Raw genomic sequence first — 104,417 nt, 5'->3', positions numbered from 1 at the left:
CTGAAACCAACGGGCAGGCGGAAAGAGCAAATGGCATCCTCCAACAATATCTGAGGTGTTATGTCAATGACAGAGGGAATGATTGGGTCGAAAAGCTGGCGCTGGCAGAATTTGCCTACAACAATGCGGAGCATGTGTCCACAGGGATGAGCCCCTTTTTGGCCAATTACGGGTGTCACCCCAGGGCATTCCCGGGGGAGGGAGGCGAGAGATGGAGCGTCCCAGCGGCCGAACATTTTGTAGAAGAGATGGAAGCGATCCATCGTCAGCTTCAGCTCAACTTAGAAAGGGCCAAGGCTCAATATAAGAAGCAGGCAGACAAGAACAGGAGGGAAGGTGAAACCATAAGGGTGGGGGATCAGGTGTGGTTGTCCACCCAAGGGTTGCCGTTCAAAGGGGGTTGTAAGAAATTAAGACCCAAGAGATTGGGACCCTTTGAGGTCATTCAGCAGGTCAATCCAGTGGCTTTCAAACTCCGGTTACCCAACCACATGAAATTGCATCCAGTGTTCCACAGGTCATTACTGTCACCGTACAAGGGGGGAGGTGAAGGGGAGCACGCCAGGGGACCAGTCTTGGAAGAGAGGGAGAGCAGTAACCATGTAGCGGAAATCCTCGATTCCAGGTGGAAGGGCAATCAGGTGGAGTATTTAGTGGCGTGGGAAGGGGAACCGGAGTCAGAAAACACTTGGGTGACAGCAGAGGAGGTCAATGACGAGGTTTTAACAGAAACGTTCCACCAAAGATTCCCGAGGAAACCACAGCCGGCAGCAAGGTTTAGGAGGGAGTATTTCGGCACCACAGACGAGGAAGAGGAACTGGAAGGATTCGCGGAGTCGGAGTTGGAAGAAGGAACGGACTCAGACGACGAGGAGTACCGAGAGATTAGGAACCGCAACAAGTGGAGAAAGGTGTTCGAAACCTCAGACGATGAGGAAGGTTCCTTCCGGGGTTTTACCCCCTCCCAAACTGTAGGGGAGGAGACGGGAGAGGGTGAAGGGGGCCCTGGAGGGGAGGTGGATGTCAGGGAACTGCCATCGGCAGCACCGGAGGTGCCAAGGCTCTCTGAGGGAAAGGGAGACGTAACACCTGAAGAAGGAACCAGTAGGGGGCGAACAGGAATGTCAAGGGAAGGAGAGTCGGAGGAATGGCTCAGAGATGCTTCCAGTGAAAATAGTGGGGATGTCTCAGAACCACCTATAGGGACACCCGTTCCTCGCCGGAAACTGTCACGCAGAGAGGCCAGAAGACGTGTTTCCGTTAAGGAGCTTTTATGTTGGAAACGTTTCCGAAAGCAACCACTTTCGGATTCTGCTAGCGACTGACGCAGCCATGCTGGAGGGGCTCCGTCACAGGCAGAGGTTTGAGAAGCTGTTCAAACTCTGAGGGATTGCAATTTACACACAAGCAGCTCTTCATCCCATCACAATGCCAATTCAGTCAAAAGGGAAAAGATGCATTCGAGTGGGAATGATTTATTGTCCCAATGCATTTCAAGCATTGTGACTCTTTTTCAGAGGCAACTGATTTCACATATTCTAAGGACTGGCCGCAGCTCTCCACAATTTCAGATAGGCATCTTTCTTGGCCCTGCCTGGAGATGCCAGGGATTGAACCTGCGACATTTCCTCATGCAGAACAGGTGCTCTACCTTTGAGCCCTTTCTCCCAAATAAAATAAGACTATAGTTCTCATGGTCTCCAAACAGAAGGATGATTTTAAGAAGTTGCCTTTATAGGAAGTCCATCTAGTTCAATATTGTTCACACTGACTGACAGCAGCTCCCCAGGATTTCAGACAGGGTTCTCTCCCACTCCTCCCTGAAGGTGCTGAAAACTGAACCTGGGACCTTCTGCAAACCCCATGGTCCCTCCACCTTGTCCCAGGACCGGGTGCACTCAAAGTCTGCCCTGGCTTTGCCAGCTTGCTCTCATCTAGGCTGCCAAGGGCACCACCACACACACATCTTGGGCAGGCATCAAAGCCATGGCCTTGATGGGAAAACAGGTGCTTGTGAGACTATCTTGGCATGGCCCTTGGAAAGCATTCCAGTTGCCACGTCTCCCAGTGGCACACAGCCAATGGGGACCTTTCTGTTGCTGACAGCATCCTTGGCTGGATACCACCCAGAATATAAGATTGGATGGAGTTCATCTGTTGAGAAGAGCTGGACACTCCACCCGAGGTCCCCTCAGCCATGATTGGAGTCCTCTTCGCTGCTCTGGTGTTGGCCTCTGGGGGTATGGGTTGAACTCAGGATAAATAAGAGGATGGAATCGCCTGGTTCATAGCCACAGGGCATGGAGGTGGCCGGCCTCCACTCCTTTAGATGGCTTTCAGAAAAAGAGTATCTAGATTATGAATGAAGGAGAACTCAGCCAAGAGTTTACTGGCCAGGAGAGCAATAATAATAACAACAGAATTTCCACATGCAGAGGCATTCTCTCTCAGAGAGTCTGATACCAGGAACAAACCATGGCCTTTGTCTCGTTCATCCAGGGGCGTGGCTGGTGTGCACCCAAGGGGCGTGACACGCATTCAGGCTCCTTAGGGGTCTAGAGACATATCTCTGGGCAGATGGACCTCTGGTCAGAATCTGCAAAGCAAGTGGTGTGTTTGAATGGGAAGCCTGGAGAGCAGGTCAGACTAGACCGTCCTTGGCAGGCTGGGAGGTGCTCTCAAAATGCAATGCAGAGAGGGGGAAACTCAAAATCCAGCCCTGAGCGATGATAGTCTAGGAATGAAGAATGAGCATCAGTTGATAACAGCAGCAGAGTAGGAATTTTTTTCACAGGCTGCTTATATGCTGTTCTACAGAGCTCCTGCAAGCCTCAAAACAAGATGCCCAATCGATTCTGCCAGGAGATATGGAAAACCTCTCTGGATGCTTTTCTGATATGCATCAGGCACTGAAAGCCATTTTGTGGGCTCTGTGTGCAGATATGGTGGGATGGGGAGAAGTGGCAAAGCTACCTGTTCTGGCACCGGGAGCGGCGTACATCCAGGGGCGTGGCTGGTGTGTACCCCAAGGGGCGTGACACGCATCCCAGGAGGCGTGATGTGCCACCCGCAGGTGTGTGGCACATGTGTGGGGGGGGTGCAAGGCAAGCGATGTCACCCCCTGGGTGGCACCTGTGGTGGACCGCCCCTCCACCTTCGTCCACCAGTGATGGGAAGGAGTCTGCATTTCCAACTCACCCAGGCTGCATATGCAAAATAGCTCTGAAGCACGTTTAGAGCACATTTCCCTCCCTCAAAGAGTTACGGCCACTGTCGAGTTGCTGGGAATTGTAATTCCTTGAGGAGTGAACTGCCGTGCCTAGAATTCTTTGAGGGGGAGAACGTGGCCTGAAGGTCTAGTGTATGTACACAGCCTGTACAGACTCAGCAAAAACTCATTTTTTTCTCACACTCTGATTTCCAGTAGCTTAGTCACCACCACTCCCTGAAAGGGATGGTATTGGGTAGAGTCAAAGAGGGTTCTTGCAACAATATAGGCATGCTAATTTGTAGCCTGAGCATTTTGCTCCCTTGAGCATCACCCATCTGTTGCACTGAACCTTCCTAAAGTGTCTGCACTGTGTCCTTTTTGCAGCCTTCAGTTGTGGGGTCCCGAGCTACAAGCCCAAAGCAAGCCGAATTGTTGGAGGAGAGGATGCCAATCCAAACAGCTGGCCCTGGCAGGTAAGAGGCTCTCTTGCAGTGTTTTTTGCACAACTAATTTTCTTTCTGTTACGGGAAGTGTTTTTCTCCCTTTCTTATAGGCAGGGCTGGCCCACCTATGAGTCAAGGTAAGGCGACAACCTTGGGCGGCAAGATCCATGGGGCCAGCAGACCCCAATGTACCGTAGATCTTTATTCCCTACAGGCGCCGAAATAACTTGGGCCAGCTCTGCTCGTAATGCTAGAACCCACAGACATCCCATAAAGCCAAATGTTGGGAGATTCAGGACTGATGTAAGAAATTCCTTCTTGAGGCAGGGCACGGTTAATCTGTGGAACTCACTCCCACAGGAGGCAGTGATGCCCCTCAACGTGGGTGGATTTAAAAGAGGATGACTACCCATATTTATAATTCATTTCTGCATACTTATTGTTATTCTTGCTGATTTTATCTGTGCATGATTGATAATTATCGTGTGTGTGTGTGGTTCTTATTATTGCCTTGGATGGTTATATATGGGGTGTATCCAAGTCCTATTCAGAGGAGATTAACAGGTCTTAATGGGTTTATGTTAAGGGACGCGGGTGGCGCTGTGGGTTAAAGCCTCAGCACCTAGGACTTGCCGATCGAAAGGTGGGCGGTTCGAATCCCCGCGGCGGGGTGCGCTCCCGCCGTTCGGTCCCAGCGCCTGCCAACCTAGCAGTTTGAAAGCACCATCGGGTGCAAGTAGATAAATAGGGACCGCTTACTAGCGGGAAGGTAAACGGCGTTCCGTGTGCGGCTCTGGCTCGCCAGAGCAGCGATGTCACGCTGGCCACGTGACCCGGAAGTGTCTTTGGACAGCGCTGGCCCTTGGCCTCTTAAGTGAGATGGGCGCACAACCCTAGAGTCTGTCAAGACTGGCCCGTACGGGCAGGGGTACCTTTACCTTTAATGGGTTTATGTTAGTCATACCATTAATTTCAATGGATCTGCTCTGGGTAAGACTAGCATTGGATGCAACCCATTATCTTTTGCACACCAATTAGAGATTTTAAAATTTATTATTAGCAGTTGTAATCGATCATTTCAGTAGTTTAAATTTTGCTTAGTATTCTGAGAAGGATTTTCAGGAGCAAACTCGTTTAGACTCTGATTTGGATAGTGTGACGGGAGGTCCGGGGGCTCAGCATCCTCCAGGCTCATCCTGCCTCTCATTCCCAGGCTTCCCTTCAGTACTCTTCTTCCAGTGGGAAGTGGCATCACACCTGCGGTGGGTCCCTCATCGCCACCAACTGGGTCATGACAGCCGCTCACTGTATCAGGTACGTCAGCAGCCAGATGAAAACAACTGCTTTCACGTACGACTCTGGGATCCTTTGCAAATTTTGCCTTTTCTGGACCAGGATAAACCTGATTGCTGTTATCCATGTTGCTAGGAAGCTCCAGGCTGGACTACTGCAATGTGCTCCACGTGGGGCTGCCCCTGAGGCTAGCCTGGAAGCTCCGCCTGGTGCAAATATAGAGGCTATTCACCCCAAATGGAAACAGATTTTGCACCAGTGTGTCCATCTCTCTACTTTAGACATTTCCTAGTGTTGTCTCTCACACCAGTGTGACTAAGAAGTAGACACCAGGGTGGCACTATGCAGATGACAGGATGAGGATGACGTGGGCCTGATTTTCACGGGGAGATCTGTCCTGAACAGACTGCAGTCTTAGGGTTGAGGTGCCTGTTTCCTATCTCTTTCTGCTCCTTAGCCCATAACCAAAAGTATGTGTAACTAAAATTACGACACCTTCTTCCTCTTAACCTCTCTCCCTTGTCCAGTCCCTGGACAAGCTCCTTGGAGCAGGGAATCTTATCCTCTGTTATCTGGAACAAACATTCACATTTGCAATCTATTATTATTATTATTATTATTATTATTATTATTATTATTATTATTACAGATAACTCTCTGATTGCCCACTCCTTTTCTTCATTTTTTTTTTAATAGTTCTTCTCGGACCTATAGGGTCTACCTCGGAAAACACAGTCTCTCAGCCAGCGAGAAAGGATCAGTTGCTCTCTCCCCGGAAAAAATCATCATTCACCCAAAGTGGGACTCAAGTAGCGTGTCCAGCGGGTAACTTAATAGCTTTTCATGAAACGAGTATAGAAGGAACTAGGATTCCCAACAGATTTGGCCGGGTGGAGAGAGAAGGGATGAAATTGGGGGCATACTTACTTCTGGGGAAAAAAATATATCCAGAATTGTTTTTCTTTTAGTACCAAAGCCAGAATTTAGAGCTTGCTATGCCCCTTCCCACTATTTTGCCCCCTGAGTAAAGCTTGGGATTTATGAGCAAAAGTCACCATCAGCATTTATTTATCTACTTAGAGCACCTGCTTGAATTGCGTAGGCTGCATTTGTTTGCTACGAAGCCGCCTTGTGGAGATGAATCTCAGAGCACCGCTCTATTTGAAGGGCTGTCAAAGAAGTACTGTTAAACAGGAGCACAAGAGGAGCCTTGCAGGCACATGAACAGCAGGCACCCAGCTCACCTGGTCTTTCCCACCATAGTGGGACACTGCATTTCTATTTGAATGGCAGTAATTTTAAATCTGCACCTGCACATCTAAATCAGGACATGCCTATTTTATACAAAAATGTGTCTTCTTTCTCTTGGCTCGTTGGTGATGCATTCCATTTCTGCTTAAGTTATTATTTCTAAATGTGCATCTATAGGTAAAGGTAAAGGGACCCCTGACCATTAGGTCCAGTCGTGACTGACTCTGGGGTTGCGGCACTCATCTTGCTTTACTGGCCGAGGGAGCCGGCGTACAGCTTCCAGGTCATGTAGCCAGCATGACTAAGCTGCTTCTGGCGAACCAGAGCAGCGCACGGAAACGGCGTTTACCTTCCTGCCGGAGTGGTACCTATTTATCTACTTGCACTTAGAGGTGCTTTCGAACTGCTAGGTTGGCAGGAGCAGGGACCGAGCAACGGGAGCTCATCCCGTCGCAGGGATTTGAACCGCCAACCTTCTGATGGGCAAGCCCTAGGCTCTGTGGTTTAATCCACAGCGCCACCCGCGTGCATCTACATGCATATAAATTAGCATGTGAAAATGTGCTTGCAGATCTCTGATTCCCTCTATTTTGGCACAGCGTCAGTGTGTTCCCCTACCTTGAGTGATTTAGCGTATCCTTCTGGAGATGTTTGAGTCAAAGTGCTGGGGTTGTACTTAACATGGTGGTGGGATGTATCTTGTTTTGACTTTGCGGGAGATCTGGGATACATTGCATTACCATGAGCGTAACACAGAGCACCCCATATCTCCCACAGTCAAAAACCAGAACCAGCTGTACCTGCTTTGGGTAAGCTGAGAATCACTCTGGTGACCTCCAAATGTTTTGGACAACTAACTCCCATCAGCCCCCTGGAGCACGGCCCTTTGAAGCTGGAGCTGATGGGAGATGTAGTCCAAAACGTCCAGAAGGCACCAAGTTGCAAAAGCTGCACCAGACACCCTGTCCTTTCTCTCTCTCCCTGCGGAAACCAGGAATGATATTGCGCTGATCAAACTCTCCAAACATGTCACCCTGAGCGACAAGATCCAGCTGGTGTGTCTTCCAAAGGCCAACAGCATCTTAGCCTCCAACTCTCCCTGCTATGCTACAGGATGGGGGAGGCTGCAAAGTAAGCAATGTTATGATTCCCCCCCCCCCACACACACACTGTTTGATGCACCAGATCCATCCTTCTGGGTTGCCACACAGACACGATTCCCTTTGGGCCCACAGCCAATGGCTTATTCAGCTCCAGTGGAAAAGCAGATAGATTTGGCCAGGAAATAAATTTCCCCACCACGAAGTTCAAAATTATTGAGCTATGGAGGGGCAGGACACTAGCGCAAGGGGTGGGCAAACACTCCCCCATCACAAGGGCCACTTTCCACCGTAGGAAAACTTCTGGCCAATAGTAGGTGCAGTCAGAGGCAAATGCGGATGGAGCCATGGATGTACAGTGGTACCTCGGGTTACAGACGCTTCAGGTTACAGATGCTTCAGGTTACAGACTCCGCTAACTGCGAAATAGTACTTTGCTTCAGGATGAGAACAGAAACCGTGCAGCGATGGAACGGCAGGCCCCATTAGCTAAAGTGATACTCAGGTTAAGAACTATTTCAGGTTAAGAATGGAACTCCAGAACAAATTAAGTTCTTAACCCGAGGTATGACTGTATCTCCTACACAAAAGTCAGAGGTTTACACCCGGACACCCCTTTCTGGCCAGGTATGCAAGAGGCATGATTACAGTTCAAAGATACAGTGGTGCCTCTGATTACGTACTTAATTTGTTCTGGAGGTCTGTTCTTAACCTGAAACTGTTCTTAACCTGAAGCACCACTTTAGCTAATGGGGCCTCCCACTGCTGCTGCACCATCGCCACGCAATTTCTGTTCTCATCCTGAAGCAAAGTTCTTAACCCGAGGTACTATTTCTGGGTTAGCGGAGTATGTAACCTGAAACGTATGTAACCTGAAACATATGTAACCCGAGGTACCACTGTATATCCCAGCCTGCCAAAAGCACTTGAGAAAGGCATGGATTGGACAGGGCCTTCAGGAATCAGCATGTGGAGAGCAGACTGAGCAGACACATAGCTATGGCTTGGGGAGAATCCCAAGAGCCTTCTGACCTGCCCCCTAGATCCCCCAGCCCTGCGGCAGTAACCCAAGATCGGCTCCAAGAACATCCTCCTTTGCCATCAGCAGCCCCTTCTGTTTGGTCTCTTCCAGCTGACGGTGCGTCCCCGGATATCCTGCAGCAGGGGCGCCTGCTCGTGGTGGATTACGCCACCTGCTCCAAGTCCAGCTGGTGGGGCAGCTCGGTGAAAAGCAGCATGGTCTGCGCGGGGGGCGACGGCGTGATCTCCAGCTGCAAGGTGAGCGCCTGGCACGCAGGTGCGGCGGCAGCAGCGGCTGCCCGGTCCCTCAGCCAGAAGAAGCGCCGCAACTTGCAATCCAACTCACCGGGTTTGCAAGGCGCAATTTTATCTTGGCGTTCGTTGCCACAAGGTTGAGTCTTCAAAGGCGGCGTGCTTCTGAATACCAGATGCTCGGAGGATGCTTGAGGGAGAAGGGTGGGTGGTTGCATCTAAACACCCCCCCCCCCAATTATCCAATATAGGAAGCAGAAGCAGGATACTGGGGTAGAGGACTTAAGAGCCGTGCGTGGGCTTCCCTTTCAAAGCATTGCATAAAGGGCGCAGATCTGTGGACACAGCCCTGGGCTAGCCAGGATTTATGTTAAGAGGACACCTACTCGTCATCACCTTCTGTCTGGCTCTGTCAGACAGTTGTTGTTGTTTTATTTCTTTTTTTTAAAGTTGTTTTATTTCTTTTTTTTTAAAAAAAATATTTTTTATTCATTTTTGCCTTTAACAAATATCATAACAAATAAATCACAATCATATAAACATAGGATTCTCTGAATCCCTGGACTTCCCTCCACTCTTCTATGGTTTCCATCGTTATTCTTTTCCAACTGCATCTTCTAATGTTCTCCATCTTTTCTTAATACTTAATTCTCACCATAGTTCTAGCTGTGTTGCAAGTATTGTTGTTTTTTTAGAATCCTGTTTTTAATTGTTTACAGTGTTCTTTAAAGTAACTTAAAAATTTTTCCCCATTCTTTATTAAATTTGTTATCTTCTTGATATCTTCTTTATTTTGACCCCAGGTGCTCAGAAAAATCCTTCAAAATCTTTCTACAATTTCTACTTTAGTATTTTTATTTATTTACTTGATTTATGGAGGGCAGCTGTGCTCCCCCCACCTCCCTGACTATGCCCATGGGCACTGCCCCATTCTTCTTCCTCACATGGGGTGGCCTCTGGAGGCAGCCCTGTTTAGGTAAGTTTTTAATGTTTTTGTGTTTTTAATATTCTGTTTGGAGCTGCCCAGAGTGGCTGGGGAAACCCAGCCAGATGGGAGTGGTATAAATACAGTAAGTTGTTGTTGTTGTTGTTGTTGTTGTTGTTGTTGTAGTAGCAGCAGTGGCTCATGTCCCAACTCTGGGAGATATAAGCTTCTTCTTTTTTTTGTAAATAGTTTTTATTAAGTTTTACAATTTTATATTTGTCACAATCACTTTATCTTAAAAAGAAAAGAAAAAATATAATTCTCCAGTTGCCTCACTCCTCCCCTCACAACTTCCCCTCAACTTCCTCTTCTGGTTGTTTACATATTAACTTCTCCTGCTTGTTATATTGTACCTTAATATTACATTTTTGAATTGAATATTGTTCTATTATTGTCATTTAATTATTTTCAAATTGCTTCATATGCTTTTTTATTTTCCAATTATTATGTCTTAATCTCTGTGTTTGTTTTCTTGATTGTGTTTACTCAAATCCTGCTAGTGAGTCCACTTCTTTACAATATTTCTGTAAGTACGGTGTAAATGATTCTGGGAGATATAAGCTTCAAGCATGCAGCAGCAAAGGCCATGTAGTTCAAGCAAGCCAAGGTTAAGCAGGGGGATTCAGGCTAGGCCCAAAACGTGATCCAGCGGCAGCTGAGCATGGCTTGGCCCAAATTGCCTGGTAGGCCAGAGTCTCCCCACTTCTGTCCAAGAGCCTGTCTGGTGGCAGTGAATCAGGCTGGCTGCCACAAAGATGACCGGGCCTTAGCCGCTCGGAAACAATCAATTTTGATTCCCCAGTCGTCTCCAAGGGGAAAACTCAGAGCATCCTTCCAAAAAAGGAAGCTCAATCATATTTCTGTTTGGTTGTTTCTAGGGGGACTCGGGCGGCCCACTCAACTGCAAACCCTCCAGTGGAAAGTGGGAGGTTCACGGTATAGGCAGCTTCGTCTCCTCCAGCGGGTGCAACGCCTACCACAAACCCACTGTTTTCACACGGGTCTCTGCTTTCAACGACTGGATCGCTCAGGTGAGCTCTGCACAGGGAATGCGTTGCAGAGCCAGTGTGGCGCAGTGATTAGGGAGTCTGCCTAGGAACCGGAAGAGACCAGGGTTCAAATCCCCACTCAGCCATGCAGCTCGCTGGCTCAGTCGCTGCCTCTCGGCCTAACCTACCTAACAGGATTGTTGTTAGGATGAAATGGGGGGTAGGGTGGAACTATCCAGGCCACCCCAAGCTCTTTGGAAGAAAGGTAGGCTAGAGAGGTAATAAATTAGTAGTAAACAATGATCATTGTCATCCTGGTTTGGGTTTCTGGATTTTGTACGTGTTGAGTTTGCGGTAGCTTTTAGCTCCCTCCGTTCCTTTGGTTGAGAGAGCTGTCCCTTCATTACCAAGAGACACCCTCATATTAAAGAAATAATAATAATAATAATTTTCCTTTGCATTTTCTGTAGATGATGGCGAAATATTAACACAAGGCGTGTCGGAGTGCAGTGAGAACCTGCCACGAGTTCTATAACAAAACCGGCTGTGGAATAAACTTACATCCATCCATTTATATCTATCTATCTATCTATCTATCTATCTATCTATCATCTATCTATCTATCTATCTATCTATCATCTATCTCTATAGTTTTTATTGTAAGTGCATGTGTGGGCCAAGTTTTTGGCACTTTCAGGGCTTGTTTCTGTCCAGAGCTCTTCCCTTTTGCACCCCTCTCCCTGCTGATCTATGGTCATTCCACCCTCAATTGTGAGGCCAGCTGCCCATTGCCCACATCCAGAGGCAGCAGGGGAAAGGTTCTGTAGCCAGAATGTGCACTGAAGCAAGAGCTCAGCTCTGTTTGCATGTTAAAGGACCAATTTTGGAAAATTGATAGCAGCCGCTGAGAACCAAACAGGTGCCCTCAAACAAAGGAGCCCTTCAAGGACACCCACGTCTCAGCCCTATCAGGGAACAAGTGTAGAACCAGCTGGCCCCCAGCATTGCTAAATATAAAACTGGAGAGCAGCAAGGTGGGAGGGAGAACAGTGGGGAAGCCCTTGATCGCCAAAGAAATAACAAATAAATTAGCCTCGCCAACCTGCGGCCTTCCAAATGTTTTGGAATGTCAACTGCGATCAGCTGGTAGATATGATAGTAAAAAACCGCTGTAAGACGCCAGGTTGGCAAAGCCTGAAATTAGGGATTAAAGAAGGCATCATTATTTGTTCCACCTTCATGTTGGCCACGTTCAGCATTGTCAATACAATCTTGTTCTGTTGTTGTTGTTGTTTAGTCGTTTAGTCATGTCCGACTCTTCGTGACCCCATGGACCAGAGCATGCCAGACACTCCTGTCTTCCACTGCCTCCCGCAGTTTGGTCAAACTCACGCTGGTAGCTTCGAGAACACTGTCCAGCCATCTCGTCCTCTGTTGTCCCCTTCTCCTTGTGCCCTCCATCTTTCCCAACATCAGGGTCTTTTCCAGGGAGTCTTCTCTTCTCATGAGGTGGCCAAAGTATTGGAGCCTCAGCTTCAGGATCTTATCCTTCCAGTGAGCACTCGGGGCTGATTTCCTTAAGAATGGAAAGGTTTTATCTTCTTGCAGTCCATGGGACTCTCAAGAGTCTCCTCCAGCACCATAATTCAAAAGCATCAATTCTTCAGCGATCAGCCTTCTTTAAGGTCCAGCTCTCACTTCCATACATCGCTACTGGGAAAACCATAGCTTTAACTATACGGACCTTTGTTGGCAAGGTGATGTCTCTGCTTTTTAAGATGCTGTCTAGGTTTGTCATTGCTTTTCTCCCAAGAAGCAGGCGTCTTTTAATTTCGTGGCTGCTGTCACCATCTGCAGTGATCGTGGAGCCCAAGAAAGTAAAATCTCTCACTGCTGCAGAGGGTTTTAAGGGCTTGGCTAATTTGATTGGGTTATATTTTATTTTATTGGGTTATAGCCAGTGCTTTTTTTTTCTGGGGGGGATGCAGGGGTACACATAGCCCTAAACATTTTGTGAATCTTTGTACTTATGTCCATTTACTGTATTTATTTTCCCCGATTTGAACTATAAAATGGTGATTTTCTTGAGTCCAAATGAGAGTACCCCTAAACATTTTTTTTTAAGGAAAAAAGCACTGGTTATAGCCAATTCTAGAGTTACTCGGAGTAGACCCATTGAAGTTACGCGGTGTAACTTTTTGGACTGAGTTTTACTGTTTTACCAATAATTATTTTATACGTACCACTTACCTTTTCCCTATTAAGCCGTCTATAAACCTTTCTGAGTAAAAACAAAACGGGGCAGGCTCTTTTTCATAAAGCTCCTCACATTTCCTGAGCGTTCGCGGTCTTAAATCCTAGCTTCTTCAATGGTACACTTTCAGATGTGCTTCACGGCAAACTCAGCCACAAGAACTTGAGCAGCTGACAAAATTCTAACCTTAAAGTGATATCAGTTTTTGTTTCTCCCCCCCCCCCCAAAAAAGGAAGTAAACACAGCTCTGGACCACACAACATGCTTATGAAATATATTTTTTAATTACTTTTGGTTAAAAAAAATAAAATCATACCACTGAAATGGAACAGCTTTTGGAATCAAAAGCAGAAACACATTCTTTTCAATCCATCCATTTAAACCTATTTGGTGGGTGGGTGAGGGAAACAGGTTGAGAAGAATGGAAGGAGAGACTGAATATAACACTTTCTTAAACCCCCTCCCCACTCCGGACCCCCAACCACCTATGGTCGCAATATGAAAAAATAAACAAAGCCTCTGAGATCAACAGGACTTTTGCCAAAAAAATATAAAGGGAAAGAAAGGGAAGGAGGAGACCGGAGGGGATTTCACATGGCAAATGGGAGAGAATGGACTTCTTCTTTTTTTTGCTGGGTAACAAAATATATATGTAACAAAATATAATGTCAACTCTCTGGCTTTTAAAGCTCAGCTTTGCTCAGGGAGCTTATTCTGCCAAGGGCACGGACTTCCCTTGTTGCTGCCTCAAGTCTCAAAAACAAAGTGGTCTATTCAGCATTGCCAACTTCTAAGAAAAATAGTTGCCTGTCCTCCTCCACTGCAATAATCAGAAATGAGCAGGTCGAATGTGGAATCAAGAAACACTCCGCCCCCTATCAAAGTCTGCAGGTCACAAAAATTTTTACTTTGCACATTCCAAAGGGGGCACTTCAAGTGTATGGAAAAACACCCCTTCTCTCCAACCCCCCCCCCCCCAAAAACCCCCACCCTGCCATTGGAACCTTTATATAGGAATGCATCCACGGGAATTAAAAAGTTGGCAATGCTAACTCTATCACTTTCCTTTTCGAGCTTTGAGCTGAAAAAGCATTTTTTTGGAGTAGATTTCTCCCCTTGTCAAACACACTGAGGGTTTCTGCTTCAGAACCTGAATTTGACAACCGGGGGTTGTCTCTTTCTTTAATGATCACAGTGCATGCAAAAAATTAAAACAGAATAATCATCCAGATTAAGCCATTTGAACATTTAAAAGCACTTAGGGGTGGTCTCCCAGCCTGAACATTCAACATGAATATAGACTATTACACTTTTCTTACAAGTTTTGCCCACGTGGTTCTAGATTTGGGTGGATTTGCCCAGAATATGTAGGTATGAAAAAGGCTTTTCTTTTTTTTAAAGATAGCTTGATACTTTTCTGCAAGAAGAGTTGCCTGTTGCATCACAACTTCAGCACTTGGGTTATTGCCATGATATAAAACACACACTCACACATACAGAGAGAGAGAGAGAGAGAGAGAGAGAGAGAGAGAAATATGCTTTTTCTGGACTAGCTCAGTTGGTAGACTTGTGGGTTCAAGCCCCACCTTGGGCAAAACAAGCATTGCAGGGGGTTGGACTAGATGCCCCTTGAGGTCCCTTCCAACTCTACAATTCTATGATTCAGTGTTATGCTTCTCTAGCAAGAGCCCAACTTACAATGCCCTTTGACCCCACTGCCCCATGAAGCATGGTTAAGGCCTTCATCCACACTGCAAAAAGTTAAGTTTACTGGAAGTTGAGGGCATCTGTAGATGGTGCTAAAATAAGATTGGTGGGAGGGGCAACACTGTAAAAAATTATTACTATTATTATTATTATTTCACCAAAATATGTATGTCAGACCACTTTCTTTTTCCTGAGCAGCAGCACCTTTTAAAATGGCAAACCTACGGAGCGATGAGCTAATCAATAGCAGGAAAATAAGTCTTCAGAACGCAAGCGGACAACTTATGAGAGGAAGGTCCCCTCAGATGTTTAGCTGGGGCTGATGGGACTTCAAGTCATCATCTGGTGGACCAGAGGTTCCCCATTTGCAACTTACAAGGACAAGGCTCCCTATCTAGTACAGGTATTTGATGGGAGGCCAAGAGACTCACAGTATTGAGCGAATGCAAGCTAGACGCAATGGAATGTGCCAACTTTGTCACAGGCTTAGAAGAAGAAGGCTGCCCTTCAGGGCAATAGGTTTCCTGTATTGGCTATCGAACTTATGAACCATGAGTCTAGGGTGACAAAATCTCAAGGCTCCAGCCTAATTGGGGGGTGGGGAGGGAATCATTGGTGTGTGTGTGGCCAACACAGCTTTCTCTCCTCAAGTTCTTGGGGACAATAAGGCTGAACCGTAGGCAGTCCTAATACACCCAGCCCGCTTTACCAATGGTAATGGCCAAAGAGCCAACACAACACCTTCCTGCCCACAGTGTGAGCAGGAGGAAACACAAACCCCTCTCAAGGAAGAAGCGCGACCCCTCTGCCCAGGTGAGCAAAAATGCAATGCTACAGTGCCCCTCCTCTTAAGATGGGGAAACGCATCAGCCCACCCTCACCTTCAAGCAGCGGTGACTGGTGCCCACTGAGACCAGTAGGGTGGAAGGCAGGGAGGCCAACAGTAGGTGGCGCCAGAGACAACGAAAGGCAGTGCCTACTACTCATTCTGGCTTTGTTGCCATCCTCCTTCCTGTTGATTTCTACAAGGGGCAACATTAAGACTCAGGATAGAGGAAGGACCACTCCTTTGGACTGGCTGTAAGGGAGGCAAGTGGGGGGCTGGCTAAGATTGGTGGGGAATGGACCAGCCTCTGTTGCATACAAGCAAGGGCAGGGGCACTTGGAAAACACATTCGGTTCAGCTTGCCACAGTCCTACACCGGTTTGCCATTTTTGAAAGTCTTCATGAAAATTAGTCAGCATTTGAGTGCACATTTCCCTAACATTCAGATTTGTCCCAGTAGCACCTTAGAGACCAACTAAGTTTGTTATTGGTATGAGCTTTCGTGTGCATGCACACTTCTTCAGATCTGAAGACGTATCTGAAGAAGTGTGCATGCACACGAAAGATCATACCAATAACAAACTTAGTTGGTCTCTAAGGTGCTACTGGAAGGAATTTTATTATTTTTTATTTTGTTTTGACTACGGCTGACCAACACAGCTGTCTTCAGATTTGTGTATGCAATTTTGCTGGACGTACCCATTTCCCCAAGCATTTTTGCTCTAGTAAGATGTATTTTGGGGGGGAGCTATTTCCATGACGACATGCATTTTAGGTGCACTTCCATCTAACACATACATGATTTCTTTGGCTGGAGTACTGTATTGCAAAAAGAAGAAGAAAAGAATTTCAGAGAGCTGCATTTCATTTATCATGTTGTTCAGGAAAAGGGCAAATTCTGCAGGCTGGCACTGCAAACTGAGCCACCCTGGAGAGTCTGCAGATTTCCCGCTTTCCAACACACACACACACACATACACACACCTGGTTTTTTGGCAACACTTCAAGCAAAGGGACTTTAACGTGATCAATTAAAGCATTTTTGATTGGAAGGGATTGCACACGCTAAAGATGCATTCTTATTTTCTTTTGCACAAGCACAGCTGTCGGAGCAAGGGTACGTTCAGCCCTTCCCCGCAAACCCCGGTCTTTGACCGTGAGCCAACGACCACAGCGATCACCAAACCGGCTGGGAGATGAAATGGTTCACAAGTCGAAAGTGCAAAGCCTGAGCTCAGGACACGCCACGCAGTTACAAAGAGTTAGGAAACTCCCACCAGACAGACACGACACGCCATTCACAGGTAAAAGACACGGAACTGGCCCACAGGAAAGTGGATGGGAGCGGCAGCCTCTGGGATGTTTGCCTGTGGTATTTACAGGTCTAGAAGAAACAAGAGAGGTGTTGTTTTCACAGCCCGAGGCCTGAACGACTCCAGATTCAACTGCAAATTCTTTTCCGCATTGTTGCAAACACAAACCACAACCTAGGGTTGCCAACTGACCGGGAAACCCCTAACTGGGCCTGCTCTTGTGCCTTCAACGGCTGCCCGAGCGGCAGAAAATGGGAACGTGTCACAGCAGGGAGGTAAACCTCATCACCTGCAGATCAAGCAGCCGCTGAAGGCGTGACTCAAAAGGTGGGAACCGCACAACCGCCGGCAACTTCGCATCGTTCCCGGTTTCGCTGGAGGACTTTGCTGGGGCGGCCTTCACCGCGGACAAATGTCCCTCCCAGCAACGCTCGGGCTGGCCCTGTCACTGCTTGAAGGCCGACTGCAGTTCTTTGAAGGCTGCTTTCCTCTGCTTCATCTCCTCCGCTTGCCGCCGCTTCTCTTCCTGCTCCGCCTTGATCTCCTCTTCGAAGCGGCTCGTGACATTCATGGCTTGCACCTGAAAGCAGAAACACTGGACAGGTGAGATCGGAATGGTCCAAATGGGCAGCTCCTCTCACTACAAACACTTAGCGCCAGGAAGCAGGAGCAGCCGATGAGAAAGAGGAAGGATGAACCAAAGATCCCAGCAGTACAACATCAGAAAAATGCCTGCAACCGAGTCTGCCCATTGGTCCACCGACCTCAGTATTGTCAACACGGGCCAGCAGCAGAGTTTCCAACAGGATTCTCTCTTCCCCATGCATACCTACCTAGAAATATCAGAGGTTGAGCCTGGAGCCTTTTGACTGCAAAGCATGTATGTGCTATAAAAGGTAAAGGGACCCCTGACCATTAGGTCCAGTCGTGGCCGACTCTGGGGTTGCGGCGCTCATCTCGCTTTAATGGCCGAGGGAGTCGGTGTACAGCTGCCGGGTCATGTGGCCAGCATGACTAAGCCGCTTCTGGTGAACCAGAGCAGCGCACGGCTACGCCGTTTACCTACCCAACGGAGTGGTACCTATTTATCTACTTGCACTTTGACGTGCTTTCGAACTGCTAGGTTGGCAGGAGCTGGGACCAGGCAACAGGAGCTCACCCCGTCGTGGGGATTCAAACTGCTGACCTTCTGATCGGCAAGTCCTAGGCTCTGTGGTTTAACCCACAGCACCACCCGCGTCCCTTAACCCTAGGTACCACTGTATTAAGCTAACACTGCTGTACCACGGAGCTAAAGTCCTTTCTCTAAAAGTGAGGTAAGGTTCTAGTCCATGGGTGGCCAAACTAAGGCCCGGGGGCTGGATCCGGCCCAATCGCCTTCTAAATATGGCCTATGGACAGTCTGGGAATCAGAATGTTTTTACATGAGTAGAATATGTCCTTTTATTTAAAATGCATCTCTGGGTTATTTGTGGGGCCGGCCTGGTGTTTTTACATGAGTAGAATGTGTGCTTTTATTTAAAATGCATCTCTGGGTTATTTGTGGGGCATAGGAATTCGTTCATCCCCCCCCCCCAAAAAAATATAGTCTAGCCCCCCACAAGGTCTGAGGGACAGTGGATTGGACCCCTGTTGAAAAAGTTTGCTGACCCCTGTTGTTATGTACTGAAGTTCTCACCCTGGGCCAGCAGGGGGATACTGTAGATAGTTCAGGTCCACATATGCAAATAAGGGATCAAAAGTGACGTTCAGTGATTGGATAGTTACAGAAAATGGTTACTGTTGTGTTCTAGTGGAGCTCTATATAAGCAAGCTGGCTGAACCCTTCAGTTCAGTTCTGTTCTGGCCTGTGAATAAACAAGAGCTGCCTGAAGAATCGCTGTGTCGTCTGATATGTTCACCCACAACTTAACACCTGTCTTCATGGTTTTGAACAGAGGGCTGGTTTTAACACGAAATTGCTTTTTTCTGGTCTATCTAACTCCATACTTGTCAATTCTAACTTGGAAGGAGCTTGCCAGGGTTTCAGACAGGACTTTCTGTTTCACACACCTACCAAAGAATATCAGAGGCTGAGTTCTGGACCGTTTGCATACAAAACCTACCCTCTGCTACTGAGCTGCACCTCTTTTCCATCTGAATATGGCCATTCAGTGGATTCAGTTGGGAAGGCCCAGTGTGGTGAGTGTCCGACTAAAGCTAGCTTCTGTTAGTAAACTATCAGGAAGAGATGGCGGTCTGAGGACTTCCTTTGCTTATTATTATTTTACGGTAAACGGGTAGCTAGAAATGCCATTTCTGACGCACACTCCATAAATGGTGCTGGAATGGCACCCCCTGCCTCTGCTTCTAACCAAGCAAGTTTCTAGTCCCTCTTACCTGTGGAAAGCATGCAGGGAGGATTCTGCCCAATCGCTCCACAATAAGTCACCTTGTTCCCGCCTTCCACTGCTCTAGCCAATGAGCAGCGAGGCAGCAGGACCGACTGACAAGTGATTGCCTCCGAGGGCTATTTGTTATGGTTTCAGGGGGATGGAAGCACCACAAAAGGCCTCTATGGGCACATAGGCAGCCACTCCATGCTGCCAACCCCTGCCTTGGCCTATGGTATGATCCCAAGGGAACAGAGGACCCAGCCGCTCCTTACTTTGGCCTCGAAAAAGCTCTTGGCTCCCTTGACCCCCTCCGTCGAAACGTCAATCTCCGACAGGCGGGCTAAGGCGTGCAGGCCACTGTCTTCCTCCAACTCGCCTGCTGCTGCTTTGCGGAAGATCAGAAGAAACTGGAGCCGGGGCGGGGGAAGACAGAAAACACAAACCTCCCGTGAATTTCATTCCTCCAGAATCCCGTGAGAATCCTGCTTGCAAAAGGAACAGAGTAATACAGCGTGATTGCACTCGTGCAATTGCAACCTGACACGGTTGAAAGCTGGCAATAATCTCGCAAAATTAAAATGCATGAAAGAAGGAGAGCTTTTAAGCTTCCAGGCTTACTTACCAGGCTCTGGGAGGTTCTCGTGAGATCTTAAAAGCTCTCTGTCTTGCTTGGGGTGGGGGAAAGGGATACTGAATCGTCTGCGGGGTCAGGGGTCGGGAGTAATATGTGCTCCCCTCCCTCCACCGTACAAAGCAGAACTGAACCAATATTTCTCAAAAGACATTTTATTTATAAAGAGTCTATGTACCCTGCTTTTCAGCCCCAAAAGGCTCCCAGAGCAGCTTACACACAACCAAAACACGACCGTCGCTACCCGCAAAGCTTACAATTTAAAAAGAACACAGCGTGCAAAGGAAAACAGACTGGGAGGGAAGAGGAAAATCAAAACTCCCAAACTGATTTCTTCAGACAGAGAGATGATGAGCTTCAGTTTTTGAAATATGGCAACCCTACTATATGCATATATATCTATATACTTTTGTATTTTATTAGGAACATTGTTGTTTTTGTCGTTGGGGGGGGGGGGAAGCTGAAGAATGGGGAAAAAACAAGCATGTCTCCTTTAAAATAATAAACGGTTTCCCGGCCTATAAAAAGGATGGATGATTTTGAGAGGCGTTTTGGATACAGCCCAAGCCCAAAGCAATTCAGGTGGCTTCTTTAGGGCAAAACTGGGGACCTATTTTGTATCAGAGCCATAGAATCTTTTCCCCTACAATGGTTCCTCGCTGCAGATTTCTCCACCTCCACAAGAAGCTATTCGTGGCAGGGGGAGTGACAGTATTATATATCCCATTGGTCCTCTCAGCCATGTAGGAAGGAATCAAAGGGAAACCTTTCTGAGCTGCATCGCTGAAAAAGGCAGCTCTTTTTCAGGGCACTTGCCCCAGAGCCTTTGCCTCTCCACAGAAGCCTTTGCCTCTTTTTCAAAAGGAGAATTTTCCTGCCGTCCCCATTTGATTTTTCTGCCTTGGCTTTATTTTTATTGCTTGCTTCGGGGCAGAAAAGAAAGAACGAATTAAGAGTCTATTGCAGCAGCCCTACAGAACAGCATCCACTTCCATTTTGGGCTGACCATTGTTGCGCTTTGCTTTTTAATACAGTGGTACCCTGAACATACGCTTCAGGTTACAGCCTCCGCTAACCCAGAAATAGTGCTTCAGGTTAAGAACTTTGCTTCAGGATGAGAACAGAAATCATGCTCCAGCGGCGCAGCAGCAGCAGGAGGCCCCATTAGCTAAAGTGGTGCTTCAGGTTAAGAACAGTTTCAGGTTAAGTACGGACCTCCAGAACGAATTAAGTACTTAACCTGAGGTACCACTGTATATATTTTTTAAACTCCTCCCATCCAAAGTGACTGCAGACATCATTTTTGCAAGAGGGGGCCCTCTTCTGTTGAGTGGATGGCCATAATTCAAGCCAGTGACTCAACTGGCAGAGTCCTTTCCCTGCCCCCCAAATACAACTTTATCTCTAAATTACAGTGGTACCTCAGGTTACATACACTTCAGGTTACATACGCTTCAGGTTACAGACTCCGCTAACCCAGAAATATTACCTCGGGTTAAGAACTTTGCTTCAGGGTGAGAACAGAAATCATGCAGCGGCAGCGGGAGGCCCCATTAGCTAAAGTGGTGCTTCAGGTTAAGAACAGACCTCCAGAACGAATTAAGTTCTTAACCCGAGGTATCACTGTATATGGATGAGCATTTTTTGAAGAATGACGTTTATCTATTCTGGAGGGCCGCATTCCTCCGTGAGCAAGTCTTCCAGGGGCCAAAAGCAGTGTGGGGTGGAGCCACAGATTATTGTATGGCAGGCTCTGTTCCAGAGCACACGGCCCCTGCGAGGTGGCCCATGAGGGAATGTGGCCCTCAGATTTCCCATCCCTTATTGAAAGCATTCTAAACCCTACTTTTTGAGTCGGATAGGCTCTCTCGCCGTAACTATTACCTCCCGGAAGCTGAGTTTGCCGTCAAAGTCTTCGTCCACCTCCTTAATCATGTTTTTCAGCCCCAGGTGTGTTTGGGGAGCCCCGAGTTTCTCCATCATCAGCTTCAGTTCCATCAGATCAATGAAACCATCTTTTCCTGCGTCGTACCTGCATAAAGAAGAAGGAATCTTGAATCTGACCAAAATGCCAACTACGGTTTGCAGGCACAAAACCCAGAACGGGGTTGCCTCTCTCTCAATAAGTCAAAAACCCTCGTGTCAAAGAGTTTCTAGTCTTTTTTTATATAATCTTTTCCATTAAATTTTTCCAAAAATGAAAAATAAACATACAACAAAAAACAACATATAATCCAAATATTGAGATTACTCTGAATCTCCTGACTTCCCCCCATCCCTTCCATGGGTCCTTTTAATTCAGTTTTCATCTGCTTATCAGTACTTCTCCAATTTCCCTTCTTCCCAAATCAACTATATGTTCTGTTACATTACAAGTGTATTTAAAATCCTGCTAATGTTTTGACATGTTTACAATAATTTTGACATGTTTACAGTAATAAACATCTCCCATTTCTTGTCTTCTTGATTCCTGAGCTTCCCAGTTAATTTTGCTCAAAGAGTTTAGTCTTCTCCCTCTGAACCCACTAAAGAATCACCTGTTCAGTATAAAAAAAATAAAACAACTTCGTACAAGCTCTCTGCTCTTATCGTTCCCTCAGAGTTTCCATCCACCAGTCTTTAAGGTTATTGTTTGGATTTATGTGGGCCTTTCCTTTCGCTGTACAGTTACAGATTAACTAATGACAGAACAAGTTTCCTTCTTTAAGCTTCTCCACCCAATTTGCAAGTCAGGCGTGCTGCTTTTCCAAAGTTAATTGGTGGCAAATAAGAGTAACGAAGGCCGCCTGATCAGTACGAGAGGGCAGTTGCTGACGGCTCCAGGGCGGCCCGAGGTCTAAATGGCCATCAATCCAAGTTAGGAAATGAGTGGGGCTAAGGGTAGTGAGCCTCTGGGCCCCCAACATGGCATACCTTCAGGGAGAGATGCCCAAAGGCATTGTGGGAGAATAAAAATGGCAGCTGCCATTGGAACGTGAAAGGTTCTCTTAAATGAATGGGACTGTGTGTTATGTCAACAAATTTTGGGATCCAGTGGATTTTGAACTTGGCACCACACGAAAAGATCTATATGGAGCCCAGCTTGGGCTGAGCTTCCCGCACTTGTGGGAGATTTGCTCCAGTTTGCATAGCACACGTTCCTGTAGAAAGATGAAAAGTGGAATTTAAGACTGGAAAAAATGAGAAACCAAGGAAGCTGAAACAGACAGATTCTTCCCTCTTTAGTATGGACTATCCGGAGACCTCAAAATGGAAGTGCTGCTGCAAAAACCATGGGCCAAAAGCTAGGCTGGTCTAGGTAGCCTGTTTGATAATGCAACCCTAGTTAAAACTGGATTCCATTAGAAACAATAAATCAAGTCTAGGTGTTCCTGAATGTTCCACAACTGTACTTTGGCCACATTTCTTACATAAGGATGTCAAGGAACAGTCCTAAGTCTTCACCAGTTTAGTTTAGTTTTGGCTTCCCAAACTCCAGATCAGAAACCAAAGAGAAAGCTGAGAGTCTCTTATCTAGGGTTGCCATATGTCTGAATTTTCCTGGACAGGTCTGCGATTCCAACGATGGGATAGGCATCCGAGGGGAATTTCAGGAAATTGGCAAAATGTCTGGGGTTTTGTAACTTTTCCAAAAATAGCTCAACTTTCCCCCCCAAAGTTGGCCTGAGTTTTTTACTTCTTGAAATATGGCAATCCTACTTTAATCAGAACTGCAAGGGTGTGATTCTCTTTGCATTCCGGTTCCAAGATAGGTCTTATCGTGAAGTCTGCAGCCTTTTTTAAACCAGCCAAAGGGCAAATATATGCAGATCAGAGCTTTGCCCTGTGGGTAAAGGCAGTGTGCATTTCTATGACAACCCCCTTTTGCTTCAGGACAGAGCAAACGCATGTAGTCGCATCGAACTTCTTGCATATTAACCTTGCAGCCTCTGTGCAGCACTTGATAACTGGAGAATCCTTCAAAACTCAGCTTCCTCAACAAAGCTTGCTAATCCTCATGGGTACAGATAGATGTCTGAGGCACACAGGAAGTGTCTGCAAAGGACGCCAGCACTCCTAAAATGGAGCTAACCAGAAAGTGTGTGACAACATGTCCTTTGCTCATGTCATAAATATTCAAATAATTTTTAAAAATGTTGCAGAAGACACCTGCAAAAAACCCCAACAACTATCCTGTCCCCACCTATCTGGAGGTACCCTTATTTGGATATCAGTTGGGAAGAGAGCAGTTCAGGATATTTTTAAATAAATAATAATATAAGTTGTGTGTTTTTGCTTCTCAATTTGTATGATGTTACTTTATGCACTGTGACTTGCTGTTATTTTTTATGGATTTTATTTTGGAAATGTTTTGTTGGAACTGTAAGGAGTGAATTTATGTTTAATCATTATTTGCTGGCATTTAATTGTATTGTGTCCTAGTATACTAGTCTAATGGATTGTTGAATATTGCTTTATTTGGTATGTTGCTTATTTTAAAGTTGTTTTTATTATGGCATTCTTGTATTGGGTCAGATTGTTAGAAGGTGTGTTTCTTCAGCTTGTAAACCACCCTGTGTTTGGTAATATAGAAAGGCAGTATACAAATTAAAGGTGAAATGAAATGAAATGAAACCTAATTGCAACTAAAACCAGTAGTTGCACTTTAAGTAGGAACTATCTGGGGGCTATGGGAGGTTGGGGTCACCCTCCACTTGGCCTCATAGTCCCCTGTTGCTCTGGGAACATCTGAAAACTCTCCAACATTCCGGATTTGATTTTTAAAATTTTATTTTCAACTCACTAATATTTGCACTGAGTGTTTTCCAAACCGCTGGAGTCATCGCCAAACCGCTAAATGGACCCTGGAGGGCTTTTAGGTTCTCAATGGAAGTGGTTGCTTTGTACTTGAAAGGATGCATTCAATGCACCAAATTGATGCTTTGCAAACCTGCCCTGCTGCGGTCCGGTGGAGGTCGAGGCTAATGACATCCTTCAAAGACTCCCTGACAATAACAGATACTTTCAATACAAAGCTTCCATCAAAAGATGACCGCCAATAAACTACCAAACTCGCTCCCCACAAGAGGTAGTGATGGCTGCCAACTTGGATGGCTTAAAAAAAAAAAGGATTAGACAAATTCATTGAGGATATGGCTACCAATGGCTACTAGCTAGGATGAATATGCTCTGCATCCATGGTCAGAAGCATTATGCTTCTGAACAGCAGTTGATGGATGGGAGAGCGGTCTTGTGTTCAAATCCTGCTTGTGGGCTTCCCATTGGAGCACATTCTCACATTCCCTTGCATCCCTGATAAGGATCTAGAATTGTAGAGCGGGAAGGGATCCTGGGGATCATCTAGTCCAACCCCCTGCAATGCAGGAATAGGCAACTGTCCCATATAGGGATCGAACCTGCAACCTTGGCGGTATCAGAACCACGCTCTAATCAACTAAGCACACATAAATATGTGATAAATATGTGACAGATATATAGACCTGATTTAAACCAGCCTTAACTTGCACACAGGATTGTTTGGTGCTTCTAAACAGGCGGAACGCTTCCGACATCATTGTGTTTGGTGACTAATTGACAGCTCTGCCTGAGGACCAACTGCAAGAGATTAGAAGGAAGAGGCCCACTAATCTAACGTAGCTCTTTGCTCCGGGAGCCGGAGATTAACGCCCGCCACTATTCTGCAAAGCTGATTAAAGCTAGATACATGTGTGCAAATTGCTCGTACCTGGTTTAGCAGGGGAAATTGGGTTTTTTCTTGGGATGCCAAGGAGAACGGCTGCGTTGCTTTGAGTGCACTGCCACTGAAATCATAAAGTGCTGCAGGTGCTTTGCCCGGACTTCCGTGATGAGAATTTGAGGAGGAATTAAGTGAGTGTTGAAAAGGTTCCACTGTGCATGCAATTCGCCCTCGCCCTTGGCCATATCGGCAGAGACTGATGGAGTCTCAGCAATACCCAGAGGTCCACAGGCCCCTGGTTAAAAGGGGCAGTCTGAGGAATCGTGGAGTGGGCAGCTGAAGGGAGATGGACAACTGTTGTCAGAAGAGTGCTGCATGACAGCAGTGGGCGGGGCCCAAGGCAAAAGTGGGTGGAGCAACAAATGCAGATTTGACTTAGTAATGTAGGTTAGTTTCTACAAACAGACACATGTCTCCATCCACTGCCAAGGCAAGCGAGAGGTTTTAGCAGAGGTCAAGGGAGCACATTGCAAGTCAGACACTCCAGGGCTGGATCTACGCTGATTGTAAAATGGACCACTCCTCTACAGAGCCCTCTTTTGGCACGTTGTTATAGTGCATTTTTAACATTACAACTGACCAGTGTAGATTTGCCCCAGGAGTGTGCAAAGTGTAGCTAGGAAGGGTTGTGAGGGCCTGGAGGGCTATGCTCCCTGCCCTCATTCCTGGGCCTGAGTTTCTCCACCCTTGAAGTACAGTGGTACCTCAGGTTAAGAACTTAATTCGTTCTGGAGGTCCGTTCTTAACCTGAAACCGTTCTTAACCTGAGGGACCATTTTAGCTAATGGGGCCTCCCGCTGCCGCCAGCGCGTGATTTCTGTTCTCATCCTGAGGTAAAGTTCTTAACCCGGGTTACTACTTCCGGGTTAGCGGTGTCTGTAACCCAAAGTGTCTGTAACCCGAGGTGTTTGTAACCTGAGGTACCACTGTACTTGAAGGAACCTCCATATCCAGTGGCAGTCTGCTGCTGAATATCAGCTTGGTTTCCAGACCTATGATCATCTTGGTCGCCCTCCTCTGTACACCTTCCAGCTTGTCAATATCCTTCTTAAATTGTGGTGCCCAGAAGAGAAGTGGACACAGGACTCCAGGTGGGGTCTGTCCAGAGCAGATTATCTCCCTTGATCTGAACACTCTACTTTTGTTGTTGATGCAGCCTAGAATACCATTACAGTGGTACCTCAGTTTACATACGCTTCAGGTTACAGACTCGCTAACCCAGAAATCGTGCTTCAGGTTAAGAACTTTGCTTCAGGATGAGAACAGAAATTGTGCTCTGGCGGCACAGCAGCAGCAGGAGGCCCCATTAGCTAAAGTGGTGCTTCGGGTTAAGAACAGTTTCAGGTTAAGAATGGACCTCCGGAACGAATTAAGTGCTTAACCTGAGGTACCACTGTGAAAATTTTTTTTGACACAGCATCACACAGTCAACACATTAAGCTTGTGGTCTACTAACTTCTTAGATCAGTGGTTCCCAACCTTTTTTTTAGCCATTCATTTGGAGGAAGCCTAAAAGGCCATTAACTTGGTCTAACTCATTCTCGAATTGCCCCCCTTTAAAAATCAAATCCCCCCCCTGTGGGGCATGTGCCCCACGTTGGGGGACACGGCCCTAGATCATTTTTGCATGCACTGCTGTCAAGCCAGCTGTCTCCCATCCTATCTTTGCATCCCTTGACTAAGTACAGAACCTTACATTTGTCACTATTGAAATTCATTTGGTTAGCTTTGGCCCAGTTCCCCCATCTGTTGCGATCATCTTGAACCCTGGTTCCATCTTCTGCAGCTTTAGCAATACCCCTCCCAGTTTGGCGTCATCTGCAAAGGCAGCCTAAACTGTCGGAATAAAGCAACTTCCTATGCAGGAGCGTTTTGAGTAATTGCGGGCTCCAAAGACGTGCCCAACCTTTCCGGGCAGCGGCGCAGCAAATTCGCCACGAAGCCACCCACAGCTCTTGCGAGCTTACCTTTGCAACACATAGCAGAGGCTGAGTCATTTCCGACACAAAGCCCTGCATCGAGGAGTCTGAGCAAATTGGCAAGCGGCCCAGCGTAGCCCAGCTCAACCCGATCAAACATCCTGCTCAGATCAGTGTGGCATTCAGAACAGACACAGGGTGGGGAAAGCAGATTTGGCAGACTTGCTCAAGAGATGCAGAAACTTGTGACTATTTCACAGTTTTCTCTCTCTGTGTGTGTGTTTTCACACTCCCAATCTTATAGATTGGAGGGGTGTTGGTTTACTCATCCACAGTTACCAACCTACTGGTCTGACTAATTTGCAGAAAGGCAAGGAAGCCGTAAAAGCTTTATTGCTTAATGCAGAGAGCCGAGTTGTTCCACGGGCTGGTACCAGGCTATGGCACAAATAAAGGAAACTTCTTGTTTCTACTCTGGGGGTTGGTAGGGGTGCAGGGGCAGGAAATATTATTGCCTCCATGCAATGCTCTCTGGGCATCAGGCTGGCTAGTATTCGCCTGCCCAGATTAGGATCGACAAACCAAGCAGGAGATGTGAGATATGGTTAGGGTGACCCATCTTAAAACATGACTGCTATGAAACATCCCATGTTGTCGGTGCCTGAACAAATGAAGGCAGCTGAAAGCACCCTGAATGCACTCAGATTGCCAAGCTGAGAGGTGTGGGTATCTCCCCCACTGCAGGGGTGGGGGACCTTTGGGTGCCTCCAGAGGTTGTTGGACTCCCATCAGCCTCAGCCAGCATGACCAATGGGCAGGGATGGTGGGAGTTGAAATGCATCACAGGTGGGGACCTCTTTTCAAACCAAGGGCTGCAAAAAGCATTATCAGAGTTCAAGGACAAATCACATTAAGGCATGTGATTGGGGAGGGCATGTGGCCGGAGGAGGTTTCTGAGGGCCGGGTGGAGGGGCTTAGAGGGCCACATTGGGTCCCTGGGCCTGAGGATTCCCCCCCCCCCGTGTTCTGCTAGTACAGTGGTACCTCGGGTTAAGTACTTAATTCATTCCGGAGGTCGGTTCTTAACCTGAAACTATTCTTAACCTGAAGAACCACTTTAGCTAGTGGGGCCTCCCGCTGCCGCCACGCCGTCCAAGCACGATTTCTGTTCTCATCCTGAAGCAAAGTTCTTAACCTGAAGCACTATTTCTGGGTTAGCGGAGTCTGTAACCTGAAGCGTATGTAACCTGAGGTACCACTGTATATGTTTGTTCACACATGCAAGCATTCCTCCCTCGACTAACTTGCAATGAACCAAACCAGTAGAAAAGGACTGCATTTGGGACAAGACTATGTCCTGGCAAAACAATGCAATCCACGTCCCACCCCCCATCCTCTCTCTGTTAAAAAGAAAGTATGAAATATTCTCTCAAGTGTTCAGCTAAAATCAGGCTGCATGTGACATACTGCATTACTAAATCAATTACGGAGCCAAGTTGGACTGCAGCCACAGGGAGAGTTTCAGCCGTAGGGGGTGCCTGGAAGAATCTTTATGTCGGGTGGAAAAAACCTCGCTCCGACAGCCTCCTGCGTCAGCCCGGCTAAATTATTTGCGAGATCCAGCCACTGTGCATCTCTGCGGAGCCTGCGCAAGATTTGTTTCCTGTGAATTGCGCTCCTCAGGATGACAGAAGGGCATCGCTGCAGGTTTACAGCCTATTTAATCTATGTGCGGACAGATTCAGGTGCTTTGTAAAATCAGAACAATTATCATCTCAGGTCTGCTCTGTGTTAGGTGGGTGGGTAGGCAGAGGGGAGTCTCACTGAGCTATATGAGAGGGGAAAGTCATAAAGTACCCTGTGGCATCTCAAAAGACTCACATATTTGTAATTCCATCATCTTCTTCCTCCCACTATATCTATATTTCGGAAAGTTATTTGTCCATCTGTTCTCTATTCATTCAGACTCAAGATATCAGCACCAAATTTGGCATGATGGTTCCATCAAAGAGAAGGTTTGCATCAATGTTTGGATACAATTGGACGCCATTTTGAATCAAGATGGCAGATGGAAACTTATCAAACTGCATTGGTTTTAACCAAATTTGGGCAGGATTGCACATTATAGTTTATTCAATAGCATTAGAATGAAAACATGGGTTTTCTTTCCATTTTGAAACTAAAACAATTTTTCCATTTATATATCTTAGTAGTTTTTGGTTTCTTAGAATTCCCAAGCAATGCCAGGTACTGTCTGTTAGTCTACTATATTACACATTGGAAAATCATCTGTCTGTCTGCTATGCATTGAGATATCCCTTAAGATACTGCAACCATTTCTTTCAGTTCCTGGGACTGAAAAGCAGGATTTCACCTATTTTGGGACACAACTGGATGCCATTTTGAATCAAGGTGGTGAATTGAACCTTCAAAACTGCACTGATATTATTCACTGATTTCAAATGTTCACTGATTTTTGTTTTGTTTCTTAGAACTCCCAAACAAAGCTGCATACTAGAGCGCATAATAAATAATCTGCAGCAGACCCAGATGACAATTCTGCCTCCATGTCCACCCTGGCAACACTGTCACAGGACCTAATAATGTCATCCACAACATCAGGGGTTAATTCTCAGCTCATCTTCCAATGAGCTATTACTTGCATTCTACGTACGGCAAACAGGACCGTCTCTACAACAGGCATAGGGAACCAGTGACAACCAGTCTGGATGTTGCTAGACTTCAACTCCCATCAGGCCCAACCAGCACAGCCAATGGTCAGGGATGATGGGAGCTGGAGTCCAGCAACATCTGTTGGCCTGCAGGTTCTATGCAAAGGATAAATGGCCACAAATCTGACATCAAATGGCAATATCCAAGAAACTCGGTGGCAAAACATTCCAACCTCCCAGGAAATTCTGAACTTAAAGATGGCTGCAGACTAAAGAAGGGCAACTTCAAAGGGAGAGTGGAGTGTGAAACCAGTGAATTGCAAAATTCAGGAGGTTCTATGCTATCACTGAGTCGGGACGATTAACCAATGCTGGCCTGTTTTTTTAATGAATGGCCACTGAATGTTTACTTTTCTGCATTTCATTTCCCTTCTGACTTTTGTACCTTGAAGTACATCTTCCCCAATCAATTACATATGTACAACCCACACTTCCACGATCAGACATACTCGTGTATGTCTTTACTATATAACAATATTGTAAGGCTGTCATCACGCTGCAGTGTGCGTGGCCGCTGATAGACAGCCACAGCGAGATGACAGAACAGCAGGCAAGCAAGCAAGAAGTAGTCCAGGCAAGCTGTTTAAAGGAGGGAGACGTTTCAGAGAATGTCTCAGCAAACCACTCTCTGATGTGCTTCTTTTCTCTGTTAAACAATGCTATTAAAATGAGTTGGGGATCAGGGTGAGCTGTGAGGGGATGGGCGAGTTGTGAAGGGACAAGTGTGTGACAAGTGTGGGGGAAGAAAAGTTGGCAAAGGTGTAGATGGGTTTGGCGAGGAGAGTAAGCAGGCAAAGCAGACCCTAGTGTGTGTGAGAGAGAGAGAGCACAAACACCTGCCACAAACGATAGTACTTCAAGCGTTTGTAGTCCATGAAATCTTATGCCATAATAAATCTGCCAGTCTTTAAAACGGTAAAGGACCCCTGACAGTTAAGTCCAGTCGTGACCAACTCTGGGGTTGCGGCACTCATCTCGCTTTATTGGCTGAGGGAGCTGGCGTACAGCTTCCAGGTCATGTGGCCAGCATGACTAAGCCACTTCTGGCGAACCAGAGCAGCACACGGAAACGCCGTTTACCTTCCCGCCAGAGCGGTACCTATTTATCTACTTGCACTTTGACGTGCTTTCGAACTGCTAGGTTGGCAGGAGCAGGGACGAGCAACGGGAGCTCAGCCCGTTGTGGGGATTCGAACCGCCGACCTTCTGATCGGCAAGTCCTAGACTCAACAGCGCCACCCACATCCCCTGCCAGTCTTTAAGGTACCACAAAAACACTTTGTTGCCTTTTGCTCTAGGTAATAGTTTCTTTCTGCTTTGGCAAAACTAAGCAATGATAAGTGACGGCAAGTGAGTGTGGAATACTTAAGAGCTCTTGCAGGGAGAAGGTTGCTGTTTTGAGAGTGTCTGAGCAGGAAAAGCAATTGCAACAAGGGGGAGGACCTCCAAATATGGAAGGTGGCATGGGAAATACTGCAAACTGGCCCCAGCCAGAAAAAACAACAACTCAGTGTTAATAACAGAAAAGGAACAGGTCGCAATAAGAGGAAGGCGAAAATGCATATTACGGGAACGAAGAGACAGGAAGCCAGGAAACTTGATAGTTACGGTACGTCTCGTGGTGTCAGATGCAGAGGGAACGCGGTTTCGGGTTTGTCACACCATTGTCCATAAAACAGCAAAGATTGTGTCATGTGGATTTGGTTTAATAAGGCATGCTGTGTGTGGTGAGCTTGTTGTGGTCCTCTAAATCTTTTTTTTTTTTTTAACCCTCATGAAAATTCTTCAGCATTTCAGTGCAAATCTCTCTTAAGGAACACAACTTTGTATGCAGTTTTAACTAATGTGCACATTTTGGCAAGCAATTTCCCCCAATAAATTGTGTTTTTGTATGTTATTCTCACAGGTATATTCATTTTAGGCACATTCTCACCCCCCCCCCAAATATTGGTTGAAGAAGGGTGGTTTCTTTCTTTTTCAGAAAGTGTGAATTAGATAAAGTTTGGCTTTAAATGTGAACTGAATTGACTTCCCCCCCCCCCACTCCAGATGTTGCTGAACTTCAACTCCCATAATCCCTAGCAACTGGCTGTACTTGTTGGGGCAGACAGGAGTTATAGTTCAATAAAATCTGGAGGACTATAGTATCACAGAATTGTAGAGTTGGAAGGCAATTGTCATCTAGTTCAACCACCATGGGTTCCCTACACCTGGTTCAAGAATAGTCAGCAGGGTCAGCCTGACCCCATCTTTATCTGCCTTCCTGGCTGCCCTAGTAATCTGTAGCCAAGATGTACAGAATCTGACAATTTGAGATTTCACTAAAGTCGTGGGGTTTTTTTTCTTATTCCACTCTTAAGTTCCATTTACCACCTTTCGACATCAGTTTGTGATTTATCTTTTTTAAAAAGAGCACCACAAAAACCCACTAGCATTTTATTGCCCGTTCCCCCTAAAGCACACATTTCTGTGTGCAGTTTTGGCTTATATTCACGTTTTTGCAAGCAATTTTCGCCAATGCATTTATTTTTATTATGATTTGCCTTGCCATGCACACTTCCCCCTAACAGATGCATCTTTGTACTCCTGCCTTTTATGGGAGAATCGCACGGCAAAACTGGGAGACGTGAGGATTTTAAGAGGCGGCTGTGTTTTGGTCCACCTAATGTTTTGGGATGTGGAAATGAGGTAGTTTCGCATTGAAGTGCAAGCCTACACCATAGATGATTCCACTTGAGTTGTCCCTTGTAAGGAAGCGTAACGGAACCCTGTAATCATTTTACATCAAGTGTATTGTTTCTACTGCAGCTTCGCAGGCGCCATGTGGAGTCCCACTGCCGGTCTGTTTCTTGCAAAGATCTTTCTCAAAGCATATCCATGGTTTCTCTCTCTCCCTGTTAATGATCCTAAACTTGATGCGGGGAATTGATGGACCTCCAGATGTTGCCCCCCCAACTCCCATCAGCCTAGCCTGAACATTTTTTCCTACACACATTCGCACACCTCACTCTATCCAATGTGTCCCAAGTTCTTGAGGACCCTGGACCATCCATCTCTGGGCACCACAATTTAAGAAGGATATTGACAAGCTGGAATGTGTGCAGATGAGGGCAACCAAGATGATCAAGGGCCTGGAAACCAAGCCTGATGAGGAACGGTTGAGGCAGTTGGGTATGCATAGCCTGGATAAGAGGAGACTGAGAGGAGATATGATAGCCGTCTTCCAATATCTAAAGGTCTGTCACATGAGAGATGGAACAAGCTAGTTTTCTCCTGCTCCAGACGGATCCAAACCAACAGATTCAAGTGACAGGAAAGGATATTTTGTCTAAACATCAGGAAGAACTTTCTGACAATAAGAGCTGTTTCACAGAGGCATGGACTCCCTTGGAAGGTGACAGACTCTCCTTCCTTGGAGGTTTTTAAGCGGAGGTTGGATGGCCATCAGTCATGGATACTTTAGCTGAGATGCCTGCATTGCAGGGGGTTGGACGAGATGAACCCTCCCAACGCTACAATTCCGTGATTCTATGATCCCTGGGCTACCTGATCATCATTTGCTGCAGCATTTGGGTCATTCACACAACTACCATATTTTTCGCTCTATAAGACGCACCAGACCACAAGACGCACCTAGTTTTTGGAGGAAGAAAACAAGAAAAAAAAATATTCTGAATCTCAGAAGCCAGAACACCAAGAGGGATCGCTGCGCAGTGAAAGCAGCAATCCCTCTTGCTGTTCTGGCTTCTGGGATAGCTGCGCAGCCTACATTCGCTCCATAAGACGCACACACATTTCCCCTTACTTTTTAGGAGGGAAAAAGTGAGTCTTATAGAGCAAAAAATATGGTACCTTTCGCAGGACATTCCTGTTCAGCTAATATTTGATTGTTCCCTCTTAGCACAGGATTGCAAAAGATAGGTGACACAGTCGCTGCTACGCTGCTTTGCTACATCTGTGCACGTCCTCTCTGTTCTGCTGCATTTTCACAGCACGGGGTGAATGAATTAGGGCAAGCTTCCTGGGTGCATCAGCCTGCAACTTCCTCTCTCTTTTCCTGGCCAGACTCTCATCTGCAATTGCACTCTCAACCCTGCACTGCAGCCAAGGACGCATTTCAAACAAGGAAGGCAACTTCAGAGGGAGTGGTTCAAGTGCTGTGGGACCAGACCGCCTTATATTTCCCTTGCTAAGGAAAGAGGCTGCCTCTTTCACCACAGAGGACCTTGGCTTGACATCAGCAACAGACCCAGGTAGAGAAATTTGGCAGCAAGAGATTCTGACCCAATGCAGGCTCCAGCGTGATACCAGATTTCAGATGCTGAAAAGGCTGGATTTCAAAAGAGAAACACTAAACACGGTTCACCTGCCTGCTGTCTCTCTGCAGCTTCTGTAATTTAAACCAGAAAGATCATCTCCCGCAGCATATTCTACTTTCCCCAGCTGGAGCGGTCATTTATAAGTCTGAGTTAAACTGCAGCCTCCTTGGGGCAGGGGACTTTTCTTGCCCTATGAAGAAAGACTAAAACACTTGGGGCTTTATAGTTGAACAACAACACTGAGGATCCAACTAGACACGGCACTAAACACCCCAGTTTAAACACCAATAAAATAATAATTACAGAAATAGCAAGAGCAGCAGCAGCAAGAGACTGGAGTGGGGCACTCCTGATTTTCAACGTGGGAGGGGAGGGATTTGCACCAGGAAGGCAGCAGTGGAGAAAAAGGTTAAAGCTTCTCTCTTCACATGTCAAGAGAGAGTCAACGTGGTACCCCTCCAGATGTTGTGGACTACAACTCCCATAATTCCTGAGCACTAGCCATGCTGCTGTGGCTTTGGGGATCGTCATCCACAACTGTTCTTCCTACTGCAACCAAGCAATCAAACTAATAAACCTGTAATTAAATATAGCTTCCTGTATTTTTCTATGATGGGAAACAAGAGTTACCCACTTAGGAACAAGCCAAGGCATTAAGCCAATTTCAAACTGTGGTTTTATATCCTGGCTTATTCTGAAACTGCTAACTATAATTTCCTGGTTTGGATGAAACAGGAACCGATATGGAATTAAGAGACTTCCTGGTCTGATTGCACATGCCAGAGAGGTAGTGGAGAAATGGACTGTGTGTGACAGCGAAGCTTGTTCTATCTCAGCTTCTGAAGCTGATGAACTAATAATAATAATAATAACAACAACAACAACAACAACAACTGTGTCCTGCCCATCTGACTGGGTTGCCCTAACCACTCTGGGCAGATTCCAACAAAGTATAAAAGCACAGTAAGACATCAAACATTAACATTTTCCCTATACAGGTTCGTCTTTTTCTTAAACTCATATAGTTGTTTCATCATCAAATGCTTAGCCATTTGACCAAGCCCAATCTTAGCTCATTCTAGCCCAGGCAGAGAAGAGTCTGCAGTCACCACTTCCTATTCCATGGAACGTTAAGCTGTTTCACTGCAAACCAGCATGGGTGGCTTTGAGTTTAGAGGGTGAGGGTTTGGGGGGGGGTTGGTGGGGAGGTGAAGGATGAGGCCAGGGATCTAAAGCAAAATACATTTCATAGCCTCTCACAGGAACACACTGCAGATCAACTGTAAAGGTTGTGCAAGGCACGAGGGCTTGAGTGCGCTTGTGACTGCATTGCACAAGGACAGAAAAGGACAATTTGTGATTGAGTTGCCTAGGGACCTTGAGGGCTTGTGCCTTCATAGGCAGCTTACAGATGTTATGGACTAAAATTCCCATCCCTGACTGCTGGCTGGGACTGAAGGGAGATGCAACATCTGGATGGCAACACATTGGCTACTCCTGCCTGAAGCCAAGGTCTTATTTTGTGCCATTTGTTAAGAGCAACCTTGCTTAAACAGGTCAAGGTAGGTCCATCTGCTTCCAACAATTATCAGATGGAGATCTATGGCAAGAAGACAACAGCTGTCACAACTTGTTCACCCCCAAAATCAGGGTCTGCTGCACCTAATAAGGGAGCTTTATTGAGCTATCGCACCTAACAGCCATTGACAGAGCTGTCCTCCTATGTGACTTATTCTCCTGGAACATTTCCGAACTTTGGGTCCTCAGATGTTGGGTTTGTTTATTTATTTGACAAATGTATAAACTGCTTCACAGCCCTTGAAACAGTGCACAAGAAAAGGTAACAATGAAGCAGAATACAAAAAAGTACACAATCTAAAAAACAAAACCATCTCCACAATTATTGTTCCTCTATGATTATCATTCTATCTTACTAACTATGCCATTATTATTCCTATTATTATTATTATTATTATTATTATTATTATTATTATTATTATTATTTACTACTACTTGCTGCCCAGATAAAAACATAAAAACCTATCACACAACATTGTTAAGATTCAGGATAATTAAAAACACACAATCAAAGAATCCCATTACGACATTAAAATCTATATGACCATTTCTACAGATGTACAATCTGTAACTGAACAACAGTTCGCATCACCTTTTACTATTGGCCATAGTCCAGATGTTGGACTATTGGCTGATGCGGTACAACATCCGGGGACCCAAGGCTGGGGCTACCAAGTTACTAAAGAATTCAGCACATTGCCTGCACAAATGGAAACTGTGCAGAGAGCCCAAGGGAATGTCCATTTTTATCAGACATGCAGGAAACTCATCTGGATCAAAAAAGCACAGCAGTCCCCTGGGATTCTTGCACCCCAAAACTAGCCCAGAATAGGGCTGTGGCAGAAGAAAAGAACAGGGAGCTGGGAAAAGTACGGCGGTCCTTGCTGTGTCTTTTTGCCTCTTGCAACCCAGCTCTTCCGAAGAGGAAATGCCTTTACAGACAGATAAGTCATGTCTGCCAGGAAAATAGGAGCAAGATGTCTCTGGTTTTACATTTGCCTCATCATAGGGGCTTATTTCTCTAGGGCTGCCCAGGTCTCAGAGACGTACAGTCTCTCCCCTTGGGACTGGTTTGGTGGGCATCACTCAACACTGAGCAGGAAGTGTTCCTGTCTGGAAATGCCTTTACATGGGGAAGGACACTGCAGCCCAGCAGCAGAGGATCTCTGCTTTGAATGCAGCTCTCAGGTGCATCTCCAGGTAAGGTGCATCTGCCAGACACTGCAGACAATCCTGAGCTCAATGGACCCATGGGCTGACTTTGCCCAAGTCTTCCTCTCTTCTACACAGAGAGCCTTTGTAGGGTGGGGGTCACATTTACCTTGCCCTCCTGGCCTCGAACTACAGGTGTGTGGCAGCGAGCTATGGTTCCTCAGTGGTGAGCAAAGAGCACTCTGTACATGCCCACCTGCCCCATCTCCAGTAAATCTAGTGCTGAGGCCTGGCTCACATTCCTCTCTCCCTCTCCCTCTTTCTCTCTCTCTCACACACAAGCATGCCTTTCAGGAAATTGAGAGGGTTCATTCCCACATGCAATTGTACCCTCTTGGTGTTATTTTGTGTGTGTGTGTGTGTGTGTGTGTGTGTAGGTGTCTGGATTTTCTTTCTTTGCAAAAAGAGAGAATTCATTTTATTTTTCTGATCTGCACATTGCACAAAACAGTTCGGGGTTTGCAGCGCTGCTGCAGAAAACCGGAAAGATTTAAGGCAGCGCATTTTCACCCAGCCAGCCTCTGCCCACCCCTGCCTGGATTTCCCTGCTCCTGGCGTGGCTCAGAATACTAATGACTCCCCTCTTCTGTCAAAAGGGAGCAGAATTTAGTGGTGGTGACGTGGTGGTGGGAAAGGGGGAGGAGCAATAAGGCTTCCAGACAGGTAAGGAAAACAAGGGAAAATCCCCTCCATGCTCCCCACCCACCCCACAATACGGCTGCAGTCTCGGCAGGTTCCATTCATACATGAAAACTGGGCGGTGCAAATGAACCCATGTTCATGAGTGTACAAGGGGAGTGCATACAGAAGGGAGGATTTAGATTTTCTGCACCTGGCATCCAAATGTCTTAAGCCCTGGCACCTTGGTGAAGTGGGGGGGGGGGAGAAGAGGGTACTTGAGAGAAATGGTGGCACCCCAAAATCTTTGCCCGCAGACCAGGACTTGAATTACAAGTGGTTGTTGTTGTTTAAAAAATGAAGTTCTAGAGAAGGCATAGAGGGGAGCCATCAATGGAACAGAACCATGGGAGGGGGGAGAGAAGAGAATGGGGGTCATTGGGGATTTCTTTATTGTCACTCAACCTCTCCCCAACCCCAGAATCCAAGCACTGCCCCAGACTTCAAACTTGCAGACGCAGCGCTGTAACAAAACACCCCATTTCTCTAGAAGTGGGGGTCTCCGCAACCTCTCCGTATAACCTTAAAAATACCTCTGACATGCTGATGTCGTACAAAGAAGGGCAGATCTCAAATTGTGGAAGAAAAGGTGTGTCTATGTGGGAGTTTATAGACCCCCGACTTTAACCCCTAATTTTAACCATATGCTATCTCCTCCCTGCAACCTTTTTAACGCCCCCACCCCCACGCTGTGGGGACCAGCATAAAATGTAATGCAGTCCCTTCCATCCAATCGAACTGGGTTTCTCCTTCGGCAACCAGAAATACCAGGGCAGACAAGCAGCCCCTGGAACGTACGAAACAGAAAGGCTCCTGAGCTAGTACAGAGTGCATTTCTGTAGAGGGAGAGAGGGAAAAGGCTGCCCGGGTCAGAGCGAGGGGTGGGGCGGGTGCAGGAAGAGAAATTCCCCCATCGCAGCCTTTCCAGAGGGGGAAAGGAAAGCAAAAGCAAGAAGGCACTCTGCTCATGCTCAGAGGCCTCTTTGCCACTCACTGTCGAAAGAGCCGCTCCATGTCCTTGATCTGCCTCCGGGAGAACTCGCGGAACTCGGTGTAGGGGCTGAAGACCCGGTGCTGGGCGCCGCCGCCGGGCGAGAGCTGCGAGGGGTCGTTGAGCTCGGTGCGCCGCTGCAACTTGGCGCTCAGCTCGCCGTCGGCGCCGCTGTCCAAGGCCGGCGGCTCGGGCTCCGACTCGGCCTCCGGGTGGTGCTCGGGCGGCTGCGGCTGCTGCTCGGCTTCGCCATTGTGCTCCTCCACTTGCAAGCGGCGGCTCAGCTTGTCGGCCAGCTCGTCGGTGGCCATCGCGGACGAGAGGCGAGCAGGAGACGAGCTGATCCGGCCCGAGCGCGCCTCCTCCCGCTCGCTCGCTCGCCCGCCCGCCGCCGGCTCCGCCCCGACCCGCTGACTGGGCGCGCCGCGGCGCGGATGGGCGGCCGCCGGACGATGCCTGCGCAGGAGACGCCCAGACAGGCGGGCATGGCAGCAGCAGCAGGAGGAGGGGGTTTCTGCTAAGGCTTACTCCCGAGTAAGCCTGTAGGGAATCGCAGTGCAAGGAGGGAGAGAGGGAGGGGGAAAGCAGGGCTTGTGAGCAGCAGAGCTCGGGAGATGGACAAGAATGTGTCCTCTGCGGTTTACTCCCGAGTAAGCATGTAGGGGGTGGGGGGCAAGGTTGGGGAGCCCCACAGAATCCACCAGGTCTTATGGGCAGCAGTGCTTAGGGGATGGACTCCAATGCGTCCTCTGCGGTTTACTCCCGAGTAAGCGTGTAGTAGGGGATGGAGTGCAAGACTCTGGACAGAGGAATCTCCATCCCTGAATTCTCTGGGACTGCTTCCCTAGTAAACACGCACCCCGGGGTGCATTGCTTGGGAGCGATTGCTTTCTGTCAGGCATGCTCCCAAGGATATGTGCAAAGGGTCCGGGTGCAAGATGGAGGGGAGCCCCACACAACCCGCCAGGGCTTGTGGATAGAGTGCTTGGAGTGGGTGGAATTGTGTTGTCTTGGGTTTCGCTCCCCCCCCCCCAATAGGTGTGCAGTATCGAATTACCTCTTTGGAAGGCAGAGCATGCAAGGATTTGGGGGAGCTGCTGACACCCCACCAGGCTGATGAGGAGGGTTGCAGCATGGGGGTCAGGATGGAGGCAGGTCACAGCGTCCCTCCATAGCTTCTTTGGAAGAGCGGGCTGGGCCAGAGCTGACACTCAAATGGGCTAAAGTTTGCCCAATCTAGCAGCTGCCTCTGTATAGATGGAACATCCAGAAAATCCTCTCCATCAGATCTTGGTCTATGTTGCACTACATCAAGGAGGGGAGAGAGCTATTCGTTCTTCCTTCTTCATCCCAGGCCTCAACCTTCGTGTAGACTCAGCAAGCATAACCAGCCACACCCCAGTAGGGCATTTGTCAAGATGATGGTGTCTAAGATCCAAATGTTGATTCAACAAGCTGGTCAGACTTAGGAAAGTTACTTTCACTTCTCAATGGCTGCTTGCAGACTTTAAACTATGTCACTCCACTCCACCGTAAGTCTCAGGCAAACATCCAAGGTTCTTTGGCATCTCTAGGCAGAAGAATAGCTTTTGCTGGGCAGTGGCGTAGCATGGGTTGTCAGCACCCGGGGCAAGGCAAGTAATTTGCGCCCCCTAACCCGTGGATTTGCGTCCCCTAACCCTAACCCCCAGATGTTGCGCCCGGTGCGGCCGGCCCCCCCTGCACCCCCCACGCTACGCCACTGTTGCTGGGTTTCGGGGCAGCGGCCAAAGGCAAAGGACTGTCTCGGATGTCGACAGTTGCCGTCCATCCATTTTGGATGGCTTCAGCGGGATTTGTCTAAGATCATCTGGAGGAAACCAGGTTGCCGAATCTCAGAGGAATGTCCCTTGCAATTCACAAGTGTCGAGGTCATTTAGGATGGGCTTGCTGCATCAGGTCAATGACCCATCTATTCAGCATCCTCTTCTCTCGCAGTGGCTGACCAGATGCCCCGTGGGATGCAGCAGCAGCAGATTTGTAGGAGATATTATCAAGCCAGCACCATCCGCTGACCTTTTCCTTCGTGACATTTGTACAATCTGTCTGGAGACTCATCAGTGGGCATCTTGTGGAGTGGGGGGGGAGGTGGCGAAGATGTGGCAGATGCTAGTACTCGGAGATGTAAAACTGCTTACAAGCCCTGTCCGTGCGTCCCCCCCCCCCCAATTATTTATTTTAAACTACAATGGAATCCTCAGTCCTGATTGTGAAACAATTGTTGTTTTTTTAAATGTTAAGGTAATTAATTGCTTGCAGAGTCATGGACTCAGTTTAAATACTTGAAAAATCAGTGCTTTTTTTTGAGAGGAGGGGCAGCTAAACATTAAAGCCTCTGGCACAGCTTTCTAGCTTCCATACTCTAGTGCAGGATCCCCCAAGATTCCTGCATTGCAGAGGGTTGGACTAGATGGCCCATGGTGTCCCTTCCAACTCTACAGTTCTGTGATTCTAACATGATGCTTGTGGGCACAAAGGTTCCTGGATGATTGTCACCCTTTCTCACTTCCTCTTCCAGTGCAATGTGCTCTTCGAGGCTCAGGCCAATTCTGCCAGAACCCATTTCCACTCGGAACTGCAGAATAAATGAAGTATCTGCGTGCTTTTCTTACATTCTCTCTTACATGTCTCTCTGCAGGGAGAGAAGTGGCTGGAAGTACGGAGCCCCCCCCCCCGGCACTTGCTCACCTGGTTATTTGGGGTGGGGTGGGGTGGGGGGCTGGATTCAGTGTGCTCTCCCTCATTTGCTGTCAAACATCTGAGTGGGAGCCAGCGATGGATGCCCTGTTAAGTTTAGTTGATTAATTCACCAAATAATCAGATTAATGCCACAACAGACACCTAACTTCTAGGTAACAGAAAAAGAAAAGGAAGTAGTGTTAGCTTAATACAGTGGTACCTCCGGTTAAGAACTTAATTTGTTCTGGAGGTCCGTTCTTAACCTGAAACCTTTCTTAACCTGAAGCACCACTTTAGCTAATGGGGCATCCTGCTGCTGCCGCGCAACTGGAACACGATTTCTGTTCTCATCCTGAAGCAAAGTTCTTAACCCGAGGTACTATTTCTGGGTTAGCGGAGTCTGTAACCTGAAGCACCTGTAACCCGAGGTACCACTGTAAAGGTATTGCCCTACTATGGATTCTGGACTAATCCAGTTAAGACTACAATCTCCTCCTACGTGATGTCTTAAGACCCTGACAAAATGCAGACTTTGCAGCATCAACATCAAGAAAGCTTTCTGCTTATTTCCCTTTCTTCACTGCTTTTCCTGATGAAGAGTTCTGGAGATATTGAAATCTTGCTTGCAGTTTTTGTGATAGATGCGTATTTTGACTGGGTATTTAGGTGTTTTTCTAGATATCGAAGTCTGACGGATGCACTTGAACTACTCTGTAGAAAGCAGTTGAAGTCATCTGTGTGCACATTAGTATATCTTGCTGGGCAAGATAAAGCAAACGACAAATTCAATAAGTAAGAATAACGATAAATTTCCTTTTCAAGCGGCAGCAACCAAACTTGTACACACACAGTCTGTTCCAAATGTGGCCACATCATAGATCTAAATAAGGACATTTACATACAGTATTTTTATTATTTATTTCCAAATAATCCTTAACAGTAGCACAATTATACATGCTCAGAGGAGGCTGGCTGTTGAGCCTCTGCATGCATTACTGCTCTGAGCTTGCAGTCACCCTCTGCGGTGTCATTGTGGTCTCCACATCCGGAGTGGTATCAGTCTCCAGTCACTGCAGATATGCAGCAGGGTGACAAACCCTCCTTCAAAGGCAGCCAGATACATGCTCTGCTGTGGATCTGGGCACGCACAATGGGCTTTTTAGTGACATTAAGGCATATTAGTGGTAATGACCACAGAGGACTCCTTGGATGGCGAAATGTTTTTGCTGGGGGGCAGGGGGAGAACACAAAACAGAGGCAGGCAAATTGGTTTAAATTCTGCTTCGTCTATCCACTGACATCTGAGTTCTGATGAGCTTTCTCCTTTCCAGCTCAGCTTCTGTTTCCGCTGGAATCCCCTGCAGCAGTCATAATCCTCCGTTTGTGACACAGGAGCCTTTGCTGTGCAAGGGATTATGACGTCCCAGTGCTGGCATTCTTAATACTGATTGCCCTGGCAGAGCTGGGTCACGCAGGAGAAGCGGCACTGCCAGCCTCGAGGGTTCAAAACCATAGTTGAGGCTGTTTGTGCACAATGTCCTTATTTGACAGCGACAGCCCTGATTTTTTAATGCTCGTCTCTGGAGAAATCTCTCTTTTGTCTTTTTGTATTCCTTGTTATGCTTTTGTTAGTGTGTCAAAATAAGACAGGACATTAAATGCATCCTTAGAAAGTGCGTTAAAATAAAAATCGTAAGTGCAGAAGGGGAGATTTTCATTGGGGCTTTAAAAATAAATAAAATTAATAGGGTGCCATTTTCCTTGGAGGGGAAGTTTATGTCTTCTCTCCCCAGTTGGGATCCCAACAATCCACCCACCCCTGGTTCCACTATTAGCCTTAAAGTAAAAGTCCCCTTTCCCTTTGCTTGTGGGGAAAGAACATAGGAACTTAGGAAACTGCCTTTACACTGAGTGAGGCCTTCAGGAGAAATGTGCTCTAAAATGCTGACCATTATTTTGTGTGCACACAAGAACTGAACTGAAAAAACGAGAAACTGAAAAAATATGAAATTGACATATTTCTCCATCTCTGTGCTGGAAACAAGCCTTTGATAAGGCATTGTTATGAGTACTACCCTTTGGTGCCCTGAGGGTTTTTAGCACTGCCACTCCAGCCCTCTGGAATCAGTTACCAATGGAAAGGGGACAAGTACCTGGTGTTTTTGACATCTATTGGAGATATTTTTGTTTAAGAAGACTTTCCCTGAAGGACGGCCTAGTCATTTTACAGAATTAATTGTACAACTGTAGAGATAGCATTATTGTTTTTAAGTAATTTACTATGTAATATTTTGTAGTCTTATCTTGGTTTTATTATACATGTGTATGGTAACTTTTGGTTGCAAAACAGTTTAGGAATCTGCAAATAAAAAGTAAAAAATCCCCTTTGGACTTGTGCAAAATGCTCACCCCTGTAAACGTACAGCTTGATCCCTTCGCAATCGTGGCAAACCAAGATTTGTACCCACACAGATCTGAGTCCAGATGGAGATGTGCTCTTCTAAATGATGGCTTTCTGGATTTCACAGAATGTTCATAACTTGCGCACTGTATTTTTGAGATTCCTGGCAATATGCATTATTTGGATAGCTTTGATTTGTGCTTGTTGCTGCCTATTTTGACAACACTGAGGACGGTAACAGGTTGGTTCCACATGGCAGTGATTTCCCAAGAAAACAAGCCCCCCCTGTCTTCATGATAGGAGGCCAATCTGGATGAGTGGGGGATTTTATTTTATTTTATTTTATTTAAGGATGGTGGTTTAATCTGTTTTGATGGATGACTGGGAGTGGTGGTGGTGAAAATGGGAAGAATACCCTTTTCTGCGCTTGAAAGTGTGACGCTTTTCATTAATGTAACAGATTGTTTTATGGATGGCGGAATTATCAGAGAACATTTTGAATGGTATTAGAAGAGCAAAACTCATCTACAGCAAAAGAGGGAGATGATGTCAACGTCTCACTTAGAGCCTCAAGACGCAGATGCCAGGAGTTGGCTGCTGGCAAGGTCAGCTCGCGGAATTGCTGGGAACTAACGGGGGCTAGCAAATGGTTATTTTTGGAGGGTGTAATTAATGCTAACGGAACATGAACAAATTACTCCAGAATTTCTACTGGGAAGATCTGATGCCAACCAGTCTTCGCAGAACAGATGGGGATGGCTGTTGCAAAATGTTCCGAGGCAGAGGAGACGTGCAAGGTTGTGTGCTGTCCTGAAATAAACCCTTGTATATTGCAGAAAGAACGCAGATGTGGCCAAAGGGGCTCTGGAGTAAACCAGAAAGGTTCTTGGTTATCAGCACATCTGTATGTAAAACATCCTAATGATTTCTCCCAGGAGATCAATTCCCCTGGTCTTTCCCTGGGCTTCCCCCAACTGCGAAGGCAACAGTTATCAGTGACACAGTTCCATCTTTTATATGTGCTTTGTATGCCACATGTCTTTTATCGTGGTACCCAGGCAGTCTCCCGTCCAAGCACTGACCAGGCTCAGACCTGCATAGGAACACAGGAAGTTAACCCCTTCCACCTTTTGCAAAGTTTAGGAACATGGGAAGTTTCCTTATACCAAGTCACACTGTAGATTCATCTTGCTCAGGATTGCCTACAATGGTTGGGGCCAGTGTTTTTTTTCTGGGGGTTTGCAGGGATACGCATACCCCTAAACATTTTGTGAATCTTTGTACTTTTGTCCATTTACTGTATTTATTTTTCCTGATTTGAACTATAAAATGGTGATTTTCTGGAGTCAAAACGAGAGTACCCCTAAATATTTTCTTTAGAAAAAAAAGCACTGGTTGTGGCTCTTCAGGGTTGCGGACAAAAGACTTTCCCAACTTTATGTAGAGATGCCTCTGAATGAAAAACTTTCCCTTTGCAGGACTTACTAAAACTCTCAGTTGACTCCAGATCAGCATTTAGCCAACATTCAAAGCTACTCCTCTGTGAGCTTGGTGCTTGGTATCTCCTGTTTTTGCTAGCTGTGGTCCTAGTGATCTGCTGTCTGACTTGGTGCCTTTTTCCATGCTTGGCTGAAATACTTCTGCAAACCTTCGTCTAAGATGGGAGGCAGATTTGGAAGATACTTCAAGGATCATCTAACTCAATTTCCCCACCATGCATGCATGCATAAATAAATAAATAAATAAATAAATAAAATCTGTCAAATGATGATGTACAAAAGAACCAGATCCACGATTCCAAAAGATGGGATTCCAGATTGGACAAAAGGTTGCATCCAACCAAGTCCTACTCAAAAGTAACGCACTGAAATTCATGGACCTAGGTTAGTCATGATTACCTCCATCAATGGGTCTACTTTGAGTAGGACTAACACTGGATACAATCCATCTCTCTTCCCTCCCCTGCAAAAAAACCCCTGTTACGGCTGTCGGAAGATCTTAAGAATTTATACATAATTTTGAGTTGAGTCTCTATACATTTCTCATAATCAAGATACAATGTACCATGTATGAGTATCATCTATACAAGTAAGTCTATAAATATACATATACATATACATATAAGTATATAAATAAATTCTGTATAATAAGACACCAGGTGTTTTATGCAATGTTGTAGCAGCATCTTCTATTTACAAGCTTGGACAAGGAGCTGGCCAGAATCTTCCTCCTCTGTCGCTTTCCTTGGGCAAGCAGGATTCTTCCTACGCAGAGGTGCTGCAGTGCACTCGTCTCTTACAGGCTGCTCCTGGCCCCGCAACCACCTGCTTTTCAGGAAATGGTTTCTTAGGGGCTGCCGTCTGCATAAGACAGAGAAGGGAAGATACAGAGCAAAACGCATGTGTGTGCTTCTACATTTATACTTTAGCAAAAACGGCGTCAAATGCCTGTCAAAAACCAGCTTGCGGGGATGGTGACAAAGAGCAACCAAGTAGGATTGAATTCTCCACAAAGGGTAACTCAAAGGGTTTCAGTCCTGCTTTCTGCAAGCTCTCAGCACACTAGCGGCTTCCCTGTGGATGTACTCAAACCAAGCAGGGTTAAACTCTCTGCCCATCATCTGATGAACTCAGGGATGGGCGTGCCAACAGGCTCCTCCCAGGGAAAAAACAGGCTCCTCCCAGGGAAATGCTCACACACCCAAACCAAGCAGGACCAAAATCCTTGCCTATCAGATGATGTGCGAGGAGCTCAATCTTGCTGCTGCATTCCTACCTGCCCCACACCGGATATCACATATGATACCAGTTGTGGGGAAGTGGTGTGGTTTGGGGAAAACGGCCTGGTGGGCCAAGAACACACAAAACAAAGTTGAAGGCTTTCTGAAAAAGCAAGCAGGTTTCCACCAATGATACCCCTGCTCTTCAGGACCTCCCCCTCCCCACTTATATTATCCAACTATCTTCATTTATGGCTTGTCAGCTAAGAGGCACTCTTACTACACTGGCCGGGCAATTTCCTACCTTGCTATCCCTGAATTTCAGAGTGCAGGCGTAACATGACGAAATCTCACTCTTCCTCTCCTCTAACTGATTCTAGGGTGGAAACAGCAAGGAACAAATGGCAAATCTCTCTCTGGCAAAGCAACAGAGCTAAGAAACAATGCAGCCGTTGCTTTCCTCCGAGCTGTGTTGGTTGAGTGCGCTGGAATAAGTCTCTGTGTTTTCAGTTAAACTGGCAGGGATGTAAGTCAGTGAAGGAGTGCAGCCTAAAGCAATTAGGAATGTGCACTTGTGTATATAATTGTCACCTAACTCAGTTTGCAAGTCAAGCCCCAGCAACCTGCTGCCTTTAATGAGGGAGAGAGATGCCCTAGCAATACTCCATCTCTAGCATCGGGGATTAGGACAGAACTTGATGGCGTGTGACTATGGGTTTCTCCAAATACAGGGATTTCTCATTCCTTGCTCCTAAGTGATGCCTTCAAGCCTGTTCACCCTACAGAAATGCAGAAAGAGAAAGGCTGCTACCATACTAAGGCCTCCTTAATGCTGTGGAGGAGATGCTTTTCAGCAGTCAAGCTGAACGTGGAACGAAAATGGCACTTAATATAGCGCCAATAGATCTGGAAATGTCTATCCTGGTGGCCAAGATGCTTCTATCATGTTCGTTCACAAGTAAGTTCCATTCTGCAAAGGTTGCCTGCAACTTAAATTAAAAGCTTTCCCTGCTTGCGTTGTTACCCACTCCCTGGTTCAGTGCAGCCACAGGATTATTGATCAATCCCCCCCCCCCCCCAATTAGCAAGTTTAACAGCATGAAGGAAATAAATAAGGAGAGCAGACCAATAAAACCACTCTCCAGGGAACAGGAGCTCATTAATTAAGCAGCAGCTAGTGCTGAACAGGAAGCAATTACAGGGGGCGAAGCTGAAAGAAGGAAGTTTCTAATTAGAGGAACAGAAGTCCTGAAGGCCCTCAGCAGCACTTTCCTAATCAACAGGTGCTGCAGTTGCATTTTAAAAGGAGGTTGGTCATCGCAGATCAGGAGAGAGACACAGAATGCAACATATTGGTGATGGCATTGTATGACTTTTCTGCAAAAAGTGACTGAAAGAGGGGTAGTAATTTCAGCTGAAACAGCTAATGTAGACGAGGTAGTTCTGATTGTAGCAGAGTGCTTTACATGCAGAAGGTCCCAAGCTCAATCCCTGACATTTTCAGGTAGGGCTAGGACAGAGCCCTGTCTGACACTTTGGACAGCTGCTGCCAGCCAAGGCAGACAATACAGAACTAGGTGCACCCATAATATGATTTGGCATACAATAAGCTTCCTATATCTTACAGTGTGTTGCTGAATGGTAAGACAACCTGTTGCATAGTGGCCTTAGCTGGCATAGTCAGGTGGTCTACAGACTGGGCAGAGCAGCCCACATGCCCCTGAAACTGAAAATCAGATGGCGGCTCGTGCAACCAGGAGAATCCCCAATCCTGATACTTGTGGCCATGGAAGACAAGCAGACCAGGAGAGTCTTCCTCTCCCCAAAACTCACCCTTACATTTAAGCATTAGCCTGGTCGCTATAGGCGACCAGGGATAGCCATGTGGGTGAGTTCCATTCAGAAGAGTGAGGGGCTGGCAGGAGAATGTTCCATCCCTCCTCTACAGCCAATGTGGAAACCAAGTGGGTTTCTAGAAAAATAAAGCCCCTTCCTTGGCACCCAGCAGTAGAGCTTTCCATTACCCTTTCTGCTAGCCCCCAGCAGGGAAGTAGTATCTTTTTCTGCAGTCTACGAACTTGACAGGGGCAGGCTTAATTACAAGGCTTCTTGAACTAGCTTCTGTGCAATGGGTCCCTATATGGAAAAGACTTTCTCTGTCCCTTCTGCATCCTGCCTCCTACCCCCAATTGACTGAATCCTGTACTCCTTTCGCCCCATGAATGAAGCTGAGATGGATTCTCCCCCTGGGATGATGGCGACCCTTCAAGATTTGGCCCTAAGGGGATGGCACACACACCCTCCCCATTGCTCAGCCAGTTCTCCTCCCTAAATACAAACACTGCCTGGAAGATGCTGTCAAACGACAACTGCCCAAGTGCAGAGGTGGCTAAACGGCCTTCACACCAGCAGTGTAGCTGTGCAGAGGTTTGCCAGTGGCACTGTGGGTCTCTGTTACCTACCTTATGCTGTTTGAGAGCCCTGTTCAGCTTCTTCTCCTGAGTCAGCTGCAATTTAGTCCTCTCCAGAGCTTCTTTCAGCAAAGCCTTCTCTTCAGCTTCTCGGTAGATCTTGTCAGCCAATTTGGCCAGCTCAGACTGGCAGGCTTGCAGAGTCTGCTTGTTTGTCCTGTACGATGAGACAGACAGGGTAGCTGGAAGTTGGTGTGTTGCAAACCGCATTATACAAGGGAAACATCACCCTGAAGCTTACAATAAGCGAAATCTGAAAGTCATTAGAAGTTGCTAATCAACAAAAACTTAGTAACCAGTGCTTGAAATTCCCCAAAGCACTCCTGCTTGGTCATCTACAGGAGCTCTTTACTCGCCTATAGACAATGTTCAGGCATGAGGCTATATTTAACTGCACTGAGGACGCCACTGAGTGGATGGTAAAGAAACACCCATAAAAAATGAATACATGCCACCACCCCTCATAATAATGGAATGAGCTTCAATTATGACAAATTTATCAAGCACTACCTTATCTATTTAGTTTCGTTTCTGAATCCCTTTCCATCAAACAGTTCAAAATTAACAGAAACATGATAAAATCATTAATTAAAAAATGAAGAATAAAAATACATATAAAAATAATTTCAAATCCAATACAGACGCAGACTGAGTTAATTAAGAGTCTCCCCTTAATTAAAGGGCTGGTGCCATGCCTTTTTTATTGCAATCATCTCTTTTTTTTAAATAGATCTTTCATATATATAGAGAGAGAGAGAGAGAAAGAAAGAGAAAGAGAGAGTTTTAATTCTATTAATGTTTAGTTTTTGAATGACTGGTTTCCTGCTCCCCTATGTTTTTAGCTGTTCTTATTTTATCTGTAAGCTGACTTGAGTCCGTCAAGGAAAAAGGCGGGACATAAATCAATACAAAAGGCTCTTTGAAAAAGAAAGGTGCCCCAAAGACAGTGTGTGCGCGCGCGTCACCTTTGTACCTGAACTGCCCGACGTCCCTTTCGTACTCTTTCAGCAGCGACTCTTTCCTCTCGAGGCGATCCTTGAGCTTCCTGATCTTGTCGAAGAGCAGCCCGAGGTCCTTCTGCCGTCGCACCCCGAGCTTCTCCCTCTCATCGTAAGGAAGGTGCTTCACCGTCTGCATCCCGGTCAGCTCCTTGACGTTCACCAGGTTGGCGAGATCCTGGATCAGGCTGAGGTACTGGAGGGAAAGAGAAGGGACCAAACTATCGGTGAGAATGGCAACATTTTCCCCACTCTGAAATCAAGCAGATGTCTTCGCTTTGCATTACCACTGGAGATGCAGAGTTAAGCGAACAACCCACTCGTGTTCCTGGTTTACCCACCTGTAATCCATAGGAGGGCTATGATCAGTACTATGTAGCCATGTAAACCAGAGGCAGGGTACCCTTTTCAGCCTGAGGGCCGTACTCCCTCATGGGTAACCTTCTGGGGGCCACATGTCAGCGATGGGTAGGGCCAGAGGCAGAATTGGGTGCAGCCACAGATATGACTCTTACCCTTGTTATGTCAGAGGTTTCTACACACGGCCGACCCTACATACATCTCCCTGTATAGTCCACCCAGGCAGACACACTTGAGCCAGAGGAAGGAAGCGGAGGTGGCCTGGCAGTTCAGGTAAGAGAAGCCTGGAGGGCCACATTTGGCACCCCAAGTCTGAGGTTTCTCAGCCCTGATGCAAATGAAGGTCAGTGTCAGCTTCTGGCCCCTTTGGAAATTTGCTGAAGCCAAGCTGCCCTGGAAGGGCATGCCCATCTAACCCTAAGCCATGGTGGTAGAGGATGGTTCTGGGCATTGTGGTAGATTTTTAAAAAAACTTTTGGGTTGCTCACAGCCACATCCTGCAGACTGCAATGCGGCTGCCTGCTGACAGTCTTGCCACCATCATGGCAAGGGTAAGCCTGCTGAAGGCAGGGGATGTGGTGGGTACTTGAGGGCACTCGCTGATGGGCAGGCTCAAACCTGACACTATTGCTGATGTAAGCGCATGGTAATAACAGTATTTGTAGCATCCTCTCTTGGGAGCACATCTCTGCCCCTAGACACAGATCAGGAGAGGACTGCATGCTGTGATGTCCTCTGCAACATAAAGCCGCCCCCCCAAGTACTTTAACACATTCTTCATTTTCATACCATGTTCTCACTGAGGTCTAAAGCGTCAGCCATTTCCAGCTTCGCAGTCCTCTCTATGGTCAAGTTGAGATCTGATCTGGAAACACTGCTTTGAAGCTGGGAGGGTAAAGGAAACAGAATCATAGCGTTGTGGAAGAGACTCCAACCCCCTGCAATGCAGCAATCACACCTAAAGAATCCATAACAGATGATCGATCCACTCTCTGATTAAAAACCTCCAAGGAAGGAGAGTCCACCACCTTCTGAGGGAGCCCATTCCACTGCCAAAAAGCTCTTACTGTCAGAAAGTTCTTCCTAATGTGAAATAATCTATTCTGAAATATTCAGAATAGATTATCGAGGTGGGAGCTACGGCCAAAAAGACATCAACAAATATTCTTCCTTCCTTTCATGACACGTTTTCTAAAAAAAGCATCACCAGGATACCGTGCATTGTTCAGTTTACCTGATTAGCATCCGCTGCTGTCATCAGGGTTGTCACCTGCTCCTTCTCTGTTCTTTCATCTCCCTTCTCAGCTGGGCCTTTTTTAAGCACTCTAAGTGGCTCTCCAATTCTCTCTTCAAAACCTGAGAAAGAGACGTCATTGTACTGTGCCACTTCCCGTTTCACTTGAAACTCACATTAAACACGTTTTGCACAGGATGAAAGATACCAGGGACAGAGGGCGAAGACTATGGGGTGGAGTGCTTGGGACTAGGGCAGGACAGGCCCAGGCTCAAATCTCTGCTCAGCTGCAAAGCTCACTTGGTGATCTGGATTAGACACTTTCTATCTCACATGAAACTCAAAATTCAACTGGAGAAGTGGTGAGCAGGTGTTTAATCCTTTACACACACAATGGCAATTCATTAACTTGCTCTCTTTCTATTAATTCACAGAATGATGCAGGGAGTCTGAGGGCCACCTGCCAGTGGTGGGTGGAGCCAGAGGCTGAAGGGGGTGGGGCAACAAATGTGAATTTTTACCTCTGTGAGTTTCTGCAGACACTTGCACCGTTCTCCACCCAGGCAAGCAAGGAGCATTATCAGACTTCAAAGACTCAGTCCCACCAGGCAAAAATACTCAAGAGGGTGCAAAGCAGGACTGATGAGGGGCATAGCTTGGGGAGAAGGGGTGTGGCTGGGGAGCACCCCAAGGGCCAGATAAAGGCTTGGAGGGCCACATTTGGCTCCTGGGTCTGAGGATCTCCACCCCTGCTATAGAAGTTTCTGACACAAGGATGTGGTGATGTCTATTCTGGGCCCATGGAAGAGCCCACAGAGCAAGGCAGGTGTTGCAGTGCTATGAAGAACTCCTCATGAGCAACTCCTCATGAGGTGGAACTTAGCTCTTTTGAGCATCTGTACCTGAATTTAAAGGCATGTAGTAGCTCCGCTAACAAGCTACTCGTGACCATGTGTGTGTTTTACACTAGACCTGTGCAGGTGCTTGCAGGAGAGAAGCCTTACAGCAATGCTTGATTTCTTACTGCTGTTTCTCCGGTATCCAAATTCATCCCACAACTTGCAAAAGCTAACTGTACAAATCACTGCCTGCAAGTGTTCCATGAAATGTAGCACTCACCCAATGGGTGACCCCTTTCTAGCATTCTGACTCTTTGCCGCAGCTCAGCCAGGGCGTCTTTCTGGCGACTGATGATTTCCTCGTGTCTGGAGCCTTTGCATCTTGCTCCCAGATCAGCCAGGCTCATGGATGATACCTGAAGGAAACAGGCTCAGGTTAATAATTCTCTTCTGAGGCAACAAGGTGATAAGGGCTCCCTCTGGGCAACTCGCTTCCATGTGGATTCCTCAATGCAGAAATTACAAAAGGCGCTACATGAAAAGGGGAAGAAGGTCACCCTCAAAGAGTTCCGTTTTTTAAAAACGGGGAAGTAGCTCTCTTGCATCAAAATGCCTTGGCGATGTTCCAGCTCACAATACAGGGAACAGAGACTGACAGCAACCTCAGGGCACCATTTTGATTTTACAACATCAGCTAAGCTTGGTTCCTGTTTTTATCTTTCCTTATCTCTGCAATTCCCCCCCTCCCTCCACTCTGCATGCACACACATTTTTTTCTCCCTTAAACAAATCCTTTGCTCTCCAATGGCAGTGGGTCCGTAAGAGTTCCCGATGGCCCAGTTCTGATTTTGACTGTAGTATCTGTGTGTAACTCTCTGAGAATTTTTAAAAGTCGTCTATCAATGTCCGTTTCATATAATTTTTTCCATAGTCTATCTCTACAGATTGAGTCAAAGGCAGATGTCAAGTCAACGAAGGCCACAAAGAGTCTGCTCTTATACGCTTTTGCATATTTAGCTACCAGGGTCTGTAGTACCATACAGTGACCTATCAAACAGGGATGCCTGCTAGCCCCATTTCTTTTTAACTTTTATATAAACGACATTGTTCAGTACATGGCAAAGTACAAGTCATCGGCTCCAGCCCTTGAAGGTAAACGTCTGAATATATTGCTATACGCCGATGACATGGCTCTAATGGCACTCACCCGAAGAGGCTTACGCAGCATGCTGGAGGGGATCGCAGCCTACTGTTCCCATAACTCACTAAAGATAAACTATGACAAAACAAAAATTGTGGTGTTCACTAGAGCTCGCCACACCTTTAGATGGTTTTTAAACGAACATGTGGTTGAACAGTGCCCCTTTTTTAAATATCTGGGTGTTACATTTCAGGCTACATCTAGTTGGCTAGCTCACTTTAAGGCTGTAACCATCCTAACACGAAGAACAATTGGTGTCCTGCTTAGTTTCTTCCATACCCGGGGAGGACAATTGGTGATCCCGGCATTAAGAGCTTTTGTTGGGAAAGCTATTCCCCAGATGTTATATGGGATAGAACTCTGGGGGTGGAACCAGAGGCTGTTGGAACGGCTTGATTGAACTGATCCCCTGTCCCTTTCTATTAAGGTGTTCCAGTTTTTTAGTTCTTAACAGTGCAATCCTATGTTTGGCTGAGTTTCACAGGCCTTGCTCCCAGATAGGTATGGACAGAGCATTCTTAGTGCTATCTGGGTGTTTTAGACTATAACTCCATCAGGTCCAGCCAGCTGGGAGTTGTAGTTGGAAAACAGCTAATAGGCTCCAGGCTGAGGATAGGAGGGAAGGTGGTAAAAAACATATTAAGTTACGTGATGCCATTTCACAAACCAATCACATCAGACACTCTGGCTCTGGCTTCTGAGAGTTCCTTCTTTAACTCTGAAATGACAGCCTGGTTGGACACGATTTCATGCTTTGCAGCTGCTAATCCTTCCCTGAAGTTTGTGAAACAAAAATGAAGAAGCAAAAAATTCAGTCTGAATAACGCAGCTTGAGATGCTCATTCTTTATTTGATTATTTTAAAACCTTTTAAGTCTATCATGAGGAAGATTATGAAAAAAAACTCCCTCCAGTTTTTATGGGAGTCAATACGTATTTGGGGGGTACGTCAATACGTATTTGGGGGGTACAAATGCAGATGGCTTTCATCAAAGGGGCTCATTAGCATACTGTCAAGTTATGCCACCAGAATGGGAGACTGATTAGACAAGCCTCAAAATATTATAATGCACTTTGGAAATATGACTCATTACCCCTGTTTAGAATTCTCACAAACATATATTGCTATTTCCAAGACTTCCTTTTCCCACAGCTTTTGAGTAATTATGCTATAGAAAGCAGCAATAGGAAGCCGATAGGAAATTTAGTGACTTACTTCAGGAAAACATCAGACCCTTCCGGGCAAGGAACCTCTGGTGGATGAGCTGGCAACAACTTGCAAGATTCCCTCTGCATATCTGAGGAAAAAGAGAGACACCCAAAAATATAAAAATATTCTGAGAAATGTAAGGTTTCACATCTGGATTATTAGCCTGATGACTTCTCAAGAAGAGAATGGCAAACAGCAGAGTAATAAAACCATACAATTAAAAAAAACACTATTTAAAACATTTTAAAAAGAAACCGAAAGCATTAAGAGAACATTTAAATCTGTCTGGAGTTCAACAATAGGCTTTTTTGATCAGTAAACTATTCAGATTAATCAGTTGTCCCTAAGATGGTTAGATACTCTCAGGATCGTTTTTCAGACTACAACTCACATCATCCCCGTGTTTGCTGGGGTTAAAGAGAGTCATAGTCCAAAACATCTGGAGGCCGCTAGCTTAGAAAAGGCTGATTTAAATCAACAATTAATTGTTTACTCAGTTAGGGTAACTGATTAAAACATTTTGATTTAAGAAAAAAAGTCACCCCTTGAGTTAATCAATCAGCAGGTTATTTTAGAAAACTTCAGTGCAGTTTGTTGGCGTGAACTGGCCCCAAGTATGACAGGATATGCCAAGGGCACCAGACAAGAGCATTCTCTGTTTTCTCTGCTGACCTTCTATTTGCTTCTGAAGCTTTGCATTTTCCTCCTTTGCCGCCTTCAGCTTCTGGACAGCTTCCACAAATTTGTTTTCCAAGTCCACTATTGTCTTTGAGTGTTGCTTGATCTGTTCCTTATATTCTGTTATCTCCTCCTGATGCTTCTGCTTCTGCATCTCATTCTCATTCTCAATGCTCTTCAGACGTTTCTCCCAGACGGCTAGTTTCTCTTCTGCCACTGTCTAAAAACGAGCAAACCCCCAAACAGAACTCATTCATTTTGTTCAGCACATGGGTGACATTTTCAGATAAAGCCATTGTCAAGGGGGCTAGGAGAAAATCAAACCAGCAAACCTTCATGTTTAGTTATTTATTTGTTCAATTTGCATCTTGTCCTTCATCAGTTTCCTTCTCCCCAGGGTGTGTTATTCTTAACAAATTTTGGGGGCAGTTGGGAGGGAGGAGATTATGATTCACTTGAATTAGAAAACTTTCTTAATACAGCACTTAAATCAGTAACTGGTTTATCTCAGAGACATGCTTTGAGATGTGGGAGGTGGATGAGCCCAGACTTTAATTTCCAACCCTCCAAAATGGCCTTTCACAAATCTCCCATTCCAGCAGCTGCTGTCTTTCACCTCCAAGTTGAAAACGTGGGAGCAGCTGTGACTCCTCAAAGGGCCAAATCTGGGGCCAGGAGTTTCTAGCTGCTGAACCCTCAAGCAGAATTGCTTGCAGTCTTCTGTCACCAGTTACCTTTCTCCTCTTAACCTCTTCTAGGCTCTCCAGAGCCTTCTTTATCTTGGCATTTAGAGCTTCTTCTGATTTTGTTTTAAGTTCAATTACCTGTAAAGAACATATTAGCAATAAGTGAGAAGACAGAACCCAGGTTTCAGAGAATGGAGTGTGGTTTGTCTTAGTTAAAAGCCTGGCAGACCAGCGTTTAACTTGCCAATAACTGTGCTGCAGGAAATCAGACACCAGAAAGAGTCTGGATTAGAGAACTTCAGATGAGAATGGCGGGGTGGGGAAGCAATGACGACGACCCTTTATTTTATCCCTCTTTCAATTCTAACTTAGTCCACATGTATTGCCATGCTATGGCAAAGGAGAACATGCTTCAAAGCTTCCTAACTGGTATTTTGCATTTATATCCCACCTTTTACTCAATGCAGCATATCTAGTTCTCCACTGCAGCCTCACAAAGAGCCTTGGAAGGCAGGGAAGGTTGAGAGACAGTGACTGGTGCATCATCACCCAAGTGAGCTTCATGGCCAAGTAGGGACTAGAAATCTGGGCTGCCAGCATCCTAGTCAAGAGCTCAGTTTGCCTCCCTCCTCCTCCTCCTCCTCCTCCTCCTCTGTGATCTGACTCCCTTTGAGACGCACTGTCTCAGACATCCAGATTACTTGTGCTTGCCCTGCAAATGAGGATCAGAAGCCACATTCAAACCATAATGCCCATTGTAGTGGAGAGGGCAACACAGACCATACTTGGCTTTGAATCAACGTAGTGGAATGGTCAGAGTGTCAAGTTATGGCTGGGTAGACCTAGGTATGAAACTCCCGCTCAGCCCCTTGGTAACCTTGAGGCACCCATGCCTTCTCAGCCTAGTCTAGCTCCAAGGGTTTTTTTTTTTGTTTTGTTTCTTTGTTCTTTGTTTTTGAGAGGGCAAAATGTGGAGGTGAAGGGAGGAGAACCATGTACACTGTCTTTAGTTCCTTAGAAGAATGGTGTGATATAAAAGTGGAAAAGGACCTATGGTTATTAAGTAACTCAATGTAGGAAGAAGTGCTTCCTTTGAACACTCAAAATACACAATATATTTATCTCTCTAGCTGTCTGCTAGAGGAGATTGTGGGATGGCAATGAGGAGGCAGGCCCACGGATTTCTACATACCTCAGCCGATCGCTTCATCTGAGCTTCCAAATCTCGGACCTTTTTCTTTTCTTCATCAATGGCCTCCTTTAATTTTGCTTCCTCCAGGGCAGCCAGCCCCTCCAGAACCTGGGAAAGTAATTTAATTCTTCTTGTTAACATCGTTAAAGCAAACGAAGGAAATTTGCTAGGCAGAAACAGCTTGGTGACAGATGAACAAACGTTAAGTTAACATCCTGGTGGGAGAGGCCCTTAAAAAATAATTAGCTGCATTGGGCACAGCATTGGGGGAGGGGGGAGTTACAAAATACCAAGCATATGAGCTACTGAGATGTACGCTCACAGCATGACTGGATGAAGGACTAGAATTATTAAGATACCAGTTCCAAAGGGGGTAGACTTAGGTAATTGCATTTTTGTATTGTTGTTGTTGTTACTACTATTACTATTACTATGGGCAAAAAAAATGAGAGGCACAAATACAAGATGGGTGACACCTGGCTTGAGAGTAGTACATGTGAAAAGGATCTAGGAGTCTTGGTTGACCACAAACTTAACATGAGCCAACAGTGTGACGCGGCAGCTAAAAAAGCCAATGCAATTCTGGGCTGCATCAATAGGAGTATAGCATCTAGATCAAGGGAAGTTATAGTGCCACTGTATTCTGCTCTGGTCAGACCTCACCTGGAGTACTGTGTCCAGTTCTGGGCACCACAGTTCAAGAAGGACACTGACAAACTAGAACGTGTACAGAGGAGGGCAACCAAAATGGTCAAAGGCCTGGAAACAATGCCTTATGAGGATCGGCTAAGGGAGCTGGGCATGTTTAGCCTGGAGAAGAGGAGGTTAAGGGGTGATATGATAGCCATGTTCAAATATATAAAAGGATGTCACATAGAGGAGGGAGAAAGGTTGTTTTCTGCTGCTCCAGAGAAGCGGACACGGAGCAATGGATACAAACTACAAGAAAGAAGATTCCACCTAAACATTAGGAAGAACTTCCTGACAGTAAGAGCTGTTCGACAGTGGAATTTGCTGCCAAGGAGTGTGGTGGAGTCTCCTTCTTTGGAGGTCTTTAAGCAGAGGCTTGACAACCATATGTCAGGAGTGCTCTGATGGTGTTTCCTGCTTGGCAGGGGGTTGGACTCGATGACCCTTGTGGTCTCTTCCAACTCTATGATTCTATGATTCTATGATTCTATTGTTATTACTTTGTGATGCCGCAACAACTGACCTGCCTTGCTCTGTGGGCTCCTCCCTGATAGCAGATCAGTGCATCTTGTTCCACCTTTTTCAGTTCTTACTATGTAGGCCTAGTATGTCCCCATTGCCACTTCCATTTAGAAGGTGGGTTCAAACACTTTTTAAAACACCCCTAAGCTTTCTTTGTACCTTCGCATTCTCCTGAAGTTCTCGCTCTCTGTCTCGAAATCGCTCCTCAAGTTTTTCTTTCAGTTCATTTAGCTTCTCCTGCAGGAGGGAATCCTGAGACATCTCTGCCATCTTTAGCTGGTTCTATAGTAAAAGATTCAGACCGTCAGGCCTGCTTTGGGCTACTGGCCTCAGCCAGAGAAGCTCACTTCAGGGAAAACACCTTTTACCTGCAGCGTCTGGAGTTTGGCCATGGTCTCATGGTGTTTGCCCAGCAGCTTCTTCATGTAGGAAGTCATTCCTGACAAAGACAGACAAGCATGATAACAGAAGGGAGTGACCAGGCTTCATCTCTCTCCTCTGTTTCCTGGAAAATTCCTTTCTTTAGCCAGGTTTCCTTAAACGGAGCTCATTCTGGTGCAGCAGTGAAAAACAGACTAGGGCAGGACTAGGGATCCTGCAGCCCTCCAGAAGTTGATGGATTCCAACTCCCATCAGCCTCACAGGGTTGTCGTGAGAATGAAATGGGGTGGGTGGGATCATGAACACTGGCCTGTGCTCATTGGAGGAAGTTCAGGATTGAAAGGGGTGTGTGCTTGCACATGTATGTGTGTACATACATAATGCCATTGCCTTCCACCTGGACAATTAATCTTTCTCTTTCCTGGATTACATGTTCCATTTTCAGGATCAAAAAACACATGGTTGGAACTCCCACTGTCTTTTTATTTTACAAAAAGCAGCTATAGCAGGTTCTGTTTAGTTGTTTAGGAATCTATAAACTGCAGTTCTGCCAAAAATGGCACACAAAGCAGTGTAAAATACTAAAAACTAAAAGTAAAATTATTATGGTTATGCTTACTAACTTATCAACCATCATAAACTGTTGGCAGGTGGTGGGGCGGATCATGGTTACAATGCAGGTGCTGGATTTTGGTTATGATGAGGAGGGAAGAGAGTACTTTGGCTGGGGCAGTGAACCTACGGCAGCATTGCACTCTCACTTAGGGTCCTACAGTATGATTAATGTGCACAGAAAATGTAAGAGAGGCAAGGGAACCTTTTTCAGAGCCAGACACATCAAGCCCCACATCCCGAAGGAGACATTCCACTGCATCCACCCAGCCCAGCAAACTGCAGAGGACTCCGGCTGTTGAGGTCTGGACTCCCAAGGCAGGCGGGGTCAGGGACAGATTCTGGAGATTGCAGATCTCTTTCTTCAAGCTGCTGCTGCAATAAGAGGTTCCCAAGAAATCCTGGCAAGAAAACAGGGAAGAGAAGAAGCAAACCCACACAGACATGAGTGTGGGTCATTCTTATCTTGAAGCAGCAGTGAAGACTCATTTCCCCACATAATATTCTCGGCTGTTTTTGTAACAGCTGGTTGCTCTTGCAATAAATCATTTGGTGTTGTGTTTCAACAGCCCTCATCTTCCTGTTACAAGGAAGGAATTCAGAAAAGATAACAATCCCCCCAAGTCATCTCTCAACACCCCAGAGCAATTACCCAAGCCAATTATTTTTCTTTCTTAAAAAAAAGTAATTCCCAAGTATAAGCCTGATGAACTGGATACTGGAAGGCACACAGACGGATTCTTTTAGGGAGTTGTTTTAGCAATCTGGACTGGACTGGACTTATTTAGATGACCAGTGGAGCCTTTTTCATGACAGTGATGGGTGGGGCCAGAGGAACAAAATGGGTGGAGCAACAGGTGCAATTCTTTCCTCTGTACAACTGGCTTCATCCTGGTGGTGCAAATGTCAGAGGTTTCTACATCCACACATTTTCTGATCAAGCAAACCAGTGACACTACTGCAGTTCAGGGACACTTCCAGCTAGGCAAAAGCATTCAAGGAGAGCATGGAGCAGGACCGCCGGTGAGGGGTAGGGCCTGGGAAGAGTCCTGTGGACCAGGCAGAGAGGTCTGGAGGGCAGGATGTGGCCCCTGGCCCTGAGCATTCCTGCCCCTGCTGCAGACCATTCCTGTGCAACCTGCATGTGTAGAATTCCACCATAATTCATCTAAACAAAATGAGAAAGCTAATATCCTATAAAGATGTTTCTAAAGGCATTACCTGAAGTCCATCCAATGCTTTCTTCAACAGATCAACGTTTTCAGACACTTCCTCAATTTCAGAGTTCTTGGCAAGTAACTCCTCTTTCAGCAGTGCCTCCCTTTGGCAATACTCTTCACTGGTCACCTGGATTTCTTCTATCTTCTCAACAATCTGATATGTGTGGGTTAACAAAGAAAAAGTCAGAATATATTATTTATCTGCTCACTCCTGGGATTTATGCATCACTTCCCACCTGAAATACATTTGAATATTCATTTCCTCATTAAAAAGTAAAGCTGCGTGTTGAAAGCACATGTCCCCACCCCCTGTTTTGCTCAAAATTCACCTCTTGTATCAGTACAACAATAATGGAATCTGGTGAATTCTCATCATACACCTCCACCCCATAAGGCTCTCTCTCTCTCTCTCTGTGTGTGTGTTTGTCTTGTGTGATGCTCTTAATCAGGGCTGGCCTGCTGGGGGACCTTTCAGTGGTCCCCTATGGCTTGCAGGCACAGCTTGCATCCACCAAGAGTTGTGTGTTCAGTATCGTGGGTCCAATTTTTTGGAACTCCCTTCCAGCTGAGGTCAGACAGGCCTCCTTCCTACACAACTTCCAGCACCTACGGAAGGCATTTCAACTGAGGTTCAATTTTATAGTTTTAACTTATTTTGTGTACTGTATCTTTGTAAACCACTTAGGAACTCTTGTATTAAAGAAGTATATAAATCATTTACGTATTTTTTTTTTAGTGCCCATAGCATGGCAAGGAACTCAACAAAGGCAGTGGGCAACAGCATGGTCCACAGCACAACATTAATCTTCCTGTGTTTAATGGGCAAAGATCTTACCTGCTGATCTGTTAGTGCCTTCTCTGGAAGTTGTGAAAAGAGAGCTTCGGTAAGTTGGTGTCTAAAGCGCTGTGCCTAACGGCAGAAAACCAAGAGTGAAAAAAGGTTGATGGTAAAACTTAACTGACAGCAGGGACCACCCCCCTTCTATCACAGAACTGTAGAGTTGGAAGGTACCCCTAAGGGTCATCTAGTCCTACCCCCTGCAAGGCAGGAATCTCAGCTCAAGAAACCCTGACAGCTACCCATCCAACCTCTGCTTAAAAACTTCCAGTGAGTGCACTAACTTCCTTGCTGAGAAATACAGTGGGTTGTAAAAGCAACTAGGAATCTTGTGGTACCCAAAACATTTTCTTATTGTATACATTTTAATGGACCAGAATCCACTTGATCATTTAAACAAGCAAGCCACACTTTGGCTAATTAAACCACGTGCAAACCAGGACACCATAACTGATGTTTCAGCTGCCCCTACCTGAGTTGCTGCCAGATCCAGATCCGACTTAATGAGGCGCTCCCTGCGCCCCATTTCTTGTAACTGCTGGGATCGCCTCTCACACTCTTTTTTCAGGTCCCCTTCAGCCTGAAACAGGGAAAGTCTGGGGATAGCAAGGCTGTACAAAAATAGGGTGGGGGCCAGAGGGAGGGCAGACTTCAGGCTTACTGCATCTGCTCTGCTTCTCATAAGGAATGCAAGACCTACCAGCCAGACCAAACTGCAAAAGATACAAAAGCAAAGGACAAGATGCGTCTCTCCCAGTTAGCTTTTCAGTAGCCTAATTTAGGTGCAAAAAACCGCTTTGTTCTTGCCATTGTTAAAACAATTTGGAGTCAGAAACCCTTGCAAACCACCCCAAAATCTACCAGTAGATCACGTTCTATCTACTGCCCACTCTTGGTGTAAATGAGTTATTTTGCTGCTTCTTTTTCACAACTATCATAGCTAATTCCTTCCAACTCTTTGATACAACAAATCTATGATCAATGTAATCCTCTATGGTTAGTGTGTTTGACTGGAATGTGCCATTCTGGACTGGGCAGTCTTTGACTAGATGTGAACATTTTACCTGTGGTTACTTTGCCATCTAGTGGCGAGACAGGATATGCACAGAAAGGCCACTTTCACCAATGCTGTTAATGATGTGTGTGTGTTTTATTTTTCTGTTTGCTGCCCTGGGCTCCTTTGGGTGGACCCATGGAATAGACATTTAAATAATGATTTATTTTTGTTTTTACGTGTGTGTGTGTGTGTGTGCGTGTGCTGCTGGTACCCTCACTCCCAGAACTCCTATTTTAGAAGCTACCCTCAAACTGTGAAGAAAATAGCCATTTACCTTTGTTTTTTCAGCAAGTTTGTTGGTTAACATTCCGTGCTCCGTGCGGAACTTATTTATGTCTTCTTTGTATCTCTTCACCTGTAGCTCCAGCTCGCTGATTTGCTGTAGGCACCAGAGGGAAGTGGGGAGGATCAGTTGTAGAAAATCACACCAACCTTTATCCCAAGGATTTTTTTTTAGTATGTAAGAAACACAAGCAGAGGTCCTCTGAGCTACGGGTAGTAAGAAATTCTAGCGGACTGTGGTCACAGCTTCCATCCTTATTCAAAGCAGAACTGATGCCTCTCAGGCAGTTAATGTGGTTAGTTGCTGACCGGATCTGATTTCTATTCCAGTCATATTTAAACATGTAATACTTAAGCCATGCCTTCTAATATTGAACACGACTGGTGTGTGCTGAGAGGAACTGCAGCCGAAACAGAACCACTAAAGAACAAGAAGGAAGGGCAGCCTGCTTGGGGGAGCCTCAAGGTTTGCAGAAGTACAAACTATAGGTAGATGCGAAAGGAGCAACCTCATCTCTCCTGAAAAAAATGAAGTTTGAGCATGCAGAGTGGCCACAAAAGATTGTATCTAAAATCACTCCTACTTATGACTAAGACTCATTGAAATTTATGGACATTAAAGTATTTCAATGGACTTACTCTGCAAAAAAACTTCAATGTAGTCAACTAAAAACTACTCAAAATCAGACCCACTAAAATTAATGGACCTAAATCAGACATGTCTGTTAATTGCAATGGGTATACTCTGAGTAGGGACGCAGGTGGCGCTGTGGGTTAAACCACAGAGCCTAGGGCTTGCCGATCAGAAGGTCGGCCGTTCGAATCCCCGCGACGGAGTGAGTTCCCGTTGCTTGGTCCCTGCTCTTGCCAACCTAGCAGTTTGAAAGCACGAAGTGCAAGTAGATAAATAGGTATCGCTCTGGCGGGAAGGTAAACGGTGTTTCCGTGCGCTGCTCTGGTGTGCCAGAAGCGGCTTAGCCATGCTGGCCACATGACCCGGAAGCTGTACACCGGCTCCCTCAGCCAATAAAGCAAGATGAGCGCCGCAACCCCAGAGTCGTCTGCAACTGGACCTAATGGTCAGGGGTCCCTTTACCTTTATACTCTGAGTAGGAGTAGCCCTGATTCAGCCTAGAATGTTTACTGCCAGCTGGAAAAGGAACATAGAAATTTTGGGGGCAGGGCAGAGAAATGGGATAGAGTTTCCTAGAAGAGAATGAGGCTGGAATGCTCAAGAGGAGCACTCCAGCTAGGAGGAAAGCACACAGTGCAAGACAGGTGCTGCAGTCCCCTATGTGCAATAGGCAATCTTAAAACTAATAAAGGGTTAAACTGCTAGCAAATCCATCTATCATTCTAAGTCTGCATGGGTGTTATATTCATAAGCAAATGTTAAGTAAACTGAAGGCTAACTCACATTCTGATAAGCATTTACTTCTCTCTCTCTGAATTCACGCTTCATTTCCTCTTTAATCCTAGCACACTGCAACGAACAGCAATGAAGGGAAACATGATCAAGCAAGAGAGCCATTATCATGTTCACATTGGCGCTTCTGGTATATAGAAGGGTACCTTATTCCCATTTGGAAGTTCAAATTTCACAACAAATAATGTTTTGTTGTTGTTGTTTTTTAAAAAAACATAACACCCCCCCCCCCCCAAGCAAAATATCAATTCTAAATGCAGGCACCTTCAACCAGCTCCCTGATTATTAAAGACTTCTGAAAGAGTTTTACAGCAAAGGAACAAAACAAAAGAGCCATGAGCACTGGAATCTGAGCAAGAACGACACAGATTAAGAAATGTCAGCTATATTGCCAGTCAAAGCCAGCTTGCTTTAGGGAAAGCAGGAGAAGAAGACCTTTTCTTTGCCAATTAAAACATAAGGTATCCTGGACTGCGATCACTTACGTACAGCAGTCCATGTGTTGGTAGTCTCACGACTTAATTACTGCAATGTGCTTTATGTGGCGCTTTCCTTAAGCCTGGTCCAGAATTTTCAGCATGGCAGCTTGGTTGCTGATGGGAGTAACTTTCCAGCATGTAATACCCAGCATGTAATACCTCCAACTTTCCAGCATGTAATACCTGTGCTCCAGGAATTGTAATAGCTGCCTATACACTACCTGTTCAGGTTCAAAGTTTCACAACTAGTGCTCAAAGCCATAAACAACTTGAGCCAGAGGGCCTTAAAGAGCACCTCACCCCCTTTTAGGCTGACCAGAGCCCTGAGATTTTGGGAAGTGAATCATGTCCCAGAAATCAAATCTCTTTATATTTCAAAGGTATCGTTCAAAGCAAAGTCACCAGTGAAGGTGAGGCAGATGCTGACATTGCATGGTTTTTCGCATGCTGCAAAAACATTTTTATTTCAGCAAGCATTTCCAGAACTTTGATTTCATCTAGCCACTTTTAATGCTCCTCTGTTGTATTTATGGTGTATGTTATTCTGTATTTCTATAGCTCACTGGCCTTGCTTTGTACCCCAAATATTTTTGCCCTTGTGTCCCTGAACTCTGATAGTGCTTCTTGCTTGCCTGGACAGAGGATAGAGAGCGGTGTGCGAGCGAGTGTAGAAACCAGCCTGATACACAAAAGTAAAGTTCACATTCGTCAATATGCCCACTTTTGTCTCTGGGCCACCCAACACTGGCATGCAGCCCTAAGAAGGTGGCCCTCAGGCTGAAAAAGGCTTTTCAAATATCATGAGATCAAAACCAATAGATGATTTCCATATTTATAATTTCCAGCATTATATGGAAACTATGTGGGACGCGGGTGGCACTGTGGGTTAAAGCCTCAGCACCTAGGACTTGCCGATCGAAAGGTCGGCGGTTCAAATCCCCGCGGCGGGGTGCGCTCCCGTCGTTCGGTCCCAGCGCCTGCCAACCTAGCAGTTCGAAAGCACCCTCGGGTGCAAGTAGATAAATAGGGACCGCTTACCAGCGGGAAGGTAAACGGCGTTCCGTGTGCTGCGCTGGCTCACCAGATGCAGCTTCGTCACGCTGGCCACGTGACCCGGAAGTGTCTGCGGACAGCGCTGGCTCCCGGCCTTTAGAGTGAGATGAGCGCACAACCCTAGAGTCTGGCAAGACTGGCCCGTACGGGCAGGGGTACCTTTACCTTTACCTATGTGGTCTTCCCATCCCAGATTTCTTTTGTAACAGGTGTCCCCTTGGCCATAACTTTTGACAAAGCAATGAGTTTATTGCTTGTGATATGCTTGTGATATGTGGCCAATAACCAGGGAGTTTATAATGTTCACGCCCATTTCTAAGAGTCCAGTAGCACCTGAAAGTCTAAAAAATTAATGTGGCACAAGAAGACTGTCTTGCTATTTTGGAAGCAACAAAATAACATGCCTGCCCCCTCTAGAAATTGTTTCTGATTTTGATATACTTGATTTTATCAAGCAACAGGACCAAAGGATGCAAAGTTTGCAAAGCCTGTATTTAAGGGAGGTGATTTTCTTTTTAGTCATTTTTTTGTTTTGTTTACATGTTGGCTTCAAGCCACCCTGGGCATCCTATTGGGAAAGGTGACCCTTCTTTGATTTATTTACGTAGTTTATATTTGTTCCATATTTCAGAGAAAGCACTGAGCAGTTTACAGCATCATAAAAATACCACCAAACAACAACACACACACCACAACCCTACATTTTGAAGCCACGACACAATGATTATGTATGCCATAAAATATAAAATAAAATAAACTAGCCAACATATAGGGACCATAATAACTACCAGCAGATCCAAAATACAGAAACGCAACAGAGACAATCAGAGCTATGCATCAAGTATACAAGCATGTATTTATAGGTGGCAGTAGCTTTCTCACATGCAAGCTAAAGAAGAGCTTAGTTGCTGGATCAAGACACAGGCTCATCTAGTCTATAGTGTTCTCACAGTGGCCAACCAGATGCCCCAAAGGGAAGCCTACAAGCAGGTCTTGAGTGCAGCAGTGCTGTCGCCACCTGCGATTCCCAGCTATCTCCCATAAATCCAAACACAGTTTTCAACTAACGAGATAAAAAGTAGCCTGGCCTGCTCCTCTGCCTTGAAACAGCTGCCTGGTCTGCAACAATCCACAGGCCGTTTTCAGGGAAGTGCTACTCTCAGCAGCAGACCAGCTGTTCAAAGGAACAGGGACAGATGCGTAAAAAAGTTGGCAAGCAAATCCAGACCATGGTGCATGTGTACTGTGGACCAGGCGATAAACAAGCCAAGTGCCAAAGGAAGGACTAGTAGTAGCTCCTTGAAAACAGGTGAGGTGATGGCCAAATGAAAAGAACGCCCCAAATACAAAACATATATTTACATGGGAGTACTTTGATTGCAGGAATGCAGCCCTGAGCCATATTCATTAAAAACATTTGTTTTGAATTAACCTTGGCAGCTGAAAACCAAAGCACCACACAACTCACTGTGAATGGTTTCATTGTCTTCCATTTTCAGTAGAGTATGGGAGTGACTGGGTGGATGGTGTCTTTGTGTGGATTGGTGGATGATTGATACTGCATGAGCAGGACGTACCATATGATTTGTGTAAATGCATGGCAGAGTTTGGATGAGAGGTGTGGTGGGGTTAGGAATGCATATTTTGAATCATGCTTTGCCTTTGGCAAGACAGAGGCTGAAGAAGCAAGAGGTCCCTGATAAGGCACTTTCAAAATGTGATGGGGGATTTTATTGTTTTACATTGCATTGCATTACGTCATTGTATTATATCTTGTTTTCCTGTTTCATTCCACCACCACCACCCCTTATATATCAGTTGTGAGGAACAGTCGGCCCTCCAAATGTTGCTGAACTACAACTCCCATCAGTCCCAGCAAACATGCCCAATGGCCAGGCATGACCAAATGTTCCACACCTCTTAGATAGATAGATAGAAGGGTAGGTGGGTGTATAGACAGATTGTGTATGTGTCCTTGTGTAAACCACCAAGAGACTGCCTTAGGGTTAAGTGTATAAATAGTATGAATATATAGGTAAAACAAGTCAGCCCCAAAGCATCTGAATCAGTATTTTTAACTGAAACTAATTGAAACAGAGGGTGGCAGCATCCACACTGCCTTTTGCTCATGCCTAGAAAACTGGTTCTGCATGTTTGGAGCAGAAGCTGGTTGTGCACCATGCCGGCTGTCTACAACTTGTGATGGTGTGTGTGTGTTTTAAATAAGGAGTTGAGCACTGGGATAAACTTCCAAATTGCATTTGAATTAATGTTTATAAAATTGCAAGTAGTTTGCCTGAAGTGGAGGGGGGGATGGGTGGGGGGGGGGAAATGCATCGCACCTGGCATATTTGGGCAGCTGCCAGGGCCCATGAGCCCCAGCAGAGCTCGCCAGGGCTGGTATCATCTTGCCTCGGCTGCTGCTTATGGTGCTGGTGCTGGCAGTGCTACAGCCTCCAGTCACCCCCTCCCTTCAAAAAGCATTACCTGCTGCAGTGCAGCCTCTGTTGGGAGCCAGGTGATGGCTCAGCTCTTGACTTGATGCCATGCTAAAATCCCAACCATGCAATGCCCAGATTAGCAATGAGCTGTGGGGGTTGTAGCACAGGAGTCCTGAGCACTAAGTGGAGCAGAAGCTGCTCAGCTCGTAACAGTAGCTATACCATGCTGGGTAAACCCGTCTAGAGAGTGACAGGCAACCACAGTTGTGCCAGGGGAGGGCAAGTGGTGGTGGACACCAGCAGCAATGGTGGCATGGGGTGGCAGTGGGGAACTAATGATTCAGGGGGTTCCTGAATGCAGGTGCTAGGTGTGGGTTTCCAGCTGGTAAATATGTACTCAAGCCTGGTGCCAGTCCTGCAACCCAGTTAGTATTTGATTTGCAAAGGTCGTGAGAAGCCATGTTTACTTATGGGGCAAGTAAAATGCAGGGAGGTATCTTCTGAAGGTACAACACTGTGAAGGGACTTTCAAAAACACGTTGCAATACCGTGTTGAGAAAGGCAGATATTCCATTAGGCATGAAGACCTCTTTGGATCTTAGACATTTCCTGTGATAGTAATGATCAGGAGATTTATTCGCTTAAAAAATACATCCCCCAAATATTAAATCACTGCAGGAGTACTAGTGAAAAATAGATGCAGGAGAGGTACAGACCTTTGTGCAAAAGTGAAGATTTGTAAGAGCACTCATTACTTAAGAACGTTACAAAAGACTGGGATAGAAACAGCAATGCACGAAGCAGCACAAGTCAAACTTACAGTTCTTAGAAAGGGCTTTGACCAGTCAGAGATGCACAACTAACTCTTTTAAATGTCCCTTTGCCTATTCTTTTAAAATGCTACAGGGAGGCATGATTTGGCTAAAATTGGAACTAGGGGCTGAGACTGTGTAGTTCGTAAGAGGTCACCTAACACCTACCCTGCCCCAGAATTTAAATACTCTGAAAGGGAGCCTTATTGTTACAAAGGCAGGCATCCAACATAAAGAGACTTGCATGGTTTTCAAAGACACACATAAGAATTAGGAATGATAATAGAAGTGGAAGTGCACTAATGAGTCATAGTGGAATTCAAGAGCCAAACTAATTCAAGAACCAACCTGAAAGTGAGCATGGGAGGCACAGAGTCGTGCACCGATGGAAAGAAGGTAGAAGGAATGACCCATGAAACACAAAATGGCAACCAGGTGGCCTTTCCTGGTTACTCCAGAGCAAGGAAGAGCAGTAGGAGGCCATGGGACGGCATAGCAGGCTGTGCAGAGGGGTTGGTTCTACTGCATCACCTGACTCTCCAGGGAGTTCTGAGGGATGGTCAGCAAATGCCTACAGCTCCCTCTACAGTGAGTGGAGCCAGTCTACAGGTGTCACAGGTCTTGAGCTGGGGGTCCCTGGCAACTCTGCGCAAAACGCTACTCCAGGGGTGGGGAACCCCAGGAACCAAATGCATCCCTCTTTATCTGGATAACTCTCCCTTAAGCCACACCCTTCACTGGCTCTGCTTTGCTTTTCTGGAATGTGTCCTTGAACTCTAATCATGCACTTTGTCAACGTTAATCCAATATTCCTACAATTTAGTTATTCAAAAGGGAAGAACATAATGGACGGGTGTGTGCATTGTGTAGGGTAGCACCCCACATACTAGAATCCAAGCAGGGTTTTAAAAAACATGATTATTCACCTGGGCAGAAACCTGGGCAAGCTGGTTATCCTTCTCCCTGCTTTCTCTCCTAAACTTCTCCACCTCTATTTTCAATTGCTGGATGTTATGATCCTTTGATGTAATGTCTTTTTGCAAACTGGTCACCAGTCCTGCGGGAAGAAATAATAAGGCATAGATTATTTTTTTTAAAAAAAATCTTCATAATGACATCTTAAAGAATATTAATGAAATAAATAAATAACCTGCTCAGAGGAGACTCACTGAAATGAGTAGACTTCACTTAGTGATGTTCATAAATCACAGTGGTTCTACTCTGAGTAGGATTAATGCTGGTTACGACGCAAGAGGTTCTCCTGGATGACTGCAAAAAGGAAGCCCTTAAAAGCCAATTTGTGCTTCCCAAATATAAGGCGCCGAGGAAAAGAAGTGACCCAAGCTGTACAAAATAAGGAGCAAATGATCCCAAAGTTATTGCTGACTGGGCAAAGCACACCTGTTGTAAGAGAATAGCTCTTCTTCAGCGCCTCAGTTTCTTGCTTCCAGTGTGCAATTTGTAGGTCTCGTTCAGAAAGGGAATGGTACAACACTTCACTCGTGTTACTCTGCAAGTTGCAAACCTATTGCAAACATGATTATGGAAACAAAAGATAGAACACAGCCAGTTCACACCAATTTGGATTCAATCGTGCATTTATATAGCACCAATGCAGACAACAAAACCCCTGTGAGGCAGGCATGCAGAGTGATCCTACAGTCACATTACACTGGGTGGGGAGTCTGGAGAAGACAGGATCTGTGCAGCTCCGCAAAGCCAAGTCAAAGGGAGATGGCACTCTCACTGTGGCAAGTGACTGTGGCCCCTGGTCAGGCATTTCAGGAATCACAGTAGTGTAGCTGCAATGGGCATTAATGCTGCTGCTGAACTGTTTCATTTCCTCCTCATTCATTCATTACCTTCTAGAGCAGAGGTGGGGGGTCTGGGGGCCTCCTGGTGCAGTTGGACTCCAACTCCCATCAGTCCCAGCCAGCGTGGCCAATGGTCAGGGAAGATGGGGAGTTGGAGAGTCACATGTTCTGTATCCCCAGGGGCGTAGGAAGGGGGGTGCAGGCCACCCCGAGTGTCATCCTTGAGGGTTGGCATTTACCGTGGGGCCTGGCCTGCAGTGTGCCTGAGCCCCATGTCTCTCATGGGAGTGATGCGGTGGCTCGGGGCCCCACACTGCCCAAAACGGCAGTGTGGGGCTTGCGTCCACCAGGCAGACTCCGTGGGCAGCTTGCTGTGCCCCCCCCCGCTCTGGGTGCCGGAGCAGCTACCTACACCCCTGCGTATTCCTACAATGTATCTCCATCACCAGGTCTCCAATTTTGCTGTCAGGCTGCCTGAACCCCACGCATTGGCTCTTCCATTCTAAACCCAGACATCTAGGCAGATCTCTACAGCTGTGCATTATTTTATGCTTATCCTTGTCCCACTGGCAACTTCCTTGGATCACCAAATAACCTGTGAGCCCCCACAGGTCTACAACTTTAATAAATGGCAGAATGGCAGAATGTCTACAACTTTAATAAATGCAGCCCAGGAAAAAGGCCGATAGTGGGGAGAACAGCTTTGTCTGCTTTCATACATCAAGTTTAAATTGCTTGAGTGCCTCTTGCAGCATTCACACACATGCTGTTAATAAATAAGAGAGGTGACTGGAATGTGAGTGAATATACTGGCCAATGTAGGTTTTCCATTAACATTAAAAAGCTGGATGAAAGAAGCACCGTTAAGCCGTACATGTGAAAAAAAAAACCCCAAAGAGCCAAAAGCAGTTGCATTCACTCTTCCATCTACATGCCCCAGTTCCCTCCTTGACTTCCTGATCAATGGCAAACTATTGCTCACTGCTACATCTAAACTGGGCAAACCATAGCTTGCCACTGATCAGTAAGTGAGAAGGAATAATAAAAAAAGTGATGGAAGGAGGAGGTTGGTCCAATCCATCCTGACCTTTCCCATTTTACACAAAACACATACTTTTCAATGTATTCACCAGTAAAACAAGCATTTTGTTATGTAAAACACCTCTTTTTGTGTGCGCTTTTTGTGCAGCAAAAAAGCACTCCAAAATCTGAAGACGAGTGCAATCCAACCAGGAGGTGCATTCCAATCTGCAAGCCAGTTCATGAGTGTTGGATTGGGTCGGTCCGTTTAAAAAAAGTGGACCGAAGATATTCTTCTCCAAGCCCAGCTGTAGCTCTGTGATAAAGTACATGCTTTGAAGGCAAAAGGTTGCACATTCAAATGCCAGCATCCGCAGATGGGCTGGGAAAGCCCCTTGTCTGAACCCTGGAAATATGCTGTCAGTGTAGACAATATCAGGCTAATTCAGAGGAAGGCAGCTTCCTATATTTCTGAACCTCAGGTCCATCACTGTTCCCTGTCCCTCCATACCTCCTCTTTCAAGGCTTTAATCTCTTTTGTCTTTGTGGAAACATCTTGTTCAAGGTCCACCAGCTTCTGATGAAACTCGGCGTCCTTCTTGGCAAGAGCTGCCGTCATCTTCTCTGTCATCATGGCAATCTCATTTTGAAGATTTGCTATCACCGTGTCTTTGCGACTGCACTCGCTTTCAAAGCCAGAGAGGCGGCTGATTTCATTCCCCATTTTCAGAATTACCTCGTCCTGTGTAGAGGAATACAGCTGCTTGGGACCATAACATGCCTTTGTTCCTGACTAGCTTCTGTTTTTTCTTATTCCTCAACAAAGTGAACACTGGATTCTTTACGAAATGCCAAATCCATCTATTCTAGTTATTAAATATATACACATCTCACCATCTGAAGTAGTTATCTGCATGTAATTTACCTGCCCTACACCGGGGGTGCATAACCTGCGGCATTCCAGATATTGTGGGACTGCAGTTTCCGTTATCTCTGTCTACTGGGCATATTAGCTGGGCCTGGTGGGATTTGAAGTCCAAGAACATCTATCTGGAGAGCCACAAATTCTCTATCCTGCCCTATTCCCTAAAATTCACCCTCTAGTAACATTCTTATCAAACCAGTACTCAGGCACCATGAAATAAGAAGTGTTTGCACACAAAAGCTTATACCAGAACAAACTTAGTTGGTCTATAAGGTGCTACTAGACAATTTTTTTATTTTTTTATTTTTATAAAAACACAAGCAATTCATAAAAAATAGACAAAAAACTCCCTATAACAGCAGTAGAACACGCTGGTAGTACACCAGCAGCAAAACAACATAATCATAGCCCATCAAAAAAACTGGGGCGGTGGTGGGGAACTGAAACAAGGTATTCAAAATTGTTTATTGGTTTCAAAGTGTTAGCAGCCTTGGAATTCAATGGAAGGTGGGATACAAATGTTCTTAGTCGGGGTTTTCCAACCTGATGGCCTCCAGATGTAGCTGGACTCGGGGATGATGGGAGGTGGAGACCGACAATCACTGGAGGGCACCAGGTTGAGGAAGACTGCTTTAAACACTTTGAGATAATCGTACACTTCTGCATAGGAACCTTACCCTTTCCTTGAGAAGTGCATCCCCTTGATGAACATTTGTCAAAGGCCCAATAGCAGCTCCGCTTCCTGGAACAGAACAAGACACCCAGAGAGCGACAGTGAAAAAGTAATCTTACCCTGAGTTTGATGGTGCATTTTTATTGCTGCTTCTTGCCAAGGCACTTCTGTAACTTGGCTTCAAGCGCTGATAAGCCAGTCTCCCCACCCCACCCCCCACTTCTGCCAACTCATTAGACAATAGCAATTTGGGGACAGAAGTGCCAGAGAGAGGGTGGGGAGGAAGTACAATGCTCCATTATTATTCATCACTGCTTGGTTTTCTTATAAGTGCTTAAAGTATGGAAACTAAAATACACCAGCAAGTGTAGCTGACACCTTCTAGGCTTAACTACCATACATTTTGGAAAGCTGCTTGTTTGCTTGGATACATCTTAAGATATTTTAAACAAATTTTACATGCTCGTTCCTGAGATCAGGTAGCAGATTTTTGATTGTTTGGATACAATTGGATGCTGCACCTTTCAAAACTGCACTGATTTCAAAACTGCACTGACTCCTTGATTTCTTAGAATTTCTGAGCAACGATGGGTACAAGACTGCTAGTTGAAACAGATGCTAGATTTTACATTTGAACACAACTACACATTGCAAATTTGAAAATATGTAGACTTTGGATTGTGTCGCTGCTATTAAGCAGAAATCAAGTAGTGCACAACAACCTGTTATTATTATTACTCACTCATCACCAGCTGGTCCAAGGGGGGGTTACAATTTAAAATTCAGAAGAATGGGGGGGGGGTTCCTAAATTCTCTCACCCTTTAGATCCCTCCCCAAAATTCTTCTGTAAAGCATTTGGGCTCACTCCCAACCCAAGTAGAACCATTCACCTCTTGTTACTCTTCTCTCTCTCTCTCTATTGCACATTCTATTCCTTTCCCTCTTCCATCCCTTTGTTTTCTCTTGCACATATGACATTCAGATTGCAAACTCCTTGCAGGCAGGGACCTGTGTTTTTGTTTACGGTGGTCTGCAGAGAGCCACAATGCCACCATTTACACAATAAATTACCATTGATACCTAGAACCACACTACTGAGCCTTCCAAGCAATGCGACACGAGGCTTAGGGCAATACCTGGTATTGGTGCAGAAGGCTTGATGAACGCATCAGGAGAGAAAGAAGGTGAAGCAACCGGTCTACCCCAAGCATTTACAGGCCTTTTCCTAAGTGGTGGATGTGGCAAAGTCCCACTTCCGCCATAGGACCAGCTGCGGCTAATGGGCGGGGACCTTTGAGACTGAAGGGATGGAAACTGAGAAGCAGCCACTGGTGAAGGAGGCTTTGTCTCTGTGACTAAATGTAGCTGCCCTGGCCAGGCTACACGGCGACTCACAGGAGGGCAGGAGACCTATGGGGGGGATAAGTTTTTAAAAGTCCATTAAAATAATAAAACGTAGGCATAAATCAAACCCTCCCAATAAAGTCTTATTGTTGGAAACATGGATAAAACAACCACAACAACAGATTCCATGTATTGATTATTTATAGCAGACAGCATCCTAAAAAGCAGAGATATCACCTTGCCAACAAAGGTCTGTATAGTTAAAGCTATGGCTTTCCCAGTAGTGATGGAAGTGAGAGCTGGACCATAAAGAAGGCTGATCGCCGAAGAATGGATGCTTTTGAATTATGGTGCTGGAGGAGACTCTTGCGAGTTCCATGGACTGCAAGAAGATCAAACCTATCCATTCTTAAGGAAATCAGCCCTGAGTGCTCACTGGAAGGACAGATCCTGAAGCGGAGGCTCCAATACTTTGGCCACCTCATGAGAAGAGAAGACTCCCTGGAAAAGACCCTGATGTTGGGAAAGATGGAGGACACAAGGAGAAGGGGACAACAGAGGACGAGATGGTTGGACAGTGTTCTCGAAGCTACCAGCATGAGTTTGACCAAACTGTGGGAGGCAGTGGTAGACAGAAGTGCCTGGCGTGTTCTGGTCCATGGGGTCACGAAGAGTCGGACACGACTAAATGACTAAACAACAACAACAACAATCTCACACACACACACACACATGTCTCTTCATATAAAGACCCTGTCCCAACCAGGTAGACCATTTGGATAGATAGAACTCTGCTTATTTTAGTTTATATGAGAAACATCCATCTCAAATAGGTCTCAGTTGCCTCAGGCATAATATGGAAAGCTGTATAAATAAAACTGGCATTAAGTGCTTCAAGTGTACTTGGGATTCAATGCACTAAGTGCTGTCTGAGCAACATGGCAATCACTGTGATACAACTCAGGTTATTGTACGTGTTTAAGACTGAAGTGCTAGAAGCAAACAGCAGGGTATAAAGGGGCCTATGAAAAGCATTAAGCAGTGACCTTATAAAATGAATGACGTCACCTTTACCTGAGGTCCATTTTCTAGCACAAGCTCAAAGGCTGTTCCATTGGAGCCAAACCGCAAAATGTCTCCAGGGCTCACTTTCACTGCCGCGTTCTGAATGTGGCAATCATTAACAAACGTTCCATGGGTCGAGTTGAAATCCCGGAGAATGAAGCTGTTTTCTGAATCGCTGAATTCGATGGCTGCATGGTGCTCTTCAATCCCTAGAGACTGAAAGTTACATTTCAAAACTCAGCAGCATAAAAACTTCCTGGAGATACAGACTTGTTCAATACTACTGCTTGATACTTGTTTCTCAAACCAGCTTCACGCCTACTGGAGTCACTAAGCAGTTCATAATTCACCTCTAGCCAAAGTGTGAACACCTTTGCATAGACATCCCAGCTCTGTCAGCTTCCCGTTGCGTACAATTCTGACACTAATGAAACCATACTGATGTGAACAGCTGGGGGGGGGGGGAGAACTGTGACATGCACTGAAAAACAACAACTTCACTGCTCTCTATGGGGGTAAAGTGAGCATCCCCTAAATTAGGCTGTGAGAATCCCTGATTTGTAGTAACTAAGATATATGTTCCAGGGTATGCTTCTGCTATGCTCTCTCTCTCTCTCCCCACACCACTCCCTGCTCCCCTATTTTGCATCTGGCTCCCGTTGGTGGACCCAAGTTGGGATTCTAGTAAAAAGTGAAAACAAAAAGAAATTAGATCCTACAAGCCACAGAGGTCTACCCCAGAACACAGTCTGAAAGCCAACCCATCATCCTTAGCCACCCGCAATGCTAGCAGAGGCTGATGGGAATTGGGGCCTAACAACATCTGGAGGGAGACAGGACATTGAGCTTCATGGCTGAGCAAGGATTTGAATCTGTATCTCTCTGCTTCTGGGTCATGGGTATAGCCAAAGGGGGGGCAGGGGGGAGTTGACCCCCCAGATCAAGTAAAACAATAGAAATACTTAAGTAACTGACCAATCCTGTTAGTTCTGCCCATCCTAACAATAATCCTGGCTATGCCCATGTCCTAGGTCCATTACTTTTACCAAGGGGTGGGGAACCTGTAGGTGCTCCAGATGTTGCTGGGCTCCAACTCCCATCAGCCCCAGCCAGCATGGTCAACAGCCAAGGATGGTGGGAGTTGTAGTCAAACAACATTTGGAGGGCCAGAGCATCCCCATCCCTGCTCCAACCACCATACCTCACAGGCAATTCTGCACAAGCTAAGAAATAACGGTTCTAAAATGTGGTAGGACATTTAACAGCAAATACAATAAGCAGAATCAGTTAATCTGATAAAATCACCTTCAGGATGATGTCAGAGTCTTCATGCCTTCCTATAGTGGTTATCTTTGGCCTCAGTGCCAAGATGCCATCAGGACTCTTCAGAAAAGCCTTCATGGTGTTGCCTATAAAATGTATGCAAAAAGCAGGTTTGAATGCTCATAGGAGAGAGCACAGCCATGAATATCATTTTTTGCTTTGTGGTAATGCCGATAAAACAAAAGGTTGTTTGATAGCAGCTGCTCGCGAAATGCCTTTTAAGGGTTTTTCTTAGGTGCCTTAAATACTATTGTTTATAGAAAGGAAGCATATAAAGTTCTGTCAATGTTAGGCATACTCTGAGGAGGAGACCTAATGCAATCAATAAGGGTGTATTGTTTTTATTATGGTATGTATTTTATATATATATATATATATATATATATGCTTTCGTAGATTTTCACGGGTACAGGAATGCAGGTTTTGGTGTCCTCGGGTGTCTTCCCGTGTAAAAGTTGGGGTGTCTAGGCGACGTTTCGACGAGGTCTCACTCGTCATCTTCAGGCTGGTGCTTTCGGCTTCTTGTTACTGGAACAGAGCAGGATCTCAGTGTTTGAGTTCCTATAAATACTGTTGAGGAGGTGTGGTGTATAGCCTCCAATGTTCTGGGCAGAGAGGAGGTTCCCAGGCTAGTGTGCCTTTTCTTCTTTTGTTCCTTAATTACTTGAGGGATATCTTGAGTGATTTCTTGAGTGATTTCCTGAATCCCACTTAGGTGGGTCATTAGGTGTGGATTAGTTGCTAAAGCCTTCGTGTCTTGAACTCTTGAACTTTGTGAAGAGTTTTTCTGAGAAGATGGCTGTACTGCACTTGGCTGTGCTCTGGCTTGGCTTCGTGTATAGGGGCGAGCTGTGGTTTTGTGGCCTGTGCCAGCCAGATCTGTGTAGGGATTGCAGGGGGGTGCAGCATCCGGAGGTGCCACCCTGGTTTGGCTACTGGATGGTGTCTGTAATTTATCTGTGGAGAGGGTCTGGGTTTGGGTCTGGTGTGGTTGATTGGTGATGGCGTTCTGTGTGCCTCTGGATCTGGTGTCAGATTTTGTGGGGAGGGCTAATTTCCAGATGTCTGGCAAGCGGGATGTGTCGTCACGCTTGTTCATGTTGTGAGGGTGTTTCTCTATCTCGATGGCTTCCATGATTATTCTCTTGTGGTGATGTTCCATGTTAAAGAGCAATTTGGAATCTGCAAAATTAATTTCGTGTCCTGTTTCTTTCATGTGTTGGAAAAGAGAGGAAGTTTTTTCTTCTTTTTTGACGGCATTCTTGTGTTCTGCGATCCGTGCATTTATTCGTCTGTTTGTTTGTCCAATGTACGTGGCTGGGCAGACTTTGCAGGGTATTTCATAGACCCCTTGGTTTTCCAACTGAATTTTATCCTTGGGGTTTCTGAGGATATTGGCTATTTTTTGGTTGGTGCAAAAGGCTGTTTTGATATTGTGTTTATGGAGGATTTTGCTAATTTTATCTGTAGTGCCCTTGATATAAGGAAGGAGGGCTATGCCATTGTTTTCTTCTGTGTCTTGGTTTTTGGGGGGTGTTTCTTTTTGGATTAGCTTCGTAACCCTGTTTTGCTGGTATCCATTGGCAATTAACACATTTGAGAGATTCTGTAACTCAGTTGTCAAGTGGTCTTCGTCAGCCAGGCGTTTGGTTCTGGAGATGAGAGTCTTGGCTACGGAGTTTATTTGTGCAGGGTGGTGGTGTGATTGTGCATGTAAGTAGCGGTTGGTGTGTGTTTTTTTCCGGTAGATAGTGTGTCCTAGGGAGCCATCAGGTTTTTTGTAGATTAGGACGTCAAGGAAGGGAAGTTGGTTGTTGGCTTCTATTTCCATAGTGAATTGTATTTTGGGGTGTAGGCTGTTGAGATGTGTGAGGAAGCTATCCAGTTTTTCCTTCCCGTGTGGCCAAATTACAAAGGTGTCGTCAACATATCTGAGCCAAAGTTTGGGTTTGTGTTCTGACTTGTCTAAAGCATTGGTTTCAAAGTGTTCCATGTACAGGTTAGCGATGACCGGTGAGAGGGGTGATCCCATAGGTGCTCCTTCTATCTGTTTGTACCTCACACAAGACAGACACACACACCAACAAACTCCACAAACTAGAGAAACGCCAGAAGCCCAGCCACCCTCCACAACAACCCATGAAACAAACAGTACATAACATATCAGACAGGATCCTCACCTCAACTGAAACCAAAGTACTCTCCAAAGGTTTCAACTTTGCAGTTGCCCCGAGACGCATCCCCACGGAAAACATCATATGCGGAGTCGAAGCTAGCCTAACCAAAATCAATCCAGATGAAGCCAATAAAATCAGACTTGAAGTCACCAACATCCTCTGCTCCAGCAAACCACCCAGAAGCAATTTACACAAAGAAGAACAGAAAGCACTCACCAACCTGAGGAAAGACAACAACATAATCATTCTCCCAGCAGACAAAGGTAATGCCACTGTTGTGATGAACACATCGGACTACCAAGCAAAACTATCAAATCTACTCCAAGACCCTACCTACCAACCTATAAAAACAGATCCCACCACCTATCTGGAAAAAACCACCAAATCCAAAATAAAAGCCTCTCCTATCAGTGAAGAAATCCAGCTAAGAATCATCCCCAGAGAAAAATCATCCAGATGCCCCAAACTCTACGGCCTCCCCAAGATACACAAAGAAGGAACACCACTCAGACCAATAGTCAGCTCCATAGGCTCACCTCTACAAAATCTCGCTAAATTTCTCGCCAAGCAACTTCAGCCCTATGCAGAATCCATCTCTTCACACGTTCCAAACTCCTTCCAGTTCATAGAAACAATAAAGAAGCAAAACCTACAACCCAATGACCTACTTGTGAGCTTCGATGTTGTATCTCTCTTCACACAAGTGCCCATTAATGAAGCCTTGACAGCCATTCAAAACAAATACAATCCCCCCGAATACATCTTGGACCTGACCAACCACTGCCTAACCAACACGTACTTCATCCACAATGGACAAAGATACAAACAGATAGAAGGAGCACCTATGGGATCACCCCTCTCACCGGTCATCGCTAACCTGTACATGGAACACTTTGAAACCAATGCTTTAGACAAGTCAGAACACAAACCCAAACTTTGGCTCAGATATGTTGACGACACCTTTGTAATTTGGCCACACGGGAAGGAAAAACTGGATAGCTTCCTCACACATCTCAACAGCCTACACCCCAAAATACAATTCACTATGGAAATAGAAGCCAACAACCAACTTCCCTTCCTTGACGTCCTAATCTACAAAAAACCTGATGGCTCCCTAGGACACACTATCTACCGGAAAAAAACACACACCAACCGCTACTTACATGCACAATCACACCACCACCCTGCACAAATAAACTCCGTAGCCAAGACTCTCATCTCCAGAACCAAACGCCTGGCTGACGAAGACCACTTGACAACTGAGTTACAGAATCTCTCAAATGTGTTAATTGCCAATGGATACCAGCAAAACAGGGTTACGAAGCTAATCCAAAAAGAAACACCCCCCAAAAACCAAGACACAGAAGAAAACAATGGCATAGCCCTCCTTCCTTATATCAAGGGCACTACAGATAAAATTAGCAAAATCCTCCATAAACACAATATCAAAACAGCCTTTTGCACCAACCAAAAAATAGCCAATATCCTCAGAAACCCCAAGGATAAAATTCAGTTGGAAAACCAAGGGGTCTATGAAATACCCTGCAAAGTCTGCCCAGCCACGTACATTGGACAAACAAACAGACGAATAAATGCACGGATCGCAGAACACAAGAATGCCGTCAAAAAAGAAGAAAAAACTTCCTCTCTTTTCCAACACATGAAAGAAACAGGACACGAAATTAATTTTGCAGATTCCAAATTGCTCTTTAACATGGAACATCACCACAAGAGAATAATCATGGAAGCCATCGAGATAGAGAAACACCCTCACAACATGAACAAGCGTGACGACACATCCCGCTTGCCAGACATCTGGAAATTAGCCCTCCCCACAAAATCTGACACCAGATCCAGAGGCACACAGAACGCCATCACCAATCAACCACACCAGACCCAAACCCAGACCCTCTCCACAGATAAATTACAGACACCATCCAGTAGCCAAACCAGGGTGGCACCTCCGGATGCTGCACCCCCCTGCAATCCCTACACAGATCTGGCTGGCACAGGCCACAAAACCACAGCTCGCCCCTATACACGAAGCCAAGCCAGAGCACAGCCAAGTGCAGTACAGCCATCTTCTCAGAAAAACTCTTCACAAAGTTCAAGAGTTCAAGACACGAAGGCTTTAGCAACTAATCCACACCTAATGACCCACCTAAGTGGGATTCAGGAAATCACTCAAGAAATCACTCAAGATATCCCTCAAGTAATTAAGGAACAAAAGAAGAAAAGGCACACTAGCCTGGGAACCTCCTCTCTGCCCAGAACATTGGAGGCTATACACCACACCTCCTCAACAGTATTTATAGGAACTCAAACACTGAGATCCTGCTCTGTTCCAGTAACAAGAAGCCGAAAGCACCAGCCTGAAGATGACGAGTGAGACCTCGTCGAAACGTCGCCTAGACACCCCAACTTTTACACGGGAAGACACCCGAGGACACCAAAACCTGCATATATATATATATATATATATATATATATATATATATATTGTACACCACCCTGTAATCTTCGGATGGAAGGTGGCATAGAAATTTAATAAATAATAATAAGTGCATTAATTTCAACGGGTAGCACTCAGATGGATGCATCCCATTTAGCTGTGATTTCTGCATTGGCTTCCTTCCCACTCTACAATTTTATTTTTACAGCCATTTCTTAAGAGAATGAATGAAAACAAACCCTAAGATCAAGCAGGCGAAATAAATGAAGCGAGCCAAAAATAAGCTTTTGTTCCTGCCAATTCCCTGCCTCCCAATTGCACAGGAGGTGAGGTGGTGGAGGAGGGACTTCTCTACGGTTGTATGCCTAAACCATGCACTCTGCACATGCTTAAGGGAGTAACGCTCTCACCTTTAGCTTTCTTCCTCCAGGGGTTGAAAGCATGTGGTCGGACTAAAGCTTGGAAGAAATTAAAACATACACACACAAAGAAACACACACGACACTCCCCCCCACAGCCCCGCCACGGCCCCAACCAACCTCCCCCTCAATCCAGTCGAGCAGAGCCGCCACCTTCAGGCCTGTGTGCACTTGTGTAGCTGCCGGGCTCGTCTCCATGGCAACCCAGCTAGGCCGCGGCCTCCACTTGGAGGCAGAGCAGGAGGAGGAGCGAAGCCAGCCCTCCGGTGACCATGGCAACCGGATAGGCCCAGCTAGGCCACCGCCTCCGTCTCCATGGCAACCAAGAAGGCTGGGCTAGGCCGCGCCATCTCCCGCGCGGTGAGCTTTCGTTTCTCCCCATTCCGCCATGATAAACCGCCTTTGCGATAAGGGAAACCTTTGTCAGACCTCTCCGCAGTGATCATCTGCACTCACACGTGCGTTTTATTTGCCTGCTGTATATTTATTCCCCGCCCCTTTCCCCCTGCAAGTTCCCAGCCCAGCTTGGTATCCTCACGCCCAGTTTCATCCTCACCCCTCATCCTGCGAGGTGGGTTAAGCTGAGAGGCAGGAGCTTTAAACCTGAATAGGGATTCGATCCTGGGTCTTTCCAGTTCTAGTTCAACAAAGTGGGCACAATAAAGTGACTACAGTACAGCTTAGTGTAAAGTGCCAGGAAAAGCCTTTAAAGGCAGGTGTAATTTCACTGTGAAGCAGGTTGCATTCATGGTTCAAATTCAGTGGTGCCAGAGTACAGTACTTGGTAAAGCATCCTGGTTTGTGGGCAGAAGCTGCCCCCACAGGGCTGGGGACAAACCATAACTGCAAGCACTGAGAGATGCAGCTAGTCAATGGAAAACACTGTCTAGCAAAACAGAAATTCAAAATTCTTACAGCAAAGCATGTTTCTGAAGCGCTCTTTGATGCTTTCATTATGATCTATACTAGGACCATAGCTGTCAACATTTCCCCTTTTTAAAGAGAAATTCTCTTATTCCGAATAGGATTCCTCGCAAGAAAAGGGAAAAGTTGACAGCTATGATTAGGACCTCTCCTATTACAGTGGTACCTCGGGTTAAGTACTTAATTCATTCCGGAGGTCTGTTTTTAACCTGAAACTGTTCTTAACCTGAAGCACCACTTTGGATAATGGGGCCTCCCACTGCTGCTGGGCCGCCAGAGCACAATTTCTGTTCTCATCCTGAAGCAAAGTTCTTAACCCGAGGTACTATTTCTGGGTTAGCGGAGTCTGTAACCTGAAGCGTATGTAACCCAAGGTACCATTGTACTCGACTGTAAACAGCTATGAACTATTTTTAATATGGTAGTTTTGTATATGTGGGAGGTTGTGCTGAAGGGAGAGTAAGAAATCTATTTATGAACAATTAATTAACAATTATTATGAACAGTGAGCCCCCATAGCTTAGTGGTAGAACACGTGCTTACACTGCCAAAGCTCTTGGGTTCAAAACCCCAGCAGCTCCAGGTGTTGCCGGGAACGGGCTATCTGAAACTGTGGAGAGGTGCTGCAATACTAAGATAGATGGACCAAAAGTCTGATGTTGTTTACTACTTCCTATGTTTAGTGCTTTCCCATACCCCATAATGAAAAATCATGAGTCAAGGATGCTTTAGCTGAGATTCCTGCATTGCAGGGGGTTGGACTAAATGATCCTTGGGATCCCTTCCAAGTCTACAATTCTATGATTCTAGCACATGCTTCCAATGCCAGTTTTCATTCTAAAAAAAGGTTTGTCAGCTGATTGTCTCCTGTTCAGTATTACACACTGCTGAGAAAGCTGTATTGATGCTGCAACTGCCTCTTCTGCACCAAGTAAGTGATTTATGCATTTGTCAGACATATAACTTGATATTTTTTATTGCAGCCCTGTGTGTCTCCACAGCATTAGCAAAATGCAGTGACAGATGCAAAGACACATATATAAAGAAAAGCAGTTGAATTAGAGCTACTAGCTGATGTCTCTGCTTACCTCCAGTAGTTAGGAAAGTCCAAGGCCCTCTACAGCATGAGACCAAAAAGCAAAATATTATAGCTTCTTCAGGAGCAGCGTGTAAAATGGCAAGCTGTGCCTTAGTGTTTATGTACATGAAGCCCAGGATACAGCCTCTCCCTCCAGCCTCAGAGATTTAACTACCAGGAAAGATAGAGGGCTAAACTTGGGGGAAGGGGTGGAAATTATGATTCTGGCCAATTCACATCCGTAATAAAATAAAAATAAAATAAAATGAAGGGTGCTATATTGGGGCAGAGACCAGAAAATCAGGGACTGTAGGAGCACATGCTTATTATTGTACTTTGCAAAATGTGTGATGCCTTTACACATTGCTAAAAGAAATTCCAGGTTAGACAACACACACATCACACACATTTTTTTTAATAAAAGGAAAGCCCACCCACAGCATCCCAACTCTGACATATTACATATTGAAAATTTTTTTTATTTACAATACAGTAGCTAAAAAATTCAAAAAAAGGCTGTGTGTTAGAAAATCAGACTGTCATCGTCCTGTGGGAACCTGAAGTATCTTTGGTTGCTTGGGGGGCACTAAAGTTTACTCCTTTAGCAGCAGTAAACTTCCTTCTGTCTCCTTAACATTTTATTTCTCTGTGATGGATGGATATATATGGCACCTGTGCATTCTACACATAATCTAAAATCTGGTGAAAAGAGAGCCTTTCATATCTCAGTGAACAGAAACTGCCAAAGTAAAGATGTAACCATGTCAAGCATCTGGAGAAACCGTTTAAAAATGACTGCCGAAAGAGGCATACAAAAATGTGTCATAATTTATATATATTAAAGTTCCCTATTGCTAAAATTCAGGTGCATCCTGGTGCAGGGGTGGGAAACCGCCAGCCCAGACTAAGGCAGGCACATGAGACCTCCCCATTTGGCCCGTGGGGCCATTACAGTCAAGCCATACCCACCTGTCCTACACTAGGCATATTTTGTGATGTCATGTGATTGACAGGTGAGCAGCCTCTCCCTCCTGTCACAATTTCTCCCACAGGGAGTGGGGCTGAAAATGATCCAGCCCACCGACCAGATCTGAATTCCATTACATTGGACATAAGAGGATTCATTTGTGCTTTGTTTTCACCAAGGCAGCAGACCGGTCGCCTGGCTTCACTTCAGGACAAGGCTCTCATGCCAAGAGAAAAAATAAAAATCCTACATATAAAAAACCTCTAGCATGTCAAAAAGAAGCTTAGGGAAGAATCCTCTCTCTGGCAGACTAGTATTATATGCACAAGGAAATTAGTTTCTAAAATGGGGAAACATTTGACACAAGACCCAGGATATAGCTTGACGTGTCCCAGACTGATCCACCTCATTCAAAGAGTCACCAAAATAGGTGTGCGGTTCGCCCCGGCTTTTTTTAAAGCCACAAACTTGACATTGCCACAGAAATCAAGTTTTTAATTATGTTTTTGGTCAGCAGTCCATACAGTTGCCTCAAGTCTCTTCCCGGCTCTCTGTGTTCTTATTGGGAACCTCATCGTACTGGGGCGGAGGGGTCAAAGGCTCTATTGTTATCCGCCCCGTGTTATTTCCAGCGGGCAGGTCTAAGTTGAGGTTTTTTAGGTGTAGCTTTTCGGACATGATCCTCCGGACTTTCAAGGGTTTGAGTCTTTTGCTCAGGCGGGAACTGTGTCTGCTGGGCTGACGTTCAATGTTGGGCCTTTCTTCGGCGGTGGCAGCAGGCCTGGTTGGCGTGGTTTCGTCAATCCCGGTGAGAGATTCGTAGGAGGGCAGAGACATACTGATCCTTGCGCTTCTGTCTATGTCGCTGAGCTCAGGGTGCCCTGCGTTCATGACCTCTTCGTAACTGGGCACATAGTAGCGAGAGGGCGTCTCCTCATCCTCTTCTTGACTGCAGAGGGAAAATTTAGAAGCAATCACTGTCTCGCTTTAGTACTACCTCATTCAGGTTACGATATCCCCAAAGCCAGAAAACTCACTGGCTGGTATTTTATTTAAAATATTTTTTATCCAGCACGTCTCACTAACGTATTAAGCCTTACACTATTAAAGGTAAAGGTACCCCTGCCCGTACAGGCCAGTCTTGACAGACTCTAGGGTTGTGCGCCCATCTCACTCAAAGAGGCCAAGGGCCAGCGCTGTCCGAAGACACTTCCGGGTCACGTGGCCAGCGTGACATCACTGCTCTGGCGAGCCAGAGCCGCACACGGAAACGCCGTTTACCTTCCCGCTAGTAAGCGGTCCCTATTTATCTACTTGCACCCGAGAGTGCTTTCGAACTGCTAGGTTGACAGGCGCTGGGACCGAATAGCGGGAGCGCACCCCGCCGCGGGGATTCGAACCGCCAACCTTTCGATCGGCAAGCCCTAGGCACTGAGGCTTTAACCCACAGCGCCACCCGCGTCCCTACGACTGTACAAAAGAACAACAACAATTGCAGTTCTGCTGTTTGCCAGCACCACAAAAACATGGGCCTGAGGCAAAGATCCTCATGGAGCTTTTCCTTTTATTTTTTAACATAGGAAAATGAGAACAAAGCTTCCAAGTCACAGAACACATGAGCAAGTGGATAGCTCCGTTGGTAGACCATGAGACTCTTAATCTCAGTGTCATGGGTTCCAGCCCCATGTTGGGCAAAAAGATTCCTGTATTGCAGAGGGTTGGACTAGGCAATCCTTGTGGCCCCCTTCCAACTCTACAATTCTATGGTTCCATCTGTGAATACAGAGGTGATATGATTTGACTGGAACTTTGAGACGGTGCCTCAGAAACATGCCATTTTTATGGTTCAGCCAATGGAGAAAGATAGGATCTGTGATAGGATGAGATGGGGGAGGGGACCTGTGAAAAATAATGAATTTCAGTATTGGTTTAGGAGATCCAATGTGTGCATGTCTTTCCTTCTCCCTCTCCCTCTTGCCTTCTCTCACTCTTGATCCCTGTAGCACCCCACCTTATTCCCCCCCCCAACAAAGCCACCCTGCTTTTTTTGAAGAAAGTAATTCCCATCACCCCTGACCACTAGTCATGCTGGAAGGGGCTGGTGGGAATTGTAGCCAACATCTGGAGAGCCACAGGCTCTCCATCCCATATATCAATAATTTGCTTTCAAGGCCTGATCGTATCTTCTCACCTGTCTTCCTGTGGCTGTTGCTCAACTGAGACTTGCTGCCGTATCCTAGAGATGCTGTCACTTTCCCTTTGCTTCATTCGGTCACGAACACTCAGGCAAATGGAGAAAAGCAAGAGCAAGACCCCAGCACCAGCCAGGACGTAAGCCACCGAAAACGTATTGCTTTTATACGTATTTCCTCGACCACCGTCTGGCTTGCTGCTGTTTCCAACTGAGTGTGGCTTCCCACCTGGGCCAAATCCGGGGACCAAGTTCCAGACAGCCATAATGATCCCGAGAACAAGCATCCCCAACCCTATTGCCGTCAAAGCATAGTGAGATCCGTTTGACCTGGAGTGGGCCATCCTGTTATAATGCTGGGCCCCCTTGATCTGGGCACGGGGATGGGGTGCGGGTGGGCAGTTCAGCGCATATCTTCCATAAATCAAGGAACAAAGTCCAGGAATGGCTCCAGTTTGGGTTCCTTCCAAATATCTGAGTTTAAAATGAGACCTGGAGAAAGAAAGGAGGCGTAAGAAAATTTTTAAATGACATCATTTACAATGAAAAATCTTACCCCCTCCTTTCCATATCAGTTAGGTGATTTTTGCAAGCCATTTTCTTCAACTTAATTGATTTTTTCTGCATAATTTCCACTAATATATGCATTTTGTGTGTGCTCACTTTTCACTGATATACATTTGTGTACACAGCTTTTGGCAGTAGAGCTGTATTGCAAAATCCAGAGAAGCATAAATTCAGAAGCACACCTGTACTTTGCTTCACTTCACACTGGTCTGAGCAGTTCAAATCAGGCCAAGTATTTTTTTCTTTTATTCTTACCTTCCACTACCATCATCCCTGACCCTCAGCCATGTTGGCTGGGGCTGGTGGGATTTGGGAGTCTGAAAACATCTGGATGGCACCCCCATTGGCAACCTCTTTTGAACTCTGCAAAGCTGCCTGAATTTTTTTGCGCTGGGAAAAACAGGATGGAAGTACTTTAATTTAAAAAATAAATACAGTGGAACCTCCGTTTTCAAATGTAATCCTTTCCGGAAGACCATTTGAGCTCTGAAATGTTTGAAAACCGAAAACTCAATACGGAAGCCTCAGAATGGAAAAAATAATACGAAAAACTCAATACGGAAGATGTCTCGGAAGTCAAAGTTCAAAAACAGAAACATTTACTTCCAGGTTTACGGTGTTTGGGTTCTGAATCGTTCGTCAATGGAGACGTTTGAAAACGGAGGTTCCACTGTAAATCAATCAAGGCTCTGTGGAAAAGGCGTATTTTGGAGAGGGATCTGAAGGAAGTTAGAGAGTTTGGAGAGGCACCCCCACTGATAACAGCAGCAGCAGCTGTTGCTGCCGCCTTCAAAAACTACCACAGGCTGGGCACTTCCTCGGAGGTAACTAATTGCATATCTGCTAATTAGCTAGCTAAGGTAAATACACTTTAGCTAAACACCCAACACTAGTTGCTCCTCCTGGAATAGCCATCAACCCACTGTTTAAAGATGGGAGTATAACAGAGAGGAGGCACGTCTTAAGGGCTATAAAGGGAGAGCTGATGGAAAACTATGAACTCAGGATAATTCCAGTTTGCTTGTTGGTGCTGCATTTGTGTGAATTGCAGCAAAGAAGTTCCTAGGCATGTGCTCCACGAAGCGACGGACAAATCTGTCAATTTCACAGTCTCTCGGCATCTCGGTTTTTTCCACCATTGGTGCATGGGATTTCTGCCACTTTCCAATTTTTAAGACCTGTCAAAAATTCTTCAGCATTTTGCCCTGAGACACACAGTTCTGACCCTTACACGCAATTTTGCTGAATATAGTTTTGTATATTATTTTCATGAATGTGTTCATTTTTACCTTCACTTTCCAACTATTAACACATTTTTTGGTTGAACAAGTACATGGCAAAATTCTGAGAATTGCAAATTTCAAAGGACTTCAAAGGATCTCACGACTTAAAAGTGATTTATATGAAACAAATAATGTTTCTCTCCCTTCTCTCAATCAGGGGGCTTTGGGAATGTGGGTATCATTGACATGTCCCTATTTTATACCTGTGAAATGTTGGAGGCCATGAAAATGGTGCACGAAACACCATTATAATAAAACCAATGCAAGAACAATATACTCATTTATCTATAAATGCCCTTTATTTTTCACATTTTGTTGTGAGTGCCAGTGCTCTAGGCAGCCAAAACAGCACCGTCCACTCATAAGAGGGAGGTTTCAATAAGCTAGGGGATACCCCAACATTCACAGAAGTTTTTTTATTATTATTGCAAAACAGCTTAGCAAGGGCTGAACATGATCAGTGAGCAAGAGGGGAAGGAATATTTGGAGCATCCTGGGAAAGTGCCTGGTAGGAATTGTGTACAAGGGCCAACCCATGTTGCAACATTTTGTTACTAGTCCCTCTGGTAATAATTCACATCCCACATCTTCCACCCAAGTATAGTGCTCAGATGCCAGACAAGATCTACAACATTTTAAACTTGAATGTAAGAGTATAAACAAACACCACAGCTGATGCTGTCCAGGGCTTCAGGCAGAGTTGTCTCCCTGCCCAATCTGGGGTTGCTGAAATTTGAACCTAGAATCTTCTGCATGCAAAGCAGTTACTTTGCCGCTGAATGAAGCCTTTCCCTGCATATAGATGAAACAGAGCATAGCAATGGAAGAACCTGTCCTACAATGAGCCAGACCACTAGTGAATAATTGTTGCCCCCACTGACTAGCAGTAGCTGTCCTGAGGTTCAATCCAACTAAATCCTACTCAGAGTAGACTCACTGAAACCCATGAACCTAAGTCATGATATGGTGCGCTCCTTCTGGGGTAGTTTGTCCACCTTTGGTCCCCACCATGCACTCAGCTCTCACCTGTGGCTCCTAAAAGCTGTCGGCATGCAGCAGCAGCCACACCCCGGGAATGGCTTTGGCTGGCTGGATAAACCAGGTGAGGGTAGCTGATGGGTCTTTAACTCTCAGTGAGTTAGGAACTTGCCCTGCAGGCTCTGGCAGATTGAGCAGATGAGACCAATAGGTGCAACAGCCAAGAAAGTGGTTTCTGCATGTGCTGTAGAGGGAAGTGAGGGGATATCTTCAGGAGAAGGCTAAGGAGTAAATCCTACACAAACCCAGAGTGGAGTCCTTAAGACAGTTGGATGGCGCCTTGTACACCTCCTTCTGGCAACTCCCGCAGCCAAGCTGGTGCCAAACATAATACTCTGATTTCTTTGGACCACATCAGCGAGGTTGAGACAGGAGTCTTGTTGTTTGAGGAGCCCAGGACCTCCATACGCTTGCGCCCCATGGAGGCCACTTTGGTGCTGCTAACTCAAGATAGATGGATGCCAACAAGAACTCTTAGTAGGACAAGTATTGGAGTCTTTTCCAGCCCTACTGGGAGATGCCAAGGATCAAACCTTCTGCATGCAACACAGATGCTGTCCCAGAGCTACAGCCCTTCCGCAGCACATTCAGCAATAGTTCTGTGCAGCTGTCTGATTGAACCCAAGATCCAATAATATACCTTGCTCTGCCCGTTTCCAACTCTGCCTTCCCTAGACTAGAAGTGAAGGTTCAGGCTTAAACCAGCTAGGTTAAAAGGAGCCGTTTAAGCAATCCAGATCTTTGAACCTGAACTAGCCCAGTAATCATTACGCTTAAGAACAACGCCCAGCAGTAGCAATCTGGCTGAGTGCCAACATTTAAAGCACTTTGTTAAACTCGGTCGTCACAAAGGTTACCTGGGATTCAGTCACTCACTCTCAATTGTCAAGCAAAAAAAGGAAGAAGATCCAGAGAGAGCTTCTGGCTGTATTTATTTAGACTTCTGGTCCACCCTGACCTTGGATTCAAGTGACAAGGATATTATGACTAAACATCAGGAAGGACTTTCTGACAGCAAGAACTTTCTGACACTAAGAGCTGTTTGACAATGGAGCAGCCTTCTTCAGGAGGTTGTGGACTCTCCTTCCTTGGCCAGAGGCTGGATGGCCACCTGTCACGTATGATCTAGTTGAGATTCCTGCATTGCAGGGGGCTGGACTAGATGACTCTTGAGGTCCCTTCCAACTCTACAATTCTGTGATTCTATGATTCCCAAGACTACAAAGCTATGGGGGAACATGGTCATCTCCAGAGCAGACTGAACACCTGTTCCATCATCTCTGGACCTTTGCAATCTCAGACAATAAACTCTGCCTAGCTTCAATATGACTACATCATTGCTTGTAGTCCTGAATCTTTTGCCCCTGTCAATGATTTACCCCATAGATGCGAAGGCGTTGGGAGGTAGCAAAAGTGAACCCTGTCCTTCAGGCCAGTTATGCCCATTAAATGAGGCCCCGACAAGAGAACTCACCCAGTTAAGAAGCTATGCCACTGCGTTCTCTCTACCTCCAACCCCATCTCTTTTGCAACTGCAAATGGTACTATGGTGCGTCTGGAAACAGAAGCCAAAAAGTCGCTGCCGGTTTGCACAACCGATGACGAATCCAGCATAACCCAAAACGAGAATCACAGAGGCTGGCATTGCTTGCGGCACGCTTTGGTTCCTTAGAGACTCCCCCCCTGCCCCACCCCCTTCCTTGTTTGCCACTGCTAATTAAGCTTCCCATCACACTCAGACTGAAGCCTACTGTGTGGTCCCAGTGGCAGAGCAAGAGGCAGAAAGTGCTCAAATCTTCGAAAATGCCGACAGCCAACATGTTTGCAGTGTGTAAACAGTGAACGGCTTGGCACTGGCAACGGAGAAAGGGCAGACAAGCTGAGACGCATTCAGGGAAAAGAAAGAAAGAAATATTATCCACGTGCAATTTCAGATGGCTGTGCTTAACTAGAACTTGCTCACTGTTTAGGTTGGGGGGGGTAGAGGGGAGGAGCGTTGGAACAGCTCTTCTGCCAATGGACACTCTTCCCCACCTCTCCAGTTCCTGTCCGCTGCACTGCTTATTGCCGAATGGTAGCGTGGGGTAGTGGTTAGCACCCAAGCTACCAATGTGGTGTCTGGGCACTGGTGCTCTTGAGGATATCTGAGTCATCCCCTCGCTAGATCTTTATGGATCCTCATAATTTTACAAGGGTCCTCTCAAAACCATCATCAAATGGGAAGGCAGTGATGCAAGACCAGGCTTCCTCAGTGGCAGCCCCAAACCCTAGAATTCTACCCCAAAGGATATTTCATCTGCTCCCACTGCAAAAGTTATTGAGAAACTGGTTCCAGGCATTTTTTTCATAGAATTGTAGAGTTTGTCCATGCATTTGGAACCTGAAGTGTTATTTGTAGTGCAGTCATAAAAATAGCTTTTGCACTCACTGTTGTTTAATGTGTTTTATTTGAATTGTTAGTTATTTAAAATGGTTTTATTATCATTACGGTGCTTTGTTGTAAGTGTCGTAGGCTGCACCATGGTACCTTTTGGAGGGATCAATCAATCAGTATAATCAATCAATCAATCAATCAAAGGTCACTGCTAGGTTCAGAGATGTATTTGATGATTTGCTGGTGATTTTGCTCTCTCATCTCATGTAAATATGAAGATCTATGAGGATCCACATCTTGAATTGATTTTTTTCCCTTTTTTGGTGCTGGCAAACAGATCTGTAATTTTGTTACTTTGCAGCAATGGTGTGTTAAAACAAATCAACTTCAAAGCAGAGTCAGAGAAGCTGGCTTGTTTCACACCAACCACAATTGATGGTTTGAATGTAACATTAGACTGTGGTTAATCTACTATGAAAGTGAAGGAAAAGAGGGGAGGGAGGAGAGTGCAACCTCAGATTTACAGTGGTTCATCCTTGCAACACTAAACCACGCTGGAGCCACCGTTGCATTAAAAAGCTCCCTAACTTCAATAGAGTAATTTCTTAAACAAATGAGCTGACAAGGTTTCTGTGTCAGGAGCACCCTAGCAAATACTAAAACCCTCCAAATCAAGGTAAGGTGGGCGGGAGAATTTCCATTAAGTTAAGTGCTTCTTGGTAACTCATCAGCTGCTAACCCAACAAAGCTAATGGACATCTCTTTGCTCCTCTGTTTCGTTTACAGAGCAATGGCAGAGATGTGCTCATAGCTGCTTTTAAGCAGATAAAGTGGTCGTTCGGAGGTTAATTACTCCTGATAAAAGCCATTTTGCCGAACAGTATTAATTTGGCCCAACCTCCTCTTGAGCTGTAATCGTGCATGTCTAATGAGAAGCAGGGCAAGGGATCATCATCATTACCACCTGTTCCTCACTCTGCATAGGTCCTCCCAAGTGTTTGGTGGCCCCGAGGAAACCAGCAGGAGGACTGGGCTGCTGGAGAATTCATTCAAAAGCATTGCCCCCTCGCGTGGGCATGGCCAGGGAGGCAGGGCCCAGCTGCCGCCCCAAATCAAGTAAATAAATAAATAGCAATACTCAACTAACTGACTAATCTTCTCGCAAATAGCTTGGTTCTGCCCCACCCCCAACATAAATCCTGCCCAGTTAACATAAATCCTGGCCATGCCCATGCTCCCTCAATGTCATGGATTGGCTGGACACAGAGGAATGGTGGGAAGATTCAGCTGGGAAATTCCCAAGGGAAGAAGGTTCAGAGCCCGGGGATTGGTGATGGGATGACACTAAGTGGTCAGAGGGAGAAGATTTGGGGGGAGGCGTCGAAAGCTGAAGAGGTAACAGGGTTTAGTAAGCAGAGAAAGACTGTGGCAGAGAGGTTGGCAGGGGTGTCAACTTGAATAAAATATCTGGGGGGCCCAGTCAATGCATAATCAATCACAAGACACCAGGCATGCACACCATTTGATTTCGACGAAGATGAAATCTTGGAAATCAGTCTGGAAGAAGGGGAGGATCTTCCTTCAAGGTAATGTTGTGCTAATCTCCCCCCCCCCCCATCATCAATTGCTTTCAAAAGCACCACCACCACCACCCCGATCCATTTCTATGGTGCTGCTGCTTGGGGTCTTTGAAGGATGGGAGGCAATAGAACAGGCTTCCTCAACCTCACCCCTCCAGATGTTTTTTGGCCTACAACTCCCATAATCCCTAGCTAGCAGGACCAATGGTCAGGGATGATGGGAATTGTAGTCTCAAAACATCTGGAGGGCTGAGGTTGAAGCCTGCAATAGAAGCTGCCAGGGACTTCCAGAGAATTGAGGGATCTCAACTTGGGGTTTGAGAAGGCAGCAATTTCCTTTCTGACACAGGCAGCCCTGTTTAAGTTCTACTATTCAATGGGCCATGAATACTGTAAATAAGCAGTATGTTATAAAATACTTAAAATAATAAAAACAGTTAGGCTGGGTGACACTTCAAACCTTTTTCTTATACAGAAGCTGTAACTAATACAAAACCTAGGGGGTGGGGAGACGGGGAAAATGTGAAATGTACAGAAAGAAAGGACACAGCAAAGAAAAACATAAAGACTGTGCAGGAAATTACAGCATGACAAACTGAGAAGAACAATAAGAGGAAGTGTTAGGGTGCACGGCCAGAAGAGGCCAAACCCAACTGTGTGACCCAGACAAACTAACAGCAACCCGCTGGTCCTAGTTAAAGACCACGGCTAAAATAAAGTACACCTGTCACTCGCCGCAATTTAAATTTGGTGCCAACTACAAGGTGTGCCACTTTTGGCTGGGATAGGATGGCCTCGTGTCATACAACATCAAGTGATGGATAGGTGGGCAGCCCCACCGACCCGTCAAATGTCACCAGTGAAAGGTTTGGGAACAAATAGTTCCCTAAGGTTGATATAGATGGGAAGCATAGTATAATGGGATGAATGCCGCACTCTTGACTGGAGAGAGATGGGTCTGAATCCTCACTCAGGAAGATCTCCAGGTGACTTTAGGCCAGATGACATTTCCTCCTTCACCTCCATAAGAACATAAGAAGAGCTTGTTGGATCAAGCCAATGGCCCATCTGGTCCAGTCTCCAGCCTCCAGCCAGCCCCAGAGCTTCCATTACGGTTGTGGATATTTTTAGTAGAGTATTTTTGATCTGGATTGGAGAGCGGCAGAGAGGGCATTTAAAGGACGTTTAGAAGGCATTCCCCACTTTAGGCAATTTCACTTATGCACATAGGGTCTGAAACATAAGCCCTGCGTAAGAGGACAAGTTGCCAGTATATGTTTAAAATTTCATATTTGGGAATTCCGTGTGCTGTCATTAAGTCGCCCACCACAGAGACTCTGGCCTAGGCAATGCATATATCCCATGAAGAAAATATTTTTTTAAAAAAACGGATGTGGAGCAACTGGGAAGAACACAAAGGCCACCCTGGTGTCCTTTTAGAGGAAGGGTGCGGTACAAATGAAACTTAGTCACAGCAAACAAGAACTGGAGGGCCTGTTCCAGTTTGTCTGGATGCTTGAAATAACACCACAAACAAGCAGGTATTAACACGGTGGGGGCACACACAGACCCTACTTGGTACATTGTCCAAGCATAACAGTGGGGAACCTCAGGCCCCTTCAAGTCTCCCTATCCGGCCCTCAGGACTCTTCTCAGGCCGCACCCCCTTTAAGCGCTTACGCCAGGTGAAATGTGTCATCAAATTCTGATAATGCCTGAATGCAGAACGAAGAAAGGCGTATTATGCAGGCATAGATACTCTCCAAATTTTGTGCAGTTGGAATCCAGTCTCCTTTGGGGTTGTAGCCAATCCTGGCATTACTCAGAGTGGACCCACTGTAATTAATGAGCACAACCAGCTTAGGTCTACTGATTCCAATGGATCTCCTCTGAGTAGTACTTAGCTGAATGCAATGCTAATCCAGAATCACTGATCCACCCAGCTTTCCCCCTTCGCCCTGCCCAGTGCTGTAATGCGGCCCCCAGGAGGTTCTCCATGAGAATATGCGGCCCTCAGCTACTCTGGGAGGATTTTTGTAACTCAGGTGTCCACCAGCAAGCACTCAATGTCTGCAAGGTGATTAATGCAGTCAGTCCCTCTCTGCCTAACCTAACTTGTTGCTAGGATAAAATATGGGGGAAAGGTGGAAGAGAGCCATTAATAATTATTAAATTGCATTTTTAAAAAAGCATTCTGCTTTTAGAGTATATGCATTTTAATGCTTTTTATTTCTTTGATCTTAACTGCTCTGTGGGCTTATCTGGAAGGTGAGCTAGGTACCTCCATAATAAAATGATAAAGAAATAAAATAACTTCCTGCTTCCTTGTTCAGCAGCCCAGGCTTGGTAGATGCTCTAGCTAGCAATTGTAGGAGAGTGTGGGGAAAGTTTTTGCTCTGAACATCTAAGCTTGAAGAACTCTGTAGGTCACAAAAGCTTGCCTCTGGCGTTTTAGCTGTTTTCATTCACAACCTTCCTTTTCACCCATGCTTTGAAAAACCAATCTCTCAGAAAGGGCATGAGAAACGACCATGAGGTGAGTGTAGAAAAGATTGGAGCTATAGAAGGCAAGTGTGACAAGTGGAAAACACAAGCAATCACAGAGAAAAATGCATGCTTGTTTCTAGTCCTCACAGAGGTAAAACTATGAAATTATGCTTAGAAACACAGGCAGTGCTTGGTAGTGATGTGGCTTCTGCAATCTAATTTAGGGAGCTTGAGGTTAAGCATGTCAAAATGGTTCTGTAGTCAAAAACTCTTGAACTTAAATATTAGGAGTTGTTGTTCAATAAAGAACAGAGGGCTGGATTAAGGTTTGATGAGGCCCTAAGCTACTGAAGGTAATGGGGCCCTTTATATGTCCAGCTGTCCTTTGTCAACAACAAATTGTCCCTGTTTTTTGTGTTGAATATATGCTATATGATAATTTATGGACCTAATAGGTATCTAGAGCCATTTGCACTTAACAAAATATGTATTTTATCAAAGTAATTGTTGAACTGAAATACAATTAAGAAGAAGTATATTAATAGTGAAATAATTATTAAGCTCTAACTTAAAATGATTGGGGGCCCATTACTTACATCATAGGAGCCTACACAACACAAAACAAAACAAAACAAAGTTGCTGTATGTAGGTTTTATTTTATTTGTTTTTTATCTTATACTTTGGAAATGTACATCCAGGGTTTTTTTCTTTAAAAATTTTAGGGGCCCCCAAGATAGTGGGGCCCTAAGCTATAGCTTGTTTAGCTTATATGTAAATCCAGCACTGAAAGGACACAACACAGTCCTGCAGAGGTTTTTGTAGAAACACCAAGTATTTCAGTGGGACATACTCCATTGTAAATGAGTTTAGGACTGCAGTCTTACAGTGTGGTTTAAATGTTGTTTGGAGTTCACATAGAATAATCAAAGGGTTACAATTTGCAGCAACCCCCCAACAAGCTGCAGTGCCCAGAATTCTTTGAGAGGTGTGTTTTTGTGTTTCAAAGGTACAGAATGTACTATTTACTGCTGATTTAATAGTGTATGTATTGCTTTTATTCCATATTATATATCTGATTACTATTTATATTGTACGTATGTTGTGTTGTGAGCCCTATCCGGAGCAATAACAAAGAACAAATAAAACAAAACAAGCAATTGCACAATCAAATTGTTGCATTTTCCAACTAAGTTAATTTCTAACTGAAATTAATAGACCCATTCTGGTCACGGCCATTGATTTCCATGGGTCTGCTCTGAATAGGATTAGCATTGGATCAATCAAATTCAAACCATGAATTAAATAATACTAGTTTGAGCACACCCACAGAGCCATACATGATAATCTGCATATTTAAAAAGCATATTTAAAATTTATCTGTTTCACAGTCCTTCATTATTATTGTATCTATTTATAAAAAAATATTTTTATAGTTTATATGTTGCTATTGACAGAAATGTATCAAAGCGGTTTACAGTATAACATAAAACTATGCAATAAAAACCATTACAAAATAAAATAAAACATCAATTAACTATTTTGGAAATGTTAAGTGTGTCCTTTTCAGAAATGCACTCTTTTTTTGCAATACAGTACATGCAAATATCTGCGGACACACAGAAGTTATTTAAAGTTCAAAAAACTGGTTTAACTTGATACAGAACACACCTGGTCCTAGCAACAGAGAGATAGCGGCTTCCCTACAAATTTTGACAACTGTTGCTGCCCTGCCCACTGGCTCGCCAGGATGCTGCTACACAATCACCTGTCTGTAGGAGGTCGCACTCATTATTGCCACCTTACTAGCAAGGAGATGCAGGTCCAATGCCAACCAGTGTATGTAAGGGATTATTAACATACACAGGCCTGACTAGCACAAAAATCATAGCTAAAAGAAAAGGTGAAATTGACTCAGTAACTGTGTAGGGGCATATAACACTAAGTCAGATGTGAGGCATTTCAGACCTTTAAGGCAAATGTGGCCCTCTAGATTCTTGGATTGCAGGGGGGTTGGACTAGATGGCCCTTAGGACCCCTTCCAACTCTACAGTTCTATGCTTCAATCATTCAGTCCCGCTCCAAAAACAGGCTGCTGGTGAGAGTTAATATGTAATAATATGCTAAAAGGCATGTTGACAAAGTGGTTTTTCTTTGGGTGTGTGATCCAGCACGGGGGTGGGATGGGGGGAGACCAGCAGTGAAAACCAGAGGTTTTTGAACTTTAATGAAGATGATGATAATTTTAATATTTATACCCCACCCATTGGGTGTATGATCTTTATATTGTTGTGGCAAGTAGTGTAATGATTTATGTATAGGTTAAACACACCCACCCACCCCATAATTGTCATAGGAACCTCAAAAATTTCCTTTGTGCCCGACCATTACATAAATCTAATATAAATTCTTAAGTGAACCTTAACTCAGGAACAGACCTTGAACCACATTCCTGTTTATGCTTCCAATACTACTTTAGCTTTTTTAGGAGAATTAAAAGCCACAGCATCACATTAGGATGTAGTGGAGCTGGGGCAGTGGACAAAAAACTGAGCTAACTGAGCTGAAGCCAAAGTTGTAAAAAATCATACCAATAGTTCTGGGTACAGGAGGAAATTTCTGATCTGCTATCCTGCACTATGAAAAGTGGTTCAGAAGCTTGTTGTTGCATTTTCAACATCCAATTTGGTGGAACGTGGTTTTAGTGTGGTTGTCCAACTTCTCTCCAAGCAAATAAATCAACTCCAGATTACTAAACATGGTGGTTTAAGATTCCTGCTACGTGACTTTGAAGCAGAGAAACTGGTAACACTTCATTAAGCCCACGCATCGTATTAAGAATTTACAAAACAGTGAAGTACAGTGGAACCTCGGGTTACGTTACCCTCGGGTAATGTTAACTTGGGGTTGCGAAAGCGGCAAACCTGGAAGTGTTTCGCCGCTCACGCATGCGTAGAAGCGGGCTCTCCGGTTGTGAAAACTTCGGGATACGGCCGGACGTCCAGAACGGATCCTGTTCGCAATTGGAGGTACCACTGTAGTTACTAAACATAGTAAGACTATTGCTAATTGACTATGAGGCTTTGAAAAGTTGGTAAATTGGAGCAAGTTCATCGGTGTTGTTGAATTAATTAAATAAGATAGTTTTCATTGGATTTCTGAATTTTATTGTGTTATTATCCTCCTTGGTGGGTCATGTAAACGGCTTTTCTTAACAATACTTTCAATAGGGTAGGGGGCACTGGGAATGAGTTTATTGAACCGAGGGGGCAGTGCCTCGAAAATGTTTGGGAACAGCTGCTTTAAAACATTTCTGAGCCACTTAATATTTTAAAAGCTCTTAAGTGGTACAGGAAAATACAACATAAAAATAATAAAACAGAATTATGAAAATAGAACAGAATAAAACTATTATCCTCCCTCAGGAGCAGAATATTAATGCAATTCCCTTCTTAGGAAAATTCTCCTGACTTCTCACTACCTTTGTTTCAATTGGCCTTTGGAAATTAATCACACTGTTATGCTTGTTCTATTTGGATCACTGTACAGTGGTACCTCAGGTTACATATGCTTCAGGTTACAGACGCTTCAGGTTACAGACTCTGCTAACCCAGAAATAGTTCCTCGGGTTAAGAACTTTGCTTCAGGATGAGAAAAGAAATCGTGCTCCAGCGGCGCAGCGGCAGCAGGAGGCCCCATTAGCTAAAGTGGTGCTTCAGGTTAAGAACAGTTTCAGGTTAAGAACAGACCTCTGGAACGAATTAAGTACTTAACCCGAGGTACCACTGTACTGCTCTTCAGTTTTATTATATACTTTTTATAATCTTATAATTATAATTTTGCTTTAATTGCTATTAACTGCTATGGAACTTTAGTTACCTATCATATAGAAATATTTAAAATCAATAAAGAAGCAAGAGGGCATTATGAAAGTTTGAGGATACATTTCGCCCAGGCAGAAATACGCAAGGTGGGTGCGAGCTACTCAGGTGTGTATGTGGGGAGTGGTCTGCAGAATCCGAGGAGCAGATAGAAAGACTTGGATGACTGCATTCAGTCCCCGGACCTGAGGTCTCCCTCCTCTGCTTTAGACTAACCTCTGGAGGATGTTGAGAGAAGACCTAACCCAGTGCTTACAAGGTCTTTACCACTGTCCTTAACTGTTGCAGTAAGTACACCCACTCCCATAATTGCTCAATTATAACTTTTCTGCCGGTTTGATTGCATTCATCTAGGACGCAATAGGAAGCTAGGTTCTCTCTCCCACCGCAGGGCATTAAATCAGCAAACCAAAGCCTGGGCCTTTGGTGATGCTATAACATGGCCCTATTGCGAGTGATCAGTGCATACATTCAAACTCGGTCAACATTTGCCACAGACTGCAGATGTGGTGAAGAGTCAGTGTGGCTTACTGACTGGAGCTGCCATCCATATGTTTTGAATTCCACCGCCCTCCCTGCCCAAGAAATTGTGCATCTTGCATTTCCAAAGCCATTTGGCCCCTCAGCTGGAGCACAGCTGCCTATGAGAGAGAACCGAGGCTAGCCATGCACTTGATCACTTGGATGCTAGTCCACAGAAGCTGATGACACACACACACACCCCAATCTGCTACGCCATCAAAAGTGCCGCAAGGCTCTGTCTTTGTTACGACAGCCACTCTTCTGGAAGGCTTAAGAGCTGTGTGGGAAAGTGAATGCCAATCAGAATGGAGGAGAAAGCCTGTGGCCCATATATTGTCATAACACAACTCTCATCAGCCCCTAACTGGGATGCCCACTTGATCAGGGATGGTGGAAGTCACGAGTCCAACCATGTTGAGAAGGTCCCAGGAGGCTGGAAGTGTGGAGCCCTGAGCTGCAATCTCCGCTCAGCTTCAAAGCTCATGGGTGACTTTGGTTCAGCCTCCATCTCTTGACCCAGCCCACCTCCCAGGGAAGTTGTGAGGACAAGAAGGGATCATGGGAAATTATGACAACCAAGTTTTAGCTAATGCAGCGTCTCTTGCAGCCAAAGTTTACAGGTCTGAAGGCAAACAAATGTCCCCCTTTGCATCTGGTAATAAAACTATTACCTACACATTTTCACCCACTTTTTGCAAAGCAAGCAATCCCAAGGTACATCAAATATAAAAATCCATATAACAATACAACAAGCCCAGTTAAAAAACATTTCACACTATGTAAGGCTCTCCAAAACCAGATGCTTTTGTGGACAACACCCATCAGCTCTGCCAGCTGAGGATGATGGGAGTTGTGGTCCAAAACATCTGGTTAAAAGTAACCGCTACTGTACTTAAAAATCAGTGGCCTAAAGAGTCAAGCTCAAAGCTGCTCAAACTCTGCTGTGATTCTGGGCACCCTGTACATGCCCCAAAATAAAGAAATCATCAGCATCTAGAGGTTTCCAGTCATTCAGAGTCAAATGCAAAAGATATGTGTGTGCGAGTCTGCAAAACTGCTTTCCCTCCGAAGATCGGGCGTGTAAGGGCAGCCTCCAAGATCCGGGACGCAACAGTTGGGAGAAAAGCTCCCGCCTGGGCAAAGTCCTGCAAAAGCCAAGAAGACTGGAGAGAGAAGAGGAAGCGAGGGAGAGGCAGGGCTCCCTCCCGGAAACGAAGACGCTGCAGGAAGGGTGGAAAGAAAGGAGGAAGGGGAGGAAAACGAGAAGAAGAAAAAAAGCAGCGCCGCAACTTTGCATGCGCGCGCATTTTCGGAAGGCAGGAAAGCTGCCATCCTAACCGCGTTCCTTAAGCAGGGAGGATGTCTCACTGAGTCTCCAACAGACACACTTGCACGCAGGCCCCACGTCCCGTTTGCTAGGTGTGGGGCTGGTCCTCGTCCAGCCCCTCGCCGAAGAAAACGCGAGTCCGGGGCTTTTTCAAGAGGAGAGAAAACGAGGAGTCGAAGCACAGCGTCACCACTCCCCCGCAAACCGAGGGATCGGCCATAGCTGTCAACTTTTCCCTTTTCTTGCGAGGAATCCTATTCGGAATACTGGAATTTCCCTTTAAAAAAGGGAAACGTTTTACAGCTATGGATCGGCATCGGGGATCCTGCGTTCCCCCAGACGGAGAAGCAGAGAAGCCGGACCCCGGCGGCCAGCAAGTGGTTTCACGCCACCTGCCTCGCCCCGCAATGCCCAGCCCGCCCCATCCTCAATGGTTCCCTCTCCTCCAAAGAATAAAGCGCAGACTTTTAATATACGATCAACCCGACGGCGGGTGAGGCTGCGACCTCACTTAAACACGCACACACTCTCTGCCCACGGTTTCTACTAGGGAGACACGCAGAGGATGGCAGCGCACCAGGCGCTGAACACCCCACCCCAACGGCATTTCTGAGTCTCCCCACCGTCAGAAAGCGCACGTCGGAACCCCGGGCAACACTGAAGCGGCCCCATCACAGAAATCCCCACCGCGGAGATGTGGGGGGGGGGAGCCCACGTCGAGCGTGGGGAAGGGGCTCTCACCGCCCACCCCCACGAGGGGCGGGTTTGCTTAGGGAGGGGGTCCCTTTGGGCTGAGCTCACCTGCGCGCTGAGCTGCGCCCCGCCGGCGTCCGCGCATGGTTCCCGGAAGGCTCCGAGCGCGCTCCGTCCTTCTCGGTGGGGGTGGCTGAGCGTCACGCCCGCGGTGGCCGCCCCCGGCTCCAGCGCCCTGCCCTCCCGCGCTCGTCCAGCACCGGCGGAAGCAGCCGCGGGCCGGACGGGTCCTAAAGCCTCCGATCGACTCTTGCGCCCAGCTGAGCAGCTTGTAGGGCGCAGGAGGGCGGCGGCGGCGGGTAGGCAGCTGCGTCAGCGCACGACGCAGCCTTCCCTAAGCTCAGGAATGGGGAAGCGGGGTCCCTCCCGGACGTCGTTGGCTTACACCTCCCATCAGCCCCAGTCGCCAGCCTGGCCAGTGACGAAGTCCAAGAGCATCTCGAGGGCCGAAGAATCCCCACCTCTGCCGAATAATCCTGAGCCCCCGCCGGTCTGGTTGGACTAGAACTCGGGGACATCCCATGAAGCGGGATGCTGAAAGGCAGAGAAAACAATGTACTTCTTCAGACAGTGCAGAGTTAGCCTATGGAACGCACTCTCACATGAAGCAGCGGTCGCAACCAAGTTGGATGGTTTAAAAGAGGATTAGACATTATTGATTATTGATTTATAATTTGCTTTGTTAAATTTGTTCAATAAAAATATATTTTAAAAAAAGGGGGGGGGGGGAGGATTAAACAATCCACAGAGGAGAAGCCTGTCAGTGACTTCTAGCCACGATGTCTATGCTAGAGGCAGAAAGGCTTCTGAAGAACAGTTGGTGGAATCCCCGCTTGGCCCTGACACTCACTGGGCAACCTGGGGAACCCACGTATTCCTCTTCCTATTGCTCCAACCTC

At 45.8% G+C, this 104,417-nt stretch overlaps 4 protein-coding genes and 1 long non-coding RNA gene across 9 annotated transcripts; 2 read left to right on the top strand and 3 right to left on the bottom strand.

Moving 5' to 3' along the window:
- The first annotated feature begins 2,196 nt into the window (after positions 1 to 2,196).
- Positions 2,197 to 11,105, top strand: LOC310682929 (chymotrypsin-like elastase family member 2A). The gene is made up of 8 exons (XM_083452269.1): positions 2,197 to 2,240; positions 3,596 to 3,684; positions 4,868 to 4,968; positions 5,644 to 5,772; positions 7,193 to 7,329; positions 8,431 to 8,576; positions 10,434 to 10,586; positions 11,015 to 11,105. The coding sequence occupies exons 1-8, from the start codon at positions 2,198 to 2,200 to the stop codon at positions 11,030 to 11,032; spliced, it is 816 nt and encodes a 271-aa protein (XP_083308395.1). The 5' UTR covers position 2,197; the 3' UTR covers positions 11,033 to 11,105.
- Positions 11,106 to 13,060: 1,955 nt separating this feature from the next.
- On the bottom strand, positions 13,061 to 39,227 carry EFHD2 (EF-hand domain family member D2). 2 transcript variants are annotated; one of them, XR_014514208.1, is made up of 5 exons: positions 38,820 to 39,227; positions 21,535 to 21,682; positions 19,292 to 19,426; positions 15,307 to 17,224; positions 13,061 to 15,246 (listed from the first exon to the last, which is right to left on the bottom strand). XR_014514208.1 is itself a non-coding variant. In XM_083452271.1 (4 exons), exons 1-4 carry the CDS (start codon positions 39,125 to 39,127, stop codon positions 17,090 to 17,092), a joined length of 726 nt encoding a protein of 241 aa, XP_083308397.1. In that variant the 5' UTR covers positions 39,128 to 39,227; the 3' UTR covers positions 13,061 to 17,089. The 2 variants fall into 2 exon arrangements, 1 of the variants encoding a protein (XP_083308397.1); XM_083452271.1 differs by having other exon boundaries at positions 13,061 to 17,224.
- Positions 39,228 to 45,923: 6,696 nt separating this feature from the next.
- Positions 45,924 to 82,879, bottom strand: FHAD1 (forkhead associated phosphopeptide binding domain 1). Its single transcript, XM_083453452.1, has 29 exons — positions 82,669 to 82,879; positions 77,483 to 77,586; positions 76,187 to 76,393; positions 74,905 to 75,178; positions 73,772 to 73,836; positions 72,681 to 72,911; positions 70,737 to 70,860; positions 70,262 to 70,392; positions 64,542 to 64,607; positions 63,117 to 63,221; positions 62,258 to 62,365; positions 61,783 to 61,857; positions 60,949 to 61,101; positions 59,933 to 60,128; positions 59,103 to 59,173; positions 58,894 to 59,016; positions 57,523 to 57,630; positions 56,379 to 56,468; positions 55,639 to 55,864; positions 54,973 to 55,054; positions 54,421 to 54,531; positions 53,764 to 53,785; positions 52,837 to 52,972; positions 51,718 to 51,839; positions 51,273 to 51,368; positions 50,099 to 50,319; positions 49,117 to 49,282; positions 46,959 to 47,030; positions 45,924 to 46,295 (listed from the first exon to the last, which is right to left on the bottom strand). The coding sequence occupies exons 2-29, from the start codon at positions 77,576 to 77,578 to the stop codon at positions 46,200 to 46,202; spliced, it is 3,573 nt and encodes a 1,190-aa protein (XP_083309578.1). The 5' UTR covers positions 77,579 to 77,586; positions 82,669 to 82,879; the 3' UTR covers positions 45,924 to 46,199.
- A 4-nt stretch (positions 82,880 to 82,883) lies between these two features.
- LOC310682969 lies at positions 82,884 to 85,386 on the top strand. Its single transcript, XR_014514220.1, has 2 exons — positions 82,884 to 83,006; positions 84,320 to 85,386. It is a non-coding gene; the product is annotated as an uncharacterized lncRNA (long non-coding RNA).
- On the bottom strand, positions 84,950 to 104,079 carry TMEM51 (transmembrane protein 51). Of its 4 annotated transcripts, none has more exons than XM_083452249.1 (3): positions 103,567 to 104,079; positions 87,709 to 88,200; positions 84,950 to 86,466 (listed from the first exon to the last, which is right to left on the bottom strand). In XM_083452249.1, exons 2-3 carry the CDS (start codon positions 88,050 to 88,052, stop codon positions 86,049 to 86,051), a joined length of 762 nt encoding a protein of 253 aa, XP_083308375.1. In that variant the 5' UTR covers positions 88,053 to 88,200; positions 103,567 to 104,079; the 3' UTR covers positions 84,950 to 86,048. The 4 variants fall into 4 exon arrangements, with proteins under 4 accessions (XP_083308375.1, XP_083308376.1, XP_083308373.1 ...); XM_083452250.1 differs by lacking the exon at positions 103,567 to 104,079 and adding an exon at positions 95,521 to 95,675; XM_083452247.1 differs by lacking the exon at positions 103,567 to 104,079 and adding an exon at positions 92,071 to 92,950.
- Between the last annotated feature and the right edge of the window lie 338 nt (positions 104,080 to 104,417).

Source organism: Podarcis tiliguerta (assembly GCF_965153285.1).
Source record: "Podarcis tiliguerta genome assembly, chromosome: 8".
Taxonomy (NCBI): Eukaryota; Metazoa; Chordata; class Lepidosauria; order Squamata; family Lacertidae; genus Podarcis; species Podarcis tiliguerta.
Note: the sequence above shows the minus strand (reverse complement) of the source record. Positions and strands in the feature narration are given on the sequence as shown.

Bases quoted from the DNA above. Each gene is read 5' to 3' on its own strand.
- LOC310682929 (XM_083452269.1), top strand. From the start codon at position 2,198: ATGATTGGAGTCCTCTTCGCTGCTCTGGTGTTGGCCTCTGGGG. The intron at 2,241-3,595 runs GTATGGGTTGAA...TCCTTTTTGCAG, and splicing joins TCTGGTGTTGGCCTCTGGGG to CCTTCAGTTGTGGGGTCCCG. The intron at 8,577-10,433 runs GTGAGCGCCTGG...GGTTGTTTCTAG, and splicing joins GCGTGATCTCCAGCTGCAAG to GGGGACTCGGGCGGCCCACT.
- EFHD2 (XM_083452271.1), bottom strand. From the start codon at position 39,127: ATGGCCACCGACGAGCTGGCCGACAAGCTGAGCCGCCGCTTGCAAGTG. The intron at 19,427-21,534 runs GTAATAGTTACG...CCCCGGCTCCAG, and splicing joins GCAAACTCAGCTTCCGGGAG to TTTCTTCTGATCTTCCGCAA. The intron at 17,225-19,291 runs GTAAGGAGCGGC...TTCTGCTTTCAG, and splicing joins AGAGCTTTTTCGAGGCCAAA to GTGCAAGCCATGAATGTCAC.
- FHAD1 (XM_083453452.1), bottom strand. From the start codon at position 77,578: ATGAAGGCTTTTCTGAAGAGTCCTGATGGCATCTTGGCACTGAGGCCA. The intron at 55,865-56,378 runs GTAACTGGTGAC...GCTCGTTTTTAG, and splicing joins AAGAGGTTAAGAGGAGAAAG to ACAGTGGCAGAAGAGAAACT. The intron at 52,973-53,763 runs GTGAGTGCCATT...TGTTTCCTTCAG, and splicing joins TGCTGCGTAAGCCTCTTCGG to GTATCATCCATGAGCCTGGC.
- TMEM51 (XM_083452250.1), bottom strand. From the start codon at position 95,660: ATGGAAGCTCTGGGGCTGGCTGGAGGCTGGAGACTGGACCAGATGGGC. The intron at 88,201-95,520 runs GTGAGGATTCAG...TTCTTTCTCCAG, and splicing joins TCACCTGGAGATCTTCCTGA to GTCTCATTTTAAACTCAGAT. The intron at 86,467-87,708 runs GTGAGAAGATAC...TTCCCTCTGCAG, and splicing joins CAACAGCCACAGGAAGACAG to TCAAGAAGAGGATGAGGAGA.